Here is a 144,179-nt window from a genome sequence, read left to right as displayed (position 1 = left end):
TGTTTACTGTATCCAAAACAGAAAAAAAGGTTTTGTCTATAGTTCTACTTTAAGATGGTTGCTTGGTTTCCCCTTTACTGTTAAGGAAAGTTAATGATACAATGCCTGTACAATTGTATCAGGTTAGCAATTTCATACAGGGGCCATTAAAGAGTCATCTAGACTTTCCTCATCGTGGGATTGATATGTTCCAAGACAAATGTACAATTGAAGTCTTTTAACCCTGTTATGATTTAACGCTTATCCCTGAAGGAGCCGCTGATATATGGGTCCCTTAGTTGACAATGACCCTTCTTGTGATGCCACACCCACTGACGCACCAAGGCTAAAACAGAGGTTTTATTTTGGAAAATACTAACCACAAAGCAACATAAAGAATGACAATGGCATTAAAGTGGTTGGAAAGGCAAAAGGATTTTTACATGCATGCAATCTATGAGAAGAGGAGGATCCGGGCTGCTCTGTGCAAAACCATGCACAGGACAGGTAAATATAACATGTTTTTATTTTTTAAAGAAAAAAAACAAGACTTTAATATCACTTTAAAGTGTAGCTCAGAATGAGCCACAAAACTGTGTACAGAATTAGGAGCATGCATGCATCTACACTCACGTGTGCATTAGAGTGCTCATGAGCGTGCGCATGCATGGGCTTGGGGGCCACTAGCCTATTTAAAGCCATGCAGGACTCAAGATCATTGCTGGGTGGTTGTCAGCTCCTTCTGCCTGTTACCTGATCCTGTGTTTAAGCCTGTACCTTGACCCAGCTGATTCTGCTTGTTCCTGAACCCCTTTTGCTGACTTCGGCCTGTGAACCTCCTCTGCCTACCTGATATCGACCTTGGTCTGGCTTTGATTCCACTTCTGGTTTCTGATTCTGTACCTCTTGTTGCCAGCTTCTGCGTTGTCTTCAGCTCTGCCTCTGCTGCACAATCTTCTGACCCAGATCAACTACAGGCACCCATGCCACTTTATGCCTTGTTATATCCTGTCATCAACCCCACAGGATATGGGACAAGAGGTATAAGGGGAAGCCTCTCGTCAACTCAGTCTTGACCAGATACATGACAATAGGTGACAGATAACAATCATATACAATACCACAACCAATGATAGGACTTTTTTAAATATCTTTGCACCTGAACCCTGAATCTAGGGTGGTCCTAACTAATGGGGTGGTAATGGAAGCTAAAAGATGCTTCAGTCTCTCAAAACCCCTTCCACTGGCCAATGTACTATTAAAGTGTAATTGCACTTTTGTTGAGAAAAAGACATTCCCCTCTGGGTGATCTATGTACATTGCAAGGATTATAACAAACTTTATTGCAGATTCCTACCCTTTTGTTATTCTAAAGAAATCCCTCTGTGTTTGTCTGTGCCTCTGTTCTGAGTGGGTCTAATGGGAGGGGTTTCATAATAAACTGTCAGGTGTGCAGCTGCAGGGCTCTAATGAGGAAATCTGCTGGACCTGCATCCCTTTAGAAGTGCTCCTATTGAAAGTATTTCACCAAAAATGACATTTTTGTTGCAGGGAATGCCTGAAATCTGACTTGTATCTTAGGCAGACTTCTAGGAAAATTGGTGAGCCAATCACACAAGCAGGAAATTATGTTTCTGGGGGTGGTCAGTACACATTCTGTGTACAGAACAACTCCGGGTAGCCATATTCCATTGCATTTTATAAAATTAGAGCGGCTGCACATTGAAAAGAAAAGGTAATTTTTAATAACATTCAATTACAATATGATTAGTGTCACAATTATATGCACTAGATTATTTTTTCTTTATTTGCTATTTTTTTTTTACCCCACGAAAGTGGAGTTACCATTTAAATGTTGGAGCCCAAAGCTTCTGTATCCCAGGTTTAGTCGCATTTGAAGTTATAAGATATAAATACACAAACTGTATCCCAAGGCAAGGTGACACTGTCCCTTTAAGAACTGGGTAAGGAAGTTGTGGCCTCTCACCACCATGTAGTCTGTAACTAAGCCTCCTCCTGCTCTCTGGTGTCCAGAACCGATGAGGTTGGTGGTGACTCAGGAACCAGTAATAGCAATGTCCCACAGAACCTGTGACGCCCCTTGCGTCCAACTCACTAGGTCTGATCTTCGCCGATATGGCATTCATGACAGACAGCTCCCCGACTCAGCAGCCCAGTGCTTAGGCACCTATCAGATCCCACATGAGACTGCCCCAAGCCCAGGCTTCTCCTTCCTTTTACTACTTCTGCAGCTTTCTGTCCCATCCAGTCCTAGGCTTGATAGAGAACTGTCTTCTAATGACTATATCCCCCATAGTTCCAGGCAGCTTCCAGTAGTCTGTTTTCTCCTCACCTCTTCCTATTTTCTATCTACACCTCGTCCCTGGGTCAGCTGATAGCCCACCACCTTCCAATACCATTTCTATACTGAGGACAACCACATTTATTTTTCTACTCCTCAGCTCACCCCATCAGTCTCCTCTCGCATTACTAATCTTTTAACAGACCATATCATTATGGATGTCACAACACTTTCTCAAACTCAGCCTTTCCAAAACTGAGATCAAGGGAACAACTATCTTTTTCCCTTCATGCCAGGGGGCTAGGTGTATTCCTGAACTCTGAACTCTCCTTTCTTCCTCACATCCACTCACTGTCCAAATCATGCTTGAACCTCTGTGAATGAATGAATGAATGACTTGTATAGCGCTGCAAATGCGAACTGAATCGCCTCAAGGCGCTTGGTCCATCCTGTGGGTCCAGCTTGTTAGAAGAGGTAGGTCTTGAGTTTCTTCCTGAAGGCCTAATGGTTTTCTTCCATACGGATGTTGGTCGGTAGAGTGTTCCATAGCCGTGGTCCTTGGACTGCGAAACTTTGTTCTCCCTTCGATTTGTAGCGGGATTTGGGAACGTGGAGGAGGTTTTGGTGGGTTGATCAAAGACTGCGATTAGGTACGTAGCGTTTTATTTTCTCGCATAAGTATTGAGGCGCGTTTCCATGTAGGCATTTGTGGGTGAGGCAGAGGGTCTTGAATGTGATCCGATCCTTTATGGTTAGCCAATGTAGGCTCCTCAGGGATGGGGAAATGGATTCCCAGGGTTTTTTTTTTCCTGTTAGCAGTCTTGCTGCAGTGTTTTGGATGAGTTGTAGGCGTGCAATCTGGTATTTAGGTAGAGGGAGTTTGCGTAGTCAAGTCGGGAGTTAATGATAGTTCAAACTACTGCCATTTTCTCCTCTTTTGGAATGAAGGGGATAAGTCTGCGTAGCAGGCGAAGAAGGTGGTGAGATCCGCTGACTACTGATCCAATTTGTGCATCCATTGAATTTCTGAGTCAAAAATGACTCCAAGACTTTTGACTTTGGTGCTTGGGGCTACAGGTCTGTCCAAAGACTGTGGGCAGTGTCCAAGGTTTCTTGTTTTTTGTATTTTGGTTTGTGTGTAGTAGAAGAAGCTCTGTTTTGGAACCGGTCAGTGTTAAACATAGTGTCAAAGTAACAGTAGAAAGGCCATACTACTTATTACATTTGTATCCTCATTTAGGAGACATTTATTACTGTTTTATTGCTTTGTTATCAGCTGGATCATTCTGCTCTTAATCGAAGAGTGTGTTTGGCAAGGCTTTTAACAGGGCATAAGTAGGAGTGAAAGCCATAGACCCCAAATTAACAATTGTTTGTTCCTGTATTGCATTTTGCACTAACCCTGGTGTTGCTCTATCTGGTTAAACCAAACTTTCCATTGCAGGGTTGCTCCTGAAAAAAACTTTTTTGCATTGGCGTGTCTATTAGTATTAGGACCAGTTAAGGGTGGGTCTTATACGTGTTCTCAATTAACTCTGTTCTTCCCGTATCATGTCACCAGGCCATAGATCTCCATAACGCTCCCAGTTGTCATGGGAGATGGACAGCTAAGGAGGGAGCCAGAACACTGACTCCCTCACTACTATAGGACCTGCCAACTTACCAGGTAACATGCCTAATGACTGGTTGCTTGTAGCTTTACTTGGTTACCCATAGAAATGACACTCCTCTTCCTTGTCTTGTCAAGTTAACCTTTTTGTAGTGGTGTCATGCCTTACCCCATATTGCATCTACAGACCCAGGTTCTATGGAATACGCCAGAACCAACATGCACCCCTTTGAATAACTTCAGGCCAGGCTCAGGTGGTTAATGTAACGCTTACTGTAGGAAAGCAACATGGCAATACAAAATGAATAACATGCTATCCCTGAACCTAACTAAAATAGCTTAATGGCCCAGGCATACCTCCATGAGGTGAGAGTCCATATTAGCATTGTCCATGAATTTGATGCTGTCCATGGCTCCTGGTAACTTCAGCGCCACACTTGCAGTCACAGGTGTTCTCATTCCATTCTCCAACCCCAGTCAGCAGGCCCATGCCCTCTGATCTTGGCTGTCTCCCTTTTTTATATCACACGTTCAGTTCAGGAACTGAGATATTAATGTTTAACCCCCTTCCCCAGCCTGGGACATCTGCCACAGATATACATTTCCAAATGCCTAAATGCTGAAGATGCCCCATTATTAACTAATTTGCATGTCAGTTGTCATATCACTTAACAAGTAATAATTAGGTGATCCTTCAGTTTGGCAAAATCTTTGATACAAACCATGCATGCAGGGGCCATCAAAGGGTCATCTAAACATTCCACATCACAACACTGGTATGTTCCAAGACAATTGTACAATTGTAGTCTTGTGTATGGCATTCAAAAAACATTGATATATCATTGCCAAACACTCTACAACTCCAGCAGCTGGCTCTTATTAAAATGTATTTCCACTTTTACAGCCAAATTGGGATAACACCTACAGTATGTTATATTTGTTACATGCTCCCTATAACATAGCATAGCTTGCTGCTTACCTTCTACTTGCTCTTTTCTGAAAACTCCAAGACTGAAGTTTTTACCTGATATGTCTTATTAAGGAGAGAGAAGGGAAGATAAAGTGATTATAAAGGCTTTTTGTTTTTCTTTGCAGTATCATTCAACAGAGCTAGTAGGTATAACATCTTTTTTATGTTAGCAAAGAGTGGGCCTAGAACCTCCTCTTCTGGAGTTCCCAACCGGTGCTCTCCACTCCTTTCTGTTGGTGTCCCCCCCATATCAAGATGTGTGCTATGGAAAATCCATGTGGGTGGCTCGGTCACCTCCCCCCCTAACTCCCTCTTCCATAGGTGTGCGTAGCCTATTGTGTATACCCCAAAGCTCAAAAACACATGTGTGTCTGTCTACATATATGGCCCTGGCACATTGATCTCCTTGCCAACAAAGTTAAAGAGAAGAGCATTAACATTTCTCTTATGGCAGAGCCGGTAAGAGGGAGATCTTTCCTATTTTCCCACTGGCACACATAGGGGGTTATTAACTAAAACTGGAGAGTTCAGAATTTAGTGCAACTCTGCATAGAAACCAATCAGCTTCCAGGTTTTATTGCCAAAGCCTAATTAAGCTGAAGTTAGAAGCAGATTGGCTACCATTCACAGCTGCACTTGATTCTAAGTGTACCAGATTTAGCTATAAGGGAATGTTGAGCTTTGAGGTATTTGGCAATGAATAAGCACAGCAGTGTGAAACACATTTGTTAACCTTGTGGAAGCGATTTGTGCATTGTTTGTCTCTATTTTTAGTGGACATGCAATAAAGGATTATATTTTTTATGCTGGAAGTGCCACCACTTTCTCTTAACTTGATTAGGGTGTGCCCAGGAACACCCGGTACACCCTGTGCACACGCCTATGTCCTCCTCCCAAAAACAACGCATATATTTACAATCTATACTGGGGGGGGACTTTAAAAATACTTACCCATTATGAGATTATTTACATCATGCTGGTGGAATAGACATATACAGTATCATTAAAAAACATAAACAACACCATGGTTTCCCTGCAACACTAAGGTTATACATAATAGGGGAAATGCTGACCTAATGGCTTTAATACCATTGGACGTTAACATAGAACAAGCATGCAGATGTAGAAAGCCTGTTCCTACCTGCAAACAGGGCTGGTGCAAGGATTTTTGACACCCAAGGCGAAACCTAATTTTGCTGCCCCATTGGCTCCGCCCCTGACTCCACCCCCTTTGCCCTGCCCATGTATACAGTGCAGGTGGCGGGGGAGATGTTTGCGGTGCCTCTCCACTATTTCTTCTGCCGTGGTCCGCAGGCCCACGCCTGCACCTCTGCACCTGGCCTGACGACAAATAGTGGCTGCACCGGCTCGCTTCCTCACACCAGCCGTGGCCTGCAGGTATACAGGCAGGTTAGGAGGGTATACAGACAGGCTAGGAGGGTATACAGACAGGCTAGGAGGGTATGCAGGCAGGCTAGGAGGGTATGCAGGCAGGCTAGGAGGGTATGCAGGCAGGCTAGCACGGTATATAGGCAGGCTAGGACGGTATACAGGCAGGCTAGCACGGTATATAGGCAGGCTAGGACGGTATAAAGGCAGGCTAGGACGGTATACAGACAGGCTAGGATGGTATACAGGCAGGCTAGGACGGTATACAGGCAGGCTAAGTGGGTATACAGGCAGGCTAGGACGATATACAGACAGGCTATGATGGTACACAGGCAGGCTAGGACGGTATACAGGCAGGCTAGGACAGTATACAGGCAGGCAAGGCCCTAGCCGGGGGGGAGAGAGAGAGCAGAAGGTGATGAGGAAGAGAGGGGGTAGGAAGAAGGTGCATAGCGCAAATGGGTGGGAACAGAGAGGGGGGGTTATTCTGCGGGTCTCCCAATTATGCTCTCCCATTCAGGCCGGTCTCCCCCAGGGCTGTGGCAGCTATTGTTTGGAAACAGAACTCCTCTCACAGCACAGTACAGTGCATTGCATGCATGTGGCTGGAGTGTGGGCGGGCACAAATGGGAGGCGGAGTATTGGATTGGACAAGCAGTGCAGTGAGGGAGGGGTTAGGAGGACAGTGGAGACAGAACACAGCCCGACTCCTGCACAAGCTAGCTGGCTTTCCATGCTCTCAATGTATCACTGTGACAGGATGCCAGAGGCTATGGAGTGCCGGAGCTAGAGGGGAATAGCTATCCTTGATCTCCACTCCACACTGTACAAGTCTTGCTGCCTGGGGGAGAAGACGCTCCTCCCGCAGCTGCCCATACAGACTCCGCCCCCTGCTCCACCGGCGCTTGTTTATCCTCATCCCCGCTCTGCTCATAATCTGGCTTGTCACCCCGCATCCAGCAATATAACTCCAATCTGCTCGGTGCGGCGGGGTGTGTGATAGCAGCCAACAGTGCGGGGTCACTGTGTCAGCCAGGATTTTACCACCCCCTCCATCCTGGCGCCCTAGGCGGCTGCCTGTCCCGCCTAATGGTGACGCCGGCCCTGCTTGCAAACAGTGTTCTACCATGTAACACATATTAAGGAAGTCCGGGTATCATCTGGAAGAGCTAAATTAAGGCTAACCATACATTAAACAATTTTATTATTCAATTTCCTTTAAATTTACCTTCAACTATGTAGTGCAAGGTCCTGCCTGATTGCATGCAAATTGAAAGAGTTTAGGTTTGACCTCATATTATATGGTTTTGGTAAATCTAAAGGAAAATTGTACAAGAGAATTGTATAATGTATGGCCAGCATTAGTGTATCTGTAAATTGATTATACATCCCCTCATTCTTGTAACAAAAAATTGATCACTAGTAATGTCTGTGTTGAGCTGGTGCTGTGTAGGTGGTAGGTAGATATGATGGTGATGCATGTGATGGTGGTAGGTATGCAGCACCTCCCTATTAAAAGGGTGTACTGTGTGAAATTACCTGTAGACATATTTGTTTAACCCAAAGATAATAAACCACAAAGAGATTATGGTATTCACCTTCATACCAGTGATGCCTAAGCAATTTGAACTGCGTTATTGGTTTAAAAATGCATAAGCTGATATCACTCAACAACAGTAGTTCTAATAACTTGAAATTCTTGCTTGGATTTCCGGATATGTTTGCAGGCAAAGTTCAACCAAATAGCTGTTGTTTGACGTGTTTTCAGACAGAAGAGATCCTATTGGTCAAGCCCCCCACACACCCACAGAGCACTAGAAAAGTTATTTTTAATCCTGGCCAAGACATGTAAGTGCAGAGATAGTCTGAACAAAAGTGAAAACTGACTTTGTACTCCCTGTAGGCATTGCCTGACATACAGACAGCATACTGACAAGAAAAATGTGGACATAAAATATTTTTTACTCATTTTTTCTTTTTATCCCTTTTCAGTTCTTGCAGCTGTTAACCCTGTAAGGACTAGAAAGACTTTCCCATTTCAGCTATGGACCTGGTAACTCAGCAATGATTTTGTCAATTACATGAAATGCCCTTACAGACCTTTGATAGTTTTAAAACTACTAATGATAGAAAAATAACATTTTATTCTGTGATTGGCCTTGCTTATCATGACACTTAGGCCTCTTTCACAAGAGGGATCCGTATGTCCATTTTTCATCCTTCCGTTTTCGGATGAAAAACGGACATACATGTATCCCTATGGAGCGTCGGATGTCAGCGGTGACATGTCCGCTGACATCCGACCCGCTCCGATCCGAAAAGTGTAACGGAGGAAAACCCTACTTTTCCATCCGTTTTCGGATCGGATCGGGTGACGACGGACTCTACGGTCCGTCATCATCCGATCCCCCATAGGGGAGAGCGGCGCTCTGACAGGTCCGTAGCTGCACAGTGTGCAGCGATGGACCTGTCATCTTTCTGCTCAGCGGGGATTGGCGGAGCCCTAAGGGTTTGTTTACCCCCATGCCGCCCCTCTGAAAAATATCAATGGATAATTTTTTTAGAGGACAGTTGACAAGCAGCTGGGTGGCAGTATGACTTTACCACCTGTTTTTACCCTCGAAAAGCCTACACCATGGCACAATAGTTGTGTGCACTGCATGCAGTTGCAGGGCAGTTGTGACTCAGCCCCATCATTTTTGCCTATTTTTTTTAATGCTTCCAGTCTGCATGTTGTTAAGGAGCTGTAAAATTAAAGTGGAACTTTAGTCAGAAAATAAAGTCTCAATAGATCACTTCAGGCTGGTCCCTTTTGCAGTTATAGCTATGTAAAACATTAAAAATAGGTGCCTATACTGTTTAATATTTAGTAATGTCGTGGAGGTAACTTCAATGGTAAACTATTATGCCTAGCGACTAGATGGATTTATAAAGTAAAGGCAACCCAACCCCCAGGTTCAAACCATATCAGCTATACATCATTTATGGAGGTTTATAATATGATTTGTTTTTAATTATAATTTTCCTGACTAATAATTTTCCTATCTTTAGAATTAATTCTGTGGACCTGAGATGTTGTTAATTTTGATTTGTGGGTGGTAACTCTATGGATCGCATCGTGAAATTCAAAATAAATTCAATCAAGATTGTAAACAGGCCTTGATGAACTTCTGTGTGTGAGTGTTTTGGTTTTTGTCTTTGTGGTGTCTTATTTCTGGTTTTATTTTATTTTGATTTGTTTCAGCTTGTTTGTGTTCTTTCCTGTTTGGTCTAGTTTCTATTTTGGTCTGCTCTCTATCTTTGGTTTGTGTGTTACATTATATTGTGTTTGTGTATTCTCTGTGTTTGATTTGTTGTAGTATGTTGGTCAGTTTCATCTGTAAGGTGTTCTTCTTTGTGTGTTTGAGCTGTTCTGCAAGCTTGCGTCTGGGTCTGAGTTTTTTATTTTGGCTGTAACCATCTCCCCCTGTATTCTCTTATTTTCGACCTGTGTCCCAACAGGTGTGGTGGCAATGTTTTGAATCAGCCAGGTCGCTAACTTTTGGTTTCTTTAGGATTGGTGTGTTACTTTGCTGAATATCCATGGTCTCCCCACTTATTTTTGGGACTTTGTCTGTAATACCCTGTTGCAATAGGTAGCTCTCCCTTTTTTTTTTTTTTTAATTTGTTTTTATTTTTCATTTCATTTCAGACAGTCCTCATCCTGCCTATATGGCAGTGTGTGGCGTGTCGTGTTCTATATATATTTGGACTGTTGAAATTACATTCAAATCTCCTCTCAGTTGTCTCTTACTTTTGATTTGGATATAAATAAGTTGTGTTTCCTTCATTTCCTTAGTGGCTGTCTTCTGTGTGATTTTATAGGCCCTCCCACAGGCCGGATAGGGGGACCTGGTGAGAGCATAGCTATGGTATTGGTATACTTGGTATTTTATTGACCAGCCAGGTTTTGTTCCAGGTGGGTTGTCTTTATTTGTGGTGTGCGTGATTTTTTGTGTGTGTGTTTGATGTGTGTGTGTGTTTCGCCCTCTGTTCTGTGTGTGTGTGTGTGTGTTATTTTTTCTTTTTGTCCTATAGGGTGGACCCCGGATAGCCTTTTTTGCCATTGTGTGATTGCTAAGAATTGTCAGTTTGCGTCCAGATCGAATGTTTTCTTATCCCATTGACACGAAACAGCTCTACCTATATGTCCTGAAGAATTGGAATTTCTGTGAAATGCGTAGACATTTGCAGACAGAAATGACACATAGGGGTTGATTTACTAAAGGCATATAGACTATGCACTTAGTAAATTAGGTAAAGCTTCACTTTGCAAAGAATACCCAATCACGTGCAAGGAAAATTAAAAAGAAAAAGCATTTTTGCTTGCACACGATTGGATGATGGAAGTCGGCAAAGCTTCTGCTCATTTACTAAGCTCTGGAGCAATTGAACTTTGCAAAGTGCACAGTCTAAATGCCTTCAGTAAATCAACCCTATAGTGTATAAACTGTGATTTTAATATTTATGTATGGATTTTTTTTGTGGTTGCATTTTGTAATAAATAAAATCAGTTTTATGACAAATAGTATGTTGTGAGAACTCCTATATATAATGTTGGTGAGGTACATTTAAAGTTCCACTTACCCCTTAGAGAGGTTTTTGTTTTGTTTTCACTGGTACCTACCAGTGTTATCATGTAGGAACTAATATTGAGTCCTAACCAAGTTTTGATATATATGTGAAACATTAAAAATAAGTGCCTATGCTGTTTAAAATTCAGGAATGTTCTGTCTCACCCTGCTCTGCACATGCTCAATTGCTCTCTATTCTCAGCAATGTGGCTAAAATCAGAGCCACTAGATGCCAATCAGCTGCCGGCTTTAAGATTTACTGCCGCTGAAGGGGGAAGAAAGCAACAGGAATGACACGGACTTTGGTGAGGGAACACAGATTAGGGAGGGAGAAAAGAAAAACAAGAGAGGTGACAGGATAAACTCTGCTGCCAGGGAGACACAAAAGAGTTAAACTTACAAGGATAGTGTCTTAGAATATCTCCCTGATTCCCGATTCTCCCCTTTCTCCCTCATTGGCAGATCTGTGATCTTCAGCACTGTAAAGCTTCTGTCAGCCTTAAAGCGGAGGTCCACCCTAAAATAAAAAAATGACACTAAAATTCTACAAAAAATATATAAAAAAAAATTGAAAAAAAATTTTTTACTTACCAGAAACCCCTGTTGCTAGGCCATCTTCCTAATCTGCCTCTTCCTATTCCGCGGCGCTGTTCTGTCACTTCCTCCTCTTCGGTGAGCAGGCCCGTTGTATTCTGGGACATGTGTGTCCCCCAAAAAACAACAGGGCCATTCACAAAGCGCCGCGCGACTCGTGCATGCGCAGTAGGAAATGGGCAGTGAAGCCGCAAGGCTCCACTGCCTGTTTCCCTTAGTTAGGATGGTGGCGCCGGCACCCGATCCGATGGACGGATCGGCCGGGGGGGGGGGGGGCGACATCGTAGGCTTGCTGGACAGGTGAGTGCCCTTATTAAAAATCAGCAGTGTTTGTAGTTGCTGATTTTTTTTTTTTTTTTTAAACGGCCGGACCTCCGCCTTAAGCTGGATATACACTATACAACTTTTGTTGTTTGATTTCCTTTAGATTTACCAAAAAAACATGTAGTGCAAGGCCCTGCCTGATTGCATACAAATTGAAACTCTTAACTTTTGACCTCATATTATATGGTTTTGGTAAATCTAAAGAAAAAAATCTAAACAAAATTGTATAGTGTGTATCCAGTGTTACTCTCTAATTTAAGCTGGATACACACTATACAATTTTCTGTAGATTTTTTCCTGCAGATTTACCAAAACCATGTAATATTAGGTAAAATCTTAAGAGTTGCAATTTGTATGCAATCAGGCAGGCCCTTGCACTACATAGTTTTTGTAACTCTAAAGGAAATCAGACAACAAAGGTGGTATAGTGTGTATGGGGTCTAAGCCGAGACATACAATCAAGGCTGGAAATGCACATAATTAATTACAGAATAGGGATGAGCTGAACACCCCCTGGTTCGGTTCGCACCAGAACCTGCGAACGGACCGAAAGTTCGTGCGAACTTTAAAACCCCATTAAAGTCTATGGGACTCGAACGTTCGAAATCAAAAGTGCTAATTTTAAAGGCTAATATGCAAGTTATTGTCCTAAAAAGGGTTTGGGGACCTGAGTCCTGCCCCAGGGGACATGTATCAATGCAAAAAAAAGTTGTGAAGTCACGTGACCATGCCCCCTTATGACCTCACAGTCCCAGCATGCCCCGGGACTGTGATGTCATGGGGGGCGGGGTCACCGCCTATATAAGTCATAGCAGAGTGCACAGACAGCATTACAGCCGGAGAGAGCGTCGTGTCAATATCTATAGAAGAGAAGAGGGAAGAAGCCTGAAAAGACCGGGCTCCTCTGCTAGCAAAAGGGCAGAAGATAGCGGAGGAGCCCGGAAGGAAGAAGGCACTGGAGAAGAACCAGAGAGCACAGAGACGACACCGGAGAGAGGGAGAAGAGGCCTGAGAGACCCCCAAAGTCGGCAGAAGACTGAAGACCCCCGAAGTCGGACGAAGACCCCCGGAGCTGCCTAATAAATTACTTTTAAAACCTGTGAAGTGTGTTTTTTTATTGACACTTTTTTTCCCTAGGTGAATGGGTAGGGGTACCATGTACCCCATACTCATTCACATTGGGTGGGGGGCCGGGATCTGGGGGCCCCCTTATTAAAGGGGGCTCCCAGATTCCAAAAAGCCCCCCGCCCGCAGACCCCGACAACCAACGGCCAGGGTTGTCAGGAAGAGGCCCTTGTCCTCATCAACATGGGGACAAGGTGCTTCGGGGTGGGGTGGGGGGGCCACAGGGCGCCCCCTCCCCCAAAGCACCCACTCCCCATGTTGAGGGCATGCGGCCTGGTACGGCTCAGGGGGTGGGATCGCTCATCCGTACCCCTTTTCCTGACCGGCCAGGCTGCATGCTCGGATAAGGGTCTGGTATGGATTTTGGGGGGACCCCATGTCGTTTATTCGGCGTAGCGGGTTCCCCTTAAAATCCATACCAGACCTAAGGGCCTGGTATGCCCCCAGAGAGGAATTCCCTCTCGCGCTCACCGCAATAGGAAAATGTGTTTTTCCTATTGCAGCCAGCGTGAGATGTACAGTACCCTGTCGCCGAGAACAAGCGGGATGGGTTCACGCTGGAAACATTCTCGCGGCCGCGTACTGTAGTTTGTACAAAAGTCCGATGCTTTTGTGTACACACGATCAGACTTTGCTCCATCGGACTTTTGTTGCTGGAAAGTTTGTACGTTCGCACAGCCAACAAAAGTCCGATGGAAACAGAAAAAGTTTGTCCGATGGAGCGTACACACGGTCAGATGTTGCTCCAAAACAGCTAATTTGCATGTTTGTTGTCAAAAAGTCAGATCGTGTGTACGGGCCTTTACATATACCCGGTGAAGTGAATAGCTTCAGCCTTCAGGTGATACAAAGAGATGAAAAAAACACAAGATCAAATTCTTTTTCTCTGCTTCAGGAGGCAGGGGGGCAGGATTCTGATGTCACACAATGCACAGAATAGAAAATAGTATAATCTGAGACTTGTGTGGAGGGAATGGACACATCCCCCTCTACACACTCTCATATGAAAACATGGACAGCTAAGGCTGTCAATCACCTGCTGTGTGCTGGAGAGGGGGCATGGCCCTCTCCCAAGATTGTCTGGTGTTGACAACCACTTTAAAATAAGGGAGCAAATTACCAGAAACATTAAACATTTGTGTACTGGCAGTATTTTTTTAATCATTCCTATATTACATCCACTAGATGCATCTGTGCCCTCCAAAGACTGCTCTATATAAAAGTACATTGATTAAGGTAAGCTTGTCAGCAGACAATATAACAAAATATGCAGAATGTTGATTATCTTTAGAAAATGCCAGTGACCTGGCTATTTTGCTGACCCGCTAGCATTAATACTTTTTGTGTTACTGGGATGAATAATGTATGCAGATTAGAGAAGTAAGAAAATAGTCAGAAGTTCTCACCTGCATACCTGTTTTAGGTTAATATATGAAAGTATTGAAGAAAAAGGTCAGCCGCAGCCAGGAAACTCACACTCTCAGAAAAAGTCCACAATAGCAGCCAATATGTTTCTTTTATGACAACTTTCCTTTAAAGTGGTTGTAAACCCCTACATATACTGAGTGAAGCAACTGACCTCAGGGGAAACAAATCTTCCCACATGAGTTATACTTGTTTATCTACAACCCTTTCTTCTCTACAGCAATTCAAAAATCAAATTTCTACAGCTTCTGTGAGCAATCAGAAAGCAGGGGGCGGGGAGCTGAAGTTACACTCTGCATAGCTCAGTGAGAGCAGATTAGAGGGAAGCCCCACCCCCCTTTTCACACAGCACACAGGAAAGGAGCTGAGCTGTCAATCACAGGCTGTGTGCTGGAGCTTCCTCCCCTATCACTTTTTTTCCTGGTGTCATGAAAATTTGTCAGACGTGACTCATACTGATAGCAGTGAAGCAAGGCAGCAGACAGAAATTACACTTAGTGCTCTGGATAGAGAATCGTACACACTATAGAGTGATATGCTTTGTTAATATTTCATATCTGAGGCTTCTAAACATTTTAAGTAAAGTTTAGTGACAGCAATCATCTAACCTTCCACACCAGGCTCACAAATTGTTACCCTCACTGTGACATGCTATGGACTTATGCCCCATACACACAATCGGACATTGATCGAACATTCCGACAACAAAATCCTAGGATTTTTTCCGACGGATGTTGGCTCAAACTTGTCTTGCATACACATGATCACACAAAGTTGTCGGAAAATCCGATCATTCTGAACGCGGTGACGTAAAACACGTACGTCAGGACTATAATCGGGGCAGTAGCCAATAGCTTTCATCTCTTTATTTATTCTGAGCATGCACTTTGTGTGTCGGATTTGTGTACACACGATCGCAATTTCCAACAACGGATTTTGTTGTCTGAAAATTTTATAGCCTGCTCTCAAACTTTGTGTGTCGGAAAATCCGATGGAAAATGTGTGATGGAGCCTACACACGGTCGGAATTTCCGACGACAAGGTCCTATCACACATTTTCCGTTGGAAAATCAGACCGTGTGTACAGGGCATAAGAGGAGGAACTTGCTTTACAGCAAGGCAAGTTTCTCCTCTTAAACGGAGTAAGGCTAGCTGTCCTAATAAATTGATGCTTTTAATTCTCCTAGTTAGGATTAATTCCCGAATGTTGAAAAGTTAGTTCCTGACTATAGGATAGCTAAAACAAAGAAAAAAAAAAATAATTGTTGCAAAATGCAGTCCACAAATCTAGTGGCTGCATTCGTTTTTTGTTTTCAAGCTAAGAACATTTTTAGCAAATACAGAAAATATTTGTTGATCTTGTCAGACATGCAGTGTCCACGTAACTTCCTGTGAGCTGCATCAAACAATACTTTTCTTCCTATCTTCTGTAACCTACCAATTGCTCTGTTGTCCATAAATTGGAGATGAAGGGATACAGAAATGTTTGTAGTCCATATCAGGAGAGCAGCCTAGAGTGACAATCATGGCTCCCTCCATATCGACAGTGGAGGAGTGACTTAAGCCTCGTACACACAGTTTGATTGTTGGACGACCGAGCGTCTGATATTTGTCAAAAGGGCGTGTGCAGGATTTTGTCTAGCATACTAACTATCCGCAAATTGTTGTTTGACAAACACGAACGTAGTACTATGAGAGTATAAAGAGGAAGTTCATTTCTCAACCTTTTGGGCCCCGTATGCTAATTTCATGTTAGTAGAAGTTTGGTGAGCGTTGATTTGCGATTTTCAGATCGTACAAAACAAATGCCTTTTAAAATACATTTGGCATAACTACATCAGTATCACCAGCAAAGCAGCTTCATTATTATCCCATTAAAGAAGATGAGAATGTGCGCTGCATTTCGACATTTCATCAATTGCCGCACGAATATTAATTGTAGATTACGAACGGTAGTTTACAAGACTGAACTCTTCCCAGTCTTTCCTTGATTCCGATCATGTGTGTTTGTACTTTCGACTTTTGTGTGTCGGATTTCTGTACTGACCATCCGAAAATCAGGCGTTGAGTTCACATCAGAAAAAAATGATAAAGCCATGCACATCCAGCTTTTGTCTGATGTAAAAGTCAAATCGTCTGTCGAAAGCACCGTACTAACGATCCAAAAATCCGCAGACAGCTCGTCTTCAAACTTTTCCCTTCTGATTTACGTACAAAGGAAGTATGTTATTTGCAGGGTTACAAGGTCAGAATAAGGCAAAACAAACTTGAAAAAAAAAAACTAATGATAATGGTGAGGACTGTGATGGTGATAAAAGGAAGGTTACGAGTTAAGTATGAGTTAAGTTTTGCAAGATAGTGTATATGTATATATATATATATATATATATATATATATATATATATATATATATATATATATATATATATACATTATTTAGACTCTGTGGTAGTTCTAAAAAAAACAGTAAGTGAGATAGGAGGTAAATAATGTCCTAAAATAGATCGGTAGTTGAGTCTGAAGGTTGTGCTTGTTGTGCTTGCAGTGCCATATAGAAGGCATTAGATATTGTAAAGATCAGCCATGTAATTGTATTTTATATGGAATGTGGGTTTTTCATTTTCTGCTTAAGCACTGAAAGTTTGATCCGGTTATGGCTCAATAGCTATAGCTTACAGTCTCTGTAGAGTTGACAGACAGTGACTTGTTCTAAATGACATTTAATCCAAAACTTATGAAGACCTTAACAGATGAACATCAGATAGGTCAGAAAATCATAATATGTCTAGCTCCAAGAATGTACAGTACATGTGTTCAGAATAGAAATGAAAAGACACGCTAAAAGGAGGGTGGGACGAAGTATACAGAGCATGTTCTAGCTACGGAATCAGGAAGGTACACAATTATTTAATGGCAAACAAACAACAACAAACATTACAGGTGAAGACTCAATTCCAGGACCACCTGAAAGGGGAGAACAAGAAGAATAATGCAAATATTAACATACTGTAAAACTTGTAAAGTCATTACTCGTGGGTGTAAGATGATACAGAAGACAGTTCATGAATCTATCTTCAGAGGGGAAGGCAGCAAAATGCACCAGTCCTTTATACCCCCCTTTGAATCATGTCATTGGTTTAGAAGATTAATCCTCCTCCTCAGTGGCGGCTGGGGAAGTTTTAGGATGGGGGGTGCCAAACCCCGCTCTTCCTTTTTGACCCCTCCCACTTCCCATAAGCCCCATCCCTTATAGAATCCACCCACTCTGTCCCCTGTATTGCACCTGCTTCCACCCATAGTGTCAGGAGCATACAGCTAAGCATCACAGGACAGAGTATACAGTTCAGCCTCACAGATAGGGTATATAGCTCAGCATTACAGATATGGTATGTAGATCAGCATCACAGATATATATAGATCAGCAGCACAGACACGGACAGCACACTCACAGCACCCGAAATCCCCCGTGGGTGGCTTTCGCAGCACTTTCACAGCGCATCCCCGCCCCCGTGGGTGGCTCACGGTGCTTTCACAGCACCCCCCCACCATGGGTTGCTCATGGCACTTTTACATCACGTCCCCGCCCCCGCGGGTGGCTCGCGGCACTTTCACAGCACCCCTCCGTGGGTGGCTCCTCGTGGGACTTTCACAGCACCCCCCCGTGGGTGGCTCGTGGCACACTCACAGCACCCCCCACCCAGGGCACTTAGCAAAGTTCCCCCCCCGCACAGGAGGTATGGCACTTACCGGGTGTCCTCTCCTGTGTCTCATCCAGGCAGCTTCCTCTGCTCTGTCCCAGTTCCGCCAAAAGCACTGGGCACCCAATAAGGATGCCTGGTGCTTTGGCCAATTGGGAAACAGGTCTCACTGCCCTGCCTCCTGATTGGCGGGGAGGCACTTTGGTGTGAAAATAGCGAATATTCATTCAATATGGTCACACAATTGGGTGGGATCAGGGCGCACTCTCTGCGCCCCGAGCCCACCCTATTTTGAAGCCTATTAGAGCCTCTGGCTCTAATCAGGTGCTTCAAAAAAATAAACCCCCTCCCGTCCCCACCATAGGAGTCCATGCATCCGGCATCCAGCAGGGATGGGGGGGGGGCCACACAGGTGCGCCCACAATGCACGGGCCGCTACTGCTCCTCCTTTGACCAAAGAAGTGCTAGTTTGTTGATTGGCCTGAAGTAGGTTTCTGCTTATCCTTTCCTAATTACCTTAACCTCTGAGACTTTCCATCGCTACTGGGTGCAATCTTTGTAATGAGACCCATAGGCCAATTATTGCGGTGGGAATTCTTTTATTTCAAGAAGACTGTGTCATTGCTTGTAGGTTTATGTTTGCAAGTTTGCCATTTGCCATGACGTTGAAGGCTGCAAAGGTAGTCTTTCTTCGAACGACTTCAGGAGACATTGGCAAGGTCCTGAATCTGCTTTTGTTTTCATCTATGAACAGTGGAGCAATCAAATTCTCCAAGAGGAGTAGCGGGTATTGCAATTTTTGGGGTGAAGAGTGTGGCTGGAGTGAGCAACACTGGAGACTGGATATGAGTACACTGAAACCAATAGTCTAGCATTAATTATGGCAGACACTTCAGCAAGAAGGAAGACTAATAGCTCATGGGTGAGCTGGAAGGACTTGAGGTCAAGTAGGACAGCATTAAGGATTTTCCTTGCAATCCCAATCGATGCTTTGCCAAGCATTTGAGATGGGTGAATGAGATGGGTTGAATTCCCATCTGTATTGGTTGTCATTCAAGACCCACCCTTTCTGCCCCTTTAAAATTATTTCCACAGTCAGATTTCGCTAACTTTACAGGTCTTCGTACAGAAACAAATCAGCTTAAGGCATTAATGACGGAAGAAGTGTCCATTGATTCTATCACTTCAATTCGCATTACACAAATACTTAAACTTGAACAGCACAGACCAATGTTTATAGTTAACAACTTCGCCACGGGTCCTGCATGTAACTACAGACTAGGGACCAAAGACTTCTATACTGACATTAGTGAAGGGCGGTTCTGTGCTTAATCTGTTGGCTGGGAGCTCTGTTATTTTGCGGTTGTTGGTGCCTTTCTCACAGTTTTTAACCATTGACACAATTGTGAAGTATGGATGATATGCATCTTTAAATCCCAACAATCCAAATACCCACAGATCTTACTGCTACTTGCTCGCGGTGATGTTTAACCTCTTGCCGACCGCCCCACATATATATACTTCTGGGCGGCGGCTCCTACAGGCGAAATCCCTAACCTGTGCGTGATCGCCTTTTCTGGGTTTGCGACACTGCCAGTGACCAGCAACCAGCTCCCACTGTGATTGGACACATTAGCTGGTCCGGTGGTCCCGATGTCTGCTGGGATTCACTGATGGTTACCGACAGAGGCAGAACGACGGTACAAGCAATACAAGCACCCCCCACACAGTTAGAAAGCACTCCCTAGGTACACATTTACCCCTTTGATTGCCCCTGATGTTAACCCCTTCCTGTGTCATTAGAACAGTGACAGTGTAAATTTTTTAGCACTGATCACTGTATTGGTGTCACTGGTCCCCAAAAAGTGTCACTTAGTGTCTGATTTGTCCACCGCAATGTCGCAGTCCCACTATAATTCGCTGATCACCACCATTACTAGTAATAAATAAAAAAAAATTCTATAAAAATATCCCATAGTTTGTAGACACTATAACTTTTGCGCAAACCAATCAATATACAGTAAAACCTTGGATTGCGAGCATAATTCGTTCCGGAAACATGCTTTCTAATCCTAAGCACTTGTATATCAAAGCTAATTTCCCCATAAGAAATAATGGAAACAGATGATTCGTTCCACAACCATTTATTCATAAATCCTTCAGTTTATAGTCCATATAAAAAGATTATAACTATGTGATAGGTTGTGTAACCATAAAATGTCCATCCACAAATGTCAGCCTCCACCAGCAGGAGCTAGAGAGTATAAAATAGAAGAGAGGTGCCTCTAAGCAACTCACATGGTTGATGATACAAAGAGGTACATTAAGTATGCAAGCATCCAGGGTAAAGCTGTCCACATAGACCATCCTCTCACCGCTGTCAGTCTGCAATCGTGACCAGGAAGACTACCCTGCAGTAGAGCGATTTGAAATCAAGGCTTGGATGACATCGATGGCGGTGAGGAGGCCTGTCAATGTGGACAGCTTTACCCCAGATGCCTGCATACTTAGATGTGCCTGTTTTAATCATCAACCATGTGAGTTGCCAAATATTGTACCTTCATTAAATGTAATCATATTGCTACACTTAGAGGTTCCTCTGTTCTGTTTTATACTCAGTTGTGACATGATGCTACTTGTATATAAAGACATCACTTGTATATCAAGTCAAAATGTATCTAAAAATTTTGCTTGTCTTGCAAAATGCTCTCAAACCAAGTTATTTTTAAACCAAGGTTTTACTGTACGCTTATTGTGATTTTTTTTTTACTAAAAACACATAGCAGAATATATATTGGCCTAAACCGATGAAGACTTTTTTTTCAAAATTGTCCGTTTTTTTTTTGTTTATAGCGCAAACAATTCAAAACCACAGAGGTGATCAAATGCCACCAAAAGAAAGTTCTATGTGTGGGAAAAAAAGGACATCAATTTTATTTGTGTACAGCGTTGCACGACCACGCAATTGTCAGTTAAAGTAACGCAGTGCCGTATCGTAAAAAATGCCCTGGTCATGAAGTGGGGTAAACCTTCCGGAGCTGAAGTGGTTAACCAGCAGTGCAGTGATGTGATGGCGACCTGGAATATTAAGGGGATTCTGTTTGTCACTGATTCAGATTGGACTTTCCTAACCTCAATCCGACCTCCAACTCGAAGTAACTTGCTGTGATCAATCATTGGGGTCAATTTGTAGAACAGACTATCATTAGAAAGATTAAGTCTCTTTAATATATTACCAAACCTATGTGAGTACACTTCATGTTGAACACATCAAATGAAGACTTTTTCTGCTTGTGAGTTTTTCTCTCAATGGTGGGAGGCCCTTTACAGATGTGCCATCCACAACACACTTCATGGTCCTCGGTATTGGTTGCTAAATGATGAACAATATGCATACGTCTTGAAGACTACTTATAAAAGAGTTCAAAATGGTGATGTTGATTATAACTGTATTAGCTCTGATTTCCTTGTCAGATTTAGGATTAATCAGCGAAAATGTAGAATTGGTGTTAATTGTGATTGGGTCATCATTCACAAAGTCAGGTGTTGATGACCATTAAATGTCCAGGAATGCAGTGACTGCTACTGCATGAGCGTCACAATCAGCAGGGTTGAGGTCAATAGGCACATAGCGCCATTGATCTAGATTGGATAACTTTCTAATACATTTTACTCTGCTAACATACTCATTAAACTGTTTTGTTCGGCTATGTATAATTCCCAACTATATCTTGCTGTCTGTGTAAAAGTGAAAAGAGTCTATTTCAAAGTCTGTTTAAGGTTTAATAAGCTCTGCAATTTCAACGGCTAACATGGCTGCACCATGAAATGATATGTGCAGGTTTTGCGGTCTGTGTGGCCTTACCAAGGACAAAACCCACACTTACTTTGTCCCCTGGATTAACTTTGAAGTAGGCAACTGCAGCTATTTTTGTAATGGAAGCGTCCCAGGGTAAAGGGTGCTATGAAACCCAGAGGATCATGAATGCTGTACACAACAGACAAAACTCCTTGTTTCATGTAGGGCTTGTCAAAAGTTGATACTTGAAATGTGAAGGTATTTTGTTTGACATCCCAAAGCAATTTGAGGCTACGTTGCGTAGGGGAAGATTTGTTCCCAGCTTGAATCCTTTTGCAGTAACAGAATAGTCATCAGAGGGAAAGGTTTTCATTACATTGTCACTGCTAGAAACAATTTTGTGAAGTTTAAAGTTGACAGTGGCAAACATATATTCTGAGTTCTTCTGAGAAGATCAATTGCTTCTTCTTCTGTAGGCATAGATTTGGGTACATCGTCTACATCAGGGACGTGCAGTCAGGGGAGACTGCCCCTGACCCAGCTCAATTCCTGGACAAAGAATCTTTGGTAGACCCCCAGCTAAGCTTAGTTGGGACCTCAATGTCTTCACTCTGGCTTCTCCAGGTCTCCTGCTACCGGGGGCAGAGCCCTTGCACTTGTGTTTCTTCTTGCAGGACTGGTTACAGGAACACTGCTCCCTGCTGTTTACAGAGGCCAAACTACATTTTCCTAGCAGCCTTCTCTAAGCTAGAATCTATATCTAAACCCATTTTTTTTTTGTTTATTTTTGCATAGAGTGAGTTAGCAACCCTGTCACGCTTCTATTGCTGCCTTTGGCTGTGATGGGGACCCTCTGTACAGGGGTGTCAAACTCAATTTCATCGTGGGCCGCATCAGTATTATGATTGTCCTCAAAAGGGCCGGTTGTATCTGTAAGATTAGATGTCCAGCGCATCCCCTCCCCTTACATTAGAAACCAAGAGCCACTCCACCATCAGAAATTGAGTCCCCTACTCTCCCTAACATCACAGTGCACCCTCCTTCCTTATGCTGCTGCTGGGAAGAAGCTGGATGCATTGCTTGAAAGCAGAAAGTAGGGGTCTGGAGGAGGAACAGAGGAGGGCTGTAGCTCTCCTGCAGTTGCAGGAGAGGTGCGAGGGCCACATGAAATGGCCTGGAGGGCCGGATTCGGCCCGCGGGCCTTGTGTTTGAAACCTGTGCTCTATAGAGATGTCCTCCTTACTGCTTTCTGAGGATAGAAATTAAACAAACAGAGGTTGTGGGGGTATTTAACAAGAATGTGGGTTCTGTGTGTACAGCAGTGTGAAAATGAATAACTGTTTTTTTTTTATTTGTTATTCCTAGAACTTACCCAAGTCTTGTTTTGAAAGCTTCTTTAGCTCTTTAGGCTTAATGTACACAGGCCGTTTTTACAACCTCTCCTGAATGATTTAACTTGACAGATAAAAACCCACATTTCAAACGTCCGTTTTGCTGTGTTTACATGCTGCGTTTAGCCGCATTTACGTTTAGAAGCGTTTGAAAAAATGTATTTTTAATTTTTTTCAAAATAGCCAAAAAATGAAAAACGCCTGTAAACGAAATGCGGCTAAACGCTGGTACCGCCTTTAGCGGCGTTTAGCGTCTGAAACGTCGGAAACTTTGGCGTCTGAACTCATTTTTTTGCCTTCAAAGAAAAGCCTCTAAATGCAACTGCCTAAAAATGACATTAAACGAACCTGTGTACATGTACACATAAGATGACATAGGATGAGTTCAGGGGCAGCAGAAAAAAGCAGCCAACTGCCTCTGAACCTCCGTTTATCAGCAGCAGTTTACATGAGATAATAGTGCTAAAATCTTGTGAGCCACAAATGGGTTAATGCCTCCAATGTGAATAAATGAACCTAATTCAGCTGCACACACTAACCATGTTCCATACCGTGTATATGCCAAAATAAAATAAATATATGTGCATGCGCTAAAGGCTATAAATACCTGAACAAAGAATATAATAAATTTATACAATATTGAAAATTACAAACAGTGTCAAACGCCTGTGAAGAAAGTGACTAAAATCCACAATTGAATATATGAATAAATGAATCATTTAAATACCTACAAAAGTAACTAAGGAAATGATATATATCTTTAATTTAGGTTTACGTGAACCCAATGTTTAATATTTGAAATTTCATGATATTTACCTATATAAACCCTACTGTAAAACAATGAGCTTACTTTATAGATCCTTGTAAACTTACTTTATGTATCTTTATGTATCTTTATAACATTGTATACTCAATAAACTTCTTTTGACAAGGAATATATGAATAAATGGTAACATGCAACATGCAAAAAAAAAAAAAAAATTTGAGAAAGAAAAGAAAAAAATCCTTTAAATAATTAACAAAAATATATAACTGCGTCTTCAGCACAGGGTATACGTGCCTTCATCTGGGGGATCTCCCAGATATACCCTGTGCCGAAGACGCGTAGGGGAGGGGCAGGACGGAGCTTTCTATACACAGACAGGCAGAGGATTGTACACCGCACCGCACACCACAGGATTCATCTGTATTGCATACTTTGGATAGGATGGTGCACTGACGCACCCAAGCATTGTGAGTACCCTCCTGGAGGGATTGTTTTTATGGCTTTTCAAATAAATTCCTGGCGGTATTATGCTATGAGTCTCCTTTCTTTTATATATGTCACCATTTGAGCGTGGTACAGATCATCACCAGCAGACCCTGTATGAGCCCTGGAGTGGCTCTAATGCGTGTTTTGACACTGTTTAGCCACTGTGTCACACGCTCTAAGGTGAGCGCATTATCCATTGGGGGTCACTGGAGAGCACTGCAGCATGCCATAACATGCACATCTCTTAAGAAGAGCATGAGGAATATTTAGCACTTTTTCATAAATACAAGCATGAGGAATGCCTGCTATTTGTTTGGACACTATTGTGCACTTTGATTTATATACTCTTGTGAATGGTTTGGACTGAGATATATTCATTTGTATGAATTGGTTTCGGACGCTTTATTTATCAAGTAGCACTTATATATTTTTGTTAATTATTTAAAGGATTTTTTTCTTTTCTTTCTCACATTTTTTTTTTTTTTTTTTGCATGTTGCATGTTACCATTTATTCATATATTCAATTGTGGATTTTAGTCACTTTCTTCACAGGCGTTTGACACTGTTTGTAATTTTCAATATTGTATAGATTTATTATATTCTTTGTTCACGTATTTATAGCCTTTAGCGCATGCACATATATTTATTTTATTTTAGCAGTTTACATGAGGCCTTAGTCTTCATGATGCTTTTTGTTTAGATCTGTTCCATAAATGACATGGAGCCTTCAAAAAACATGAATGGTTTCTGAGATCATGTGATACTTTAATTGCATACAGGTGGACTTTATTAAAATAATTATAAAACATTCAAAGACAGTTAATTGTGCCAAACTTATTTAGTGGCTTCACAGCATAGGAGTGAATGCCTATCAAATCAAATCCTTTGAGTTTTTTCTTTGTAAATAGTTTGGAAACCTATGTCCATGTGTTTCCTTCAACATTATTACCTATTTTGTGTAGATCAGCTTAATAAATTTCCAGTTTAAACTATTTTAATTTCAAACTGTATCACTAAAAAATGTACAATAATCCAGAGTACTGTAAAGCTATCTCCAAATCCAACATTTTTCTCAGTCTCTTACAGATCTTGTATTTGCCCAGCTCTTGTGTGGAAGAACCTTCCAGGGAGGCTTTAATCTCAGATAGATATAAAATGCTAAATGCACTTCCAGGAGATCCATTCTCCAAACATTCCTATATGCAGAAATGGTCAAAGGTCCTGGGACTTGAGCCTTTTAGCTATGAGTTTCATAAATGCAACCTACAGGGAAAACCCATATAGAATTCTTATTTGCTGGTATTATATCCTAGAACTATTGCACTCTACAGTTAGTCATTTCCCTGCTCTCTGAAACCTCAATATCCCTAGAACCCCTGAAACACCTTTTAGTTCTTTCAATACCAGGTTTGGAAAACATTTTTAATAATTGATAACATATCCCTACAGTGATCTCTACTAGATGGAAACAGACAACCCCCCCACCCCACCACTATGCATGAATTACTGAATTAAATTAAAGAAGGGAGGCAGATGGAACATCTTATGGCAAAAATATGAAATACACTGGATACATGCAGGAGATACATGTTTGGAGTGCCTGGAATACTTACCTAATTCTACATAATGGCAAACTTTATCCTATGCTGTGAGTGCTGAGCGACTCTCACCCCCCTCTCTATCTGTTTTACACCCATACCCCTGACCTTTCTACCCTTCTGGTGATCTCCCCTATAGTCTTCTCTAAAGGTTTTTGTTTTTTTTCCAGCCGTTTCGTACATTAATAAACTGGTCCAGCTAAAGTCTTGACGTGGGACTTAACCTTTGGCTAATCTGGCCAGTTTACTTCCTGCAAATCCACTGAAGATTTTCAAGCATGTTGCTCTGTTTGTTATGAACTGTAAATGACTACTATGTTTACAGTATATATACAGTGTACACTCAATTCCTTATCAGAAGACTTGTTCTATTTCCTTATTCTTCAATAGAAAAGGGGAATGGGGGGAGGTGGGACTTTAAATGAGGCGCCAAATGGTGCCTCCATCCCTGTATGCGAACATAAAAAAAAAAGAGAGTTGGGACTTTAAATGAGGTCATGGAAACCATGTAGGTACCAGGGGTAGCAGTGCAATTTATTAATCAAATGACATACATAAAACAATTCAAAAAAGAACCACATAATATGGAGAAGGACATTGTAATAAATATCATTCCAAAAATCACAGCACATGCATTTGTGCATATGCGATCAACATCAAGGGTACAATCCGCTTGGCGCCACATAGTGGTCTAGTAGAGAAATTTAATGCATGTACAAAGAATTCATAATATGTACAAAAAACAATACCACAGCACAGCGAAATAAATAAATAAATACTATAATATAAGAAAAACATGATAGTTGTCCTTGAGATGTTGTAATGTCAACATATGTTGGTGTCCCAGAAGCCCGACGCGTTTCGTGTAGAACACACTCATCAGGGGCCAGATGGTCAGGGATTTCTAAAATGTAATACAACATGAGGTGAGTCTGACAAGGTAGCTCCTATTGGCAGTGGGAGAGGGGTGAGTCACCCTAAAGCACTTACATGTAAATAGTACATTGGGACATGGCAGGTGCTGGGCCAGGACCAACAGGCATCTCTCCCGGGAGCTGAGGTGCAGCGGAATGCGCGCTGGCGAGCCGGGTACACAGGGTCCCCCCCAGAGAGCAGCGCGGGAGCCACAGAGCCGAGAAGTATAGAGTATCGCCAGGGAGTGCCAATCTGAAATGCCTGGGAGAGAGTTGAAATGAAGCAATGTGTAAAATTTCATGTTGGTAAAAAGACCCAATGATATCTCTCTAATGAGCATGGTGAAAACAGGGAGGTCTGTGCCTGGGAAAACTGCATATTTGAAATTAAAGCATCAAAAGTATCCACATCCAATATAGTGGACTGTGGTATAAACACAATTGAAGAAATTCAAAACAGGCAGCAGAGGTAACACTGATTACAACCAGCCAGAAGGTGGATGAAATGGCCATGTATAAACTTACATGCATCCCAGGCAGGAGAGAGGGCACTGTGGAATGAGTGATGGTGAACCATCTCGGGACAGAGGCGCCCACGCCGTGTCAGGGGAGGCAAGATATACCCGACAGAAACCACGCGCATGCTGTCCGCGTACGCCAGCGTCACCCGAGCACGGCAGAGAAAGGGGGGGCGGGGCTCTGACTCTGACGGCGGCCTCCGTCAGTCAGCAGCATCCACACTCCCCATCTGACTGGCTACATGGAGGAACTCATGTACCGCGTCGTGACGCCCATATTGGAGTCCGACGCGGGACAAGGGGGGGTTGACGCCGATGCGCTGGGGGCGCCCGCCCTACCCACCTTAAAGCAGCAAAATGCGCTCCCTCCCGCATACAACCGGAGCGGGGGGGAGGGCAGAGGGGACACGCGGAGCGCATCGCAGCTCCCGAGTGTGAGATACAAAGCCAGTCCTGGGTACAGCACTGTCACGTCTCATCCCTATGGGGGATGACAAGTAAGTCAGCTGTGCTGCCTGATCTCATGGACACCAAAAGGGTGTCCAGGATCAGCAGAACCTGGATATGGAAAGTAACCATACAGGTACAAGGGTACCTAACGTGTGGGTGGCAGGGGAACACTGCCAAACCTCTCCAAGGACCTCCATCCCTATGTAGAATCAATAGAAAAGGGGAATGGGGGGAGGTGGGACTTTAAATGAGGCGCCAAATGGTGCCTCCATCCCTGTATGCGAACATAAAAAAAGAGAGTTGGGACTTTAAATGAGGTCATGGAAACCATGTAGGTACCAGGGGTAGCAGTGCAATTTATTAATCAAATGACATACATAAAACAATTCAAAAAAGAACCACATAATATGGAGAAGGACATTGTAATAAATATCATTCCAAAAATCACAGCACATGTATTTGTGCATATGCGATCAACATCAAGGGTACAATCCGCTTGGCGCCACATAGTGGTCTAGTAGAGAAATTTAATGCATGTACAAAGAATTCATAATATGTACAAAAAACAATACCACAGCACAGCGAAATAAATAAATAAATACTATAATATAAGAAAAACATGATAGTTGTCCTTGAGATGTTGTAATGTCAACATATGTTGGTGTCCCAGAAGGCCGACGCGTTTCGTGTAGAACACACTCATCAGGGGCCAGATGGTCAGGGATTTCTAAAATGTAATACAACATGAGGTGAGTCTGACAAGGTAGCTCCTATTGGCAGTGGGAGAGGGGTGAGTCACCCTAAAGCACTTACATGTAAATAGTACATTGGGACATGGCAGGTGCTGGGCCAGGACCAACAGGCATCTCTCCCGGGAGCTGAGGTGCAGCGGAATGCGCGCTGGCGAGCCGGGTACACAGGGTCCCCCCCAGAGAGCAGCGCGGGAGCCACAGAGCCGAGACGTATAGAGTATCGCCAGGGAGTGCCAATCTGAAATGCCTGGGAGAGAGTTGAAATGAAGCAATGTGTAAAATTTCATGTTGGTAAAAAGACCCAATGATATCTCTCTAATGAGCATGGTGAAAACAGGGAGGTCTGTGCCTGGAAAAACTGCATATTTGAAATTAAAGCATCAAAAGTATCCACATCCAATATAGTGGACTGTGGTATAAACACAATTGAAGAAATTCAAAACAGGCAGCAGAGGTAACACTGATTACAACCAGCCAGAAGGTGGATGAAATGGCCATGTATAAACTTACATGCATCCCAGGCAGGAGAGAGGGCACTGTGGAATGAGTGATGGTGAACCATCTTGGGACAGAGGCGCCCACGCCGTGTCAGGGGAGGCAAGATATACCCGACAGAAACCACGCGCATGCTGTCCGCGTACGCCAGCGTCACCCGAGCACGGCAGAGAAAGGGGGGGCGGGGCTCTGACTCTGACGGCGGCCTCCGTCAGTCAGCAGCATCCACACTCCCCATCTGACTGGCTACATGGAGGAACTCATGTACCGCGTCGTAACGCCCATATTGGAGTCCGACGCGGGACAAGGGGGGGTTGACGCCGATGCGCTGGGGGCGCCCGCCCTACCCACCTTAAAGCAGCAAAATGCGCTCCCTCCCGCATACAACCGGAGCGGGGGGGAGGGCAGAGGGGACACGCAGAGCGCATCGCAGCTCCCGAGTGTGAGATACAAAGCCAGTCCTGGGTACAGCACTGTCACGTCTCATCCCTATGGGGGATGACAAGTAAGTCAGCTGTGCTGCCTGATCTCATGGACACCAAAAGGGTGTCCAGGATCAGCAGAACCTGGATATGGAAAGTAACCATACAGGTACAAGGGTACCTAACGTGTGGGTGGCAGGGGAACACTGCCAAACCTCTCCAAGGACCTCCATCCCTATGTAGAATCAATAGAAAAGGGGAATGGGGGGAGGTGGGACTTTAAATGAGGCGCCAAATGGTGCCTCCATCCCTGTATGCGAACATACAGTATGCAGTTTTCCCAGGCACAGACCTCCCTGTTTTCACCATGCTCATTAGAGAGATATCATTGGGTCTTTTTACCAACATGAAATTTTACACATTGCTTCATTTCAACTCTCTCCCAGGCATTTCAGATTGGCACTCCCTGGCGATACTCTATACGTCTCGGCTCTGTGGCTCCCGCGCTGCTCTCTAGGGGGGACCCTGTGTACCCGGCTCGCCAGCGCGCATTCCGCTGCACCTCAGCTCCCGGGAGAGATGCCTGTTGGTCCTGGCCCAGCACTTGCCATGTCCCAATGTACTATTTACATGTAAGTGCTTTAGGGTGATTCACCCCTCTCCCACTGCCAATAGGAGCTACCTTGTCAGACCTCATGTTGTATTACATTTTAGAAATCCCTGACCATCTGGCCCCTGATGAGTGTGTTCTACACGAAACGCGTCGGGCTTCTGGGACACCAACATATGTTGACATTACAACATCTCAAGGACAACTATCATGTTTTTCTTATATTATAGTATTTATTTATTTATTTCGCTGTGCTGTGGTATTGTTTTTTGTACATATTATGAATTCTTTGTACATGCATTAAATTTCTCTACTAGACCACTATGTGGCGCCAAGCGGATTGTACCCTTGATGTTGATCGCATATGCACAAATACATGTGCTGTGATTTTTGGAATGATATTTATTACAATGTCCTTCTCCATATTATGTGGTTCTTTTTTGAATTGTTTTATGTATGTCATTTGATTAATAAATTGCACTGCTACCCCTGGTACCTACATGGTTTCCATGACCTCATTTAAAGTCCCAACTCTCTTTTTTTATATTTCCTTATTCTTTGCTTTTACTTAAAGGTGATCTGTTTATACATGTTATCTATGTTTATCAACAAAGATAAACATAAAAAAAAAAACATTCCAAGGTGCTGCATACTGAACGAACTGAAACTATGCACAGTACAGTACTATAGCAGTATTGTTTATCACCTGAGTTGGTTTTGTTACACAAGCAGTGTGAGATATACATGAATCACCCGTGACCTTCTACATTCTCATGCCCTCAATGTTACTTTGAAATACTTTTCAGGCACATTGTTTTCACTGAATATACCCCAAAAAGGTCTGTTTAGCTCCCCAACCTTTAAGATGGGAAGAATTATCAGACAATCATGGATGGAAGTGGATTAAATACTATTACCACATTTTTAATACTCTTTAATTCAGCCAAATTTAACAGTGTACGGTGATTCCGCTTTGTTTTATAATATACATAACTAAAATATATTTACAAATATTAAGCTTTAGTGGTGTATAGGTGATGGTTCCACAAACTACATAGTACACCCCTGGCACCCGCGTCATTGGATTTGATTGACAGCAGCGGGAGCCAATGGCTGCGCTGCCATCCATCTATCCAATCAGGACCCAAGACACCGGCTGGAGGGGGGCTCTGGGGGGCTGCTACATCACAGGAGGTTTTCACATAGAATGCATTAAGGTGAAAAACCTTGTGGGTTTACAGCCCCTTTAAAATGTTGGTTTTGTAGATGTTCTTTACCAACACTATAGATTTGGAAAACAGTGGCAGATCAACACTGGAGAGGGTTTTTTAACAGTATGTGCATGTCCCAAGATCTTCCCTGAAGATATTTAATTAGAATCTATTTGGGACATCTATGTGTTTCTTCATTCACATCTGCGTGTTATGTTTACATTCCATTCCATTTACAGAAGACATGAAAAATGCGTGTCGTACTTGCGGTTGCCAATTATTGCTAATGGCTCCCAAATCCAGCCAGCAAATGTGCATTTTGGCATGCAGTAAAACACGTAACAAATGGCTTAAAATGCATGCTAAAAAATGTGTGAAGCTCTAAGCCCAAGAAAGGTGCAGTAGCTTACTTGGTGTGTTTGTCATGTATAGGGCAGCCCATTCAAAGAAATAGACTGCCGTATGTGTGTTGCATGAAAAAGTACATGGTCTCACAATGTAGATGTGTGATTGGGGCCTAAAACTTAGTAGCACAATACCTTATCACTAAAACCTAATATAAGCTTTAATATGTTAATGTACCTGCTTTCCAGCCAATTGGGACAATTCTATAATCTCTGCGCAGAACCCTGTGAGTGGGTTCACATTGTATTTCACAGGTGGCAACTGGCTCGGGATGAGTTCTGTGAGTGGTTTGCGGCAGTGTTCCCATCTGACCCATGCCGTTACCACTGCCATAGGTTGCTGACAGATTAAGCACAGCCGCTTTGTCCCTCTGATCATTCCCAGCGCAAACCCTCAACAGCACAACACTGTTTACCATCTGTTCCTGCCTCTCCACCAGTTGGTCCTGCTCCACAGCCATACTTGCTTTACAGCTGAAGAATCATATGTGAGCCGCCATGTTTCTCCCCTTACACAGGTGCAGGGTCTACTCTCTCTTTCGATACCTGCAGTTCAGTCTCATCCTAAGACTCACAGGTGCCAACCTCCACTGTAAAGCAGGATCTTCCCGTGCCACAGTTAACTCTTGCTGTACCACAGGAAGATTTATTCCTCCTGTGCTGCTTCAGTTTTAGGACAAAAGTTACTGTTTCTGAGCTTGTCTTGCTGAGAAAACCCTTAGTAACAGTACTGTGACAGCATTTCTCCAGCCCAGACTAGCTTAGGCACACCACAGCTTTATGGTTCACTGTTCTCTGCTGGTTGGTACCGGCAACGACTGTGTAAATTGCAGGGAAATATCCCAGAAGTGAAAATCCACATGCAGCACACACCCTAAAGAGTCGCTGATGAATTTGGTATTAATTCCCCCTTTGTAGTACACACAGATAGGCACACAGCATTTTCTTCATTCTTCGGCGCCTCAGAAAACAGTTTTGGTTTTTTTTTCTAGGGTTCTTTATTGGAACAGGAACTTAGATGGGATATGGAGCATGGGATACTCCTGATGAACTACAACTGGAACAACTTGGGGACGCCTCAACTTCTGGCTGTGCTAGCTGCACTTGTGGCTGCTCTCCACACACTGCTGGCTTGACTTGATTGTCCCACAGGATTCCTAATGCTGATGGTGACCCGTACTCCCTTGGGAGGTAAAAACCACACATTGTCACTATTCCTCAGCATAGGGGGTCATTTACACACTTAGCCACAGAATCACCGGTTGCCTCCTGCCAGCTCTTCTTAGTGAAGGAGATGTAGACTCACACCACCGCAGGACACTTGGACCTCTTCCCACCAACTTCCTCCTGGCTCTCTCCAGTGAGCCTCCTGCTGACCCAGCTCAATCCCTGGACAAAGGATCTTCGTTAGGTTCCCCAGCTAAGCCTTGCTGGGTTCTTGATGTCTTTACTCTGGCTTCTCTAGCTCTCCTACCCCAGGGACAGAGCCCCTGCACAAGGGTCTCCTCCTGCAGGACTGGAACCAGGAACACTGCACCCCGCTGCCCAGGCCTCAGAATACTTTTGGGCTCTCCCTCCACCTTCTGGGCACACCTCCCCAAGGGATTGGTTGGAGTTCCATAAATATTTAGGCTGCCTGATCTGCTCTCCATCCCACTATGCTTCTGAAAGCCTCTAGAAGACAGGGATTAGAGAGTAGTACAACAGCAGCTTGTGAAACACTGAGCAGCCCTGAGCAATCAGCCACTGCTCCACTGTTTACAGAGGGTACAAACTAGATTTCCCTAGCAACCTACTCTAAACTAGAATCTGTATCTAAACCTCAATTTGTATTTTTACTTTTGCATAGCATGGGTAAGAGTTAGCAACCCTGTCACACTTCTAATGCTGCCTGTGCGGTGGCTCCTCCATAGAGATGTCCTCCTTACTGCTTTCTGAAGACTGCAATTAGTCAAGCAGGGATTACAGGGGTATAAACAAGCATCTGGGTTCTATTTAAAGAGCAGTGTGATAATGAATAACTGTTTTATTTGTTTTTCCTAGAACATACCCCAGTCTTGTTTTGAAAGCTGCCATAGCTCCTTGGTCTTTATGATCCATTTTGTTTAAATCTGTTCCATAAATGACATGGAACCTTCAAAAAACATGTATTGTTTCTGAGATCATGTGATACTTTATTTGCATACAGGTGGACTTTATTAAAATAATTATAACACTGGGTGTTCAGTTGTTACTGCCAGGGCAGGAGAATGCATAGACTCTTTTCTGCAGATATTAGTCGCCAAAACACCTTCATACTTAAAGGATGCCAAACAGTTTTTAAATGAACTAAAGAATATCCTAATAGATGAGAACACGTTTTTGGTCACCGCTGATGTTGCCTCATTATACGCAAACATTGGAAGTAAAGTGGTTGAACAATATTTACATACTAGCACTATCACTCCAGCACAAAAAGAGTTTATTTTATAACTTCTCAACTTTTCAAAGCTACATAATTATTGTTGGTTTAATGACTCTACCTTCAAACTAAAGGGGTAGCTATGGGGGCTACATTTGCCCCAAGTTTAGCCAATTTGTTCATGTCCAGCTGGGAATTAGATAACATATATAAGAAACAATGGAACAATTTACTTTATTACAAATGGTCTATCGATTACATCCTCCTGTTATGGAGAAGGGATGAGGTCTCCTTATTAGATTTTATGTATTTTTTAAATAATAATAATAATAGGGCTGTTACTGATTAAAATTTTCGTGTTCGATTAATCGTTTTTTTTTTAATCGATTAATTGACTAATTTAGATTAATTATAAAGCACATACAGATCCAACTACTTTTAGCAGATTTAGCACCGATGTTATGGCAACGGCCGAAACTGGACATAGCGGGGCATAGCTAGGACGTCACACGTCATAAACTCAGCCTCACCGTGCCCATAATCTCAGCCTTACCGTGCCCATAATCGCAGCCTCACCGTGCCCATAATCGCAGCCTTACAGTGCCCATTATGCAGTCTCACCATGCCCATAATCTCAGACTTACCGTGCCCATAATCGCAGCCTCACCGTTCCCATAATGCAGTCTCACCATGCCCATAATCACAGCCTCACCGTGCCCGTAATCACAGCCTCACCGTGCCCATAATGCTGTCTCACCGTGCCCATAATCGCAGCCTCACCATGCTCATAATGCTGTCACACCATGCCGATAATCGCAGCCTCGCCGTGCCCATAATGCAGCCCATAATCGCAGCCTCACCGTGCCCATAATGCAGTCTCACCGTGCCCATAATCGCAGCCTCGCCGTGCCTATAATCACAGCCTTACTGTGCCCATAATGCTGTCTCACCGTGCCCATAATGCTGTCTCACAGTACCCATAATCGCCGCCTCACCATGCCTATAATGGCAGCCTCACCATGCCCATAATGCAGTCTCACCGTGCCCATAATGCAGTCTCACCGTGCCCATAATGCAGTCTTACCGTGCCCATAATCGCAGCCTCACTGTAGTCAGTGCCTGTGCCTGGATTACACAGTCTGCAGGCATCTCCCGCTGTGTGTCTCAGAGCTGAGTGTGAAAACTTGGGCAGCACTGTGAGAAAAGTCCCACCCTCATCCTAAATCAGCTTGTGTGATAGATAGAACACTGCATCTACCACATGAGCTGATCTAGGAGGAGGGCGGAACTTTTCTCACAGTGCGGCCAAAGTTTTCACACTCAGCTCCGAGACACACAGTGGGAGATGCCCACAGACTGTGTATGACATATAGTGGAGGAGGAGGAGGAGAGAGCGGAGTGCTGCACTGCAGCCACAGCTTGATCCAAAGCGGCCCCAGGGCAGGCAGCCTACCGATCAAAAAAATTTTGATCGATCAAAAAAATTAGCAATTAATCGAGGAATTACTTGTTAATTTCCGCAGCCCTAAATAATAATAATAATAATCTAAACATCCGATTGTTATTTGTTTAAAAAATCAGAGATAATTTTTTTGCAGATAATTAATGGAGAAGTCCATACTAATTCTTTTTTTAAGCCCACAGACAGAAACTACATTCCTATTGACAGTTGTCATTTGCCCTATTGCCCTTATGGTTAACCGCTAGCCTACCGCCCACCGTCATATGACGGCCGGACGGTAAGCCTATTGTTCTGAGCGGACGTCATATGACGTCCGCCGTTTAAACAGGGCATGCGCGCGATCGTGAGCGGCAGCCCTGTACTGTCGGTGGCGGCGTGTCACCGAGACACCGCTCGTCACCGACAGGGGTGAACAGCCACTGCGCATGGCTGTTTACCACGTGATCGGCCGTGATGAAGTCACGGCCGATCACTAATGGTACATCCCGCATTGCACGGCGCATCCCGGGGAACACAGCTCGTCACCGACGATAGTTTACAGCCATTGGCCAGTACTGTGTACCATGTGATCGGCTGTGATCCATTCACAGCCGATCACTAAGTGTAAACAAAGAGCTGTCACTAGCTGTTACTAGCCCTTCTCTCCTCACACACCGTTTCCAGTGTGAGGAGAGAAGAGCCAGGAGCAGTGAGTTACAGATCTTTGTATTTGTAGTGTCTGCACCAACACCACTTCTGTCCCATCTCCCCCCCCAATTGTCATCTGTCACCCAACAGTCACCCCATAAAAAGTGCACCTGTCACATAGAGACTGCCATTAGTGACCATCAGCGGTGCCCTGTCACCCACCAGTGACCGTGCCCTGTCACCCGTCACCCATCAGTGACCTGCCCTGTCACCCGTCACCCATCAGTGACCTGCCCTGTCACCCGTCACCCATCAGTGACCTGCCCTGTCACCCACCAGTGACCTTGCCCTGTCACCCGTCAACCACCAGTGACCATCAGCGGTGCACCCGTCACCCATCAGTGACGTCGCTTGTCAACAATCTGTGACTATCACCTGTCACCGTCCGTGGCCTGTCACCCATCAGTGACCGTGCCCTCTCACCCGTCACCCATCAGTGACCATCAGCGGTGCACCTGTCACCCATCAGTGACCGTCGCCTGTCAACTATCTGTGACCATCGCCCATCACACCATCACCTCTCAGTGAACGTCACCTGCCACCCATCGCACAGCCCATCAGTGACCGTCACCTGCCACCCATCTGTCACCTGTCGCACAGCTACCCGCCACACAGCCATGTCCAAAAGAGGATATACAAGTGAGGAGGCGTTCCAGATCCTCTCTATGACTGATGAGAGCACCGGGGAGCTCTCATCAGAGTCCCATTCTGATTCCGAAACAAGTTCGGCATTTGAGCCGATCGAAAGTAGCAATGGTTCGGATGAAGAATGGGTCCCTCCTAAAAGGGCACGACACTCTGGAACCCAGGAAGCCGCCAGCAACCGGGATTATATTCCCAGTACCAGCTCTGCTGCCAGAAATAGGCCCCAGGAAGAAAGGCCCAGTACCAGAGCTGCCGCCAGCAATAGGCCCCAGGAACAAAGGCCCAGTACCAGTGCTGCCACCAGAGATGGGCCCCGCGCACTAATGCCCAGTACCAGTGCTGCCACCAGAGATAGGCCCCTCGCACAAATGCCCAGTACCAGTGCTGCCACATCACACCTGAGTTCCAGCACAGGAAATTCAACTCCCCCAACTACTGGAGTGTCACGTCCCCCAAGAGCCAGGGCCGCTACCTATATGCCAGATGGTCTTGCCAACCCAACATGGCTGCCTTCCAACTCGGGATCACCAAATATTCCCCCTTTCACAGCACAGCCAGGTGTGCAGGCCAACACCCAAAATTTTACAGAGATCAATTTTTTTCACCTGTTTTTGCCCGACACTTTGCTGCAGTTCATTGTGGACCAGACAAATTTGTATGCCCAGCAGTATATTGCCAGCAACCCCCAATCATCTTATGTCCGTCCGTTTGAGTGGAAAGATTTGAATTTGGAGGAGTTCAAATTGTTTTTGGGCCTCACCCTAAATATGGGGCTTACAAAAAAAAATGAAGGACATACCTATTGGTCCACCCACCCCATCCACCATATGCCCATGTATTCTGCCGCTATGTCCAGGTCCCGATATGAGATGATTATGAGATTCTTTCATTTTAACGACAAAACACCCAGTGCCCTCCCCGCAATCATCCAAATTCCGATAAGCTGTACAAGATTCGCCCACTAATATATTCATTTTCCCAACGATTTGCAGAACTTTATGTCCCCGAGAAGAATATATGTGTGGATGAGTCCCTGGTACCATTTTCAGGCCGGCTAGGAATAAAACAGTATATTCCTAGCAAAAAGGCCAAATATGGAGTCAAATTTTACAAGCTGTGTGAGAGAGCCACGGGATATCTATATGCATTCCGCATATATGAGGGAAGAGATTCCCAGCTCCAGCCCCCTGAGTGCCCGGCCTACATGGGCACAACTGGAAAAATTGTATGGGACCTGGCTTACCCACTTCTAAAAAAAGGCTATCATATATACCTGGACAACTTTTATACCAGCCTGCCCCTTTTCAGACACCTATATATTGAAAAAACCCTGGCCTGCGGAACTTCAAGAAAAAATAGGAAGGGCTTCCCACAATCCATTGTGAACAAAAGGCTGAAAAAGGGGGAAAGAGCAACACTGAGATGTAATGAAGTGCTGGCCTTGAGGTGGAAGGATAACAGGAACGTGCACATGATGTCCACCATTCATGATGACACTGCAGTTGTAGTTCAGCAAAGACGAGGTCCCATTGAAAAACCGACATGTGTCCAAGACTATAATCTCTACATGGGGGGGGGGGGGGGTGGATTTCAATGACCAAATGATTCAGCCCTATTTGTCAATAAGGAGGTCCCGATTCTGGTATAAGAAGGTAGCAATATATCTAATCCATTTGGCCATTTACAATTCCTACATAATCTACACAAAATCCACAGAAAGCCCCGCCTCCTTCCTAAAATTCATAGAAGAAGTAGTCACGTCCCTCATCTATCCACAAAGACCCCTCCCAGAATTACCTCGTTCTGATGCTGTTAGCCGACTTCATGAACGCCACTTCCTGTACAACATTCCACCATCGGAAGCAGGCCGGACGGCAAAAAAAATGTTGTGTGTGCAGCAGAAGAGGTTTTCGAAAAGATACAAGCTACCATTGTCCTCAGTGTCCCTCCCAACCTGGCCTTTGCATTGGTGAATGCTTCGAACTGTATCATACATCCCCAAGTTATTAGCCCATATTTTCCCCATTTTCGCTGATCATTTTCCATGCTTCCCCAAAATAACCATGCCACTGCCTTCAATGTGAACTGACCCTGGCCTGCTTTTTGACTATGCCTCTGCCTACCGTTTGGACTGCTTCCACATGAACTGACCCTGGCCTGTTTTGACTATGCCTCTGCCCACCGTTTGGACTGCTTGCTCGTGAACTGACCCTGGCCTGTTTTGTGACTACTCTTCTGCCTACCGCTTGGACTGCTTGCACGTTAACTGACCCTGGCTTGTTTTATGGACTATGCTTTTGCCTACCACTTGGACTGATCTGTTGCCCTGCTACTATAGTACACAGGGGTCTCACATATGTGAGGGGCTCCAGAATAGTTTTTCCGGATGGAGATAACAATTTTTTTTGTTTTCTCCCGGTTTTGTAATTTCCGGATTAGGGTCTGGAGTCCGGAGGCTTCATAGAGATTTGGGTGGGTCGAAGCCTCTACCCCTGTGCCCCTGTGCACAGGTCTTACCCAATTGCGGCCCTCAGCCTTCTGCTGACTTACTGCCATCATGCCTTTGCCTGCCGCATGAACGGACCACACATCTGCCTGCTGGACTATGCTGGACTATGCAAATAATTCGCTGTAGCAAGAGGCAGTATGTTTATGAAGGGCTGGAGAGCGGTACAATAATGTGTGTCTGCAGGTAACAGTGTACCAGGACCAATATTATGGCTGTGCTGGCTGTCTCTGCCTGGACAATTCCTATGGACTGTGCTGTGCCGACTATAGACAATATTCCTGCCTGCTGCCTGGATAGTTATTGCTGTCGCTAAGCACATCCCTGACTGCTGCCTGGACCAGTGCTCTCTTCTGTGGACACTACTAAAAGCACAGGTAATACTTTTTTTTTATCCTTTCCGCAATAGAATTTATTTTGGATTGTAATTCCTGGTATGTACATGCTATGTGTTAGAAATATGAAGGGCCTTCAAAAATGATAGGTTGCCAGGAAATTATCTATGTAATGTATGCTCCTAGAACGCCTGATGGTGCTACTTGGATGTTGGGCCACTGTATGTGGCCAAGCTGTGTAAAAGTCTCACACATGTGGTATCCCCATACTCAGGGGGAGTAGCAGAATGTATTTTGGGGTGTCATTTTTGCTATGTGTTGGAAATATCTTATAAATGGACAACTTTGTGTAAAAAAAAATGTGTTTTTTTTTTTTTCCACATTTTCCAAAAACTTCTGGAAAAAAAATAACCGTTCAAAAGACTCATTATGCCTCATAGATTATACGTTGGGGTGTTTGCTTTCCAAAATGGGGTCATTTTGTTGGCAATTCCTTTGTCCTGGTGCTCCAGGGCCTTCAAAAGTGTAATAGGTGGTTGAGAAATGAGATGTGCAATTTATGCTCGTAGATCGCCTGATGGTGCTACTTCAATGTTGGGCCTTTGTATGTGGCCAGGCTGTGTAAAAGTCCCACACATGTGGTATCGCCATACTCAGGAGGAGTAGCAGAATGTATTTTGGGGTGTCATTTTTGCTATGTATTTGCTATGTGTTGGAAATATCTTATAAATGGACAACTTTGTGTAAAAAAAATGCGTTTTAATTTTTTTTCCACATTTTCCAAAAACATCTGGAAAAAAAATAACCGTTCAAAAGACTCATTATGCCTCATAGATTATACATTGGGGTATTTGCTTTCCAAAATGGGGTCATTTTGTGGGCAATTCCTTTGTCCTGGTGCTCCAGGGCCTTCAAAAGTGTAATAGGTGGTTGAGAAATGAGATGTGCAATTTATGCTCGTAGATCGCCTGATGGTGCTACTTTAATGTTGGGCCTTTGTATGTGGCCAGGCTGTGTAAAAGTCCCGCACATGTGGTATCGCCATACTCAGGAGGAGTAGCAGAATGTATTTTGGGGTGTCATTTTTGCTATGTATTTGCTATGTGTTGGAAATATCTTATAAATGGACAACTTTGTGTAAAAAAAATGCGTTTTCATTTTTTTTCCACATTTTCCAAAAACATCTGGTAAAAAAATAACCATTCAAAAGACTCATTATGCCTCATAGATTATACATTGGGGTGTTTGCTTTCCAAAATGGGGTCATTTTGTGGGCAATTCCTTTGTCCTGGTGCTCCAGGGCCTTCAAAAGTGTAATAGGTGGTTGAGAAATGAGATGTGCAATTTATGCTCGTAGATCGCCTGATGGTGCGACTTCAATGTTGGGCCTTTGTATGTGGCCAGGCTGTGTAAAAGTCCCACACATGTGGTATCCCCATACTCGGTAAGAGTAGCAGAATTTATTTTGGGGTGTAATTTGTTGTATGCATATGCTCTGTGAGAGAAATAACCAGTTAATATGAAAATTTTGAAAAAAAAAAAAAAAAATCTTCCTTTTGCAAAGAATTGTGGGAAAAAATTACACCTTAAAAAAACTCACCATGCTACTTACTTAATACCTTGGAATGTCTACTTTCTAAAAAGGGGTCATTTGGGGGGTATTTGTACTTTTCTGACTTGTTAGTACCTCAAGAAATGAGATTCACCTGATGTACTGAAGGCCTGATCAGATGTTTTCAATTTTCAGTGATTGGCACCATAGTTGTAGACTCTATAACTTTCACAAAGACCAAATAATATACACTAATTTGGGTTATTTTTACCAAAGATATATAGCAGTATAAATTGTGGCCAAAATGTATGAAGAAAAATTACTAATTTGCTAAATTTTATGACAAAAACAAAGAAAAAGGCAATTTTTCACAAAATGTACGGTCTTTTTTTATTTATAGCACAAAAAATAAAAAACCCATTAGTGATTAAATACCACCAAAAGAAAGCTCTATTTGTGTGAAAAAAAGGACACAAATTTCATTTGGGTACAGTGTTGCATGACTGAGTAATAGTCATTCAAAGTGTGAGAGCACCGAAAGCTGAAAATTGGTCTGGGCAGGAAGGGGGTTTAAGTGCCCTGTATTGAGGTGGTTAAAAAATGTCCCGAAGGGTCAATTCCTTCATATGAGACATAATTGCAAAAACTTTGATGACTTTGTACAACAATCTTCAGTCATAAAGACCAGGTTCTTGCAAAAAGGCTATAACGAGGCAATTCTAGATCAAACTATTGAAGAGTTTGCTACCCTGGATAGAGAACCGTTTATTAACACCTAACAATATTAAAAAAGGAAATAACATGTTTTGTCCATTAATCACCAATTTTTTGATTCAACACTTTCAAATGAAAAAAATTATACAGAATAGATGGAATATCTTGCAGGTGGACCCAGTGCCCAAGACTGTCTTGTCCATTAAACCGGAGGTGGTCTTTAGACGTGCCTCGAATTTACGAGACCAATTGGCTCCCAATATTATAAATCCTCCTCTTAAACCCTCCTTCTTCTCCGAATTAAAAGGATTCTATCCTTGTAACAAGTGTGTTATTTGTACTACAGATAGAAAAAGGAAAGGAAAGAGCACAAGTTTTCTTCATCAGTTACTGGTAGAGAATACCCTATAGATTCTTTCATTTCATGTGAAGCTAGGCATATAGTCTATCTTCTTGAGTGCCCCTGCAAAAAACAGTACGTAGGCAGAACTACGAGGAGATTGAGAGACAGACCGAGAGAACATGTCTATAATATCAGGAAAGGATTTAAACGCCACAACTTATCTGCCCATTACAGATCATGTCATACTAGAGATTCCAGTACTTCAAAACTCATAGGTATCGCCAAACTTCAACCGCATTGGATAGGATGTCACCATACAAGAGAAATCTCAAAACTAGAAATGAAATGGGTATACGAATTAAAATCTTTCCCTCCCATGGGGTTAAATATCGAATGGGATGTCAATTGTTTTATTGACATCAATTGAACTAATAAGATCGGTACCCGCACTATGCAAAATATAACTTTTCTGTATTTACATGTTTTTTATGTCAAATATGCAACTCACATTGTATTTCACATTCCTCCACACATTTATTAATAATTTTTATAAATAATATTTTCTTTTTCAAATTTTTATTTATTTATTTTAAAATTTTCTCTTATTTTTTCATATATATATATATATATATATATATATATATATATATATATATATATATATATATATATATATATATATACACACACAGTATAGTATCTCACAAAAGTGAGTACACCCCTCCCATTTTTGTAAATTTCTAATTATATCTTTTCATGTGACAACACTGGATAAATGCCACTTTGCTACAATGTAAAGTAGTGAATGTACAGCTTGTATAACAGTGTAAATTTGCTGTCCCCTCAAAATAACTCAACACACAGCCATTAATGTCTGAACCGCTGGCAACAAAAGTGAATACACCCCTAAGTGAAAATGTCCAAATTAGGATAGTTGTCTGCATGGCTGTTGTCCCAGAAGGAAGCCTCTTCTGAAGATTATGCACATGAAAACCCGCAAACAGTTTGCTGAAGACAAGCAGACTAAGGACATGAAGTACTGGAACCATGTCCTCTGATCTGATGAGACCAAGATAAACTTATTTGGTTCAGATGGTGTCAAGCCTGTGTGGTGGCAACCAGGTGAGGAGTACAATGACAAGTGTGTCTTGCCTGCAGTCCTGCATGGTGGTGGGAGTGTCATGGTCTGGGGCTGCATGAGTGCTGCCGGCAATGGGGAGCTACAGTTCATTGAATGCCAACATGTACTGTGACATACTGAAGCAGAGAATGATCCCCTCCCTTCGGAGACTGGGCCGCAGGGCAGTATTCCAACATGACAACGACCCCAAACACACCTCCAAGTCGATCACTGCCTTGCTAAAGAAGCTGAGGTTAAAGGTGATGGACTGGCCAAACATGTCTCCAGACCTAAACCCTATTGAGCATCTGTGGGGCATACCCAAATGGAAGGTGGAGGAGCGCAAGGTCTCTAACATCCACCAGCTCCCTGATGTCGTCATGGAGGAGTGGAAGAGGACTTCAGTGGCAACCTGTGAAGCTCTGGTGAACTCCATGTCCAAGGGGGTTAAGTCAGTGCTGGAAAATAATGGTGGCCACACAAAATATTGACACTTTGGGCCCAATTTGGACATTTTCACTTAGGGGCGTACTCACTTTTGTTGCCAGTGGTTTAGACATTAATGGCTGTGTGTTGAGTTACTTTGAGGGGACAGCAAATTTACACTGTTAGACAAGCTGTACACTCACTACTTTATATTGTTGTAAAGTGTCATTTCTTCAGTGTTGTCACATGAAAAGATATAATAAAATATTTACAAAAATGTGAGGGGTGTACTCACTTTTGTGAGATACTGTATGTATAATATTTTTTATATATATTGTTTCATTGTATTCATATAAATTAATATGAACCCTTTTTATTCCATAGCTTACCAATATTTAGCATTATTTACTTTTTGTAAATGCTGTACTCATTACCAGGAGACTGACCCACATCACACAGCCCGGCTCTAAAACCCCTGGGGTGATAGCCTCTGAGCCTCCAATCTGTTCTGTCTATGACACTCAAACAGACCCCTTTATCACATGAATAGTGGCTTATACTACCAGTATCTCTGCTTTTATAGGGCTGTGTTAATATCTCCCTGTCCGCGGATATATCCAGATATTTTTGCTTACCAGCACTATACTCCGCTAGTCCCTACACCAGGGGTCCTCAAACTTTTTAGACAGGGGGCCAGTTCACGGTCCCTCAGACTGTTGGGGGGCCGCACTATAGTTTAAAAAAAATATGAACTAATTCCTATGCACACATCTTATTTGTAGTGCAAAAAAAAAATAAAGAACAATTGTAATCAATATAAACTTATCAGTATTTCACAGACTCCCCTCATTACAGAACCACTCCCAATCACATACTTCCCCCGTCACAGATCCCCCCATATCAGTCCCCCACCATAGCACAGAGTCCCCCACATCAGTCCCCCACCATAGCACAGAGTCCCCCACCATAGCACAGAGTCCCCCACATCAGTCCCCCACCATAGCACAGAGTCCCCCACATCAGTCCCCCACCATAGCACAGAGTCCCCCACATCAGTCCCCCACCATAGCACAGAGTCCCCCACATCAGTCCCCCACCATAGCACAGAGTCCCCCTCATCAGTCCCCCACCATAGCACAGAGTCCCCCACCATAGCACAGAGTCCCCCACATCAGTCCCCCACCATAGCACAGAGTCCCCCACATCAGTCCCCCACCATAGCACAGAGTCCCCCACATCAGTCCCCCACCATAGCACAGAGTCCCCCACATCAGTCCCCCACCATAGCACAGAGTCCCCCACATCACAGATCCCCACCATAGCACAGAGTCCCCCACATCACAGATCCCCACCATAGCACAGAGTCCCCCACATCACAGATCCCCACCATAGCACAGAGTCCCCCACATCACAAATCCCCACCATAGCACAGAGTCACCCACATCACAGATCCCCACCATAGCACAGAGTCCCCCACATCACAGATCCCCACCATAGCACAGAGTCCCCCACATCAGTCCCCCACCATAGCACAGAGTCCCCCACATCAGTCCCCCACCATAGCACAGAGTCCCCCACATCAGTCCCCCACCATAGCACAGAATCCCCCACATCAGTCCCCCACCATAGCACAGAGTCCCCCACATCAGTCCCCCACCATAGCACAGAGTCCCCCACATCAGTCCCCCACCATAGCACAGAGTCCCCCACCATAGCACAGAGTCCCCCACATCTGTCCCCCACCATAGCACAGAGTCCCCCACCATAGCACAGAGTCCCCCACATCAGTCCCCCACATCACAGATCCCCACCATAGCACAGAGTCCCCCACATCAGTCCCCCACCATAGCACAGAGTCCCCCACCATAGCACAGAGTCCCCCACATCAGTCCCCCACATCACAGATCCCCACCATAGCACAGAGTCCCCCACATCAGTCCCCCACCATAGCACAGAGTCCCCCACATCACAGATCCCCACCATAGCACAGAGTCCCCCACATCACAGATCCCCACCATAGCACAGAGTCCCCCACATCACAGATCCCCACCATAGCACAGAGTCCCCCACCATAGCACAGAGTCCCCCACCATAGCACAGAGTCCCCCACATCACAGAGTCCCCCACATCAGTCCCCCACCATAGCACAGAGTCCCCCACCATAGCACAGAGTCCCCCACATCACAGATCCCCACCATAGCACAGAGTCCCCCACATCACAGATCCCCACCATAGCACAGAGTCCCCCACATCACAGATCCCCACCATAGCACAGAGTCCCCCACATCACAGATCCCCACCATAGCACAGATTCCCCCCGTGTGTCACAGATCCCCACCATAGCACAGACTCCCCCCTGTGTGTCACAGATCCCCACCATAGCACAGATCCCCACCATAGCACAGACTCCCCCCGCCGCCCTTACACTTACCTGTATCACGCAGGACACGAGGCATGGTAGGTCCGGACGGAGGGCGGGACTTTGGAAGTGAGGGGCAGGTGATTGGTTCCTGGGACCGCTCTGATGCCTAGTAACCAATCACCTGCTACTTAGCACAGAAGGTCCTTTGCCCGGCCTGTCATGTTTCCCGTCCTGTGTGATGGAGGGAGCAGAGGGCAGGGGCAGTGCTGCAATTTTAAAGGGGCAGTCAGCGGGCCAGATCAAAAACGCTGGAGGGCCGGATTCGGCCCGCGGGCCGTAGTTTGAGGACCCCTGCCCTACACTATATAAACTATCTATGCCCCTGAAGAAGCGTATCCTTGCGTTCAACATGTCGAGCCAAAAAAAGATCAATTGTGCCCGGATCCACATCCTGACTCACAGTCCTTCTTACTCATCCTCATTTGAAGAATATCACGGGAATATCTTATTTCCACTTTTTTGGATGTATCAATGTATTATTCTTTATATTGTACTTAGTGGTGTCAAAGCCCATGTGTGGGGTACAAAATACTAATATATGAACTTTTATATGTATTTATATGTAACAAAAAATTATTTCTCATTTAACCAATTTTGTATCTAATAAACCAATCTAATCATTTTTAGATGGTCTACCTGTGTGCCTTTAAAGTCCACCCTTTTAGCTTTTTTTTCTTATATGTCCGTTATTGGGACGTTGGCACCCTGTGAAAGTACACTAAAAAATCAGAATCTCATGCAATATGTTTTTTTTTTACTCATTTAAATTATGTTTTTCTTCTTTTTTTCATTAGTATATGTGCTGTTACTTTCTGGTCTCCTTAAAAATGGTGCCCTTGTGTTTTGCTGTTTTGGACTGGAAGTCACATACCTTTTAACACTAATTTTAGCTGTTTTGTGATCTACAGCTGTTTTTTTTTTACTTTAGAGTATCCTCAACAGACGCTTTACAATCCATCTTAATATCTCTCACATTTTTTCTAATAATTTACAAATGTCTGTCTTGAAAACTCTTTTGAGCTATTGTAAGTGCCATTTTTTACTTCCTGGTCTTCTTCAAAATGGCACTTCTTCTGGTTTTCGACCTATAGGAAAATGGCGCCGGACGGAAAGTAGCTGTATAGACCACAAAAACATGGCACAGACACCAGAATTGGTGTCATGGACTACTGAAACAGGAAGTTAGGTTCCGAGCCTTGTTTGTCCCTATTAACTGAATTTCTGACACCCTGTGAGGGTTACATATAAAAGGATGAATGTTTTGCTTCTAATGTAATGCTCCCAATGATGCTTGTGGCACGAAACAGGCGTTGAGCTCTATCTTACATGCCTAAGGTCCAGCCACATTCTGTCTCAGGGTGGTGGCACCTGATGTAAATTTTTGTTACCAGCTTTTATTCTGACTATACATATGAGGATGTTATGAACTACTGTGATAGGTCTGAGGTCCAGCTGCCATTCTGTTTGTTGATTGGTGGCATCAGATGTAAGTGGTGTGACCCAGCAGCATATGTCATAGAGTTTTAATTATGCAGACTACTGTGTGTTTTTTATGGTTTTATATACTTTTAACCTCTTGCTGGAAATAAATACTACACTATAAGCCTTTTCTCTCTGGTATTGGTAATTCACTGTCTGGATGGATACGAATGAGTTTTCCCTCTGATATCCATGTCTAAAGTCGGAAGAATATTTATATCAAGAGAATGCTGTATATACCCCTTGAGAGGAGGAACAGAGAGTAATGAACAAGTTTTGCTGTTCTATATGTAAAGGCCCGTACACACGATACAAAAATCGGAAGTTAAATTTCGTCCGACTAATGATCTGCCGATTTTCGGATCATTAGTATGGTGCTTTAGACAGCCGATTACAATTTTTGTCGGATGTGAACACAATGTCTGATTTTCATTTAATTAGCACGGATACATACAAAACTATTTAACACATTACGTCACTTCTGAAGTTGAATTCTGTCGTACGAGAATTTTCGTACAGTGAGTAACCTCTTCACTTTTGACATGTCATTAGCATGCAACAAAAAACGGATGAACGTTCGTCCAAAAATCTGATCATGTGTACGAGGCTTTAGACAGCTATTGCTTCTGGTAAGTTTGCACTCTTTATGCTTAGTGGAGGCAAGAACACCAAGGTGGAGGTTCCCACACTGCTGATCACCTTTGTTTTCTTATGAACTTTATTATCTGTCAACATTTCGATATACATTTCTTCTTGTACTTCGTGTAAACACTACGTCACTACAGTTTTTGACTACTTCATTGATTATTATTCACTTGATTCTTTATTTATACTTTTTTGATACAAATGGGATCATTGTAATTATTTGAGCGCTGCATTTATTTACACCTATTATTTAGTGTCTGTATATCTACACGTATTGCACACTTCTACAGATTGACCAACTTAGCGCTGACACACAATTGTTTGCAGTTTTCAAGTTTGGAAAACTATGCCCATGTTTTTCCTTCAACATTATTACCCATTTTGTGTGGATCAACAAAATAAATTTCCAATTCAAACCATTTTAATTCCAAGTTTATGTATCACTAATACGTGTAAAATTGTTCACAATGCTTTAAAGCTATCTCCAAATCCAACCCTTTGCTCAGTCTCTTAGGAAATACCTTGTATTTGCCCAATTCACTCCCTCTGAGATAATATGTGAGGAAGGACTTTCTAGGGAAGCTTTAATCTCAGCTAGATATAAAACACTATAAAACAAATACAATCAGCGCAATTTCCCTCTAAACACTTTCCACTTGTGAGATTGCTGCTGCCACAATAAAGTGATTTCACAACACTCTAAAGTATTATATAAAGAAAACTATATGGTGTAGCACAACCTCTAATAGACCTGTGAATCAAATCTCACAATATAATAAGCAAACACAAACAGTGTGCTCAGTAAAAAGAAAAAAAAATTGCATCAATCACCATATGACAAAAAATAATATAATTGTGAAGTGACAGTGCAAATAAAATTAATAATAGCCAGTTTATAAAATTAAATGATCCACCACCAAGGGACAATTCTTGAAATATTCAGTGTTCAGTGTCTGCCACTATTCGTGCTCCACTAGCTGCTCACCTCAATGTCGTGACCCCTGCATTACAAGTCAGGTCACAACAAGCAGTGGTTCCCTTTAAGGGAATATGGCATCCTCAATCCTCCAAATCTCCTTTAGCTCAGTGTCAACTTCCAAGTAAGCCAATATACATACAGAGATGGGAATAAGATAATGCCAATCTAGTGCTCCCTGTATCAAATATTTATTGAGCTAAAAAACATAAAGATCTACTCACAATAAAAAGCACTTAAAGCGGAGTTCCACCCAAAAGTGGAAGCTCTTACTCTCTGCTTCCTGCCCCCTCTGGTGCCACATTAGGCACCTTTCGGGGGGAGCAGATGACTGTCAGACACAGGTACCCGATCCCACTTCCATGTTAGAAAATTCATACGAATGTGCTGGTATTATACCCCAGAGTTATTGCACTCTACCTACCCTACAGTTAATAATTTATGCTGGTGGTGCCATGCAGTAGATACCTTGTACCATATTTTGTGCAGTTGCTATAGTATCACGTCTTTTGGCAGTAATTCAATTCCCAACTCTCTAAATTAGCTGAAACCTCAATATCCCTAGAACCCCTGAACCACATTTTAGATCTTCCAATACCAGATTTGGAAAACATTTTCAAAAATTGACACAATCCTTAGAGAGACCAAATATCTGATTGGCACTAGTTGCAAACAGACGACCTCCCTCCCCGCTGTACATGAATTACTGAATTTAATTTAAGAAGTTAGGGAGCTGGAACACTATGGAAAGGATACAAAATACATTGGATGAATGCAGTGCTGTTTAAAGTGCATGGAACACCTACCTAAACCTAAAGAAAGGCTAGCTTTATCCTATGCTGTATCTGCTGAGTGGCTCTCACCCTCTCTCTCTCTTACACCTGTGGGGAGGTGCAGTGTTGTGCAGTGGCAGTAAACACTGAGTAGTCACTCCAGTTGCAAAGAACAGGATTTATATTGATAAAAAGGTTTAGCCGTTACAACAAGCCCGGTGGGAAGGCACCCGACCAGGAACACTCATAGAATGCAGTAGCAACGTCAAACAGAACAGGTCTCTTTGTGCCTACAGCATCTGACTTGAGGGGTGGAATGCAGCCTGGCCAGTCCGTACCCAAATGGGGAGGTGTGCAGGAGGGATGACATGTCCCTGTCCTTTCCCTACTTGTCTGGAACCTCATCCTGCTGCTAATCACTGTCCCTGTCAGATGAGTGACTTATCCCTATACTACCCACATGCAAAAGCCCGGAAGCCAGGGCCTTAATAGGCTCTGCCTGACCCAAGATGGTGGCCAGAGTCATATGGGGCGGCAACATCCAATCGGATAGCTTCCCCAGTGCCGCAGGAAACCACAGAGGAACCTTCCTCTTGACTTCCTCTCCCCCTGCAATGCTGCTGTGGTTGAATGCCACATGCAGTGGAGAAAGTAGACTGAACCTGCCTACATGCCCTGACATTTCAATCTTCTCTTCTAGTTACCTTCCCTTTATTCTTCTCTAAATGTTTTTTTTTTGGTAGCCTTTCATAGATTAATAGACCACCCCATTTGAAGTCTTGACGTGGGACTTAATCTTTGAATAATCTTGCCAGTGTACTTTCTGAAAATCCACTGAAGATTTCTAAGCATGTTGCTCTACTTGTTATGGACTGCAAAAGACTAGTATGTATGACATACAGTGTACACTTCATTTTTTATCAGAAGGCTTGTTCTATTGGCTTCTTCTTTACTTTCTCTTTTAAGTGAACTGTTTATACTTGAAGTGGATGCCTCACATATACCCAGTGAATTGAACAGCCTCAATTGATACACAGGGATGAAACAAATCTCCCTACATAAGTTTTACATGTATATCTTCTGTCTTCTGCATTATGTATTCTTTAGAAAGTTCAAATTGTGTTAGGAGATTTTCTCTTCCTGTTCCAGTAGTGCAGTGAAGCCTGGGCATACAGCCACGACAGTTAATTGGAGGAAAGGCACACACCCCCTCTCCTCAGAGGTAGAGACTTTCAGAGCTGTTTGTTGAATCGTTCAGCTCTGTGCTAATCTATTTATAGCATCCTCCCCAACACAAAACTTTGGCTTGTTTTATCTCAGTAGGAGAATTTCTCAGAAGTTATCAGGCTGATAACAGAAGAACAGAGCAGGAGACAGCTACGGGACATAGTGCTTTGAAGAGAGATAAGAAAACATTGCAAATATATGTGCCCATCTCAAATTTCATGAATCGGCGTTACATCCGCTTTAACTTGTTGGATGTCAGAACTTATTTCCAGTTCAATGGGGCACTAGACAGGAGTGTCCGCTTTCCTCATTCCTATTTTCCTTGGTGATGGAGCCCCTGGCTACTGCCCTCAGACAGTCGGTAGCTGTGAAGGGAAAAAAGGTGGGCTCCATAGTTGAAAAACTGGCAAAATATGCTGATGATATGATACTTTTCCTTCATGATCCAGGAACCTCTCTCCGAGAGCTGCCCTCGGTCCTATCTGGCCTTAAAGTGGACTGGGCAAAATCACAAATCCTACCAATAGATATCTGGGCCAGTCAGGTAGCAGAGCCTGCAATACTATTGTTCTGGGTCACCTCAATTCACTACCTGGTGATTACATTCACCTCAAATGTTTTGGATTACAATAAACTGAACCCCCATCCTCTCCTTACCATGCTAAAAGCCAAATTGAAAGCATGGGACAATCTCCCTCTTTCTATAATTGGCAGAATAATTCTTTTAAAAATGAAAATTCTCTCTGTTTTTCTATATATACTAAGCCATGCCCCAATCCTATGAATTGTTAAAAAATGCATTATATCGAGGTCTTCAGGGCCCAATTCCTTTGAAACTCTCCATGAAGGCGGTGATACGGGCATGGCAGTTGTAAGTTTGTGGGCGTCATGAGGATCCCAACAGATGGTCCCCTGCTACTCCCTTATGGACAATTCTTGCTTGCTAGAATTTCATTCTATCCCAGACCCAGAAATATGGACAATGAAGGGTATTAAAAATGTTACCAATATCTGCGAGGGGGGAAAATTATTAGCCTTCGACACCTTAAAACAAAGGCATGATTTATTAAATAGATATTTTTTTAGATTTCTTTAACTCAGGCATGCTTTTTCTACTCAATTTTGTTTGCAACCCCTAACCATCCTTCAATCTAACATGGAATCTCTATTACAAAATGACCAGCTGGACAAGCCCCTATCCAATATCTATAAGGCACTTCTTCCATTAGTCCATTTTGGTCTGGATGGTTTATACTCTGAATCGGCAGGAAGATTATCTAGAACTGGACAGGGAGGACTGGGAGGATGTCTGGGAGTATCCCTTTTTACAATTAACTGTAGTTCGAAACCGTCTTATTCAGTATAAGTTGCTCCATCGCATTTATTTAACTCCCCTTAAATTGAGTAAAACCTATCCCAGGGCCTCTGGCCAATGGTGGAAGTGTGGCAGCAATGATGTATACTTCCGTCATATGATATGGTCCTACCCCAATTTGCAATCTTTCTGGGGTGACTGGTAATGTGTCCTTCGCGCCACTAGGGGTAGTGAATGAATCTAGTGTCTGTATTTACATGTGATAACAGAATTATGCAGCAAAATCTAATGGTGTACACAAAACCACCGAGCAAAATTAAAAATCAAGGTGACCTCGCGCATAAATAGTAATAAAATGAAGATGAGAACAAATCATGTGAATAAATAAATAAACACATGCCACTGTGTACACTCATTGCCAAAATAAGTGCACATAAATGAAAATAGTAGTAATAAAATAACACTGAATAAAATTATATATAAACGCACATGTGAAATGTGATACTAAAATACCACTAAATAAAATAAACGCACATGTGAAATGTGATAATAATCACTTTAAAAAACTCTTCATATGTGATAATAATCACTTCAAAAAGACTCTTCTTACAATCAAATGGTGTAAAAGTAATAATAATCTCCTCCAAAAGTCAATATATGGTTAATAATGATAAAAAGTCCAAAAATAGATGATAAAACTGTATAAAATGCTCCAAGTTCAAAGGGAAGTGGGAGGTAAAACCAGATGTGTGCCTAAGTGGTGTAGGTTAAGGTTGATGAAAGATGATTTTCACGTTGAATTCCATGAATTCTCTCATCAAATGCATTCTCACAAAACTCTCACCTTAGGGTTATGTAGTATCTCACATCAACAGATAATTGGTGTATGTCTTGGCTTTCTATCCAGATCCTAAGGGGTTAATGGATACTGCAAGTGTGTTCATGGATAGTTCTCCCCTTCATGGTCCTCCACACATATGTCATGCATTAGTCCGGCATTACCACAGCATATAAGAGGGAAGGAAGAGAGAGAGAAGCCTCCACTAGTGCAATATGTTTTAAAATGTGGATATGTTTATTTTTTCTGTTTACTGCATTGGTGTCAGTTTGTGACAGTTAGGGTAGTTAGTGGTAGCCCCCTTTAGGTCTAGGGTACCCCCCTAATAAGGTTTTAACCCCTTGATCACCCCCCGTCGCCAGTGTCACTAAGCAATCATTTCTCTGATCTCTGTATTAGTGTCACAGGTGACGCTAGTTAGGGAGGTAAATATATAGGTTCGCCATCAGCGTTTTATAGGGTCAGGGACCCCCATATACTACCTAATAAAGGTTTTAACCCCTTGATTGCCCCCTAGTTAACCCTTTCACCAGTGATCACCATATAACTGTTACGGGTGACGCTGGTTAGTTAGTTTATTTTTTTATAGTGTTAGGGCACCCGTCGTTTATTATCAAATAAAGGTTTAGCCCCCTGATTGCTCGGCGGTGATATAAGTTAGGTTTTAGGATCAGATAGAGTCTGCGTCACCCCAGGCAGCGTCAGTTCAATGCCAGTACCTCTAACACCCACGCACGCAGCATACACCTCCCTTATTGGTATAGTATCTGAACGGATCAATATCTGATCTGATCAGATCTATACTAGTGTCCCCAGCAGTTTAGGGTTCCCAAAAACGCAGTGTTAGCGGGATCAGCCCAGATACCTGCTAGCACCTTAATTTTGCCCCTCCGCCCGGCCCAGCCCAGCCCACCCAAGTGCAGTATCGATCGATCACTGTCACTTACAAAACACTAAACGCATAACTGCAGCGTTCGCAGAGTCAGGCCTGATCCCTGCGATCGCTAACAGTTTTTTTGGTGAACTGGCAAGCACCAGCCCCAGGCAGCGTCAGGTTAGTGCCAGTAGCGCTAACACCCACGCACGCACCGTACACCTCCCTTAGTGGTATAGTATCTGAATGGATCAATAGCTGATCTGATCAGATCTATACTAGTGGCCCCAGCAGTTTAGGGTTCCCAAAAATGCAGTGTTAGCGGGATCAGCCCAGATACCTGCTAGCACCTGCGTTTTGCCCCTCCGCCCAGCCCAGCCCACCCAAGTGCAGTATTGATCAATCACTGTCACTTACAAAACACTAAACACATAACTGCAGCGTTCGCAGAGTCAGGCCTGCTCCCTGCGATCGCTAACAGATTTTTTGGTAGCGTTTTGGTGAACTGGCAAGCACCAACGGCCTAGTACACCCCAGTCGTAGTCAAACCAGCACTGCAGTAACACTTGGTGACGTGGTGAGTCCCATAAGTGCAGTTCAAGCTGGTGAGGTGGCAAGCACAAGTAGTGTCCCGCTGCCACCAAGAAGAAGACAAACACAGGCCCGTCGTGCCCATAGTGCCCTTCCTGCTGCATTCACCAATCCTAATTGGGAACCCACTACTTCTGCAGCACCCGTACTTCCCCCATTCACATCCCCAACCAAATGCAGTCGGCTGCATGAGAGGCATTTTCTTTATGCCCTCCCGAGTACCCTTACCCAACGAACCCCCCTAAAAAAAATGTTGTGCCTGCAGCAAGCGTGGATATAGGCGTGACACCCGCTATTATTGTCCCTCCTGTCCTGACAATCCTGGTCTTTGCATTGGTGAATGTTTTGAACGCTACCATACACTAGTTGAGTATTAGCGTAGGGTACAGCATTGCACAGACTAAGCGCACTTTCACAGGGTCTCCCAAGATGCCATCGCATTTTGAGAGACCTGAACCTGGAACCGGTTACAGTTATAAAAGTTACAGTTACAAAAAAATATATAAAATAAAAAAAACAAAAATAGTTGTCGTTTTATTGTTCTCTCTCTCTCTATTCTCTCTCTATTGTTCTGCTCTTTTTTACTGTATTCTATTCTGCAATGTTTTATTATTATGTTTTATCATGTTTGCTTTTCAGTTATGCAATTTTTTATACTTTACTGTTTACTGTGTTTTATTGTTAACCATTTTTTTGTCTTCAGGTACGCCATTCAGCTGCAGCTGATCTTGACAGCAACAGCGTTTGCGCCCACGATACATAAAGCTGTGACTCCAGCGCTGTCGGAGGTGATATATGCTGAAGCATGGGGGCAGCAGGGGAGGAGGAGCGATTTGCTCCTAACTTTTGGAGTGGATGCCCCCATGCTTTGGCATAAATAAAAGGTGCATGTATGCCCATCATTAGAGGTGGGTGGATGAAGGGAGATATTCTAATGGTGGGCATACCCACCAATCAATCTCTTTTTTTCGTTCAGCCCACAGACTGCATGAAAAAAAAGATTACAATATATGCCCAACAAGGACCAGCAACGTACTGGTATGTTGCTGGACTTTGAGTGGTTATACCAGAATGATGCTTGCAGGTTCAGGTATTATCTTGGTATCATTCTTTTCAGCCAGCGGTCGGCTTTCATATAAAAGCAATCCTAGTGGCTAATTAGCCTCTAGACTGCTTTTACAAGCAGTGGGAGGGAATGTCCCCCCCTCCCATCGTCTTCCATGTTTTTCTCTGGCTCTCCTGTCCCAACAGGGAACCTGAGAATGCAGCCGGTGATTTGGCCAGCTGACCATAGAGCTGATCAGAGACCAGAATGGCTCCAATCATCTCTATGGCCTAAGAAACCGGAAGCTACGAGCATTTCATGACGTAGATTTCGCCGGATGTAAACAGCGCCATTGGGAAAGCATTTTATCACACCGATCTTGGTGTGGTCAGATGCTTTGAGGGCAGAGGGGAGATCTAGGGTCTAATAGTCCCCATTTTTTTCAAAAAAAAGTACCTGTCACTACCTATTGCTATCATAGAATATTTACATTCCCTGACATAACAATAAAATTAATAGAAAAAAAAATGAAAGGAACAGTTTAAAAATAAGATAAAAGAGCAAAAAAAAAAAAGCACCCCTGTCCCCCCCTGCTCTCGCGCAAAGGCGAGCGCAAGCGTTGGTCTGGCGTCAAATGTAAACAGCAATTGCACCATGCATGTGAGGTATCACCTCGAAGGTCAGGTCGAGGGCAGTAATTTTAGCAGTAGACCTCCCCTGTAAATCTAAAGTGGTAACCTGTAAAGGCTTTTAAAGGCTTCTAAAAATGTATGTAGTTTGTCACCACTGCCCGTTTGTGTGCAATTTTAAAGCATGTCATGTTTGGTATCCATGTACTCGGCCTAAGATCATCTTTTTTATTTCATCAAACATTTGGGCAATATAGTGTGTTTTAGTGCATTAAAATTTAAAAAAGTGTGTTTTTTCCCCAAAAAATGCGTTTGAAAAATTGATGCGCAAATACTGTGTGAAAAAAAAATGAAACACCCACCATTTTAATCTGTAGGGCCTTTGCTTTAAAAAAATATATAATGTTTGGGGGTTCAAAGTAATTTTCTAGCAAAAAAAAAATATTTTTTCATGTAAACAAATAGTGTCAGAAAGGGCTTTGTCTTCAAGTGGTTAGAAGAGTGGGTAATGTGTGACATAAGCTTCTAAATGTTGTGCATAAAATGCCAGGACAGTTCAAACCCCCCCCCAAATGACCCCATTTTGGAAAGTAGACACCCCAAGCTATTTGCTGAGAGACATGTCGAGTCCATGGAATATTTTATATTGTGACACAAGTTGCAGGAAAAAGACAAATTTTTTTTTTTGCACAAAGTTGTCACTAAATGATATATTGCTCAAACATGCCATGGGAATATGTGAAATTACACCTCAAAATACATTCTGTTGCTTCTCCTGAGTACGGGGATACCACATGTGTGAGACTTTTTGGGAGCCTAGCCGCATACGGGACCTCAAAACCCAAGCACCACCTTCAGGGTTTTTAAGGGTGTAAATTTTTGATTCACTCCTCACTGCCTATCACAGTTTCGGAGGCCATGGAATGCCCAGATGGCACAACCCCCCCCCCCCCCAAATGACCCCATTTTGGAAAGTAGACACCCCAAGCTATCTGCTGAGAGGTATGGTGAGTATTTTGCAGACCTCGCTTTTTGTCACAAAGTTTTGAATTTTGAAAAAAGAAAAAAAAAAAATGTTCTTTTCTTTCTTCATTTTCAAAAACAAATGAGAGCTGCAAAATACTCACCATGCCTCTCAGCAAATAGCTTGGGGTGTCTACTTTCCAAAATTGGGTCATTTGGGGGGGGTTTGTGCCATCTTGGCATTTTATGGCCTTCAAAACTGTGATAGGTAGTGAGGAGTGAAATCAAAAATTTCGAAATCTTGGCTTAGAAATCCTGAAGGCGGTGATTGGTTTTCGGGGCCCCGTACGCAGATAGGCTCCCAAAAAGTCCCACACATGTGGTATCCCCATACTCAGGAGAAGCAGCAGAATGTGTTTTGGGGTGTAATTCCACATATGCCCATGGCATGTTTGAGCAATATATCATTTAGTGACAACTTTGTGCAAAAAAAAAAAAAGTTTGTAATTTTCCCGCAACTTGTGGCAAAATATAAAATAATCCGTGAACTCAACATGCCTCTCAGCTAATAGCTTGGGGTGTCTACTTTCCAAAATTGGGTCATTTGGGGGGGTGGTTTGTGCCATCTTAGCATTTTATGGCCTTCAAAACTGTGATAGGTAGTGAGGAGTGAAATCAAAAATTTCGAAATCTTGGCTTAGAAATCCTGAAGGCGGTGATTGATTTTCGGGGCCCCGTACGCAGATAGGCTCCCAAAAAGTCCTACACATGTGGTATCCCCATGCTCAGGAGAAGCAGCAGAATGTGTTTTGGGGTGTAATTCCACATATGCCCATGGCATGTTTTAGCAATATATCATTTAGTGACAACTTTGTGCAAAAAAAAAAAAAAAGTTTGTAATTTTCCCGCAACTTGTGGCAAAATATAAAATAATCCGTCAACTCAACATGCCTCTCAGCAAATAGCTTGGGGTGTCTACTTTTCAAAATGGGGTCATTTGGGGGGGAGTTGAACTGTCCTGGCATTTTATGGCCTTCAAAACTGCGATAGGTAGTTAGGAGTGAAATCAAAAATTTACGCCCTTAGAAATCATGAAGGCGGTGCTTGGTTTTCGGGGGCCCCGTACGGTACACGGCTAGGCTCCCAAAAAGTCCCACACATGTGGTATCCCCATACTCAGGAGAAGCAGTTAAATGTATTTTGGGGTGCAATTCCACATATGCCCATGGCCTGTGTGAGCAATATATCATTTAGTGACAACTTTTTGTAAATTTTTTTTTTTTTGTCATTATTCAATCACTTGGGACAAAAAAAAATATTATTCAATGGGCTCAACATGCCTCTCAGCAATTTCCTTGGGGTGTCTACTTTCCAAAATGGGGTCATTTGGGGGGGTTTGTACTGCCCTGCCATTTTAGCACCTCAAGAAATGACATAGGCAGTCATAAACTAAAAGCTGTGTAAATTCCAGAAAATGTACCCTAGTTTGTAGACGCTAACTTTTGCGCAAACCAATAAATATACGCTTATTGACTTTTTTTACCAAAGACATGTGGCTGAATACATTTTGGACTAAATGTATGACTAAAATTGAGTTTATTGGATTTTTTTTATAACAAAAAGTAGAAAATATCGTTTTTTTTCAAAATTTTCGGTCTTTTTCCGTTTATAGGGCAAAAAATAAAAACCGCAGAGGTGATCAAATACCATCAAAAGAAAGCTCTATTTGTGGGAACAAAAGGACGCAAATTTGAATGACCGTGCAATTAGCAGTTAAAGCAACGCAGTGCCAAATTGTAAAAAGTGCTCTGGTCAGGAAGGGGGTAAATCCTTCCGGGGCTGAAGTGGTTAAATGTCAACAAAGTGAACTCTTACAATGCTAAAGTTAAAATCAGGCAAAATAGAATGACAATCAGTAGCGGCATACTGAGCGCCTTCTCACATTTCCCCAGATGAAGACACGTGACGTGTCGTAACGCGTAGGGAGTGGCCAGAGTCGGACTTACACTAGGAGGAGACGTGAGAAGGCGCTCAGTACGCCGCTACTCATTGTCATTCTATTTTGCCTGATTTTAACTTTAGCATTCACTTTGTTGACATTTAATAAACATATCCACATTTTAAAACATATTGCACTAGTGGAGGCTTCTCTCTCTCTTCCTTCCCTCTTAGATGCTGTGGTAATGCCGGACTAATGCATGACATATGTGTGGAGGACCATGAAGGGGAGAACTATCCATGAACATACTCGCAGTATCCATTAACCCCTTAGGATTTGGATAGAAAGCCGAGACATACACCAATTATCTGTTGATGTGAGATACTACATAACCCTAAGGTGAGAGTTTTGTGAGAATGCATTTGATGAAAGAATTCATGGAATTCAACATGAAAATCATCTTTCATTAACCTTAACCTACACCACTTAGTCACACATCTGGTTTTACCTCCCACTTCCCTTTGAACTTGGAGCATTATATACAGTTTTATCATCTATTTTTGGACTTTTTATCATTATTAACCATATATTGACTTTTGGAGGAGATTATTATTACTTTTACACCATTTGATTGTAAGAAGAGTCTTTTTGAAGTGATTATTATCACATATAAAGAGTTTTTTTGAAGTGATTATTATCACATTTCACATGTGTGTTTATTTTATTTAGTGGTATTTTAGTATCACATTTCACATGTGCGTTTATATATAATTTTATTCAGTGTTATTTTATTACTACTATTTTCGTTTATGTGCACTTATTTTGGCAATTAGTATACACAGTGGCATTTGTTTATTTATTTATTCACATGATTTGTTCTCATCTTCATTTTATTACTATTTATGCGCGAGGTCACCTTGATTTTTAATCTCTCTGGGGTACAGTTATTCAGTTCATAACTTCTCTAACCACTATCACAATCCCCCAAACAGTCTCGGTCTGTTTACTGGGCTTGGTGGTTCCCTTGGCACACCACAGGACAATCAGAATCCTACTAGGGTTATTATTGTTCTATGTTCGAAAAGCAATTATTTTGAAATGGAAACAACCTGTGGAACCTTCCTTAAATTTTTGGAAGTCCTTAGTTAATGCAGCTGTACCTCTAAACAAAGCAACTTAACTTTCCCGTGAATGCCCGAGTAAATTTGACAAAATTTGGAACATATGACTAGAATCTCCAACCACAAATGCTGAACAATGAAGCGTGGTTGGGTGGGAGGTGACTTACATACTTCTATAAATCAGACATTTAGATAATTATCTTTTATTAAAGTTCCTCTAGCCTAAGACTTTATGCATGTATTTCCAGTACACCTAATGCACCTTATCCTGGTTATGGAAAAGATTCATTGCATTGCTATAACACAATATTTGTAAGCGCGAGCAGTAACGACTGGATGAACTCTTTTTTAAGCAGGTTTCAACCCTGCGGGGTTCATTGTAGTAGCTGCATTTTTCTCTTTCTCTTTTTGATTGTTTTGTGCTGTTTGAGCCCAGGAATGCCCAAAGGCTCTGTATTGTACAACTTTTTCAGAAAACCAATAAAAAGTATTAAAAAAAAAATGTCAAAACTCATATGCTATGCTGGGAACTCAGGCTGCTCTCTTCCAATGATCAGACTTGTCCTAACCCCCTCCCCCCCCCCCTCACAGCCATTCACTAGGAAGCTCAGTATGCTGTTGCTGCTCCTCTTCCAGCTCTTACGAAGCTAAGAGCAGGGGGAATGTGATGTATTAAAAAAGGTATGTATAATGTTTTATTTTATATCTATACACAAATGTTTGCCTTGCGTTTCAGTTTTAAACTAAATGGGTTGTTTTACAAGGTGATCGTTTACAATCACTATAGCTCTATGAACCTAACTATTGCAAGAAGATACAAAGTTTCAAAGACACAAAATAGGTTTCATCATGTATTCATCTGTCTGGACAAGCACTCAAGTGGGAGAATCCAGCTGCCATGTAAGAGTAAAGAATAGCTGGGCCCATACTATTTGAGTAGTATGAGTGGATTACCACATTTTTAAAATTTTTTACCTCAGCAAAAATTCTCAGTGTACAGTGATTTATCTTTGTTTTATAATGTAGAATATATTAACAAAATAATATGTTGTTTTATAATATAGAATAGAATGTTAAAGGGGATGTAAAATATCACTTATAAAGTTTTAAAGTGGAGAGCTAAGCAAGACTAAGATAGCAAATGTTGTGAAAGCTGTTGTCGAAAGACACACTCCTCTCCTCTTCTTCTAGAAAAAGCAGCAACATCTTAGGCTGGGTTCACATTAAGATCACATGTGGCTCACAGCAGGGGTCCGGTGCATCCCTGTTCTCAATTTCAGGGACGAATCGGGCTCAGATTGTTGCCTAAATTTGGACCTGAAACTGAGCCAAAAACGCACAGGACCCCTGTGCAATTCGCTTGTAATAATATACTAATATACCAATGAATGAAAATTTCTAAAAAAATGCATATTTGCAAATATGTAAATTAAAAAAAAGGTTAAGGTCACATCCTATACGGGACATGTCTACCTCCTGTTTGGACACTTTAGTAGAAAAAGCAGATTTCTAGGTATGCATATGTCATAGTTGCCAACATTGCAAAAAAAAAAATGCGGGACACTTTTTTGCATGTAGGCGGAGCCTTGCTATAATTAGGGGGTGGGGCTCCGCGTGTCGCCCTGAAAATGGGCGTGGTTTACACAAAACAGCTTAAATGGGCGTGGCTCGGAAGGGGTGTGATTAGAGTCTGAAATAAATGAGGGATGGAGAAAGAAAGAAAGAAAGAAAGAAAGAAAGAAAGAAAGAAAGAAAGAAAGAAAGAAAGAAAGAAAGAAAGAAAGAAAGAAAGAAAGAAAGAAAGAAAGAAAGAAAGAAAGAAAACCACAATAGAAATGTGTGTATTCCAGAAAGTTTAACAAATCTGCAGATAAAGATACTCCAAACACATGGGGTTAGCACTTCAATCATCCCAGCACCATGGTTGTTATGGTGTCAGGGTGATTGAAGCGCATTATTTCTATTATTACATTGTAATATAAAATTAAATCATTCAACTCACCATAATGCAGAATTCAGTGGAAGCTCTGAGTGTGTCACCTGCCACCAGGTGCCAGCAGAGTCCATCTTTGCATCAGGTGCCTCCCCAGCAGAGTCCGTCCTTGCATCAGGTGGCTCCCCAGCAGAGTCCATCCTTGCATCAGGTGCCTCCCCAGCAGAGTCCGTCCTTGCATACGGTGCCTCCCCAGCAGAGTCCATCCTTGCATCAGGTGCCTCCCCAGCAGAGTCCGTCCTTGCATTAGGTGCCTCCCCAGCACTCCGTCCTTGCATCAGGTGCCTCCCCAGCAGAGTCCGTCCTCGCATCAGGTGCAACACACACTACACTGATTACTACAACACGCACTACACTACACCACCCATTACACTGATTACCACAACACCCACTACACTGATTACCACTACGCTAATTACTACAACACGCCCTACACTAAATTACCACAACACCCACTACACTGATTACCACTACACAACACTGATTACTACACTGATAAATATAAAACCAAGCGCTGAAATGGATAAAACGTGATGTAAAAATGTTTTTGATAAGTAAAAAAAGATTATTGAACAATGTAGATTAAGCTGCTATCAATTAAAAAGGTGATCGGAATCCCATAAATATATAAGAAATATAAATAAATTGATGCGCTCTAATAAATGATCAATCAATGTGCATCTGACACCGAGTGAAATTGCAAAACTGTGCAAAATACAAAATGTGATAAAAAAATTTTGGAAATAAGACGTAAAAATTGCACAAAATCACTCAATTAATAAATTACTGGAAAGTGAAAATAGTGTTAAAGTTCCCTAATAATTGCTCAATGAACTAATACTGATAAATGCAAGAAATCCCCATAGTGATCAATATACAATCGGTGATAATAATAATAAAAAGGAAATAGTAAATGCCGATCTGGTGAATATATAATACAAATAAAATATAATACGATTATTAGGAAAATTGTTCAGCGGAGATAGACTAGTCCAGGAACATTAGTATGATTAGCCCAGCAGTTCATTCCTAATTCAAATAAGGCGATTAATTTGTGTAGTAGTTGTTGTTCATGACTTTAACTACATCAAGCTTCAGCCAAAGTAATGTTGATAGTTTAGTTCTCAATACAGGATAATTTATGAAAAACAAACAAAGAAATAGATCATTGCGTGATGAACTAGAAAAAAAGGACAAAAGCAAACAGCACAGTGATACACTCACGTGCGCCCGGTTTGATTAAGGCATACAGGCATGCAGATCGCAGTCAGCCGCTGTGGACGAGGCTTATCGAAAAAGCCGCTGCTGCTCGGCTAGATGTGTCAGACAGCAGTGAACGTCCCTGGCTCCTCCCACGTGTTGCGTCACTGACCACGTGACTTTCTCAAGGATCACGTGGTCAGTGACGCAACGCGTGGGAGGAGCCAGGGAGTGTATCACTGTGCTGTTTGCCTTTTTTTCTAGTTCATCACGTAATGATCTATTTCTTTGTTTGTTTTTCATAAATTATCCTGTATTGAGAACTAAACTATCAACATTACTTTGGCTGAAGCTGGATGTAGTTAAAGTCATGAACAACAACTACTACACAAATTAATCGCCTTATTTGAATTAGGAATGAACTGCTGGGCTAATCATACTAATGTTCCTAGACTAGTCTATCTCCGCTGAACAATTTTCCTAATAATCGTATTTTATTTTATTTGTATTATATATTCCCCAGATCGGCATTTACTTTTTCCTTTTTATTATTATTATCACCGATTGTATACTGATCACTATGGGGATTTCTTGCATTTATCAGTATTAGTTCATTGAACAATTATTAGGGAACTTTAACACTATTTTCACTTTCCAGTAATTTATTCATTGAGTGATTTTGCGCAATTTTTACGTCTAATTTCCAAAATTTTTTTATCACATTTTGTATTTTGCACAGTTTTTCAATTTCACATGGTGTCAGATGCACATTGATTGATCATTTATTAGAGTGCATCAATTTATTTATATTTCTTACTGATTACTACACTGATTACTACTACACTATCCACTACACAGCAATACCCAGCAGAGCCGTGTCCAGAAGATGGTAAAATAAAAAAAGGAATCCACATTACGGTCAGAGAAAAATATAATAATAAAGCTGCTCCCCTAAAGTGTTATAAATAACAAACGTTGTAATGTGGGGGGTGTATGATAAGGGGGCGCTATAAAGTAAAGTGAAAATGTGCAATGATCATAGAACCTGTAATGGATTAGATAACAGTAATTCAATGATATAATATTGTACCACTTTGAAAGCAATATACATAAACCATACAATTGTGCTATCAACAACCTGCAATAAAGTGCATGTGCTCAATACTGATATAAATCAGAGATACAGTAATAAATGAAAAAACAAAGGGCATAAACAGTAACCAATATGCAGCAATAATGGATTACAGCACAGTGTGTATAGTCAGAGCAGACAGTAGATGTACCAACATGTCACTTGTCACAAATAAAAAGGAATGGCAATCAGTGGGAGATGTTTTTGCTGTGCAGTGACCACTGTCATCTGTCCCCTTTCATATGATGAATGCAGCTCATGTCAACAAGCATCCATGGTGTGCCTTGTGCTTTCATCCATATAACTTCACATAATTAACTGGATGTAGTAGTGGCTTTGTAGCAGTAAACAGTATGGGTCCATTTATTTGGATACATTGCCATAGCATGGTAAAATGCTTTTATTCTGAAAACCACCCCAACGCACAGGGGTCATTCACACAGGTAAAGAGCCTCATACAGCATGAAGACAATTCATTTTTTTGTACCAGTACTGAGCTTCGTGCGGGTGGCCTATTTATATGTGAATGGACAGACAGCTGTATGGACTCACCTGCACAGCCAAATTTGACAAGTACACACGAACAGGCACACATCCCCCAATGCGCGGGGTCTGTAATGTACTCACCCGGCAGCAAAGGCACCCAATGTACATTAAAAAAAATGTTGTCTGACACACGGGGCGGAGGGATGGCGGCAACGTATGCTCACATCCTTGTGTTCAGTGGAGAGCGTGGAGGGGCCGCCAATCCCGGCAGCCAATAGGTTTCAGTGTACAATAGAATTTTCTATTTGTACACTGAAGAGAGAAGCCGACTGGGGACGCCTGATGCGTGGAGGGGGGACGCTCTGACGGGGACACCTGATGCAAGGGGATAGTAACATTTACGTCGTTTGTCACTGTTGTGCGGGTGTGCACAATTTTAAATCTATTTACTCGGTGTGACATCGTTTATATTTTACAAAAAGAATCGGGTTATGTATTTTTTTTTTTTTGCCTTAAAAGTTTTTTTTTTAAAAAGTGCATTTTTATTTTCTCCCCAAAACGTATTTGAAAAAACGCTGCGCAAATACTGTGTGACATAAAAAATTGCAAAAACCATCAATTTATTCCCTAGGGTCTCTGCTAAAAAAAAAAAAAAAAAAATTATGTTTGGGGGTTATAAGTAGGGATGAGCTTCGAGTTCGAGTCGAACTCATGTTCGACTCGAACATTGGCTGTTCGCAAGTTCACCGAACAGCGAACAATTTGGGGTGTTCGCGGCAAATTCGAATGCCGCGGAACACCCTTTAAAAGTCTATGGGAGAAATCAAAAGTGCTAATTTTAAAGGCTAATATGCAAGTTATTGTCATAAAAAGTGTTTGGGGACCTGGGTCCTGCCCCAGGGGACATGGATCAATGCAAAAAAAAGTTTTAAAAACGGCCGTTTTTTCAGGAGCAGTGATTTTAATAATGCTTAAAGTCAATCAATAAAAGTGTAATATCCCTTTAAATTTCGTACCTGGGGGGTGTCTATAGTGTGCCTGTAAAGGGGCGCATGTTTCCTGTGTTTAGAACAGTCTGACAGCAAAATGACATTTTGAAGGAAAAAACTCATTTAAAACTACTCGCGGCTATTGCATTGCCGACAATACACATAGAAGTTCATTGATAAAAACGGCATGGGAATTCCCCAAAGGGGAACCCCAAACCAAAATTTAAAAAAAACGTGGGAGTCCCCCTAAATTCCATACCAGGCCCTTCAGGTCTGGTATGGATATTAAGGGGAACCCCGGCCAAAATTAAAAAAAAAAAATGACGTGGGGTTCCCCCTAAATTCCATACCAGACCCTTCAGGTCTGGTATGGATTTTAAGGGGAACCCCGCGCCAAAAAAAAAAAAAAAACGGCGTGGGGTCCCCCCAAAAATCCATACCAGACCCTTATCCGAGCACGCAACCTGGCAGGCCGCAGGAAAAGAGGGGGGGACGAGAGTGCGGCCCCCCCTCCCTCCTGAACCATACCAGGCCACATGCCCTCAACATTGGGAGGGTGCTTTGAGGTAGCCCCCCAAAACACCTTGTCCCCATGTTGATGAGGACAAGGGCCTCATCCCCACAACCCTGGCCGGTGGTTGTGGGGGTCTGCGGGCGGAGGGCTTATCGGAATCTGGAAGCCCCCTTTAACAAGGTGACCCCCAAATCCCGGCCCCCCCCTGTGTGAAATGGTAAGGGGGTACATAAGTACCCCTACCATTTCACGAAAAAAGTGTCAAAAATGTTAAAAATGACAAGAGACAGTTTTTGACAATTCCTTTATTTAAATGCGTCTTCTTTCTTCTATCTTCCTTCATCTTCTGGTTCTTCTGGTTCTTCTGGCTCTTCTGGTTCTTCCTCTGGCGTTCTCGTCCAGCATCTCCTCCGCGGCGTCTTCTATCTTCTTCTCCTCGGGCCGCTCCACACCCATGGCATGGGGGGGAGGCTCCCGCTCTTCTCTTCTTCTTTTCTTCTCTTCTTCTCTTCTTCTTTTCTTCTTTTCTTCTCCGGGCCGCTCCGCAATCCATGCTGGCATGGAGGGAGGCTCCCGCTGTGTGACGGCGCTCCTCGTCTGACAGTTCTTAAATAACGGGGGGCGGGGCCACCCGGTGACCCCGCCCCCCTCTGACGCACGGTGACTTGACGGGACTTCCCTGTGACGTCACGGGGAATGCCACAGGGAAGTCCCGTCAAGTCACCGTGCGTCAGAGGGGGGCGGGGTCACCGGGTGGCCCCGCCCCCCCGTTATTTAAGAACACTCAGACGAGGAGCGCCGTCACACAGCGGGAGCCTCCCTCCATGCCAGCATGGATTGCGGAGCGGCCCGGAGAAGAAAATGAAGAAGAGAAGAAAAGAAGAAGAGAAGAGCGGGAGCCTCCCCCCCATGCCATGGGTGCGGAGCGGCCCGAGGAGAAGAAGACAGAAGACGCCGCGGAGGAGATGCTGGACGAGAACGCCGGAGGAAGAACCAGAAGAGCCAGAAGAACCAGAAGAACCAGAAGATGAAGGAAGATAGAAGAAAGAAGAAGCATTTAAATAAAGGAATTGTCAAAAACTGTCTCTTGTCATTTTTAACATTTTTGACACTTTCTTCGTGAAATGGTAGGGGTACAAGTACCCCCTTACCATTTCACACAGGGGGGGGGGGCGGGATCTGGGGGTCACCTTGTTAAAGGGGGCTTCCAGATTCCGATAAGCCCCCCGCCCGCAGACCCCCACAACCACCGGCCAGGGTTGTGGGGATGAGGCCCTTTTTAATTTTGGCCGGGGTTCCCCTTAATATCCATACCAGACCTGAAGGGCCTGGTATGGAATTTAGGAGGACTCCCACGTCATTTTTTTTTTAAATTTTGGTTCGGGGTTCCCCTTTGGGGAATTCCCATGCCGTTTTTATCAATGAACTTCTATGTGTATTGTCGGCAATGCAATAGCCGCGAGTAGTTTTAAATGAGTTTTTTCCTTCAAAATGTCATTTTGCTGTCAGACTGTTCTAAACACAGGAAACATGCGCTCCTTTACAGGCATACTATAGACACACCCCAGGTACGAAATTTAAAGGGATATTACACTTTTATTGTTTGACTTTAAGCAATATTAAAATCACTGCTCCTGAAAAAACGGCCGTTTTTAAAACTTTTTTTTGCATTGATCCATGTCCCCTGGGGCAGGACCCAGGTCCCCAAACACTTTTTATGACAATAACTTTCATATAAGCCTTTAAAATTAGCACTTTTGATTATTCATGTTCGTGTCCCATAGACTTTAACGGTGTTCGCATGTTCGAACGAACTTTTTTCCTGTTCGCATGTTCTGGTGCGAACCGAACAGGGGGGTGTTCGGCTCATCCCTAGTTATAAGCAATTTTCTAGCAAGAAATACTGATTGTTACATGTAAACAGAAAGTGCCAGGAAAAGCCTGATGTGCAATTGGTCCAACACTCTGGCTGTGTATTCCCCCTCCCAGGGTGTGTTACAGAGTCCTGACCAATGTGTGTACTATGATTGGAGAAGTACTCCCCCTTCACCTCTGGAACACTATAGGTGTTACAAGCAGAGAGGACAGGGTGTGATGGATCCGAGGATCTCTTTCCTCCAATCCCTGGTGACCTCATAGAGATGTATGAGAGAAGTGTCCACTCTGAGGGGTCGCATGTACCCTCTGACTGCAGCAACCAATCAGAATCCCCTACATGTCCTCCTATGAAAGGGTATAGATCACACACGGGACCATCCCAGGAATGAATCTCCTACCATTCAGAGCCGCGCAGTCTCCCCTGCAGCTCCGGCACTGCGGCTCGGGTCTGGCTCCATTTAGCCATGTGCTGCACTGTTCCGGGATCCTCTCTGTCCAGAGGTCGATTCCCAGATCGGACACATAAAGCCATAGCTGGCACACAGTAACTCAGCTCCGGGCGGAGACTTCAAAAATGGCGGGAAGAGAGAAGCCTATTGGCTGCCCCTCTGCACTGAGAACAAGGGGAAACAGCACTCGTGGCAGAGGCGGCGGTCATGTTTGTGTAGCCGCTGCCGTTTTTTAGCAAAAACATTCCCGATTTTCTCGGGACAAAAGCAAAACCCCGGGAAAATTATCGGGACAAGCTTAATTCGGGACGAGGGTCCCAAATTCGGGATTGTCCTGGGAAAATCGGACTGTTGGCAACTATGATATGTTAACGAACATTTAACACTCCAGGACATGAGACCAGGTTGTAGCTACCGTCCTATTTCCTTATTAAACGTGGACCTGAAGCTATTTAGGAGAATCCTTGCCACTCGCATCCAACCGCACCTGACAAAATTATTCCATCTCGACCAGGTCGGCTTTATACCAACTCGGGAGGCCCGGGAGAATACTATTAAAGCCCTCAATCTAATCCATCTGGCCGGCCTCTCCAACACACCCCCCGTGTTTCTGGGAACAGATGCAGAAAAGGCATTTGATTGTGTTAACTGGTCCTTCATGTTCACAGTTTTGCGTCACGTGGGGTTGGGGGAATGGATGGTTGCATGGATTTCGAGCATATATTCAAACCCAATGGCACAAATTAAGGCTAATGGTCTTTTGTCAGAACCCCTTCCTATCTCTGATGGTACCCGACAAGGTTGTCCTCTCTCAACCCTTCTCTTAACACTTTCTTTAAAACCATTTTACTGCAGAGTAACATTTCTTCCATAAGAGTTGGTGACTCTCATCATAAGGTTTCAGCATATGCGCACGACATGCTTTTTTCACTCACCAATCTGGTTATATGTTTGCCGAACCTGGTAACCAAACTAGACCAATTTAAAATTAATCTGTCCAAATCACAGGCAATGGGCATTTCCATGTCCACATTTCAAATCGACGCCTTAAGAGTCAATGGGTACGTATATTCCACCAAGACTGAACCAAACCTAAGGGCTGAATTTTCCACCTTTGCTTACTAAGGTACTGACTTTGGTATCCAAATGGCATCAGGGCATCTTCTCCTGGTTCGGTAGATACAACATCATTAAAATATCAGTCCTGCCAAAATTTTCCTATCTTTTTCAAGCATTGCCAATTTGTATACCCTCAGAATTTTTTAAGCAAACCAATGCCCTACTAGCTATCTTTATCTGGGCCCACAAAAGACCAAGACTACAACGGTGCCTCCTGACTCTACCTAAACACCATGGCGGCATTGCGGTGCCTGATATACAGAAATAGTGCCAGGCTGCACATATGGGAAGACTTATTGACTGGTGGAACGCAGAATTAAACTGTGGCCACAGATCGAGCAAACCCAAAGCGCAATCCCTTTACGTCTTGTGACCTGGTGCTTTGCAGACCTTCCGTCCGCTCCTAAAATGCATCCGACCCTGGGACTCACGCCGAGTATATGTTCCCAGATATGCTCTACTACCTTGTTATACTCTGCTCACTCCCCCTTTACCCTATTATAGGGAATCCTCGCTTCCTACCCAGACTACAAGGGGGACCATTTTGCGCACTACTAGACTCACAATGTCACCAAGCGTCCCATTTCTTGGGATCCATTGGCCTTTCAGTGTTGACTTTGCCGAGGGGTTGCTACCATCTTGACTTCTGGAGTGTCTTACAGCTCCGATATTTTTTGACCTCCCTCCCGCCCCTGGACATTTTCCAATGACAGTTGACTCCTTTTGAACAACTTTGTGAGGGGGGACCCCTTCCCCACTCCCTCTTGCAAACGTATGCTCAGCTAATTGATCCAATTATGTTCCCCCCTTCATACGAAAGTGGGAACTGACATTAGATAGAACTTTTCCCCAGCTTAGCACAGGCAAATTTTCTTTAAAATTATCTATCTGTACTCGTGCCCAAGAAACCAGTTTTAAACTTCTTAAAGTTGGTACCGCATGCCCTCAATACTCCATAAATACTCTCCCTCAACCCCCAACAGTTTCTGGAGATGTAAGAGAGAAAAGGGGACTTTACTACATATTTTTTGGTCTTGTCCAAAATTGGAAAACTTCTGGAAAGAGGTGCACAGCATTTCTCAAAAGTTCACCAATTATGTCCTCCCAGAAGACCCTACCCTTTTTCTCTTACATGTATTGCATATTCCTGAGAAAACGTACAACAAATCAGTTCTACACCACCTCTTTAATGCTTCCAAATCATGCATTGCACTGCATTGGAGATACTCACAATCTCCTATCTCGCTCTGGCTCTCAAAGATTGAGAAGGTGAACAAGATGGAAAACCTGTTACTTTCTGCTCAAAACAGGCATGAGGTCTACTCCAAAACTTGGGTCCATTGGAATATGTTTACATACTCGGAAGAAGGGAAGGTCCTTTTGCATCCTGATAGTAATAAGACATTGTATATTAATGTCCCTCCTTCAGTGCCCTTCACCCACCACTCCCTTTTATTTTTTTTCCTTCCACCCCTTCTCTATCCATTTCCTTCTCCTCTCCTCCTCTTGCCAAACCTCAGGGCGGGCTGTGGAATGTGCAGGGGGAGGGGTATTTAATATGTGTTATTATTACGGTATTTACCTTATAAGTTGTATAAATATTAATAAAAAAATGTTCTGATCTACCCTTAAGCCCCATACACACGATCCGAATATCGGACGAATGATCGTCCGTTTTTGTTTGCATGCTAATCTCACATCGAATCTGATGAGTTTACTAAAGTCCCGAAAATTCCCGTACGACAGAATAAAAATTCGGAAGCGATGTCATGTGTTGCAATGCATTTGTATTGCATTTTCGAACGATAGCTGTACCGATTAAACGAAAATCGTACGATCTGGCATCGTACGGAAAAAATTTCCGTGCATGTCCGATAGAATAATATCGGATGAACTGTCCTGATCGGCTCTCGAAAGCTCTGTACTAACGATCCGATTATCGTACGATCGTTTCGAATGCGGCATTTTACGTACGACTTTCGGATCGTGTGTACGGGGCATTATTTTGCTTCAAAGTTCTTTATTTAAAATTTAAGTTTTTATCCTGAAACTTATCTCCTTCGTCCAGGATATTGCCCATGACAACCTGCACAGCCGTTGCTCCTAGCAACCCGAATTCATTGAGCCAGAGGACTGTGCTTTGCTTCAGGACCACTGTGAGGGTGACTTTGTGCTCAAACCAAGTGCCATTGTCCATAGCAACCAGCAGGAGCTGCCAAGTCTGTGCTGCGCCGCATACCCAGTTGCCCTAAACCGTGGCTGGGATGGACACTTGTGTTAAAAGTCTGCTGTTCAGTGAGAACTCTATCATGTGCTGTCGACCGTGGCAACCACAGCGTGCGACTGCGCCCATGAATTGAAAAATGTCAAGCTGTCTGCTTAAGGCTAGAAAAAGTGACTGTATGCTACAATGTCCTGCTGAGAACAGTAAAGTTATGTCTGCTGTTGCCCATGGTGATCAAGGTAAGCCAGCGGGTGTCTGCAAGAGGGGGTCCATCAGTTGCCTAACCACGGCTGATGTTAAAGATTGTACTAACCCTGATAATTACAGTGTGACATGAGTTACAGACTTTGCTGTTGCTCATGGCAAACACAGTAAATGCTTTCTGCCATCTGCTCTCAGTTGCTAGGGCACAGTCGGTGCCAAGCGGCATGTTCTGACAAGTTCTGCAAGTGTCAGTATGTACATTGGAACCATCAGTGTACTGCCTGTATAAGAAAAAAAAGTGTAGCGCTATAATATGTCAGTCAAAAACGTTAGGGTGTGCTGATTGACCAGCAGGGATATACAGTTGGGATATACACTGCTGGTCAATCAGCACACCCTAACGTTTTTGACTGACATATTATAGCGCTACACTTTTTTTTCTTATATTTGTTGTCACAATTAGTCTAATTGGTGGTGTTGGCAGCTTATCGTTTTCACTACATTTTATAATCCATACGTATATTTGTTTTGTTTGGTGGGCGCAGCAGCTTTTTCCTTCACTAGTGTACTGCCTGTGCCTGCAAACTTCAGTCCAGCTAAGAATAAGTTACAGCAGAGCGCTCGGGAACAGGCCTGCGCTTCAGAGCTGTGAGCGCCAGCCAGTCTGGAAGCTTGGCTGGCACCCCAGAGAAGACCCAGCGTGCCCTGCTGGCAGAAAGAGAGAGAGGAGCAAAATGGCGGATGGTGCACTTTGTGTACTCAGGGCTGACCCGGTTGCCTGACATGCAGGAGGTGACATTGGTGGATACCAGTGTCCGGTTGTTGCATTAAAGGGGTTTGCCCTCGGAATGATTGAAGGAACAGATAGGTTGTGTCAGTTGTGTCCTGGCTGCAGGAGACCTATTGCAGTGGTCAGTGCCAGGATCCAGCGTGGGCACTGTGACAACCCGCTTACCAAGCTAACACCGAGTGAGCAGGAGCCGCTCATCTACAGCGTGGATCTGCAATCAGGTCTCTGCAAGGAACACCCACAGAAGTCGCGGAAGGCTGGAGCGGGCCTTGAAGTGACTGCTAAAGTCGGGATTGTGTCTGAGGCTGGTGACTCCCCTGTGAAGAAAGGTGACATCGGGGAAGAAAGCTGGAAGTCGGCCTCGGCCTGCGGCCCGGTCAGGGAGCTGCTACCTGTAAGTACTACCCAGCAGGAACCAGAAGCTGTCCCTTAAATGCTGGCTGTGCCCATATACTCTGCCGACCCCACCTGGAAGGAGCCATTGCAGGAGGGTGACTTGTCCTCAGGTGAGCCAGAGGGGAGTGGTAGTGTTAGGGTCATAGACTGAGGGTCGCCCAGACTGCAGGCAGAGTTTGGGCCCTTGGATGAAGAATTTACAGAGGGGTCATCTCACAGTAGCACGGAGGAGGAGTGGGAGTGGGGGCACTCTCAGGAGAAGATGGAAGTTTTGTCTGAGGTGTTGGATGTACCAGAATCATGTGAAGCGATGGAAGGATCCATGCATGTCCCAGTTTGTATGAGGTGGAAATTCCTAAACTGACCCAGACCAGAGCAGCTGAGTACAGGCAGTGGGTAGTGAGGTCACCCAAAGCTTGCATTCTCCCTCGGAAAGGCAAGCCTTCAGAACGGCCAAGGTTTTCAAGGTTCCAGTGTAGGGTACAGCGGGGAACAGCTCTTGAGTGGAGTCTGGACTACCCCTTTGACTCCCCAGACATCATGGATGTCACGAGCACTCCCGGGAACAGTGGGAGGATGACCTGGTGTGGGAGTACATGCATGTACCCAAACCCTTAGTGAACAAGCTTGGACCCGGTTTCTGGATATTCAGCAGGAATGGCGGCTGGGAAGAGCTATCTACAAAGACAAGGTGGTGGTTATTACAGCTGGACAGCCCACCAAGAGCCGCTCTGTCATTATCAGAGGAGCTGGCAGCAACCTGAGGAGACTGTCCAACCCTCAGTACTACCTGTGAAGGAACTGTTAATGGTTCAGCTCACAGGTAACAAACATGGACAGCAAAGAGAGTATTCCTGCCTCTGTTGTTTCTTCAGACTAGGCCAGCCTTGTTCCTGCTGAAGAACTTTGGGTGAGGCCTAGTATCCTGCTACTTTGCTAACTTGAAGGGGCTCCTCCTACCAGAGAATCTTTGATAAAGCATTGTTGCTGATGTTTGTCAAAGATAAAAGAGAGAAAAGAAAGGGCGCACCAGCCTAGTGCATTATCTTTTGGATATAAATTTATTAAAAAGATAAAATGAACCTACCATAGGTGTGCGCAGCCTGTTGCATTAGGGTGTGCACCCCAGAGCTCAAATACACATGGGTATGTATGTGTGTGTGTGTGTATATATATATATATATATATATATATATATATATATATATATATATGTGTATATATATGTATATATATATATATATGTATATATATGTATATATATATATATATATACACACACTGTTATAAATAAATGTAATCAAACATTTTAAAATGTATTAAAACATGGATGGTGTCAGTAGAGCAGTGGACATGTCATTGGGACAGTGGATGGTGTCAGTAGAGCCGTGGACGGTGTTTTTTACTTTTATTATATTTTTCTATTTCTTACAATTCTATTTTTCATAATTTTTTTTATAATATTATTTTTTTATCTTTTTTTTTACATTTTTTTATGAGCCCCAATGGGGGGCTTTGGTGAAATATCAGGCGTCTGAATGGACCCCTGATGTCTCACTTTTGAGACATAGAAAGAGACTGAGAACAGAGATTCCCTAGTCCCTTTCTCTGCAGCCTTGGATGCACTGACCGGTGAATGAATGGGAAGTGTCCTGTGCTGGGTGGCTTCCTGTTCATTCACAAACTGAAGCATAGTAAATACAATGTGGCGGGCAGCAAGGGGAATCAGCACCACACAGGATAATTAGGGTGTGCCCTGGCACACCCAGCACACCCTATGCGCACGCCTATGGAACCTACTTACAAAACATTAGTAAAGTTTTTTCGCAATAAATGGTCATCGGATAGCAGCATTCTCCAGAGATCACGGAGGAAACCACAGGGATCACTGCCAGTGGACGCGTTTCGAGGAGTAAGTCCCTCCTTCCTCAGAGCACAGCAGTGAATACTCCTTCAGCAGTCCCCGTATATATATACATACTCATAAGTGAACATATTACTCAGCCAATCAAGAGTACAAAGCCCCTCCCCCTCCACCCAGTGGGCGGCATGGGCGGCTGACCGCCCATTGGAGAGGCGTTGATCTTTGGTGTTGTTATTCACTACATGCACTGCATGTTTAGCCTACAGGAAGAGTTAAACAATGCCTCTCCATGCCGCCCACTGGGTGGAGGGGGAGGGGCTTTGTGCTCTTGATTGGCTGAGTAATATGTTCATTTATGAGTATGTGTATGTGTATGTGTGTATATATATATATATATATATATATATATATATATATATATATATATCTTGAATTACCTTCAAGTAATTTCTGAAACACGTTGGGTGTCGAGCCTGCACTCCATGTGGTGTCCTATGACCCCTTACAGCATCTAACCAGTGTATCATATTGATGAATAATTGTATTGGCCACATTTTTCTTATCAATTATCCATTGTTTGTTATTTATTTTTGAACTGTATATGGTACAATAAATTTCTATTTTTATATTTAGAATCTACATTGTTTTTGGTGCTATATCACCATCAGGGCCTCTAAAATCCCACAAGGGGGAACCTTCCTCTCTGTATATTGTACACAGGGATGTTGGCCCACCCCCAGTCCTCTTTATCTCAACTTCTTTCTGTATAGGAACAAGCACTATGGGCTTTGAACTCTTGCTGTTAGATTCCTATGTGACCCCAAGGGCTAACATTTTCTATGCCTCTTCTGAATTTACTTTTCTTTGAGGTATTCAATTGGGTCTTTAATTTGGTGTATTTGGAGTAACATTCACAATAGCATGATATATTACATTAGTTCTGCCAGGCAATTCTGAAAACACCTATTGATTTTCTGCAAGAACACTCTCACCACCTAAATCTGAGAAGGAGATAGGGTCTCTGACATCCTAACCTCTGGTATAACTGTAGCGGTACCCCCGTATAGGCTGCTAATAGACTCTGTACCCCACTGATTACCTCGACTCTGCAAATCCTCCCTTACTTCTGACACCCTGGGTTCCATCATCTCACCAGCTGTGGTAGTAAATAGAGACTCTCACAATATATAAGAAACAGTTCAAATATTTTTACTGTATTATCAAAACACAAGATACATATATGTATCAACTTTGTCAGTTATGGAAACACTCCTGTACACACCGCTCTTTTATCTAAAACGTATCAAATAAACACAATATATTGGTGTGAAGTTCCCTTGATAGTAAATGAACACAAATATTAACCCAATCACAGAAAGCTTTGTGAGCAAGTTAACAGGAGGGTAGACACCTGACACTATATCTTATGTGTCAGATCTCTCCCTTCTGCCTCCTCAACTTACAGGCCAGTAAATCCTGTACAATGTGGAGAAACAGTATAAACAATATTATATTCAATAGGATGTCTCCCTTTAGCAGTTCAATGCAATTAAGGTAGATGAGGGAAAAAGGATGATAAAAGGGTAAAAGGGTATTCCTTGAAATCCAGATATCTTCAGCTAGCCTTTTTATGTTGTACAAAAAAAGTAATCCAAAATGGCAAAGTGTAGCAAATTTGGCAAAGCTCTGATTTATCCTGGTAGTATTATAACTTCCTTATTTTATGATCCTAAAGGTGTCATCTGATATGGCTACTGGAATCAGTAATGTGAACTGAGCATAGGTATCTGATTGCTGTGTCCGTTATAACATAGGATTTAACTTCTGTGGGACTACAAGTACAATCAGCTGAACTGTGTGAGTGATGTTTAACAGCAGTGTCCTTAACTATAACATGGGCTATGCCCACTCACCACTCTGGAACTCAGATGGATTCAGTAACAGTGCAGATGATGAGAAGACTCCAGCCGGAACTCTCTTTCTGTATCTTCGCTCTGGATAATGGCATTTGGCGCACCAAGCTGCAGCCCACAGGAATCTGAATTGCAGGTGCCTCTTGATGACCTGGAACACCCTCAGGTCCACTGCACTGAAGAAGCGATGCTATCCGCAGAGATCCCTCTGGGTATAGCTGTCCTGCGGTGTAGGGCACGAATCATCAGCAAACTCACTGTCACACAGACCTCCTGCTGGCAGAGTCAAAACGGCATCCAGAGAGGCTGATCTAGGCTGCGCCAGCCCCTTTTATATTCTTTCTCAGCAGTCTGTTCTGTTCACTCAGCATTCTGTTCCTTGTAGTTCAGATTAGTCCTGCTGGCACCGTCATTTCAGCATTCTGAACTGCACATCCCATGATGCTTTGCTCTACATCCTCACACAGGAAAAGGGAAATTAACACAGAGTCCAGCAAACACTAGAGGGAGCCAACCCCACATTAACAACACAGAAAATGTCTCTATATTATAGGCATAATAGCCGACCCTGGCTACATACCTTTAATTAAAGATAATTAAAGGTCACTTTCTGCTGAGAGAGCCTCCCAAAACTTTCAGGAGTTAAAGTGTTTGTTACCCCAACACTTCATATTCCTGATATGTGCCTGCTGTGCTATGTACAGGGGGTCCCCGGTTTACAAAAAAATGTTTTGGCTTTCATTTCTATTTTAAACTGAATGGTTTGTTTTACAAGGTGATCTTTACAATCACTTTAAGAATTTTAAATTTACTCTCTAAAGTAGGCACCACTGGCCTGCATCTCCATCCTGTCTTCTAAGAATGTGTTTAATTGCACTTTTGTAAGATGTTGCCTCTGCTCCTAGGTTTCCCAGGCCAAATCTAGAAGTCCCTAGGGATGTCTACCATACAAAAGGTCAAACATGGAACACTCTGTGGACAACTGTGGCACATTCCGTATTAAAAACATTAAGTAAGGTAACAAGAATTCCCAGTGTTTACCATCCTTAGCAGTATTTTTTTAGCATACCTTTCAGGATTATATTGAACTGCTCTATCAGCCCACCTGTTTGGGAGTGGTACATTCAACTAAATATGTAGGTGATTAACTATTGTAATAGCTCTATGGTTACCTTGAAAGGGGTTCCTTTGTCTGTAAAAATCTCTTTAGGAATACCATTACAAGAAAACTTGTGAAACAGCCTTAGAGGACAAGTTTTTGAAGACACGTTGTGGGCGGTGTTTACTGCACCCATGTGGAGGACCCAGAGATAGCGTTTGCTAGTGCCCTAAATGCAGGCTGAGGCCGACATTTACAAGGATACAGAGTACAGGCTGCACTTCACGTCTAATAGCTTCTGGTTCTTTATGTATCCCGTTTATCACCTTTACTATTTTCCATGTACTGTATTTGTCAAATTGGGGTGCTGTCACTATGTGCTCCCAAAACCCTGCCTGGCCACTGGTATATCTATTATTTTTGTCACTGGGGCAATTTCCATCAACACCACAACCATGACTGCTAGTGGGAAGTTGTCATGTACCTCTTTTTTTTTTTTACAAAATTGTTTTTTTATTTGTTTTGATAGAAAGTAGTTTACAGGTTCAGATAGTACAAATGCATCCATAAACAAATCTCTTTTACAAAATATAAAAGAAAGTACAATAGCCCAACAGGGGCCAACTGTTATAGTTATACATCATATTTACCAAATTCCTCAACAGAGGAATGAAGTATACCATTGGTCACATAAGGGTAATGAGTGTGGACCTCGTAGGGCACCACAACCTAAAATCACAATGCTATATACAGCAGGGATATTTCCATGAACACAACATCCACACCATACATGCACCCATCTATACTCATTCACACAAAAAGGCAAACCTTGTCCCACCCCACCTCCACCACACCGTCCCTCCAGGTACACAAACGACCCAACATCCAAAGGTTACAGCCTCCCCTAGACGTCAAAACAAAAAAAAACAAAAAAACAAAAAAAAAAAAAAAAAAAAAAGAAAACCCATCAAGGGGAGGCCAGATATAGTTATTGTTGTGAGAGCGGAGTGTCCTTCCAAAAGGAGTCTGCTATATCAAGCCAGGGCTGCCAGATCTTAGCAAATTTTTTTGGGCAGGCCCTACCCTTATAAACCAGTTTAAAAATTGGTATAACTTTATTCATCATACGATACAAAACTTGAATATCTGGGGCAGTTGCATTCTTCCATTGCATCAAAATTAATTTTCTGGCATAAAACAGTATTATACGGACAAGGGTTCGAGTATGAGTCCTGTGTATGAAATCGTTCAGCACACCCAATAGTCCAACCTCCGGGGTGCAGTGCACCTTTATTTGTAGTGTGTTTTAAAAAAGGAAAATAAGTCCCTCCAAAAGGTGGACAGAACAGGGCAGGACCAAAACATATGCATGTATCCAGCTTCTGAGAAGCCACACCTAACACAGGAGGCTGCAGAGTCATATCCCATACGGGCCAGCCTAGCAGGAGTGTAATGCATCTGATGTATAAGTTTATATTGTACATATTGGTCATTTGATCCAATAAGGTCCAGAAAGCACACCTCTGAGGCCTCCTCCCACCCCTCCTCTGACAACCCGGGAATTTCCTTTTCCCATTTCCGCTGAGCAATCTGAAAGGGTTTAACCCCCGCCACCTGAAGGCGAGAATATATAGTAGTAGCAATTTTCCCAATATCGGGATATGACAATAGCACCTCTAGAGGTGATTCAGTGAGCTCCAGGGACAAACCAGAAAATTGTGCCCTGATGGCATGGCGCAGTGAAAGATACCTAAAATAAAACCTGTTTGTTACACCACACTTAGCCTTCAGATCCGCAAATGAGAAAAAAGAGTCGTTTGAGTAGATCCGAGAGACGTGGGTAATACCAAGTCTTATCCACCACTGAGAATCTGGATGGCCCAGGAGCTCTGGAAAGTTAGGATTATGCCATAGAGGAGCATTGGGGGACACCCCTATCTGATTAATGATTACTTTATTACCCTCATGCCAGGCCAGCCAGCCCACCTCAATCGGCGAGCCCCTAGAACAACGGCGAGGCATGGACCTGTGTAATGTGTCCACTAGTGAGGCCCTGGGGTCGTTAAGAGCGTTCAATAGAGCGGTGGAGCAGGAAGAGGAGGCCTCCAGAAACCAGTCATAGACATAGGCAAGCTGTGATGCTATAAAATAGTGCCTTAAATTAGGGCAGGCCAAACCTCCATCCAGTTTAGCAGCCTGGAGTGAGGCCCTAGCGATTCTTAGGTTCAAGCCCTGCCAAAGGAAGGAGGATACGAGTGAGTTAATTTTGATAAAAAATTTCTTAAATAAAAATATTGGGGAAGCCCGAAAAACATAGAGAAATTTAGGTAAAAATATCATTTTGAAAATATTCACGCGTCCTATCAAATTTAGTGGCAATGAGGCCCAGGAGCGTAACCTGGTCTCCATTTGAGTTATGATTGGGGTGATATTAAGGGTCTGGAAACTAGATAGATTATTATGAATATGTATTCCTAGATATTTAAATGTATGATGTATAGTCAGCTTGGACTGGGCTAGGTAAGCATAATCCCTGTCAGGGCCTATGGGGAATGCCACAGACTTTTCCCAGCCAACTCTCAGTCCGGAAGCTCTCCCAAACTCGTCCACGACCTCCATCAAAGAGACAAAGGCCTGTTCTGAGCCGTCTAAGTAAATCAAGGCGTCATCCGCATATAGAGAGATCCTCTCAGACAGTTCGCCATAGCAGATGCCTCCCACTGTCTCCGTTTGACGCACTGCCAGAGCAAGTGGCTCAATGGCTAGTGCGAACAAAAGTGGAGAAAGCGGACAGCCCTGCCTGGTTCCCCTCTGCAAACTAAACATATCCAATATATCTTTGTTGGTACATATTCTTGCCCTGGGGTTAGTATAAAGCAACCTGACCCATTTAATATATTGGACGCTGAAACCCATACAATGCATAGTTTCCCAAAGGAAGGACCAGCTAACCGTATCAAATGCTTTCATCACGTCAAGTGTTAGTACCAGTCCGCTTCTTCTGTCCGTGGCAGCCCTGTGAATATGTATATAAAGGCGACGAATGTTGTCATATGTACTCTTACCAGGCATGAACCCTGTCTGGTCCCTGTGAATAAGGTGAAGAATGACCTTTTGTAATCTCAAGGCTAGGACCTTCGCTAGTACTTTAACATCGCTATTTAGTAGCGAGATTGGACGATATGGCCCACACAGCAGTTTGTTTTTGTCAGGCTTGGGTAGCACAACAATGAGGGCTTCATTCATGGAGGGGGGAAGTTCTCCCTCCTCCATTGCCTGATTAAAGAGAGATAAAAGTTTGTGTGCCAATTCCACAGCATAGGTTTTGTACCATTCTGCGGGCAAACCGTCTGACCCAGGGGTTTTATTGGGGGGTAAAGAGCAAATAGCCTCAGTGATCTCTTCAATTGTCAAGGGAGTGTCTAAGATGGAGCTGTGGGAGTCGTCCAATACAGGAAATTGAAGGGAGTCAAAAAACCCCAATGTCTCCAATTCATCCGGGGGGTTAGGGGGGCTTCATATAGGGTCTCATAGAAGGACTTGAACGTCCGATTTATGGTCAATGGGTCTGAGGTGATTGAGCCGTCAGGCAAATGAATCTGTGATATGGTCCTGTCAATGTATTCTGTGCAAGAAAGAAAGGCTAACATTTTACTATTCTTCCCACTATATTCATGTAGTCTGGCAGCCAGATATAACTGCTGAGTCCGCGTTGCGTCCACCCTATGGAGATCCAGGGCCCTGTGCGCCCCCACCAAGACTCCATGAGAATCCGGGGTGGGGAGCGCAGAGTACTGGGCCCTAGCAGCCTCCAGAGAGGACTCCAAGGCCAGAAGAGCAGCACGGGAGGACCTCCTATGTTTAGCAATGTTTGAGATATATGAGCCCCGTACAGACGCCTTAAAGGCGTCCCATGTGGGGCCAAAAGAAGCCGATCCAGCGTTGTCCCCCTAATATAGGGACATGTCCTGCCGGACCCGTTCTTCAAATTCAGGGGTGGAGACCCAGAGGGGACTGAGCCTCCACAACCGAAAAGAGGGTCTGTGACCGAGTATTAATTCAACACACAGGGCGGAGTGGTCAGAAATTGTCTGAGATATATAGTATATTGTCCGGGTATATGAGGTCAGGTCAGAAGTCCCAAGGGCTTAGTCCAGCCTGGAAAGAGTACAATAAGACCGGGACTGACAAGAGTATTCCCTAGCCAATGGGTTTTGTTGTCGCCATAGGTCAATGTATCCAATGGAAGCACACCACTGACAAAACAGCTTAGATGCATACTGAATGGGTTTCAGTCTATCCAAATTAGGGTCCATAACAGAGTTAAAATCCCCCACAATAAGGGTGGCTAATGTAGGCAGATCCGAGAGCCTTGTGCACAGATCTGTAAAGAGTACAGCCGTGACAGGAGGGGGAGCATACACAACCACCAGAAGTAATGGGGTGGCATGTATCTTACACTGGAGGAAAATATACCGCCCATTAGGGTCTAAAATCACTCTATCACATGAAAAGGGGAGACCCTTCCTTATGAGGATGGACACACCCCTGGCGTAATTAGAAAATGTGGAATGATATCCATGCATGACCCAGTGTTTTTTTAAAGCAAGCACCTTAGACCCCATAAAGTGTGTCTCCTGCAGGCACAGTATATTAGGCTTATGAGCCTTGAGAAATTCAAACAGGGAAGCCCTTTTAAATTTGGAATTTAAACCCCGGACATTCCAGGAGATACATTTGACTAAAGACATATGAAGTTAGTGAAAATCAGCAGATCAAGGGTATCGTCACGGCTGCAATCCCAGAGGGAGGACAAGGCAGGACAAAAATCACACACACACTTACACACCACATTCATCCATTCACACAACATTCCTGTGATCAGTAACAACACAGTGAAAACTGGCAGTAGCACATAGTTGTCATGTACCTCTGACGTAGGGCTGCCAATATCCCTCCTAAGTTGAAGCAAAATAACATAATTTACTTCAGACACATTTTCAGGACCGATTATCTGTTTTTTCCCTTCTCAATTCCCAAAACAGAGGAAAATCTCAGCCCAGTAATACAACAAATTGCAAGTGTTGCTAGTTCTTAATACACATCCATAATAAGCTTTACAGTTTCACTTCATGTTTCAATTGAGACCACCACAGTAGGGTAGTCTGTGGCATCACCACATATACAGTGCCTTGAAAAAGTATTCACACCCCTTGACATTTTCCACAATGTATTTTATTGAGATTTTATGTGATAGACCAACAAAAAGTGGCAGATAAAGGTGAAGTGAAAATTAATGGTTTTCAACATTTTGTACCAAAAAATATCTGAAAAGTGTAGCATGCATTTGTATTCAGCCCCCTTTACTCTGATACCCCTAACTAAAATCTAGTGGAACCAATTGCCTTGAGAAGTCACCTAATTAGCTAATAGAGTCCACCTGTGTGTAATTTAATCTCAGTATAAATATAGCTGTTCTATGAAGCCCTCAGAGGTTTGTTAAGGAATCTTCGTGAACAAACAGCATCATGAAGACCAAGGAACACACCAGACAGGTCAGGGATAAAGTTGTGGAGAAGTTTAAAGCAGGGTTAGGTTAAAAAAATATCCCAAACTTTGAACATCTCACAGAGCACTGTTCAATCCATCATCCAAAAATGGAAAGAGTATGGCACAACTGCAAGCTTACCAAGACATGGCCGTCCACCTAAACTGACAGGCCAGGCATGGAGAACATTATTCAGAGAAGCAGCCAAGAGGCCCATGGTAACTTTGGAGGAGCTGCAGAGTTCCACAGCTCAGGTAGGAGAATCTGTCCACAGGAGTCCACTGCACTGCAGTGGGTAGTGTACTGTAGTGGGTAGTGTAGTGGACAGTGTAGTGTAGTGGGTAGTGTAGTGGACAGTGTAGTGTAGTGGTCAGTGTAGAGTAGTGGGTAGTGGTCAGTGCAGTGTAGTGGTTAGTACAGTGTAGTGGTTAGTGTAGTGGTCAGTGTAGTATAGTGGTCAGCACAGTGTAGTGTAGTGGTCAGTGTGGTGTAGTGGTCAGTGTAGTGGTTAGTGTAGTGGACAGTGTAGTGTAGTGGGTAGTGGTCACTGCAGTGGGTAGTGTAGTGGATAGTGGTCAGTGCAGGGTAGTGTAGTGGGTGGTGCAGTGTAGTGGGTAGTGGTCAGTGCAGTGTAGTAGTCAGTGCAGTGTAGTGGTCAGTGTAGTGGGTAGTGTAGTGGACAGTGTAGTGTAGTGGGTAGTGGTCAGTGCAGTGTAGTGGTCAGTACAGTGGGTAGTGTAATGGACAGTGTAGTGGATAGTGTTCAGTGCAGTGTAGTGGGCAGTGTAGTATAGTGGGTAGTGTAGTGGTCAGTGTAGGGGTAGTGGTCAGTGTAGTGTAGTGGTCAGTGTAGTGTAGTGGGTAGTGGTAGTGTAGTGGTCAGTGCAGTGTAGTGGGTAGTGGTCGTGTAGTGGTCAGTGTAGTGGGTAGTGTAGTGGACAGTGTAGAGTAGTGGGTAGTGGTCAGTGCAGTGTAGTGGTCAGTGCAGTGGGCAGTGTAGTGGACAGTGTAGTAGATAGTGGTCTGTGCAGTGTAGTGGGCAGTGTAGTGGTCAGTGTAGTGGGTAGTGGTCAGTGTAGTGTAGTGGTCAGTGTAGTGTAGTGGGTAGTGGAAGTGTAGTGGTCAGCGCAGTGTAGTGGGTAGTGTAGTAGTGGTCAGAGTAGTGTAGTGGGTAGTGTAGTGGTCAGTGTAGTGTAGTGGGTAGTGTAGTGTAGTGGACAGGTAGGTCAGTGTAGTGGTCAGTGTAGGAATCAGGTATGCCAGAAAAGGATCAGGTAGGTCAGTGTAGGATTCAGGTAGGTTAGTTTAGTGGTCAGGTAGGTCAGTGTAGGAATCAGGTAGGTTAGTGTAGTGGTCAGTGTAGGAATCAGGCTGGTCAGTACTATTGTAGGAAGCAAAGAAAGTGCTAAAAGTCCGCAGGTTAAGGGGCGCTAATTACTTGCCTTGCCCCAGGTGCTGACAACCCACGCTGCACAGGACAACTATTAGTCGTGCACTCCACAAATCTGGCCTTTATGGAAGAGTGGGAAGAAGAAAGCAAATGTTGAAAGAAAGCCATAAGAAGTCCTGTTTGCAGTTTGCGAGAAGCCCTGTGGGGGACACAGCAAACAGGTGGTAGAAGGTGCTCTGGTCAGATCAACATTGAACTTTCTGGCCTAAAAGCAAAAAGCTATTTGTGGCCGAAAACGAACACTGCATATCACCCTGAACACACCATCCCCACTGTGAAACATGGCGGTGGCAGCATCCTGTTGTGGGGATGCTTTTCTTCAGCAGGGACAGGGAAGCTGGCGAGTTGATGGGAAAATGGATGGAGCCAAATACAGGGCAATCTCATGTATAATGGAGTAATTGGCAACCACATATGACAGTTTTTGCCACCACTAGCACCTAACATGCCACGTTTCTCTCAAGGAAGAATCTTCTATAGGGCTAGGAGGCCATTTGTATCTGGCATCCATTGATGTCTCATTCCCCTCCCTAAATTGAAACTAAAAGCAATAAACTTACCTTTAAGGAGCTTAAAAAACAGCATGAAGAATCAAGCCGGGCAGCTATAGCAAACGCTCGTCCCTTCAGGTTCGCGGCAACGCGCTGAAGTCACTGTGTTGCCGCAATCCCACAGGGATGGGCGTTTGCTATAGCTGGCTGGCTTGTTTCTTCATGCTGTTTAAGCTCCTTGAGTAAGTGCATTACTTTTTTATAATAAATTGGTCCATTGCTTTTACACTATGGCGAGTTTTCTCCTTGGGTAACTCTGAGCACCATCCTTGACTGAGATTGATCCTCTTGGGATTCGCCTTCAAGTCTAACAACGTCTGTCCAGTTCCATCATTGGTGGCTTCTTGGATGAGAGTTGCTGTTCGATTGCACCAGGAAATAAAGGCCCAGGCTGGGTTATTAGCCGCAAGCGACACACAGCTTGCTGTCTGGTAAGCGTAAACTTTATGTGGTGGAGGGATTGTCGTATTGAGGGTCACTGTCACATTGAGAAGATTTTATACAGCAATCTATTCACTTTGAAGAGCGATTTACACAATTGTGTTATTGACACTTTGCAAGGACTCTGAAAAGTGATTCACATACTTTAAAGAGCGATTCACAAAAAATATTTTCATAAACTTTTGTATTTAATTGTGATGTTCTTACTTGAGCAGACTCAGAAGAGTGGTTCACACACTCAGAAGAGTGATTCACAGATTTGCTTTCCCATTTTCATTAATGTTTATTCATTATATTATTCTTGAATAGTGATTTACATAACTGCACATAATCATTCACCACCGACTCATTGTCTAATTGAGGACACTGAAAAGTGATACACACTTGGAAGAGAGATTCACAGATTTCTATTTGTGCAAATTTGGTGTTTGACTATAAGCGCAGCTCATATACACTCTTTTTTTGACATTTCTGTATGGATCTTACAGCTGAGCTGTGCTGCACAGTTTGCTTCTTTATATTACCATGGCATATGTAGTCCTTAGAAACTGAAAGCAAACAGTAAAGCGGAAGCTGCAAAGCATGCAGGGAATCCAGGAAATTGTGGAAAGCGATGTCTAGCAGACAGGCTTGAACTCTCAACATGAAAAAAGATTTTTCAATTAAGCTTAGTATATTGGATAGTCAAAAAAAACTATTGTTTGAATTGTTGTTACAGCGTTGATGTTATAAAGTGAACATGTACTGTATACTTTGACTACACATTTCCTTTAACAGGCAAGGCTGCAATGTAACGGACGCAGACCATTTGTTCCACCTGAGCACCACTGGTTGCAACTTTATTGTAAGGTGGAACAAATTAAACATTTGGGACCTTGAGGGGTTCCCAGTGTCATATTTCCGTGTCAACACATGCTGTGCTTGGATGGCAATGATAGCCCTAAGCTAAGAGGATTTATACTTTGAGTTTAGGATACTCTTTGGTATGCTGAGGTTGTAAGTCAAAATAGGCCTTTTTTAGAACCCAAAAAAAAGTGTTTTAGCACATTAGCGCATTGCTCTTTGAGTAGCTTCCCACATTCACCGACACTCCGAAAGATGCCAAGGTAGGATATATGATACCATTTTTGGACAATTTATTTAAAGCACTCTGTATCAGCTTTTGAGGGGTAGACTTTGGACCTGTACCACCTTCTGCCTCTGACAGGGGCTGTGTCTGGTGCTCCAGTGAGCTGTTGCATCTGTTAGGCTTTTGGTGGTTCACCTCTTGAAGTAGCTGATTAGACTGCAGTTGGGCAACGTTACAGTGTTGCTGGTTAGAGTTTACCAATGTAAGCTGTTTTACAAACCTCCATTTTGTTCAACAATAAGTGTCTGTCTCATTAAACCATTGCCCGCATCTGAGCAGTAGGTTGTATGGGGCCACTTTTAACTGGTATTGACAGTGGTTAACCATGGATACTCAGGTACAGTCCAAACAGATTTGTCATACACTTTTATTCAGATAGGCAACTAATAGTTTCAATGCAGGAGGGTTTTGTACAGCAAGTTCATAGCATAAACAAAACATCTGCTTGTCTGAGCCACTAACTAAACTCAGGTCAGTTCCTGACTAACAGTGTTATCTGTAATAGCTTCCCCAAAACAAACAGGCAGCTCTTGTATCTTTTTTCATGTTCTGTCACACCTTCTGACAGCCTTTTCACACAGTAGAAGGACTCGTTGGTGGGAGAAAGCAGGAGCATGAGTCTTCTCACATATATAAAGGCCCATGGACCAAATGAGACTAATAATAAGGTCGGGCCCACAGTAAAGATGTGGACCTTGGAGTGAAGACTTTTTTCCCCCTCCCCACTTGATCAAAGCCCTCAGTCTCCAGAACCTAGAACAGAACCTACTGTATTTATTAATATTCTGAGAAAACATAAAGTTTGTTTTCTCCACATCAGTCATAAACCCTGGAGCCCCTCATCATTTGTATGTGAGGAATGTAAGGCACACCTCTCTCTAAATAGGAGAAAGCCCCATTTGTTTCCTTAAGGCCAAAGTACTTCTTTTTAGTTTTTTCTTTAGTAGGCCAACATCTTATATTAGTCTCCGAGAAGGCGGACTCTTCCAACACACAACCTCTTAGGCCTAAGTTTAGGGTGAACAGAACTAATCTCCATGGGCAGGGGGTCTATAAACCTGTCCCAAATATTTATCACCTCCTCAACTCACACCAGAAGGACAAGCTCAACACTTATTGGCTTGGTTAATAAATCTTTATTTTTTACAAGTTAATTCAACAATAGCTGGCAGAAGCAATAAATAAACGTAGGAACACTCAGGAGTGTATAAGATGCTTTGACTGCAGACTGACTACTTTTTGCAGAACACAAAAATCAAAAAAGCATTATACCGTATACCCCCTGAGGCTCCCCAACCAACCAGAATTCTGTCACTGATCGAGAGAAACTTTTCTAACAGGCTGGTTGTACACAAGTCATTTAATAGATAGACTTGTGTACAACCAGCCTGCCCATACATAGATCGAAATTTCAGCTGGTTCAGCAGGGAATTTCGATCCATGTATGACCGACTTATCCCGCCTTCCTTTTCCTGCTACTATGAATCCAGAAGAAACAGAAAATGGATGCCTTTTTCCCTTCTATCAGAAGTGACCCTACAAATGGTAATCTGTTTTTTGTTTGTCAGTCAGTTATTAACATATAAAGACAGCCTTGCTAACTAAACAAGTGATATACCAGGATATTGGATGACTAAATGTTTCTAATCATTTCGTAACTTTATGGATGCAAAGAACGCAATGATGAACCAAAAATAAGGGTAAACAACTGCTAAAAAATAAAGACTGCAAAACAAATTACATGGCTAGTCAGCTTGTGTCACATTCTTTTTGATATCATTGCTTTATCAAGGGAGGAATGGTACAAAGTACAAATAAATATTTGGAGATTTACAAAAGACGCACAACACTGTATTAAAATTTTCCTCTTCACCCCTCCACCTACAACCTGTCAAACAAAAATCTCTTTTGAAATCGAACTCCCACTTTAACGCCCCAGAAAAAAAAGGCAAGAAAAGGAAACTGATCCCTAATATTTCATAAACCATATGTCTATGGGGTCTATTTATTAATGTTTTCACCCAAAATCACCTCCCATAAAAATTCACCCTAGATTCATACATTTTTACAATTAAATCTTAGGTGCAAAATGTGCGAATCTTGCGTAATGTTGAGTGAGTCTTGGGTAAAAAATTGATGAGTAGAAACCTATAAATGTTAGTAACCAGAGTTACCAGTAACCCAATCTCTGACAAACAGATAAATAAGGACCTTACCCATCAGTATATTACTGTATTCATAGTCATCAGCTATATACCACAGAACATTTGATTATGGGTAAGATGTAAACATGTTACAATTTTTGGAAGAAAAATAATCTACTGATCTATAGCAGCATTTCTCAACTCCAGTCCTCAAGGCGCCCCAACGGGTCATGTTGTCAGGCTTTCCATTATTTTGCACAGGTGATTTGATCAGTTTCACTGCCTTAGTAATTACCATAGCCATTTCATCTGAGGGAAATCCTGAAAATGTGACCTGTTGGGGCGCCTTGAGGACTGGAGTTGAGAAAGTGGAAAATTGAATTCAAATACTTAACGTAATTTTCCTTTCCTGATGAGCTCTATAGCAGCACAGCTGGGGGGTATAGGACCCCCCATGCCTCCAGGACTTAACTCATATAAATTTGAGCCCACCTACAGCCTCGGCGTTCTGTAACTAGTCCTACCAAGCTGGGTGGGATCTGTGCTGCCATAGAGCTCGTCAGGAAAGAAAAATTACAGGAAATATTTGAAATCAATTTTCCGTTATCCTGACGGCTCCATGTCAGCACAGCTGGGATCTATCTAGCCAAAACAGGTGAGAGATAATGCTGTACACTCCTCAATTCTGACTAAAAAAACACAAGCCAGGATGCCTCTGCCAAACTCAACTGTTATTAAGGCATGAATATGAATATTTTGGTGCCCACGTAGCTGCCTTGCAGAAAGTTTCAGGCACTCGGCCTGCTGCCACTCAAGGTCGAGACCCTTCTAGTGAAGGGTGCCGTGATTCTCCTGGCACGGCCAACCCTTTCAACTTGTAGGCCAAGGAGATGAGCTTTACCAACCAAGAGGCAATAATCTTGCTGGAAGATGTAAAATCATTATGTGTTCAACCTGGAATGACAAACAGATGCTCCGACTTCCTAAAGGCAGAAGTCGCCTTGAACAATTTAAAGCTTGGCCCATATCCAATGGGCTAATTTCTTGTGTACTCCCCAAAAGGAACGTAGGAGGATAACCTCTTGTGTGATATGGACTCTGAAGGTCATTTCAGGCACAAAATTCGAGCATGGGCATTACCACCCTGTCTGGGAAGTACGTGAGCATGGGTTCTCTAAACCCCAAAGTCACCAATGCTGACTCTCTTCTGGCTGATGTTATTGCCACCGGTAAAACAGTTTTGAGTGAGAGGTACCACAGGGTGATTGAAGGCACCTGATGCAATAACGTCCGACAGCAATGGGAGATCCCATTTCGGAAACAATTCCGAGTTTCAACCAAATTGCATCTTGAAAAACAGTATAATTAGGTGTTGGGTGCCTACTGTATGCCGGTGAAGGCAGAGATAGCTGAAATGTGTGCCTATAGCATACTTACGCAAAGACCTAAATCAAGCCACGCCTGCAGGCATTTCAGAACAGACTTCTGAAGAGTCCAGCGTAAAATCTTGATCAGCAATAATACTGGGAAATCTATGCCATAGTCTACTATAGGCACGGTTAGGGCAGTCCTTTCTTGTTTTCGTAAGAGTATTTACAATCTTCACAGAGCATTCAAATCCATTAGCCTCTGCCTCTCTAGACCCAGGCCATCTGAGCCTGTCGGATGCTGGATGAATGGAACTTGAGAAGATTTGATCTTACATACAGGAGTCAATCCTTGACACATATAAGGATGAGCAAAGGGTACCAAGGCCCCTTCGACCAATCAGGGATCATCACCAGAACTGTCACTTTCCCCCCGCCACAGCCTCAGCTGGAAGCTGAGAATCAGAGGAAGCCGCAGAAAGGCATAAGCTGTCTTGGAGATCCACTCTGCAGTCAGCACCTCCACCCCGATTGCTTGCAGATTCTGGGCCCTGGAATGGAACTTCAGCAACTTGGTGTTGAGTGGGGATGTGAGCGGTCTACCTCTGGAAGAAAAATACCAAGCTCTGTTAGTTCTTAAAAGACTCGCAGTAATCTGGACCATTCATTGTCGTCCACACTTGTCCTGGACAAATAGTTTGCCTGAAAATTCTTCTGACCAGGCACATAGGCTGCAGATAGCTGCAGAAGATTGACAGATTCCAGAATTAGAGAAACCTCCTTCAGAAGGGAGAGACTGAATCTTGTTTCCAGATGTAGGCCACAGTCGTTGTGCTGTCCCACTTTACCAGGACAGGCTTACCCGGGAACATAGCAGACGATTTAGTATCTTCAACCACAAGTTTAGGCCACTGGTCTAGAAACCCGACTTGAACGGGAGCGAGAGTTAAACTAAGCCTACCTGAGTTGCTGGAGCGAGGCAATTTCTATGGCTCAATCTGAGACGTGAAGGATGAAAGATCTCCAAATATGGCCTAAAATGCTTGCCTTAATGGACCACGTGTCAATTACCAAAGCCGTACCTATGTCCACAGAGGAGCCACATAGTGACCATAAGGCATGTATGGGTGGCACAATCCCAAAATAACGGAAACCATCCTGACGTGAAACTCTTTACTGACTTCTTGGTTTATACGTTGGCTTCCCAGTTTTTCCTGGACTCCCAGCCAGAAATGCAGAAGCTAAGCTCTCTGGAGTGAGAGTGAGCATGAAAAAAAAATTACACTTGAGTTTTTCGGTCTCCATTAACTCAGCAGACATTCATCTTGAGGCAGGAAGCCAAACTGACCACTATTAAATTTAGGCTTGACCTTCTACGATCAAGAAAAATGCAGTGATAGCGTTTGTCCTAGAAAGCCACAACATCTTCTGATGGCAATGTCATGTATATGGCCAATCCCACAAGGGACACACACTGACCAGAGGGGTGAGCCCAACCCCTGGACATCTTTTAGTTCAAAAAGGCATAACTTTGACATCCTGCTGTGACAACATACTCCAATCTTGTAGAACGAGCACTTGATCCATCCAACATAAGGACAGTGTCAAGCTTTCCTCTGGAGGTACTTAAAATATTTTCAAAGCTTCACTTCTGCTCAAAGGCATTTCACCACCCTTACCAATCTGGACAAAGGTCGTCCTCATCTTCCTGTTCAGAAGAGACTTAAGAGGATTGATTGTCTTGAGAAGGCCCTGAATACAAGACTGGACATTGCCAGAATATATGGCCCTTGCAGAAGATGATTTCAGCAATTCCTTTAGAGTGTCTTAACCATATGCTTAATTGTGACAACTTGGTCACCATTATCCTAATCACAGCCTGCCTGAACAAAGTAGGAATCACATGTTTATTCACCTCTACTTGGGAAGAAGCTGACAAGGGTTAATTTGCCTGAGGAGGTTCTGAGACTACTCATTGGCACCATATATGACCCCTTCACAGAATGAGTGGAAAAGACTCCTTTAGAGTTTATTGACCACATGCTTAATGAATGTGGCAACCGGTTAGCTGTTGTCGTCATCTTTATCTTAGGTTACTTGAACAAGGTAACATTCTTGCAGTTATGTTCGTCTTCTCTTTGAAATAATCTGAAGCAGATTGTTTGCCTGGGAAAGCTTGGAGACTGCTCAATAACTCTTTCACAGGGTGAGTGAAAACACTCCTTTAGAGTGTTTTGACCACAGGCTTAATGAATGTGACAACCTGTTAGGTGTCGTCATCTTTAGCCTTGGTTGCTTGACCAAAGCAGAATTTATGCAGTCATGTCCATTCAGAAATTTGGAAAATGGTCTGTTTCGCCTGGTATGGCTAGGCAGCTTCTCATTTCCAGAGCAGATAACCCTTTCAAAGGGTAAGCAGAAACCACTCCTTTAGAGTGTATTGACAATGTGTTTATTGAATGTGACATCTTATTAGGTGTTATCCTTAGCCCTGACTGCTTGAGCCAGTGGGATACATACTGTCATGTCCATCTGGAAATTCGGAAAATGGTCTGTTTCACGGTTCACCTGGTATGGCTAGGCAGCTTCTCATTGCCAGAGCAGATAACCCTTTGAAAGGATGAGCAGAAACCACTCCTTTAGAGTGTGTTGGCAATGTGTTTATTGAATGTGACATCCTATTAGGTGTCATCCTTATCCCTGGCTGCTTGAGCCAGTGGGATACATACTGTCATGCCCATCCATGTATTCCTCTTCTAGAGTCTGAAGAGGGATGTTTGCTTGGGAAAGCTATGAGACTGCTCCTTGCCAAAGAATTTAACCGCTTCACAGGGTAAGTGGGAATAATTCCTTTGAGTGTATTGGCCACTTGTTTAATAAATAAGACAACCTGTTAGGTATCATCATCCTCATCTCTCGTTGCTTAATCAAAGCAAATTTCACACAGTCATGTTCATCCATGTCTTCTTTATAGAAGAGCCTGAAGAGGGCTGTTTGTTCTGAGAGTGGTAATTACCAATAGATAACCTTTCCACTGGGTTTTGTGTGCCAATTAACAAACCAGCCCATAAAAATCATTAAATGCAGTAAAATCGTTTTGATGTTCAAGAAACCAGTGGTGAGATGATTTGAGCTTTGTGACTTGGTGCATTATCCTGCTGGAAGTAGCCATCAGAAGATGGATACATTGTAGTCATAAAGGGATGGACATGGTCAGCAACAATACTCGGTAGGCCGTGGTGTTTAAATGATACTTGGTAATGATAATTGGTACTAAGGTGTGCCAAGAAAATATCCCCACACCATTACACCACCACTAGCCTAAACTGTTGATACAAGGCAGGATGGATCCATACTTTCATGTTGTTTACATCAAATTCTGACCCTACCATCTGAATGTTACAGCTGAATTCGAGACTCATGAGACAGGCAACGTTTTTCCAATATTCTATTGTCTTTTGCCTCTACATCTCCTCCAGCCCTGTGAGCACCTCCAGTGGCCTGTGCATGCAGGCTCTATTTACTGTGAGTTCTAACATTTTTTAAACTTCCCACTAGATGGCGCTTATCCCTTTCTATTTACACACATACAGGAGCAGTGGGGGAAATTGCATGCAATTTGGACAGGAATCGCACTGCATTCCTGTTCAAATCGCATGCAATTCTTTGCAGTGCCAATTTTTCTTGTATTAGCGCAAATCGCACCGCAAAGTATCGTTACTCGTACTCGCCGGTATAAAAACAGTATTGGTGCAACCCTAGTTGCTTATTAACAATTATTGTCTGCACTGCTGAGGCACAACAATATGGGAATAGAAATTGTTCTTAGCAAGGGCTCAATACTACCAGTATACAAGGACTGCTTTATATATTAAAATATTGATATAATCATCAAAATGATAACACCTAAACACATGCCATACATAGGTGAGATAGAGACACTCACTGTTAGCTCCTTCAGTCTCTTTAATACAGAAACCTTTATGTAAAAATGTCAGAATTTAAAAGTTTCTCATAGCCCCTTCAATTATACTATATGGTCCAATGGCAATTGGGCTGTTAAAAATGTGTTTTATTCATAGGTGTGCGAAGCCCATTGCATTAGGGTGTGCACCCCAAAGCTCAAACACACATGACTTTCTCTGCAGCCTCAGCTGCATGGGCCAGTGAATGAATGGGAAGTGCTCTGTGCTGATTGGCTTCTTGTTCATTCACAAAGTAAAGCATAGTAAACACAATGTACTTTGCATTAGTTGTGAATGGACACAGTGAGCGAGTGTGTTCACTGTGTTCATTTAGGAAAGGAACTATTTACTAGCCCCTTCCCCCACTCTCCATCCTGAAACATCCCCCCGCAGACATCCGGGGGAGTGGAAAGGAGGTAAGTCAGCAGCACTGCAGGACGGGGGGTTCCAACAAGGCGAGGGGAAGCCTGGAAATTAGGGGGAATCGGCAACACACATAGTGACTAGGGTGTGCCCAGGCACATCTGGCACACCCCCTACGCATGCCTTTTACTCTGCTTCATTTATGATTGAACACAATCAGTGAGTGTGTTCACTGTGTTCATTTAGAAATGGAAGGTTCTGGTAGATGACATATTGATTAGCTTCTTACCCCACACTCCATCTTGAAACATCCCCCCCAGCAGCTGGGGGGAGAGGAGGGAAGCCAGCAGCACTGCAGTGGGGGGGAGCAACATGGGAGGAAGCCCGGGTAGTAGAGGGAATTGGCACCGCACAGAGTGATTAGGGTGTGCCCAGGCACACTTGACACATCCCTAGCACACGCCTATGGTTTTATTACATTAAAGTAATTATAGTGGCAAAAAGGACATATATCTATTGGTATAAAACATTTACTGAACTAATGTGACACAAATCTGCAGAGCTCGAACAAAACTTGCTGTATCCTGTGTTATATAACTATCTTGTATGCTTGAAAGTGCCATCTAGTGGTGCTTACAAGAAATTCCTTTTTTCCTGGTAGAGGTTTTAAAAACAAACATTATGGCCATCCAATGGCACTTGTAATCATACAAGTTAGATGCCATTGTCTGCATTTATTAATTACTGCAGAAAAGTCTCTTCTGTGTTCCAGATGGCTTTAGTGTTTGTGTGAATGAGCATTCCAGTCAAATGCTGCAATAAATTTTCATTTAAATGGTATACTTCATCTGCTTTGTCTGCAATTCAAATGCACCTTAAGGGCTCTTTCACACGGGTGTCAGTAAAAACAGGAAGCTGAATATGCTATTATTATAGCCTGACAGGGCTGTACACATGTTGTGGTCATAATGCTCTACTTTGTAGCCAAACCATTTTTAACTTGGGATACAGAGTTTGACAGGCAGCACCACCTTTCAAACTCACTCTTTCACACAAGCGGCCAGGAGGGCAGTAAAAACAAGTCTACATTTATGGCATCAGCTGCCCTTAATCTGGCCTTGCCCATGGGTGAACACAATTGCCTTCCATCATAGCTAGCTGTCAGACATATAGTGCTATTAATTTTTGTTTTTAAATACAGTGCCTTAAAAAATATTCATACCCCTTGACTTTTTCCACATTTTATCATGTAACAACCAAAAACATAAATTTATTTTTTTGGGATTTTATGTGATAGACCAACACAAAGTGGCACATAATTGTGAAGTGTAAGAAAAATGATAAAAGGTTTTCAAATTTTTTTACAATAAATATGTGAAAAGTGTGGTGTGCATTTGAATTCAGCCCTCCTGAGTCAATACTTTCTCTGCAATTATAGCTGCCAGTCTTTTTAGGGATGTCTCTACCAGCTTTGCACGTCTACAGAGTGACATTTTTGTCCATTCTTCTATGCAAATTAGCTCAAGGTCTGTCAGATTCGATGGAGAGCATCTGTGAACAGCAATTTTCAAGCCCTGCCACAGATTCTCAATTGGATTTAGGTCTGGACTTAGACAGGGCCATTCTAAGACATGGATATGTTTTGATCTAAACCATTCCATTGTAGCTCTGGCTGTATGTTTAGGGTTGTTGTTCTGCTAGAAGGTGAACCTCTGCCCCAGTCTCAAGTCTCCCTGCTGAAAAAAGCATCCCCACAACATAATGCTTGTTCAGGGTGATATGCAGTGTTAGTTTTCCGATACACATAGCATTTTGCTTTTAGGCCAAAAAGCTTATTTTTTGTCTTGTCTGACCAGAGCACCTTCTTCCACATCTTTGCTGTGTCCCCCACATGGCTTCTCGCAAACTGCAAATGGGACTTCAACAATAGCTTTCTTCTTGCCACTCTTTCATAAAGACCACTACTATTATTATTATTAATATTATACAGGATTTATATAGGGCCAACAGTTTACTTAGCGCTTTACAATATAAAAATGGAGGCAATACAGTTATAATACAATAAAATACAAAAGGATTAAGAGGGCCCTGCTCAGAAGAGCTTACAATCTAATAGGGTGGGACAGGTGGTACAAAAGGTTGTAACTGAGGGGAATGAGCTGATGGAAGTGGTAAAAGATTAGTTGGAAAAAAACATATTTGAAAAAAAAAGAAAAGATTAGTTGGAGACGTGATAGGCTTTCCTGAAGAGATGAGTTTTCAGGGATCGCCTGAAGGTAGCAAGAGTAGGGGATAGGTTGAGGTAGCGAGTTCCAGAGGATGGGAGAGGCTCTGGAGAAATCTTGGAGACGAGCATGGGAGGAGGAGATTAGAAAGCAGGAGGTCTTGAGAAGAGCGGAGAGGATGATTTGGGTGATATTTGGAGAAAAGATTGGTGATGTAGCTCGGGGCAAAGTTGTGAATAGCTTTGTATGTTATGGTTAGTATTTTTAATTTAATTAGCTGGGCAATTGGGAGCCAGTGTAGGGATTGGAGGAGAGGGTTGGCAGACACACTGAGTGGTTGGTAAGGTGTATAAGTCTGGCGCAGTTGTCCTGTGGACAGATTCTCCCACCTGAGCTGTAGATCTCTGCAGCTCCTCCAGAGTTACCATGGGCCTCTTGGCTGCTTCTCTGAGTAATGCTCTCCTTACCCGGCCTGTCAGTTTAGGTGGACGGCCATGTCTTGGTAGGTTTGCAATTGTGCCATACTCTTTCCATTTTCAGATGATAGATTAAATAGTGCTCTGTAAGATGTTCAAAGCTTGGGATATTTTTTTATAACCTAAGCCTGCTTTAAACTTCTCCACAACTTTATCCCTGAACTGTCTGGTGTGTTCCTTGGCCTTCATGATGTTGTTTGTTCACTAAGGTTTTATAACAAACCTCTGAGGGCTTCACAGAACAGCTGTATTTATACTGAGAATAAATTACACACAGATGGACTCTATTTACTAATTAGGTGACTTCTGAAGGCAATTGGTTTCACTAGATTCTAGTTAGGGGAATCAGAGTAAAGGGGGCAGAATACAAATGCAGGCCACACTGTTCACATATCTATTTGTAAAAAAATTGGGAAACCATTTATCATTTTCCTTCTACTTCACAATTATGTGCCATTTTGTGTTGGTCTATCACAACCCCCCCCCAAAAAAAACATACATTTTTGGTTGTAACATGACAAAATGTGGAAAATTTCAAGGGGTATGAATACTTTTTCAAGGCACTGTATGTTTAAAAGTGGTTGTAAAGGCTGAAGGTTCTTTACCTTCATGCATTCTATGCATGAAGGTAAAAAAACGTTTGTGTGAAGCATCCCTCCCAGCCCCCCAAATCCTTACATGAGCCCCCTCCGATTCAGCGATGTTCAAGAGAGCCTCGGCTGTATAGGGACCCTGCCTTCTCATTGGCTAAGACAGCAGCGGGAGCTCAGAAAGTGAGCCAATGAGCAGCAGCTTTCTCTGGGAGCACTGCTCGAGGGGTCAGGTGCCAGGAGCAGCAGAGGGGGACCGGAAAAGAAGAGGATTGGAGCTGCTCTGTGCAAAACCACTGCACAGAGCAGGTAAGTATAACATGTTTGTTATTTAAAAACAAAATACGAAGCTTTAATATCACTTGTGTGTGTCCGATATTAATGGGTTTATGCCATTTTACCATAATACATTGATTCTTTTGGTATGTTTTTGTGGCTGTTGTGTTGTATACATCAGATATAGGTCTTTTTATCTTACTATTTCAGGCCTCTCTGTATTACCATTTCTAGGAACTCACATCAGTAATTGAATAGGACATGTAGTTTCAAAAATGATCCCTAATGCATATCCAGCCCTTTAATGAAAGGATACTTAGGTACATAAATCACAAAGAACAAAGTAAAAGATGGGAAATGATCCTATTTTGCAAAATATTCCCTAGCACTACAATATAAAAAAAATATTTTACCTTAAGTACTCTGGATTTCTATTAAAAATCACCATGAGTAGTAAATGACCTGCAGTCTCATTTTGGTGCATAAACATATACTGTTGATTCTCCAGAGTATCAAAAAATATGAGGTCAATATATTTGTTCTTTGTTAAAATCTGTCCTTCACATTTCTATGCTACATAGATAGTTGTATTTTATTTCTGAACCTAAGGCACCCCCTAGTGGACATTGGCAGAAGTGTTACCAGATTCCTTCAAAAGGGTAATGTGGAAGGTACCATTGCTGGACCCCATAAAAATGCTAGATGCTTGGATATGCTTAACTTTATATTTTTGAACCACTGACCTTGAACTAGCATGCTGTAAATGTAAGTCACAGTTAAGGCCTCATGCACACTTAGGCTTTTAGCAGCCTTTAGTGGCAGGGGCATTTAGAGGCAGAAAAAAGCCACTGCCAGTGTGTCCAGGAGCAGTGATGTTTTGGCAGAAAAAAATGCTTGACACTTATAAATGCATATAAACGTGTGTTAACGCTAGGCGCATTCAGCGCTTGAGTGTTATTTTCAATTGCCAGAATACATTAATATTCTGGCCAATGAAATGCATTAACACATGCCTAAAGTATATATTTTTAATATTTGAGAACGCTGGGGTGGGAAGGGTTTTGGGGGAATGTGGGGTTGTGGTTTTGAACTGTTGTTTGTGTACTTTGTTTTGACATTTTCTTGAGCTTTTAAGACAATGCAGTGTGGTTCTTCGAAGCTAGAAACTCAAAAAAAATACTACTAAATTGTTTTGCCACTGGCCAATTTGTATGGACTTGAGGGTTTGAGCTTTATTTTTATAGATCTGCTGTGAAAATGTCCCACATGGCAGTGCCCAGCTCTTCATGCCCTTTGTTTGACAATAGGTTGCCTACTAGCCTTGAAACTGGCCAAACTTTAGAATTAAGATTCACCCCATCTTTAATGGGGTTCACTGCTAAGTTCAGGTTCCACAGATTTCAAGCAGGATTTGACAAATAGCCCCACGAACTGAGCCCAGATAGTCCCTATTACTTTTAGCCATTTTTTTCATAAGTTATACTTACCTGCCCTGTGCAAGGGTTTTCCACAGAGCAGCCCCGATCTTCCTCTTCAATGTGCCCTAACAGAGCACCATCTTCCATGGGGGCACCCATGCGGGCACACTCCTAAGTCCTGCTGCTGCGTCCATTGACACAGACAGCGGGAGTCGGTCCGCCCCCACCGCCTTCATGTCACTAAATTTGATTGACAGCAGCGGGAGCAAATGGCTCCCGCTGCTATCAATCTGTCCAATGAGATGAGAGCCAACAGATGGAGTCGCTGGGCTCCTGCACGGTGCTGGAACAAATGGGCTCAAGTAAGCAAAAGGGAGGGGAGTGACGGGGGGGGGGGGGTCTGCAGCAAAGAAGGTTTTTCACTTTAATGCATAGAATGAATTAAGGTGAAAAATTTTGAGACTTTACAATCACTTTAACCTTGGTCCCATGGTTTTCAAAAATGCATATTTCGGTTGTGATGCTCAGTCTGGTATTTTTGCTGCCCCTCTTACCAACATATGCCCCCAGTCAGTGCTGGACCAGAATCCATGTCATCAGGATTATATGTGGGTAGTGATAGTGGTGACCGGGAGGGTTGCTCTCCCCAGCAGTGACAAAAACAGCAGTACAAACTTGAGAAGGGTTTTACTATTTCCCCACTTTATCAAAATCCCCCCCAAAAGTTTTAATATTAGTTAAACTTTAAAGTGGCTGTAAACCTTAGACATGAAATAGGAACAAGGCAATTCCTCCTCTACTGTGTACTTAGTGTGTTACTATAGAAAGCACTGATTGTCATTTCCCTCTGTTGCCTCATTCCTCTGTGTGAGTCACTACTGACAGATTTTCTAGACACCAAGAGATAAAAACGTGAAGGGGGGGGCCCTCCAGCACACTGTGATTCAAACCCTTAGCCCTACATTGTTTCTGTGTACTGTGTGGAGGGAGGCGTGTCTCTTTCCACCAATCAGCTCTCAGAGCTCTCCTCACAGTGCAGGGGTCCTCAAACTTTTTAGACAGGGGGCCAGTTCACGGTCCCTCAGACTGTTGGGGGGCCGCACTATAGTTTAAAAAAAATATGAACTAATTCCTAAATTCCTATGCACACATCTTTTTTGTAGTGCAAAAGAATAAAAGAATGAATAATAAATAATAATATATATATAGGGGATGGACAGGGGGACAGAGGGATGGACAGAGGGGTGGACAGGGGGACAGAGGGACAGTGGGGTGGACAGGGGGACAGTGGGGTGGACAGGGGTACAGTGGGGTGGACAGGGGGACAGTGGGGTGGACAGGGGGACAGTGGGGTGGACAGAGGGATGGACAGGGGGACAGAGGGATGGACAGGGGGTGGACAGAGGGACAGAGGGGTGGACAGGGGGACAGAGGGGTGGACAGGAGGACAGAGGGGTGGACAGAGGGATGGACAGGGGGACAGAGGGGTGGACAGGGGGATAGAGGGGTGGACAGGGGGACAGAGGGGTGGACAGAGGGATGGACAGGGGGACAGAGGGGTGGACAGGGGGACAGAGGGGTGGACAGGGGGACAGAGGGGTGGACAGGGGGACAGTGGGATGGACAGGGGGATGGACAGGGGGACAGTGGGGTGGACAGAGGGGTGGACAGGGGGACAGAGGGGGGGGACAGTGGGGTGGACAGGGGGACAGTGGGGTGGACAGGGGGACAGAGGGGTGGACAGAGGGGTGGACAGGGGGACAGAGGGGTGGACAGAGGGGGGACAGGGGGACAGTGGGGTGGACAGGGGGACAGTGGGGTGGACAGAGGGGTGGACAGGGGGACAGAGGGGTGGACAGGGGGACAGAGGGGTGGACAGAGGGGGGACAGGGGGACAGAGGGGTGGACAGTAGGGGGGACAGGGGGACAGAGGGGTGGACAGAGGGGGGACAGGGGGACAGAGGGGTGGACAGTAGGGGGGACAGGGGGACAGTGGGGTGGACAGGGGGACAGTGGGGTGGACAGGGGGACAGTGGGGTGGACAGGGGGACAGAGGGGTGGACAGGGGGACAGTGGGATGGACAGGGGGATGGACAGGGGGACAGTGGGGTGGACAGAGGGGTGGACAGGGGGACAGAGGGGGGGGGACAGTGGGGTGGACAGGGGGACAGTGGGGTGGACAGGGGGACAGAGGGGTGGACAGAGGGGGGACAGGGGGACAGTGGGGTGGACAGGGGGACAGAGGGGTGGACAGAGGGGGGACAGGGGGACAGTGGGGTGGACAGGGGGACAGTGGGGTGGACAGAGGGGTGGACAGGGGGACAGAGGGGTGGACAGGGGGACAGAGGGGTGGACAGAGGGGGGACAGGGGGACAGAGGGGTGGACAGTAGGGGGGACAGGGGGACAGAGGGGTGGACAGAGGGTGGACAGGGGGACAGAGGGGTGGACAGTAGGGCGGACAGGGGGACAGTGGGGTGGACAGGGGGACAGTGGGGTGGACAGGGGGACAGTGGGGTGGAAGTGGGGGGGACAGGGGGACAGAGGGGTGGACAGGAGGACAGAGGGGTGGACAGGAGGACAGTGGGGTGGACAGAGGGGGGGACAGAGGGACAGAGGGGGGGACAGGGGGACAGTGGGGTGGACAGGGGGACAGAGGGGTGGACAGGGGGACAGAGGGGTGGACAGTGGGGTGGACAGAGGGGGGACAGGGGGACAGTGGGGAGGACAGGGGGACAGTGGGGAGGACAGGGGGACAGTGGGGTGGACAGGGGGACAGAGGGGTGGACAGAGGGGTGGACAGGGGGACAGAGGGGTGGACAGAGGGGGGACAGGGGGACAGTGGGGTGGACAGGGGGACAGTGGGGTGGACAGTGGGGTGGACAGGGGGACAGTGGGGTGGACAGTGGGGTGGACAGGGGGACAGAGGGATGGACAGAGGGGTGGACAGTAGGGGGGACAGGGGGACAGTAGGGGGGACAGGGGGACAGTGGGGTGGACAGGGGGACAGTGGGGTGGACAGAGGGGTGGACAGTGGGGTGGACAGAGGGGTGGACAGGGGGACAGTGGGGTGGACAGGGGGACAGAGGGGTGGACAGTGGGGTGGACAGGGGGACAGAGGGGGGACAGAGGGGGGACAGTGGGGTGGACAGGGGGACAGAGGGGTGGACGGGGGGTGGACAGGGGGACAGGGGGACAGTGGGGTGGACAGAGGGGGGACAGTGGAGTGGACAGAGGGGGGACAGTGGGGTGGACAGAGGGGTGGACAGGGGGACAGAGGGGTGGACAGAGGGGGGAGGGGTGGACAGAGGGGGGGACAGGGGGACAGAGGGGTGGACAGGGGGACAGAGGGGTGGACAGAGGGGTGGACAGGGGGACAGTGGGGTGGACAGAGGGGGGACAGAGGGGGGACAGTGGGGTGGACAGGGGGACAGTGGGGTGGACAGGGGGACAGTGGGGTGGACAGAGGGACAGAGGGGGGACAGGGGGACAGTGGGGTGGACAGAGGGGGGACAGTGGGGTGGACAGGGGGACAATGGGGTGGACAGGGGGACAGTGGGGTGGACAGTGGGGTGGACAGAGGGGTGGATAGTGGGGTGGACAGGGGGACAGAGGGGTGGACAGGGGGACAGTGGGGTGGACAGAGGGGGGACAGGGGGACAGAGGGGTGGACAGTGGGGTGGACAGGGGGACAGTGGGGTGGACAGGGGGATAGAGGGGTGGACAGGGGGACAGTGGGGTGGACAGGGGGACAGTGGGGTGGACAGGGGGACAGAGGGGTGGACAGGGTGACAGTGGGGTGGACAGGGGGACAGTGGGGTGGACAGGGGGACAGAGGGGTGGACAGAGGGGGGACAGGGGGACAGAGGGGTGGACAGTAGGGGGGACAGGGGGACAGAGGGGTGGACAAAGGGTGGACAGGGGGACAGAGGGGTGGACAGTAGGGGGGACAGGGGGACAGTGGGGTGGACAGGGGGACAGTGGGGTGGACAGGGGGACAGTGGGACAGAGGGGTGGACAGGAGGACAGAGGGGTGGACAGGAGGACAGTGGGGTGGACAGAGGGGGGGACAGAGGGACAGAGGGGGGGACAGGGGGACAGTGTGGTGGACAGGGGTACAGAGGGGTGGACAGGGGGACAGAGGGGTGGACAGTGGGGTGGACAGAGGGGGGACAGGGGGACAGTGGGGAGGACAGGGGGACAGTGGGGAGGACAGGGGGACAGTGGGGTGGACAGGGGGACAGAGGGGTGGACAGAGGGGTGGACAGGGGGACAGAGGGGTGGACAGAGGGGGGACAGGGGGACAGTGGGGTGGACAGGGGGACAGTGGGGTGGACAGTGGGGTGGACAGGGGGACAGTGGGGTGGACAGGGGGACAGTGGGGTGGACAGTGGGGTGGACAGGGGGACAGAGGGATGGACAGAGGGGTGGACAGTAGGGGGGACAGGGGGACAGTAGGGGGGACAGGGGGACAGTGGGGTGGACAGGGGGACAGTGGGGTGGACAGAGGGGTGGACAGTGGGGTGGACAGAGGGGTGGACAGGGGGACAGTGGGGTGGACAGGGGGACAGAGGGGTGGACAGTGGGGTGGACAGGGGGACAGAGGGGGGACAGAGGGGGGACAGTGGGGTGGACAGGGGGACAGAGGGGTGGACGGGGGGTGGACAGGGGGACAGGGGGACAGTGGGGTGGACAGAGGGGGGACAGTGGAGTGGACAGAGGGGGGACAGTGGGGTGGACAGAGGGGTGGACAGGGGGAAAGAGGGGTGGACAGAGGGGGGAGGGGTGGACAGAGGGGGGGACAGGGGGACAGAGGGGTGGACAGGGGGACAGAGGGGTGGACAGAGGGGTGGACAGGGGGACAGTGGGGTGGACAGAGGGGGGACAGAGGGGGGACAGTGGGGTGGACAGGGGGACAGTGGGGTGGACAGGGGGACAGTGGGGTGGACAGAGGGACAGAGGGGGGACAGGGGGACAGTGGGGTGGATAGGGGGACAATGGGGTGGACAGGGGGACAGTGGGGTGGACAGTGGGGTGGACAGAGGGGTGGATAGTGGGGTGGACAGGGGGACAGAGGGGTGGACAGGGGGACAGTGGGGTGGACAGAGGGGGGACAGGGGGACAGAGGGGTGGACAGTGGGGTGGACAGGGGGACAGTGGGGTGGACAGGGGGATAGAGGGGTGGACAGGGGGACAGTGGGGTGGACAGGGGGACAGTGGGGTGGACAGGGGGACAGAGGGGTGGACAGGGTGACAGTGGGGTGGACAGGGGGACAGTGGGGTGGACAGGGGGACAGTGGGGTGGACAGTGGGGTGGACAGGGGGACAGTGGGGTGGACAGGGGGACAGTGGGGTGGACAGTGGGGTGGACAGGGGGACAGTGGGGTGGACTGGGGGACAGAGGGGTGCTCACCTGTTCGTAGGCTGTTGCTTGAAGCCTCTGCTCTCTGTCACTCTTCGCGCCTCCTGTCTCCGTGCGGCGTGCGGGACTGTGCTGGGAACTACACTTCCCAGCATGCAGCGCAGCACACGGAGCCCTCCATTACTGGTGTGGGGGAGGCGGCTTGGGCGGAGCGGAGCGGATATGCTCCCTGCCGAAGCCGAGCCGACCTGGCCCCGGCCCGAGCCTGGATTGTCAGGAATCCGGCCCTGGGTCTGTTGGGCCGGATAAATGTCCTCGGCGGGCCGCATGTGGCCCGCGGGCCGTAGTTTGAGGACCCCTGTCACAGTGTGTAGCTTGAGATCCCCACCCCCTGCTGCTGGAGCTGAGAAAAATTCCTTTGATCTGTGTGTTTTCAGAACAATCTACAGTATAAAAGGCTGAGGTTAAACAGGTACAACTTATGTAGGAGGATTTATTTCATCTCTGTGTATTACCTGAGACTTGTAACTTCACTGGGTATACAGTGCCTTGAAAAAGTATTCATACCCCTTGAAATTTTCCACATTTTGTCATGTTGCAACCAAAAACATAAATGTATTTTATTGGGATTTTATGTGATATGATAGACCAACTCAAAGTGGCACATAATTGTGAAGTGGAAGGAAAATGATAAATGGTTTTCAACATGTATTACAAATAAATATGTGAAAAGTGTGGTGTGCATTTGTATTCAGACCCCCATCCCCCCCCCCGGGTCAAAACTTTGTAGAACCACCTTTCACTGTGATTACAGCTGCAAGGCTTTTTGATGTCTCTACCAGCCCTGCACATCCAGAGAGTGACATTTTTTTGCCCATTCTTCTTTGCAAAATAGCTCAAGCTCTGTCAGAATAGATAGAGATTTTTAAGTCTTGCCACAGATTCTCAATTGGATTTAGGTCTGGACTTTGTCTGGGCCATTCTAACACATTATTATGCTTTGATTGAAACCCCATTCCATTGTAGCTCTGGCTGTATGTTTAGGGCGCTCTCCAGCCTCAAGTCTTTTACAGACTCTAATGCCACGTACACACGAGCGGACTTTCGTCATGCTGCATATTTTGAAATCTTTTAATGCATCGCATTCTCTTCTTCTTTATAATGAATAATGAAGTTGTTTTGCAGCTCATGTTCACACAGAGTTCTGACAAACGGATTTCTTTCTTATTTCTTGTGATCTCATGAATAAAATTGTTTTTTTTTTTTCGTCAGATCTCCAGAATAATGTTTTTAATTTTTGTTTATAGTAATCTCCTTTTTTTCTTTAAATCAAGATCTCATGTTTTTTAGTTTTTTTCTAGTGATCTCCATAATAGTTTTTTTTTCGTTTTGTGTGTAAAGTTACCACAACACCATTATTATCTTGTATTTTTTAACCTCAAGGAGATTGGTTGGTGTTGGTGTCCCTTGTTAATTTTACATTGTCTTTTTAAAATGTACCTGGCTACTCACAAACAAAATGTCCTTTTTTAAGTATAACACATAGCCAATGATTTAAGAAAAAAATATACATTTATTAGGGGTCATAATAAAATAAAGAGGGCACACATCAACTATTTGACAGGCAATATTGGGAGCCTGAGGAGTCCATTTAATAGGGAGCACAATCCGGTCCAGGACTCCGAGAGATCAGGAACAGCAGCAGATGACATATATGTCCCCAGGCTGTGGGCTTACAACAGCCTGCATCTTTTGCCAGACCAGACTGAACCCAGGCCATCACTCTCTTGTCTTCCTTACACGCTTGCTTCCATGCTTGCTTCCAGGATGTGGCTCTGGTGTTGGAGTTGTGGCAGGAGGTGGAGGGGGAGGATGGTCCAACTCACACAGGTGGGTTTTGCTTGTGAGTTCACCCCTCGACCCCTTATTTAGGGCCATATATATCAATTCCTCACAAAAGAGGCGTTGGCCCACCTCCATTTCCTGCATTTTGTTGGCAGCCATGCAGGCATAGGCCTCAAGAAGACTGGGGGGTTCTGAGCGCCGCAGAAGCCTGCCGAATTAACCCAAGTGCTGACTCCTCCAGGCTCCTCCCCTTCTTGGGCCTTTTTTGTTGAAGGCGGAGGGGAGGGACCTGGGATTCGGTCAGGCTACTGGGCCTGGCCACCTCTTGGCTGCCACTTACCCCCTCCACCTCCTGGCTGCCACTTTCCCCTGCCACTTCCTGGCTGCCACTTTCTACAGCCTCCTCTTGACTGAGGATTTCCTGTGTATGAAAAAGGGACATAGTTTTAGTTTATTGATCATCAATCACACACAATTTTAAGAAATATGTTGAACAATGCTATTCCTGACTCAAGCTGGGCTCCTCCACATCTTCCTGGGTGGAAGGCCTAGGTTGGACGTCGGAAGCCTCAGTTAGGGTGGAAGGAAGAGTGGAAGGAAGGGTTGAGAGTGATGACCTGATTTCAGTCTGGTCTGACAGAAATCGCAGTCTGTCGTAGTACCACAGCCTGGAGACATGAATTTCATCTGCTGTCACGTACCTGAAGGGAAACTGAAATGACGATGTCGGCCTCTCTTGTATCTCCAGTCCAAGTCCCGCTGAAAGTGAAACAGAAGGAGCCAAGGAACAGGAGGCACACCAGTGCCTGCAGATGGAGACCTGGAAACCTGTAGCAGGAATTTGCAGCGGGTCGCAGGACTGTGGTTGCAGAGCAGGAAATCGCAGCTGGTCGCAGGACTGTGGTTGCAGAGCAGGAAGTCGCAGCTGGTCGCAGGACTGTAGTTGCAGACATTCGGGTAGCTGTGCTGGGCCGAGCTGGGCACCAGGGCAAGGTCACAGGGATAGCCGGGTTCGTCAACAGGCGGGCAGCAGGGTACCGAAACATCACGCAGAGACGGGTTTAGATGGGAAGCCGGGATCAGGAACCAGAGATCAGGTATAGCAGAGTTCAGAGCCGGGTCAACAGGAGCCAAGGTCAGCAACGGGAATCAGGCAGAACAGCACAGGTTTCAGAGTAACAGGAACACAGCTGCTCCTTTAAATAGGCCAACTGGTGCTAAGGCACGCACATGCACACGAGTGCGCATGGGCATCTGTGGTCTCCCGTCCAGGCGATTCCTACTGGTTTCCTTACATTGTCCCCCCTTAAGGGCAGCCCCTGGATGCCCACTAAGGATTTTTTCTCAGATGGAGGCGAAGGTAGGTTTGAACCAATCGTGGGGCGTGCACATCAGAGCAGGGTTCCCACGAACTGTCTTCAGGGCCATAGCCCTTCCACTTAATAAGGAACTGAGTTTGGCCCCTTCTCTTCCTGCAATCCAGGACAGCTTTCACTTCGAACTCCTCATTCCCTTCCACCAACAGAGGAGCAGGAGTCTCGGATTCTCGGTCAGGAAAGGGATTAGCCGCGGATCATTTCAAGAGGGACACGTGGAACACCGGATAAATTCTTAGATTTTCTGGTAGACTTAACTCAAAAGCAACAGCGTTAATCCTTCTTTTTACAGGAAATGGGCCAATGTATCTTGGTCCTAGCTTCTTTGAAGGGCAGGCCAGTTTTAGATTTGTGGTAGATAGCCATACCTTATCTCCGGGCTTCAGATCCAGATTACCTCTTCTTCTTCTGTCATAGAATCTCTTGTCATCCACTTGGGACTTGGAGATAGTTTCTTGCAGGAACAGGTTGTTAACTTTCCAGAACTCCAGACGATCCTGTACCGCCGGTACTGAGGATTCTTGGGGGACATCGAGCAAGAAAGATGGGTGAAACCCATAATTAGCAAAAAAGGGGGTTTGCTTGATAGAGGAGTGTTATTGAATTATTGTAGCAACGGCAAAAGAGACGCCCAGTCGTCCTGTGCAAAAGAAGAGAAACATCGGAGATATTGCTCCAGAGTCTGGTTTGTCTGGCCATTCGTCTGGGGGTGGTAAGCAGATGATAAGCAGAGTTTAATGCCCAAAATTTCACACAAGGATTTCCAAAATCTGGAAGTAAACTGTACTCCACGATCTGATGTGATGTTGACAGGGATACCATGTAGGCGCACCACTTCCTTGACAAAAGATGAGGCAGTCTCTGCAGGGGAAGGAGTACCTTTTAGGGGCACAAAGTGGGCCATCTTGGATAGGCGATCCATTATGCCAAAGATGGTGGTAAATCCCTCGGATGGAGGTAACTCGACAATGAAGTCCATGGAGATCATGCTCCATAATTTATCCAGTACAGGGAGAGGTTCCAGCAGACCCCAAATCTTAGATCTGTCCGTCTTGTTCCGTAAGCACGTCGTGCAAGATCTCACATACCTGCAGTATTGTATTAAATGTGACCACCAGAAGGAGCGAAGGACTGTTTTCAAAGTTTTGTGTACTCCAAAATGCCCTGCCAGAGGATGATCGTGGCACATGTAAAGGACTGCTGTCCATAACTGTTCCCGGACAAAGATCTGTGCATTGTGGAAGTAAAGACCCTCTTTAATCTGGAGATGAAGTTCTTGGGAGGGAGGATGATTCAGGACTGCTGTCTTGATTTGGGAAATTAGATCAGTTTGTAGTAACAGGAAGTTTTTAGCAGGTAGGATGGTATCAGGTTCGGGAGATACTTCAGTATCTTGGAACATGCGTGAAAGAGTGTTGGGCTTTCCGTTCTTGGATCCGGGCTGGTAAGTGATGTGAAAGCAGAATCTTGCACAAAAGAGAGCCCACCTGGCGAGGTCTTAATCTTTTCGCTGTTCTTAAGTATTCCAGGTTTTTGCGATCCATGAATACAAGAATAGGGTGTGCAGCTCCTTCTAGCAAATAACTCCATTCTTCAAGGGCAGACTTAATAGCGAGTAATTCCCGATCACCGACATTGTAGTTCCTTTAAGGGTTACTTAGTTTTCTGGAGAAGAAAGCGACAGGATGGAGTAAGGATTTTGTCCCTTGTCATTGGAACAATATGGCTCCCATGGCTATTTCAGAGGCATCCACTTCAAGGACATAGGGCAGAGCAGGATCTGGGTGTCTCAGGATGGGTGCGGATGTGAAAAGGCCTTTCAGTGGGAAGGACACAGTAGAGAGGCTGTGCACAGAGTACTTTTTCAGGCCAGAAAATTGATTATGACCCATTGGAAGTCTGATATGCCCCCGACCATCAAAGAATGGACTGATAATATTAACATAACTGTGAAAATGGAAAAGTTGATATATCAACATAGAGGTAGCATGCAAAAATTCGAAAAAATATGGGGACCTTGGTTAGATGTGCCGGGATTGGCCCCTATGGAGCTGGTGTATGACAGGCTACTGGGAATCAATGCCGGGTGAGGTACAGATTGAGGTTGAGTGTAACTGAAACGATGTATTGGAAGTGTTATAACGATGCTGAAGATTGTTCACTGGATTGTGTATTGTATAAGAGGCATCATATGGTTCTGATTACAATGCTTGTATTGTTTTTCCTGCAAACTCAATAAAATATTTGTTGGATAAAAAAAAAAAAAAAAGAAAAGGCCTTTCAGTTTTTCAAATGCTGTCTGAGCTTCTGAGGTCCATGTGAAGGTCGTGCGTAGCTTGGTTAGCTGGGTGATAGGGGATACGATACTGGAAAAGTCTTTAATACATTTTCTGTAAAAATTAGCGAACCCCACAAACCGCTGTACAGATTTCTTATCAGTAGGGGCAGGCCAATCAAGTACTATAGATACCTTCTGTGGGTCCATGGCAATTCTGTCTGCAGAGATAATGAGCCCCAGAAACTGGATGGTGAGCTTTTCAAATTCACACTTCTCTGCCTTGGCATAAAGATGATGTTCCCTTAGTCTTTAACACCTTCTTCACGTGAACTCGATGGGACTCTAAAGAGGTGTAAAAAATTAAAGTGTCATCCAAGTAAACAATAGTAAATAAATGAAGAAAGTCCCGGAATACACCATTTACAAAATGCTGGAAGGTGGCTGGAGCATTACAGAGCCCAAAGGGCATCACCAGGTACTCAAAATGTCCAAAACGGGACCTAAAGGCCGTCTTCCATTTATCCCCTTCTCTTATTCTGATCAGGTTATATGCTCCCCTTAAGTCTAATTTTGTAAATATATGAGCTTCTCGTAACTGCTGCAATAGTTCAGGAATAAGAGATAAGGGGTATCGGTTTTTAATGGTTACTTTATTTAAGTCCCGGTAGTCAATACAAGGCTGGAGGGAGTGGTCTATATTTTCGACGAAGAATATTCCTGCTCCAGCAGAGGAAGAAGATGGCCGGATAAACCCCTTGTCAAGGTTCTCGTCAATGTACTTCCGCAATTCCTCCAGTTCTGTTTCTGAGAGTGGGTAGATCCTGCCAAAGGGAATTTCTGCACCAGGTAAGAGGTCGATAGGGCAGTCGTATGGTCTATGAAGAGGGAGAGTGTCAGCGTTCTTTTTATTGAAAACATCCAGAAAATCATGGTAAACGGAAGGCACAAGTTTAATAGTTTCAGGGTCCATGTTCATGCAGAGGAGCGGTCCTTCGGACTTGGGTAGCGGAGGAATGCAGAATTCACTACAGTACATAGAAGAAAAAGTCACTTCCCCTGTGACCCAGTTGATGAGGGGGTTATGTGCCTTCAACCAGGGCTGTCCAAGGATGACAGGGAATAGGGGAGATGTAATGACATCTAGACGTAGCAGCTCATGATGCCCAGAAGCTGTGAAACATAGTATGGGTTCAGTCTCTAGAGTGACAGGTCCTGATTTGATACCTGAACCATCCACCAGGTGAACCGTGAAGCTGTTCTTGTTGGCACACAGGGGGAGTGCGTGCATGGTTGCGAAAGCAGAGTCCACAAAACAGCTACAAGCCCCAGAGTCCACAAAAGCAGAAACAGTAAGAGTTTTCCAGTTAACAGAAGAGACATTGGCAGCAGGGTGTGGTATTGACCGGAACTTAGTGCTGCAACCATGGAAGAAGGAGGGGAAGATCTCCTACGATTTCTTTGGGAACAGATCTGTAGGAAGTGCCCCTGATCACCACAGTAAAGACAGAGGTTATTGCGACAACGTCGAGACCGCTCTTGTTTGGTCAGAGGAGGCCTAGGAAGGCTGGCATGTGGAACCTTCCTGAAATCAGAAACATTTTTGGGCATGGTCGAGAAGGAAGCAGATGATGGGTCCACAGAGCAGGCAGGCATTAAATGAAGATTCCCGGCTTTTTCAAGCTGTCTTTCACGTAGGCAATGGTCAATTTGTATACTAAGGTGGATTAGGTCATTCAGGGAGGTGGGTATTTCCACTCTGGTGAGTTCATCCGTGATGGCTTCTGACAGGCCAAGACGAAATTGGAAATGTAAGGCTAACTCATTCCATTTAGTATCAGTACACCATAAACGACAGTCCGAGACACTCTCCATAGGCCTAGAACCTTGTTGTAAGTGGCCTAGTAAAGTTTCTGCTATCTGGTGACAGAAGGGATTGGCATATAACTGGGCCATAGCAGTGAAAAAGCAATTGACAAGTGAGGACAGGGTCGTGTTGTTCCCGAAGCTGAAATGCCCAGGCCTGGGGTTCCTCCAGCAACAGGGAGATGAGAAATTCCACCTTCACTTCCTCGGTAGAGAATGTACGGGGTAGCAGGGAAAAATACAGTTCACAGGCATTCTGAAAAGTCCTGAATTTCCTACGGTCCCCAGAAAATCGTTCGGGCAGTGGTACCCTGGGTTCAGGAAGGTAAGATAATTCAGCTTTGGAAAAAGTCATAGTTTGAGCAGAGGAATCCTTGATCCTTGGATGCTCGGAGGTGGGAGTCAAGCTGGATGCATGCTGGAGTTGGCTATGGATGTGGGCAAAGTCCGTATGCAACTCTTGCACTACGTGGGAGAGTGCGGTAACAGTTTGACAGAGTGTTGACAACAGAGAGACCTCCCCTTCAGACTCCATTACTGACTGACTGGTACTGTCACGTACCTGAAGGGAGACTGAAATGACGAGGTCAGCCTCTCTTGTATCTCCAGTCCAGGTCCTGCTGAGAGTGAAACAGAAGGATCCAAGGAACAGGAGGCACACGAGTGCCTGCAGATGAAGACCTGGAAACCTGTAGCAAGAAGTTGCAGCGGGTCACAGGACTGTGGTTGCAGATCAGGAAGTCGCAGCTGGTAGCAGGACTGTAGTTGCAGACACTCGGGTAGTTGTGCTGGGCCGAGCTGGGCACCAGGGCAAGGTCACAGGGATAGCCGGGTTCGTCAACAGGCGGGCAGCAAGGTACCGGAACATCAGGCAGAGACGTGTCAGATGGGAAGCCGAGTTCATCAACAGGCGGGCAGCAGGGTACCAAAACATCAGGCAGAGATGGGTCAGATGGGAAGCCAGGATCAGGAACCAGAGATCAAGTATAGCAGAGTTCAGAGCCAGGTCAACAGGAGCCAAGGTCAGCAACGGGAATCAGGCAGAACAACACAGTTTTCATAGTAACAGGAACACAGCTGAAGACCAGTCAGCACTGATCAGTTGCTGGGGCCTCCTTTAAATAGGCCAACTGGCTCTAAGGCGCGTGTGCACGGGCATCTGTGGTCTCCCGTGCACACGCGCATGCGCACCAGCACGCGCCAGGCGATTCCTACTGGTTTCCTTACATCTGCTGCTGCTCCTGATCTCTGGAAATCCTGGACCTTCTTGAGCTCTCTATTATATGTGCTCCTCAGGCCACCAATTTTGCACTTCAAATAGTTGATGCCTGCCGTGGGGATCTGCAGTTTCACAAATTCCAGCAATTTATCCAGTGCTGCCTTCCTCTTTAGTTGATTTGTATAAAAGGGGTGTTTTGTCTGCCACAGAAAGGGCAGCTCTCTGTACAAATCAATGAATTGGGGGAGGAAATCATGATCATTGAATCGATCCATTTTCTCTGCAAGACACAACATAAGACAAACCCTAATGTCAGGCTAAACTCGCATAATCTTGTCCCCATATAGGCCTCAATCTCTAAGCAATATAGGCCACTGATGCCCCAAGTTAAAATTGTACCTTTGTTAGAATGATCGGCGCTTCCGCTACTCCGTCCTCCGCTCACAGATCGTACGTATGACGCACGCGTGTTACGCTTTATATACACTGTGCATGCGTGAAACTCCACCCGCCCCTGACCTTCTTTATAGTATATTCCCCGCCCCTTGTCTTTTGGCGCAGTGGGAGAGCACATGGCGGAGAGACAACAGGTGCATGAAGACAGCAGCAATGACGAAAGCCCAGAGCCACGAACGCCCCGATCCCGGAGGAGATTTAAGGCCTCTAATATGTCCTTTGTAGAGATGGTGGACATCTTGAAGAGGGCCAACTATGACGGGAAGCATGGGCCTTACCCAAACCCAAATGTCAGAAAGGCCAAGATCATGACTAAAGTTGTGAAAAGTCTGCAGAAGAATTTTGGGGTACGGCGATCCAAGGATCAACTGAGGAAATGATGGTCAGACCTCAAATTGAGGGAGCAGGATCAGTACAGAAGAATCAAGAGAGTGCTGCAAAAAAAAGTAAGTATTTTGTCGTGTGTTCCTATTCTTCTTATTATGTTCGTGCTGCCACATGTGCTTTTCTTTACTGTTGTATAGTTTAAAATGGCAAGTTTCAGGTTCGTGGGCACAGTAATCGTTTGTAGTAAACATCATTCGTTCGCCCACTAATGCAATGTTTTTGGCAGATGCAGGTTAACTACATTTATTCACGCCTATTTGTATTAAAAGAAGTTTAGTACATTGTTGTCTAGATGGGTTTGTAACTAGAATGAAATGCAAACTTGATTCAGTGTAAGGAGAGGACACTCAGCAGCTGTTTATACATCAGGACGCAGGAGCACTAGTGTGGGACACCACACAAACTTTTTAGGGTGTCCCACACAGGTGCTCCAGTGGATACTAGGGGTGTCTCCATGTGGGAAACTTTACCAAAAAAGATAAGTATTCCAGCTTGAAGAAAGGGAAAAAAGCATGTCTTCAGCTTGGAACTCTGCCAAAACAGACAATTGTATGACACTTCAAGCAATGTTCCATGTTCCTATTTCTTGCCTCAAATATCTGTGTGCTAAGTATACCTTTATTTTATTCACATAGGGGAGAAAAGAATCGGGACGTCAGAGGACACCAGGGGCCCCCAACCTCCTAAAGAAGGGGAAGTCACCACAACCTCACGATGTGGAGGAAGGAGAGGATTATGAAGTGGGCGAAATAGTAACCACAACAGGTGAGTGTCTGAGACCACAGCTTCAGGTAATAGATGTATGCCTGCATATTTATAATACATGGTGTGTTGTTTTCTTTTAGGTGATGTGGATGTTGTGGAAGAAGAATCTAATTTCACAAGTACAAGTGCACACTTCCTCATTGGGGAGATCATGGTGTGCAATCGGGATTTACAGAAGATCAAGAAAGACATCAATGATGTTGAAAAAAGACTCAAAAACATCATTGATATTTTAGGCAGAATATAATATACACCAAAATTTATTTTTTTTTTAGTTTTATTAGAACTTTTCTAAAAAATGTTGAAAGCCAAAATTTGAAGATGCACACAGTGGGGGTTATTTACTAAAGGCAAATACACTTTGCACTACAAATGCACTGCAAGTGCACTTGGAAGTAAAGTTGCTGTAGATCCGAGGGGGACATTCAAGGAAAATAAAAAACAGCATTTTAGCTTGCACATGATTGGATGATAAAATCAGCAGAACTTCCCCTCATTTAAGATGTACCCCTTAGATTTAGAGCGACTGCACTTCCAAGTGCACTTTCAAGTGCAGTTGCAGTGCAAAGTGGATTTTACCTTTCGTAAATAACCCCCAGTGTGTCAACATGTGCTATCTGCCATCACGGGATATCAAGGTATGCGTTTTGTGGGTGCAACCCCTTCCTCGCAACTCAAGTAGCTGAGAGGAAGGGGTTGTACCCCCGAAACACGTCCATTGATCCCCCATGATGGGAGCTAGCACATGTTGACCTTAGGAATGGGATCAGGAGTGAAATCCCCATTTTGACTCCCAATTTGTGTGCATCTTCAAAATTTGGCTTTCACAGGGGTGACATCACCCCATCTGATGAAGGCAATATCACCACAGTTTGGGCATACTAATGTCTGATATTGCCTTCAATTTATCAAAGTTGAACTTTGTAAGTTCCTGAGTTGTGTATTGTTTTATGTTTTGCAAAACATGCCTGTTTACCACAAAAAAAGGATATTTCTACTGTCCCCAAAAAATATATATAGTCCAAAAAATATGTTGGTTTGTTCAAAAACCCTTTTCTAAACGCACATGTGAATGTGCACAGAGTAAAAAATGTTCTACTCAACAATGTGTGGCTTCTTTCAATGCTCAACAGCAGTTTTTTGCTTAAGTTGGTGTTTACAGTGACAATGGTGGTTATTTCCTAAAGGCAAATCCACTTTGCACTACAAGTGCACTTTTAGTACAGTTTGCAGTGCACTTGTAGTGCAAAGTGGATTTTCCTTTAGTAAATAACACCCACAGTGCTTTATAATTTGCATCGATCAGGCCATTTTCGTCACTCCAAAAAATAAATTTATGGTGCTGAAAATGAAGAATATTTTTAGCATTAATGTATTACATACATTAACAACAAAAACAAGATGTGTGTGTAGCAGACAAAGAACATAATAGTTAGTTGAAGAAGAGATTGTCACCTCATGTATCAAAGAAATTACGTTGGAACTATTGAATAAAATGGGCAAAAAAAAAAAACATTGGAGAACCTAGGAGACAGCTAAAAGAAACACAAGCAGTAAATCAAAGGAAATGTTTTTCAGTTTAAAATAAAAATATATTTTAAAAATACATTTATTTAAAAACATATAATGTGATGTTAAAGGATAAAACTTACCCTAATATAGTCCTTCTGCAGGACCTGAATGATGGCAGAACAGGTCTCTGAAATAATGATTCCCAGAGCCTGGGGGGAGATGCCTGTCGAGAACTTAATATCCTGCAGACTTCTCCCCATCGCCAAGTACTGCAAGGTGGCGACGAGCCTCTGCTCGGGAGTGATGGCTTGCCTCATGCAAGTGTCCTGCTTCGTAATATAAGGAGACAGCAAAGCCAACAGACCGTGAAAAACAGGGTCCATCATCCGGAGATAATTCCTGAAAGCATCAGGATTATTCTCACGGATCTCCTGCAACAAAGGAATATGAGAGAATTGGTCATGCTGGAGCAAACAATTCTTCGTCCATGAACTCCTCCTCGCCCTGTTCATGGACTGGACTTGGATCAAAATAAGAACCCCAACACCAAGCCCCTGCACAGCACGAACTGTACGATGAGTACGTACCCGCAACATCGCTTCAAAACGGTCAGCTGGTCAGAACGAACTTACAGAATGCACTGAAAATCATAAAGGCCGGAGAAGAGCGAGCTGAAAATCAGAAACGAGTGGACAAGAATGCACCGAATATCAAATGCGTAATATAAAAATACGCAATGAAAACCAGATGCGAAATGACTACACACACTGAAAAACAGATACGAACCCACAAGCACAAACTGAAGAGCAGTAACAAACTGAAAAGCACAAGGCTGAAAATCGCGAATAATCTCTCACCAAACTTCTACTCACATGAGATAAACATGAGATTAGCAGAAGGAGCCCAAATGGTGGCGCACTGGCTATTGAACTTCCTCTTTATAGTGCCGTCGTAAGTGTTGTATGTGCGTTCTTGACGGAATGATCAGAATTTCCAACAACATTTGTGCGACCATGTGTATGCAAGTCAATCTTGAGCCAACATCTATCGGAAAAAAATCCCAGGATTTTGTTGTCGGAATGTCCGATCGTGTATATGCAGCATAGATTTGCCATGTATTGGCTCCATCCATCTTCCCATCAACTCTGAACAGCTTCCCTGTCCCTGCTGAAGAAAAGCATTCCCACAACATGAAGCTGCCACCACCATGTTTCATAGTGGGGATGGCGTGTTCAGGGCGATGTGCGGTGTTAGTTTTCTGCCACACATAGCGTTTTGCTTTTAGGCCAAAAAGTTCAATTTTGGTCTCATCTGACCAGGGAACATTCTTCCACATGTTTGCTGTGTCCCCCACATGGCTTCTTGCAAACTGCAAACAGGACATCTCATGGCTTTCTTTTAACAATGGCTTTCTTCTTGCCACTCTTCCATAAAGGCCAGATTTGTGGAGTGCACGACTAATAGTTGTCCTGTAATAGTTGTACTGTGGACAGATTCTCCCACTTGAGCTGTGGATCTCTGCAGCTCCTCCAGGGTTACCATGGGCCTCTTGGCTGCTTCTCTGATGAATTATCTCCTTGCCCGACCTGTCAATTTAGGTGGACCGCCATGTCTTGGTAGGTGTGCAGTTGTGGGACAATATATGGTAGACGTTCCGCGCTACCCCCAACTGTGATAAATCAATGTGGAATTTAAATTAGTGAAACTCTATTTTAAAAGTGCATAAAAAACACACAAAATCGCAAATATATGAAACATAAATAATCCTGAGTGCCGCAAATAAAAAACCTTGAACATGAGGTTTTGTACAGTATAAAGAAAAAAGTTCAGTGCGCTACTCAAATTAAAACCAAATAGTAATGTGAATATAAAGAAATTAAAAAATTATAGTTCATATGGAAAATGATGGCATCATAAACCGGAGGTGTGATTCCTCTTTAAGTCTTCAGTAAATCTTCTATGGATCTTCTAAGACAGTGCAGAAATAGGAAAAGGGGGCTGCTTACCAGATTTGATGGATCCCCACCACAGCATGCGAGCCTGAACAAAACTCCTCTCGGGGTCAGGAACAGCTGGTCTTTGAGTAGAGACAGACACCTGGTAGTTGAAATTTCAGAGGCAGCAATCAGGAACACTCTCCTCTATTAGCTGCTCCAGCAAGACCACTCGTAGCAGGAAATGGTATATTTTAAAAGAAATCGAGGCGCTTCGTTGTGCAGTAGTTTCAAATGCTTTAATCCATGAATGGACAACTGACATCAAAGCATTGGCAGGGTAAAACACCGTTGCAGTTAAAAAACACAGCCGACGCCGAAGCCGATCAGCTGAGAGTGTGGTGACATCAGGTCCTCTGGCTCCACCCAACGCTACGTTTCTCCTAAACAGGCATCGATTGGGAGAGGAGGCTATCCTCTCCCAGTCGACATAGCTTCCTCTCCCAGTCCATGCCTGTTTAGGAGAAACGTATACCTCTCTTTATACACTGCGCATGTGTGAAACTCCGCCTGCGTCGCCCGCCCCTGACGTTCGATTTTAACTCATATTCTCCGCCTCTTGACTCTACGCACAGAACGTACGTACGACACATGCGTAATACCTCTCTTTATACACTGCGCATGTGCCCCTGACGTTCTACTTTAACGAATATTCTCCGCCCATTCTTTCTACGGTGCGTAGTGGGATGAATAATGGCGGAGACACATCAGGTGTGTACTACCTCAGGTAGCAACGACAGCCCGGAGGCCGGAACGTCACGATCTGGGAAGCCGAGATTTAAGGCCTCCAATATGTCCTTTAAAGAGATGGTGGAAATTCTGAAAAATAATGACTATGATGGGAAGTATGGACCGTACGCCCGGCCTAATTTTGGAAAAGCCAAAATAATGGCGAAGGTGGTGAAGACATTACATTTTGGGGTACGGCGCTCGAAAGATCAGATTCGGAAAAGATGGTCCAACCTCAAACTCCGGGAGTCGGATCAGTACAGACGGATCCGTAAAGTGCTGAAAAAAGTAAAGTACTTGTCTTGTGTTCATCTTCTGTTTATTACCTTGTATACTGCTCCATGTGCTTTTCTTTACTGTACGAGTTTTTTTATCGTTTGAAATAATCTTTTAATAAACCTTGTTACATATATACAGACCTAGATCTTTTATTAATGTATCTATCTCTAGATATATACATATATATATATATAGATATAGATATAGATATCTATATCTATATATATAGATATAGATATAGATATAGATATCTATATCTATATCTATATAGATATAGATATAGATAGATATATCTATCTATATATATCTATCTATATATATATATCTATATATATATATATATATAGATATCTATATATATCTATCTATCTATATATAAATATAGATATATATATATCTATATCTATATATAGATAGCTATATCTATATATAGCTATCTATATATAGATATAGATATATATATATAAATATATATATAGATAGATAGATAGATAGATATATATAGATAGATATATAGATATATATCTATCTATATATATATCTATATATATATAGATATATATAGAGAGAGATATATCTAGAGATATATCTATCTATCTATAGCTATATATACACACACATCTATATATATTTAAATATATATATATATTTATATATCTATTGATATTTAGAGATAGATATATATAGATATCGATCTATCTATCTATCTAGATATGTCTTTATAAAATTAAAAATGTATTAAACTAGGAACTCTACACAAACAGACAATTTGTACACCACTTCACTACAATGTTTGAAGATTACTATGTACTAAAATATCTGTGTGCTAAGTATATTAATTTTTGGTTCACATAGGGGAAAAAAGACTCAGCCAAGATGAACCCAGTCCCCCCCAACCAAAACAACATAATTGGGAAATCAGCCCAAGCCCCACTGAGGATGTGGAGGAAGGAGAGGTGGGCGACATGGGCACCCCACCAGGTGAGTGTCTGACACACCAGCTTACGGTAATCTATGTATGGCTGCATATTTTTTGATGAAAATGTTAAACTCTATTTTAGGTGATCTGGTTGTGCTTGACTCAAGCAACAGTGCCACCTGAGGATGTTGATTAAGTATGCGACATGGGCACCCCACCAGGTCAGTGTCTGAGACACCAGCTTATGGTAAGGTAATCTATGTATGTCTGCATGTTTCTAAACACATCTTTTTTTCATTCAATTTCAGGTCCGAGTGAAAATTTTACCACAGACAGTGCCCAACGACTAATTGGTCAAATAATGGCCTGGAATGGGGAGATTGATCAAATGCGGAATCGGCTGGATCGTATGCAGCAGGAAATGAAGAACATGATCGATGTTTTGGGTCGAATCTAAATGCCCTTTTTCAACCCAAAAAACATCGATCATGTTCTTAATTTCCTTGTTTGCTGACCCCATTCTGGGCCTTCTCTTTTTTCTTTGGTATAAATTATATGCCTGTTTAAATAAAAAATAAAAAAATCTTAAAAAAATAGAGGCCTGTTTTCCAAAAAAAAAAAAAAAAATTAAAAATAGAGACCTGTTTTCCAAACAAAAAAAAATTAAAAAAATAGAGGCCTGTTTTTAAAAAAACAAACAAAAAAATAGAGGCCTGTTTTTAAAAAAACAAAACAAAAAAAAAAATAGAGGCCTGTTTTTAAAAAAAACAAAAAAAAATAAAATAGAGGCCTGTTTTTAAAAAAACAAAAAATAAATAAATAAATAAAAAAGAGGCCTGTTTGCTAAAACCCAAAAAAACTAAAAATTATATAGTAAAAAAAAAATGACCTAATTATATTGTTCAAAATTTGTAAATATATAGATTTTTTTTGACTATCAACATTTTGTACAAATGCATAAGTGAATGTATACAAAATATTAAAACATCTGTTTAGTAATTAACTAAATGTGTGGTTTGTTATTTCAATGCTCAGTATCAGTTTGTTTAAATTTAAAATAGTTGTTCACAGTGACAATGGTGCTTATTTAGTCAAGGAAAATACACTTGACGGGCACTTTGGGGGGCCAAGCCAGTACGGACAGTATCCAGGCCCGTCAGACGCAGGGTTTTATTGACTAAAGGCTACAAGACTGTGCAGTTTGAAAAGTGCAGTTGTCGCACTCTGCAAGTGCAGTTGCTCCACAGCTTAGTAAATGAGGTAAGGTAAAAGGCTTCATGTTGCAAGGAGTACCCAATCACATGCAAGGGCAATTAATCCAAATACTTTGTGGCTTGCACATGATTGGATGATGGAAATTATTATTATTATTATTATACAGGATTTATATAGCGCCGACAGTTTACGCAGCGCTTTACAACATTAGGGCAGACAGTACAAGTACAATACAATTCAATACAGGAGGAATCAGAGGGCCCTGCTCATTAGAGCTTACAATCTAGGAGGGAGGGTCAAGTGATACAAAAGGGTAATAGCTGTGGGGGATGAGCTAATGGAGAAAATAGTGCAGTTGTTAGATGGAGGCAGGATAGGCTTTTCTGAAGAGGAAAGTTTTCAGGTATCGCCTAAAAGTGGATAAAGTTGGAGACAGTCTGACAGATTGGGGTAGGGAATTCCAGAGGATGGGCGAGGCTCGGGAGAAGTCCTGGAGGCGGATATGGGAGGAGGTGATGAGGGAGCTAGAGAGCAGGAGGTCTTGGGAGGAACGGAGATGGCGATTAGGTTGGTATTTTGAGACTAGGTTAGTGATGTAGCTGGGGGCAGAGTTGTGGATGGCTTTGTAACTTATTGTTAGTATTTTGAATTTAATTCGTTGGGCGAGTGGTAGCCAATGGAGGGATTGGCAGAGAGGGGTAGCAGACACTGAGCGGTTTGTAAGGTGGATGAGTCTGGCAGCAGCATTCATGATGGACTGAAGGAGGGATAGTCTGTTTAAAGGTAAGCCAATGAGGAGTGAGTTGCAGTAGTCAAGGCGAGAGATAACCAGGGAGTGAATCAGGAGCTTTGTGGTTTCATTGGTTAGAAAGGGACGTAGTTTAGAGTTGTTGCGGAGGTTGAGGCGGCAAGCTTTGGAAAGTGATTGGATGTGGGGCTGAAAGGAGAGTTCAGAATCCAGGATAACACCTAGTACCCTGACATGTGGGGACGGGTGGATGGTTTTGCCATTGCTCTTGACAGAGAAGTCGGGGGAAGAGGAACGTGGGGGAGGAAATATTATAAGCTCGGTTTTGGACAAGTTGAGTTTGAGGAAGTGGTGTGACATCCATACAGATATGTCGGTTAGTAAGTTAGTGATGCGTGAGGAGACTGATGGAGTGAGTTGAGAGGTGGAGAGATAGATTTGTGTGTCATCAGCATAGAAATGATATTGAAAGCCGTGAGAGGCTATCAGCTGACCCAGGGAAGAGGTGTAGACTGAAAATAAAAGAGGTCCAAGAACAGAACCTTGGGGGACCCCGACAGAGAAGGGAAGAGGAGTGGAGGAAGTAGAATTGTAAGTGACACTGAAGGTGCGTTGGGATAGGTAGGATGAGAGCCACTGAAGAGCACAGTCACGGAGACCGAGGGAGTAAAGTTTTTTGAGGAGGAGGGGGTGGTCAACCGTGTCAAAGGCAGCTGAAAGATCCAGAAGTAGGAGTACAGAATAGTGTCCATTGGTTTTTGCAGTTAGTAGGTCATTTGTGAGTTTTAAAAGAGCAGTTTCTGTGGAGTGTTGAGGGCGAAATCCAGATTGAAGGGGATCAAGAAGGTTGTTTTTAATGAGGTGGTCACTCAGTTGGTTGTAAACCAGGCGTTCAAGGAGTTTAGAGGAAAAGGGGAGCAAGGAGATTGGGCGTAGGTTGTTAAGATTGGTAGGGTCCAAGGACGGCTTTTTGAGTATGGGGGTGACCAGTGCATGTTTTAGAGCATCGGGGAAGATGCCAGAGGTGAGGGAGAGATTGAAGATGTGGGTTAGAGAGTGTAGGATGGGGTCAGAGGGTGACCGTAGCATTTGAGAGGGAATAGGGTCCAGGGTACAGGTGGTTAGGTGGGCGATAGAAAGGAGTTTAGCAACTTCATCTGTAGTAGTAGATTTGAATAGGGGGAGTGTCAGTTGTATCTGTTGACATGGGGTCTTAGCTGGGGGAGATACCTGTAGAATAGAGATTTCATCACGATTTCAGCAGAGCTTCTGCTCATTTACTAAAGCCCTGGAGCAAATGCACTTGCAGAGTGCAAATGCATTTTGCAAAGTGCAACATATATTTGCTTTGTAAAAATCAACACCACAGAACATTATAGCAAATTATTAGGGGGGGTTTGGAAATCTAGTTACTGACACACACACTATTTGGATGGAGTTTAGGGGGGGGGGGTTTGGAAATCAAGTTAATGACACACACACTATTTGGATGGAGTTTAGGGGGGGGAGGGGTTTGGAAATCTAGTTAATGACACACACACTATTTGGATGGAGTTTAGGGGAAACAAAATACAATGCAGCTGACTAAATACATTCAAACTGAGTAGACTAGGTGCATATGTGCCCAGCATTGTATGCTGGGGAGGTTAGTGAAGGCAAATATACATGCATGACAAAAAAGAACAGGAAAAAATTACAGCATGCATGAGGAGAAAAAGGGGACATTCACACTATATTGCAATGATGGTAAGTAGTGTTTGAGTTAAGAAATACATTACATTATCAAAGATTAAATAAAATAACATGTGATGCTAATAAAAGAAAAAATTCTTACCTTAATATAGCCCTTCTGCATGACCTGAATGATGGCAGAACAGGTCTCTGGGATAATGATCCCCAGAGCCTGGGGGGAGATGCCTGTCGAGAACTTCAAGTCCTGCAACGTGGCAACTAGCCTCTGCTCCGGAGTGATGGCTTGCCTCATGCAGGTATCCTGCCTGCTGATATAAGGGGTAAGCAAAGCCAACAAACGGACAAAAACGGGGTCCGTCATCCGGAGAAAGTTCCTGAAATGTTCAAGATTATTCTCACGGATCTCACGGAGCAATGGCATGTGACAGAACTGGTCACTCTGGAGCAACCAATTCTTGGTCCATGAACTCCTCCTCGCCCTGTTCATGGACTGGTCTTGGGCTGAAGAATGAACTACAGCACCAAGCACATACAATGCATGAGCTCTACGAGGAGTACGTACAGGTAACATGGCTTCAAAACGGTCGGCTGGTCAGAACGCACTTAACAGAACGCACTGAAGAACAGCAAGGCCTGTGAAGAGCGACCTGAAAATCAGCAACGAGCGGACAATAAAACAAAGATTTCTCAATGCCAACTGACCAAATGCACTGAAAAGCAGATACAAACCTCACAAGCACAGACTGAACAACAGTTAAAACTAACTGAAAAATACGAGTCTCACAAGCGCGAATCGTCTCTCACCAAACTTCTACTAACACGAGACAAACACGATATTAGCAGAAGGAGCCCAAAGGGTGTCGTACGGGCTATTGAACTTCCGTTTTATAGTCTCGTCGGACTTGGTGTACGTCACCGTGTACTAGGCTGTCGAACTTTTGTGTGATCGTGTGTAGGCAAGTCTGTTCGTTAGAAAGTCTGCTGCAAGTCTGCCAAAAGTCCGCCAAAAGTCCGTTGAAAGTCTGTTGGACGGGATGTCGGACTTTTGTAGACGAAAAGTCCGACCGTGTGTACGCGGCATTAGAATGACCCAGTCAAAGTCTGGACCTAAATCCAATTGAAAATCCTGGCAAGACTTGAAAATTTCTGTTTACAGACGCTCTCCATCCAATCTGACAGAGCTTGAGCTATTTTGCAAAGAAGAATGGGCAAACATTTCCCCCGCTAGATGTGCAAAGCTGGTAGAGACATACCCAAAAAGACTTGCAATAGTAATTGCAGCGAAAGGTGGTTCTACAATTTATTGACTCGGGGGGGGGGCTGAATACCAATGCACGCCACATTTTTCACATATTTAACCACTTAAGGATCGGGTCTATTTTTCAAACTTGTTGTTTACACGGTGAAATCCATTTTTTTTGCTAGAAAATTACTTAAAACCCCCAAACATTATATATTTTTTTCTAACACCCTAGAGAATAAAACGGCAGTCGTTGCAATACTTTCTGTTACATGTTATTTGCACAGTGGTCCTACAAGCCCACTTTTAAAAAAAAAACTACACTTTTTTGAATAAAAAAATAAGACAACAGTAAAGTTAGCCCTTTTTTTTTTACATTGTGAAAGATGATGTTATGCCGAGTAAATCGATACCCAACATGTCAAAATTGTGCCCGCTTGTGGAATGGCAACAAACTTTTATCCTTAAAAATCTCCATAGGCGATGTTTAAAAAATTCTACAGGTTGCATGTTTTGAGTTACAGAGGAGGTCTAGGGCTAGAATTATTGCAATCGAGGTGATACCTCATGTGTAGTTTGAACACTGTTTTCATATGCGGGCGCTACTCACATGCGTTTGCTTCTGCACGCAAGCTCGGCGGTGATGGGGTGCGTTACATTTTTTCGTTTTTTTTCTTATTTATTTTACTTTTTTATTTTTACACTGTTCTTTTAAAAAAAATGCTCTCACTTTTATTCCTATTATAAGGAATGTAAACATTCCTTGTAATAGAAAAAAAACATTACAGGACCTCTTGAATATGAAATCTGGGTTCAAAAAGACCTCAGATCTCATATTTACACTAAAATGCAATAAAAAAAAAAAAAGAAAAAAAAATAAAGTTTGAAAAAAAAAAAAAAAAAGTGGCTATGGATGGAAGTGACATTTTGACGTCGCTTCCTCCCTGCAATGGTATGGAGCCAGGTGGGGGCCATCTTCCCCTCACTCAGCTCCATGCCAAGCAGGGGACAGAATCCAATCGCCTCCGCCGCTGCCGGCGGCTCCAGTAAGTGGCGGAGGGCACCGGGGGGCCCTCTCCCTCCACCGATAAAAGTGATCTCGCTGTGAATCCGCCGCTGAGACCACTTTTATCTGAAAGCAGACCGCCTTCTGAAGAAGTGGATACCAGAGGAATGGCAGCAAGCTGCTGCCATATCAACTATATTCCACTTCACAGTGCCGCCGTATAATGACGGCAGGTGGTCCGTAAGTGGTTAATTGTAAAAACTTTTTTGAAAACCATTTATCATTTTCCTTCCACTGACAATTATGTGCCACTTTTTGTTGGTCTATCACATAAAATCCCAATAAAATACATTTACGTGTTTGGTTGTACCATGACAAAATATGAAAAATTTCAAGGGGTATGAATACTTTTTTAAGGCACTGTATTTTCACCTAAATCTTTAAGTCTTCTGCCTGAACCTAAAGGCTAGAGCCTCATGCATTGGGGCTAAACATCCAGTGTGCTTGAGGCCTTACTGCACAAAATGTAGGACATGCACTATTTTTCTTTATAATGCAGCACATATCAGTGGGTTTTGGTACACTATAGCTCACAGTATATACAGTAGTATATGCAACTAACAATGAATGGCAGCCTACATAGAGTATACTGTGCTTTAACATGTGCTGCAATGTGAATGGTCCTGATCTTGTACTACTGAGAGATTTTACCTTGCCAACAAAAGTTAAATCTCTCAGTAGCAGAAGATAAAACAGCTCATATATATTATCCATGCGGCTGTGTAGCACATTTTCCAGCATATTTATGTTGTAAAGCTATAGCACTGCATGAGAATGTTTTATTTTTTCTTTCCAAATAAGTGAAGAATGTTGGATCAAGTTTTCAAACAGCAGCAGACTGGTTTGGTACACAGAATTATTGGAGCATAGAAAATCTGAGTGCTCAACATGTTAATTATTTATAGAGGAGCAAGAAAAGTTGTATCAGTGTATTTGGCACAAGCAAATATAATGAGGCAGTTCTGGGTTTTTAACTTGCATTTTCCTGCTTCATCATCTGTACTCATAAAATAGTAAAAACTCTCGTAATCAACGTTATATCTGCACTAGTAACTGCATATGCAAATATCTTCTCTCCTGCTTTTTAATGAACACAATTCATCAGCATGTGTGCACTGCTATAAAATTATACAGTACATTTTATAAAAGCCAGTTGTGTAATTTAGGGAAGTGAAATATACAAATTATTTATTAATTATTGTTAGGATCAGCATATTTTCCCTTTACCTATTTCAATTACTTTTATAATGTTCTAGTGCAATAATGAAAGCTACCTATAAAGAATTATTTATTTAAAGGACTTGATACATTTTAAAAACTGGTATTTGAATATTTACTTTGGTAGAGTTGAGCAGATTTAATTCTTATTTTTATATTCTACAATAATTATCATAATCTTAAGTAAATGTTGATTCTTGCCTGTAATGTATGTGAAATGTAATGGCTGGAGCCTGTTAATGAAAGTAAACCCAGCTATTTCTCCAGCCCAGCTGTCCATTACAGAAATAAAGTGGTACCTTACTTTTAGATGCTTGATGCTAATAATCTGGGAGCATACATTTCTGCATCTAGAGCAAACCTAAATTTCCTAACCCCAAAGACACCCTCTAACTAAACAAACCCCTCTCATTAAAGCCCATTTCCAGTCAAAATGTAAACCCAACTTAAAACATAAGCTATTTCTGAACACTTATACTTGACCCTTAGCCTCACACTGAATTAAGCCTTAACCTATCATAATGCATAACCCTTAAAAAACTGTAACAATTAACTGTTAATATAAGTTTTAAAATATACATGAAAAAAGCAAAATGTAACTTTGGAAATTAACACCTAAAGCCCAACTCTAAACAGCAGAAAAACTAACCCTTGCAGCAAAGTTCTCCTCAACTCGGACTGCAAGATTTAGTTTCTAGTTTGGACTAGGGCAGTGGTCTCCAAACTATGGCCCACAGACTGAATGTGCCCTCTAGCTTGCTTTTATCTGGCCCTTTGGGCAATATTCCTCCCACTGACACCAACGATTGGGCATTATTGCTGCCACTACAAACAACAATGGAGAACTATTCCTCACACTGGCATGAACAATGGGGCATTATTCCTTCCACTGACACAAACAGTGGGGCACTATTCCTTCTAAAGACACCAAGAGTGGGGCATTATTCCAAATCCTCACACTAACACCAACAATGGGGCACTATTCTTGCCACTGACACTAGGGAAGCGGCACTATTCTTGCCACTGACACTAGGGATGGGGCATTTTTCCTATCACTAATACTGGGGCTGGGGTTCTATTCCTTCCACTGATAACAACTCCTCCCAAGGATACCAATAATGGGACACTATTTCATCTGCTGCTGACCACAGTCACTATGTAATTTTCTTACTCCCACAATCAACCTTGAGGTATTGTTTACTCCTACTGATTTTGGTGCATTTTATACTCCTACTCCTATAGGGGCCACCTATATAGGCTGAGGTAACATGCCACTGGGGGAGAGTTGTCGGTTGGGTGAGGTGGAGAATGGAGTACTAAACAGCAGCAGGAAGGCACCCCCATCTGGGAGGGGTGCGCCGATCGCAGGAGGAGGCCCAGGGAGAACTGTGAAGGAACTTTGCCTCTACATGGTCATTGGCAATGTCCTCATCAGTACACAGTCATTGATGAGGAACTCCTGGAGCAGAGGGGCAGGTGAAGCTGTCAGAACGTACGGTCCAGTTAAATTTTCCATCAAGGACTCGGGGCAGAGAAAGGTCGGTGAGTGTACCACAGTGGAGGGCTGGATGTGCCAGGAAGTCTGTGAGGGAACTTCACTTCTACACTATTATTGAAGTCTTCATCATTACACGGTCAAATGATGAGGAGTCCTGGATCAGAGGAGAGACTGTGGGGAGTTGTATCAAATCGATGTTGCCTGGGGGCATAGGATTTGCAAGCAGGGCTAGCTAGGAACAGTAGTCCACCGCTCAGTATGTGCTTTTAAATTATTAGGCCTCCGGGGAGAGTACTGCAGACCTTTGGCCTAGTAGCAGTGAGCAACCAGAGCCTGTAATAGGAACTATTCAGAGCGGGTCCTTTTTTCTTAAAGAAGATGTGACATTACACTAATTACTACAGTATAAGTTTGTGCAGGAGGAGAAAAAGGATTTCTGGGAACATCACCCTTACACGGTCAAGAGTGTCAAGAGTGATGTCCTCATCCTTACACGGTCATGGGTGAGGAAGTCCTGGAAGCAATAGTCTGCGGGAGTTAAGCAGAGGAGGAGCATAGTCTGCATGTTGATGCAGGGAAAAGACTGTAGCTTTGAAACATGTACATCCTTCCTTCAGGCTCAAACTATGTGTTAATCTGAAAGAATCTACAAATATGATAAATAGAATATGGCAAAGTGAACAATCCTATGGGCATCCCATATACCCCTTTCCACAACCAAGTTGTACCCCCCAATAAACAAAAACAAAACACAGCAAATTACTTTTCATTGTCATGTCAATGTTTTTTTTTTTTAATATAAGCTATATACTGTGTTTCCAATACCATTTCCAATACCGTTTATTATTCTAGAGCCAAAATACTAGCTTTACCTAACATTAATAGTGACATAGCTTGCATTGATTATTGAGTATGAACACCATTTACTAAAGAACATTATGAATTTTTAGGCATGAGTGGAGCATTGTAACTATTTTGTAAAATGGAGGAAAAATTATGTGTTTTATAATGACTAGAAAGTATAACAATGACAATCTGCTCATATTTTCCAGAGCACTCATCCTCCATCTCTGTGGGTTGAATTATCCATAATATTAAAGTCCTTAACATGATGATAAAATGTACATTTCTGTGCCACACGGGTATATAGCTACCAGCTGCATACTTCTAGGCATACATCTTACTACATCTTGTGTGAAGTATTAGAGCACCTGCACTACTTACCGAACAAAGCATAGTTTAGTGGGTACTTCTTTACATGTTTTTGAATAGTATGCTATTTCTAGGATTTTTTTGATTTTGTCTGCTGATTATTTTTTCAATTATAGAGAAAACTATATGGGGGGGGGGGATAGTTCACACCACAATTTCTGCATTCCGGATGTGCTTTTGGATGTGCATTTTTGATGTGTTCCTGTGCATTTTTTACCCCTCCTTTTTTCCTTTATCTTATCCTTTAAAGCGGGATTCCGTCCAAAAAAAGAAAAAAATTTAAATTCAGCAGCTACTAACATTGTAGCTGCTGACTTTAAGTAAGTACTTACCTGTCCTGGGTGCCCGCGTCCCTCGGCTCTCGGGTCCCTGCACCGCCATCCTAAGTAAGGGAAACAGGCAGTGGAGCCTTGCGGCTTTACTGCCAGTTACCTACTGCGCACGCGCGAGTGGCGCTTCGTTCTGTGAATGGCCCCGTGATGTTCTGGAAAACAACGGGGCTGCTCACCGAGGAGCAGAACACACCGCGGAAGAGGAAGAGGCAGATTAGGAAGACTGCCTAGCAACAAGTGTTTAGGTAAGTTTAACATTTTTTGTTTTCAAATGTTTTTTTTTTATTTTTTTTTTAGGATTTTTGGTGATTTTTTTTTTTCAGGGTGGCCCTCCACTTTAAGGACATGTGTGTTCTGATGCATTTTTTTTCAATACCTTATTTGAAGATAACACAAGGTAAATACAGAAACCATAACATTGATGTGTAGGAAATGAAACACTTCCAAAAATAAGTCTTCACAACAAAAGCCATTTCATATATAAAAGGGGGAGCATTTAAATTGAGACAATACTCCAAGTTTCAGGATCTAGAAAGTCTCTGTATCCCACGTGGCTTAACACGGACACTGTTTAGCAAGAAAAAACAGGAAGAGAAGAACAGTGAGAAAAGAAAAGGATACCAGCCAAGCACTCCTTCCAGGCCTTGGGGCTCCAGCCTCAAAGTCTCCAATACAGGGGATTTAAGTCACCAGCTCTGTGTACTCCTCAGAATAGACAAACTTGTGCCAGTAAAACCATTTTTTGAGAAATTTCTCACGAAGGCTCTTCTCCATGGCCACCAGGTCTTCCATCCTATTGATTTCGCTACTTTTTTCAACCAGACAGCAACTGACGGTGGCTGCATCTGCTTTAAAAAAAATGGGTTGCGCCTCTTCGCCGCTGTAAGCAGGAGAGATAAAATGGATCACCTCTAAATCTTACTCAGAATCCCATGGTGATGTAACAGAAAAAACGCAGGATCCTTCAGCAACTCACGATCAGTGAATTTTTGGGTAATGCGGTGGACCTCTGTCCAGTAGGACTGCAGGGGGCGGCAAGACCAAAAGGCAAAAGGTGTGAAGAAGAGAACCGCTATCCTCTCCACATCCTCTCCACATCTCCAACAGAGATCCGAAGATTGAGGGAACATCCTATGAATCTTCACCGGCGTATGATACCGCTGGGTCAGCACCTTAAAACCAGCCTCCTTGTGTTTCTCGCAAATAGTTTTGTAAGAAAATAAAAAATTCTTTCCACCTGTTTCTCTATATATTGTATCTCCAACTCTCGTTCCCACCTGGTGATATAGGGAAGTCTAAAGTCTGGTAATAGAGATAGCAACAATTGGTAGGTCTGGGAGACTGCATGTCGCAGCGGAGACATAATGGTTCAAAGGTAGTAAGGCTTTTCTGGAAGGTCTCCAGAGAGGCAGCGAGTCAATAAAATGGGCTAACAAGAAGTCCTAGAACTCTTTCAAACACACCCGCCACGTCTCTCCCACCGTGGGGTGAGCTAGAATCCGGATGGGTAAATCTGTTTGGCATCATGGCAACGATTCCAGTGAGAACCCCGCAAGGGTCTGCTCCACCTGCACCCACTGTTTAAGAGGGCCATGGCGACATCAATGCAAGACACGTTTTAGATGGCACGCCATGTGATAGAGGTTAGTATCCGGCAAGGCCATGCCACTCAGCAGCTTTGGTACATGCAGAATTGACTGAGCCAGGCGGGGGGGCATTCTGGGCCCATGGGAAAGCAACCAGAGCTCGGTTCACCGCCTTCAAGAAGAAGTTCGGGGAGGGCCTGAAAGTGGTAAAGAAGACAGAGCATAATATTCATCTTCACTATGCTACACCGCCCAAACCAAGAGAATAGGCCGTATTGCCAGGACAGAAGATCTTTTTTGATAGCTGCCAAAAGAGGAGGAAAGTTCAATGAAAAAATATCTTATACCTTACCAGGTAAAAGGATGCCCAAATACTTTATATGCGGCTTGAAGGGGAAATCAACCCGAAGAAGAGTAGATAAAGGGGCCAACATAAATATATTCAGTGCCTCTGATTTCTGATAAGTGACTCGGTAGAAGAAGGAAAGAACCTCGTAAGTCTTCAATTCCAAGAGCAAGTTCTGGGTAGAGACCAGGGGATTAGACAGAAAAAATAGTAAGTCGTCCGCATAGGCTGCAATTTTAGGGGAGAGAGTTGCATCTAAATGGAGGCCGGTGATATCTGGATTATTTCTATCTGAACAAAGGAAGGGTTCGAGAGTTAGAATAAGTATCAGGGGAGATAGGGGACACCCCTGGCGTGTCCAATTACCTATCTCAAAAGATGAGGAGAGATGACCATTTACCTTTACTTGAGCAGATGGGCGAGAATTAATGGTCTGAACCCAATTCATTATCCGCTGTCCCAACCTGGGCGGCACAGTGGTGTAGTGGATATCACTTTCGCCTAGCAGTAAGAAGGGTGAAGGGTCGAATCCCGACCACGACACTACCTGCCTGGAGTTTGCATGTTCTCCCTGTGCCTGCGTGGGTTTCCTCCAGGTACTCCGGTTTCCTCCCACGCTCCAAAGACATGCTGGTAGGTTGATTGGATCCTGTCTAAATTGACCCTAGTATGTATGAATGTGCATTAGGGACCTTAGATTGTAAGCTCCTTGAGGGTAGGGACTGATGTGACTGTACAATGTATATGTAAAGCGCTGCATAAATTGACGGCACTATATAAGTACCTGAAATAAATAAATAAACCTGACGCAGCAAAGGGTCTCAATCAGGGAGTTCCAATTCACCCTGTCAAACGCCTTCTCTGCGTCGGTTGAAAGGAGCAGTATGGGGATCTTTTGTGTCTGAGCCACGTAGATCAAATTGATTGCCTTAGTGTTGTCTCGAGCTTCCTTAGCAGGGACAAACCCCACTTGATCAGAATAGACTAGTTGTGGGATCAAGTCAATCAGGTGCATCGAAAGGATTTTGATGAACAGTTTAAGAGCCATGTTTAGGAGAGAAATTGGTCAATAATTTTGACAGTGTAGCGGGTCTTTGCCCTCCTTTGCAATCATTTGATATGTGCACGGAGTGTGTCATTCGGGGGGGGGGGGGGGTAATCCCTTCCCCTGCTTCATTATATGCCAAAAAAAGTGTGGGGTCAAGAGGTCTCCAAAGGTCTTGTAATATAAGAGGGAGTACCCATCGGGGCCCGGTGCTTTGCCTGAATGCATTTTTGCTATTGCCATAGTCACTTTCTCTGCCGAAAGAGGCTCTTCCAAAGTGGCCAAGTCCTTGTCTGAGAGGCGGGGAAGACCTGCCCTCTGCATATAGTCCTGTATGGCCTCCTGTTTGAAAGACATCCCCATGGCAGATGTAGGATGGGGAAGAAAGCAAAGTATAATACCTTTGGAAAACCTCTGCGATCTCCTCTGTAGCGTGGACCCTGGTTTGACTTTCATTGATAATTTCGAGAACTAACGTGCGAGCACGCTAGACTTTAAGAGCCCACGCCAATACTTTCTCACACTTATTGCTGTGTTCATAGAACATGCGTCTCTGGTGTATTTTTAATGCATTTTGCCATGTTCCAGATGTGATCCATACAGAAAAAATTGCAGCATGTTCTACTTTTGTTGACTGCACAGGAATGCACTGTACTGGTGTGAACTAGGGCTGCATCCGGTGTGGACCAGCCCTAAAGCAAACTTGAAGTGACATCAAAGTCCCTAAAGTGACTACCTGTTATACAGTAGGTACCCTACTGCTCAGTTAGTTACTGAGAGTGTAGGTGCACATAATCCCAAAGGTATTCTAATATGCAAATATTAACCTGGTCTAGAACTTGGCCCTGCTCCTTTCTCCTGCACCATTGTGGCTCATCACTATGATTAGCTAACAGTGTGGCGTATCAGGTAGAAATGTGTAGAATGAGGTTCTCAGCCAGGTAGGCTGGTTTTGACATTGGCATAGCAGAGGTCAAGGACCAATACTAGTGGTAAATTTGATGCTTTTCTGTCCTTTCAAGTTCTTTTTAAAGGAAACCTATCATGAGAAAAATAATGCCACTGCTGACTCCCTAAAACTGCTAGCTGCCAGGCTGTCTCTGACTACAATACTTTCTAAGTCACTGAAAAACAAGCACATGGCAAGTCAAAAAAGCTAATCTGCATAGTTTCTTGGACACTGAGTTAGAAATTATTAAACCCCTACAGATCAGCCCAACAACCAGTCATCCAGCTTTTTTTAGAAAAAAGGTCAGTAATGGAAGTCAAAATGGCAGTATTTTTTCATAACTTATTTCCTGAGAATGCTTGCCATGTAACACATAAGAAATTAATACTTACAGTACATAGTATAGTTGATACCTCCAGATGCTTATATGAACTCATGAACCCCAGTTTTTCTGAGGCTCAGGGGTGCTCTGCAACATAAAGGAAGGACTAGTTGGAGGCTCTAAATACACTATTTACCAATGTATTATATGTGTTTTTGGCCATAGCCCCCCCTCACTGTGTAATCTTTAGTTCATACTAGTGTTATACAGGCAGTCCCCGGGTTACAAACAAGATAGGGACTGTAGGTTTGTTCTTAAGTTGAATCTGTTTGTAAGTTGGAACAGGTACATTTTTTAAGTGTAGCTCCAGCCAAAAAAATAAATTTTTAAGTTTTTTAGATAGCATAGGGAAGGGTTATCACCCCTGTAACATTTGTTTTGCTGTCTGTGCGACGTTCAGAAGATTTCACCTCACTTTCTGTCCCAATGACAATTGGATTTTGAAAATTTTGGGTTGTTAGGGAAACATAGACTGGTGATAAAGCATCAGTGGAGACACCTTTTTCCCATATTAACTCTTATGCCTCGTACACACGGTCGGATTTTCCAATGGAAAATGTGTGATAGGACCTTGTTGTCGGAAATTCTGTCCGTGTGTAGGCTCCATCACACATTTTCCATCGGATTTTCCGACACACAAAGTTTGAGAGCAGGATATAAAATTTTCCGACAACAAAATCCGTTGTCGGAAATTCCGATCGTGTGTACACAAATCCGACGGACAAAGTGCCACGCATGCTCAGAATAAATAAAGAGATGAAAGCTATTGGCCACTGCCCTGTTTATAGTCCCGTCATACGTGTTTTACGTCACCGTGTTTAGAACGATCGGATTTTCCGACAACTTTGTGTGACCGTGTGTACGCAAAACAAGTTTGAGCCAACATCCGTCAGAAAAAATCCTAGGATTTTGTTGTCGGAATGTCCGAACAAAGTCCGACCGTGTGTACGGGGCATAACAGGAGTGAATTTCCCTTCCTAGGGCTAGATTTCCTCTCACTTTCTGTTGTCTCCATCCGTTTGAAAGTAGGAGTCGTTTGTAAGTCAGATGTTTGTAAGTAGGGGACCGTCTGTACTGTTCATATGTCTCTTAAAGGTTTCTTGCTGCCTTCCGCCAGATTAAAACTGAGTGATGTCTAAAACTTTAGTTTGATTAGTGATGTTCAGCCAGTCGTCACCTAGTGTTACCTTTTCAGTCCTTTAGGCTGTTGTAAAAAAATATTTTTTAATATTTGTGGGTAAATGGAAAAATTAGTTAAACCCCCAAATCAGTCCTGAATTTGTACGTATTGATGATTAGGAGTGTGTTATGGTGCTGCATGAAAATCTCAGTGCAGATGGTTTTAGAGATACTAGAAGCCAACTCTGAGAAAATCCCATATACAGCTCAAGGTTATTTTTTTTTAAGCAATGTTTGTGTCAGCCTGTCCCAAGTTTGTCATAATTAACATACAATGCAAACATCCAAAGACTACCCCCTAAACCTTTAACCTTTTGTTAGGACAGAAAGTGTTCAAATCTAGTTGCAATTGAAAATGAAGATCTGCCTGCACAGTATAGACAGTGGTTGTAGCCCTAATCCTTTTAAGGTACAATATATAGCATAGTGTTTCTGTAGTGTCATTTGTCCCATTCTATGTAGTACAATACCTGGTTGATCCTGCCTGTTCCTGTTTTCCCCTGTTTAAACTGACCACGTTTATGATGGCTGCTGATCCATGATACCATGGTCAGTTTATGTGCCTCCATCACCCAGCTCTCTCCTCAGTGTCTCTGCATCTCCACCCTCCCCTCCCTCTCTCCCTGTCTTTTCCGTAGACTGTGTGTGAGCCGATCTCCTCCCCTCCCCTCTCTTCTCCTCTCCTCTCTCGCCATGCCTGTGTGATTCTAATCTGTGCTCCAGTGCTAAAGAAACATGGATTAATTACTTTGATCCTCTCTGTTTTAGGTCCCTGTTTAGTATAGAGTGTGTGTTTTCCGAAAATTATAATGCTAAATACCTTCTTTGCAGAGCCCTGCTGTGCAGACACAAGACCTCCTTCTGCCAGCTTGCATTCATCGGAGGGGAACCTGAGCCCCTCCCACAGTGCTCTCATAGACTGGGAAAGAAAGCAGATGGATGTCACATGACAGTATAGCAGGGCTTTGCAAAGAAGATATTTAACATTATCATTTTAGATAACACATACACTGTACTGAACAGGGACCTAAAACAGGGTGAACCAAAATAATTAATACATGTGACTCTACAACCACTTTAAATATGGCACACACATCTGCCCAGCCCTCTCATAAACAAAGAAAACTAACCAAGAATTTTCCATAATAGACCATCTAAAAAAGTCTAACTGCAATTTTTAAATTTTTTTTTAGTTGTGTTATGTGAATAGGGACTTCTAACAAATATAAAGTAGGTGTTATCCCAATAAAGGTCTGTTCTTTCACAATGTATAGGTGAGAGGCTCAACTGGTATTGACAGTGGTAAACCATGACAGGTATAAACATGTATTGTGTATACCTGTTTTCCCAAGAATGCATTATGTTGTGATTCATTAGCTCTCCATGAAATAACGTACTACTGCTTGAAAGGCAGAGATTTAAAGTAAACTTATCTACATTATTCAAAAATCTGTGGAATCATATTGGAAATGTTTTCTTGTAATTAAGTTCCTATAGCCAGGATCAACTAGTAAATATTTTAAAGTATATTTAATAACTGCACCTGTTCCCTAACAAACTATAGTAGAATACTATGCCTCTTTTAGGTAAATGGTATGCAAATATTATTTGTGAATAGTTTGGGAAGAGGTAATTTATTTATTTTTTTTATTGCTAAAACAAATTAAAAGAGTGTAGGCGGTGTTTGACTATAAAGTAATGATTAACTCAAAATCAGTACTTTAAAAAAAAATATACATACAGTATAATAACTGCAAATAGTCAATTAAACAGAAAATTCCGAATGCCCACAAAGAAATGTGAAATGTGTGTGAATAGGAAAAAATCTCCAATTCACTCTGCACCACGTGGGACCAATTCACCTATGAAAACACTACTCACCATGCTCCTGAAGAAGTTATACATGCACAAGCTAATTTAAAGTGGAGGTCTACCCTAAAGAAAAAAAAATGCATAAAACAATTCCTAAAAAATTGGAGGGGAAAATTTTTTTTTTAACTCACCTGAAATGGCTTTTGCTAGGCAGTCTTCCTAATCTGCCTCTTCCTACGCCATGGTGATGTTCAGTCTTCTCCTCCCCGCATTGTCTTCTGGGGAATATGAATATGAATTTGTAGTTTTAATAAATTAGTGTTAAACTATTTGGAGTGTTCTATTTTGAGTTGCTTTATCGCTAAGTTGAAAGTCTAATTGCAATACATACATAAGAAGATCTGCAATTTAATTTTTCTGAATTGGATGAGATGTTTTGAGGGGATTACTTATGTATGCATGATATGACCTGCCTATAATGTGGAGGTCATGCAATCTGGTGAACTGCATTTTCATAGGTGAAGGGTCCCATGTGGTACAAACTGCAGATTGAAAGTTTCTTCATATTCATACATATTTTTAATTTCTTTGTTGGCATTTAAACTTACTGTTCATTGGGCTATTTGCAGTAACTTTAGAGCATGTTATACTGTATACAGTAAAACCTTGGATTGCAAGCATAATTCGTTCCAGAAACATACTTGTAATCCAAAGCACTTGTATAGCAAAGCAAATTTCCCCAAAAGAAATAATGAAAACTCAGATGATTTGATCCTCAACCATTTATTCATAAATCCTTCAGTATAAAAGAGAAGTGAGGCACCCCAAAGTGTAGCAATATGGTTACATTTAATGAAGGTACAACATTTAGCAACTCACATGGTTCATGATTAAAAGAGGCACATCTAAGTATGCAGGCATCCGGGGTAAAGCTGTCCACATAGACTAGGCATGTCCAAAGTCCGGCCCGCGGGCCAATCGCAGCCCGCGTTCCGATCTCGAACGCCCTGCCTGGTAATTTGGACATGTATATCTTTTGTGGCCCCCAACAAATCCAGAGTTCCGGGGGCAACAAAAGATATACATGCTGGCTGCCTTGGAGTGGACAGGGAGGAGGTGGGACGAGTGCTGTACATACAGGTGAATTTCCTGTTTGTAGGGCGGCCTCTTTAATAGGAAGTCCTGTCTCCTGCTCTGCCATTGGACGACTGTTTTGTCCATCACAGGAGGCGGGACTTTGTATTAAAGAGGCCACCGAGAAAACAGATTCTGCTGTATGTAATGTGTTGGTGCTCATCCCACCCCCTCCCTGTCCCATCCGAGGTTGCAGATGGGCATCAATCAGGCGGCACTGATGGCAATGGTGAGTCTGCATTCATGGCAATGGGGGTGCTGCATTCCTGGCAATGGTAAGGCATGGCAATGGTAAGCCTGCATTCATGGCAATGGTGGGGCTGCATTCATGGCAATGGTGGGGCTGAATTCATGGCAATGGTGGGTCTGCATTCATGGCAATGGTGGGTCTGCATTCATGGCAACGGTGGGTCTGCATTCATGGCAATGGTGGGTCTGCATTCATGACAATGGGGGTGCTGCATTCCTGGCAATGGGGGTACTGCATTCCTGGCAATTGTAAGGCATGGCAACGGTAAGGCTGTATTCATGGCAATGGTGGGGCTGGATTCATGGCAACAGTGGGTCTGCATTCATGACAACGGTGGGTCTGAATTCATGGCAATGGTGGGTCTGCATTAATGGCAGTTGTGGGGCTGAAGATGGGCACTGACTAGGCTGCATTCATGGGCACTGACCCTTATTTTTACTTCACAGTTCTGTACAGTTTCATTTTATTTTGATTATATACTGTATTTTATATAAAGGTACTCTGCTGACACAGGTGGTTTATGTTGTGAGAGTGCGATGTTAATACACCATAGATAGATTTTGTTTACCGCGTGAGACTTTCACGTGGATATTTCAGCTCACTTTCTGTCATGATGACTATTGTTGTGAAGGGAAGTGAGGGAATATCCCCAACAGGGACACAGACAACAACGACTTAACAGAGGTTTTAACCATGCCCCAATTTGTTAAAAATTGTGTTTTTATTGCTGTTTGGGGAGATTTTTCTTTACTTCCAGTCCGGGTGCCCATTGTCACTAGGATAGCGAGAGCAAATTGTCCAAGAAAAAGGCCACAATTAAACCATGAAAGAGGTTATAGTAAAAATAAATGGTATATACATTAGGACTTACCTCTATGCTAAATTCCTAATAACAATAAGGGGAGGACCTTTCTGTAATACATTTATAGTTCCATTAATTTGTGGTTACATTTATATTTTTACATTTAATTATAAAAGGTTCCTGGTTTAACGCATAGCAGAAAAGGTAGGGATGCTTATTTACTAAAGGAGACCTTTCACGCAACAATAGAGTGACTATCCACTTCAATAATCAAGTCATGCAATAAGCAAACTCCTGTTATCTTTGAATACCCAATCATGTGCAAATGCTGTTCAGATGACTGGATAACTAAAGTGAATACTCACACAATTTGTGAGTGAATATTTTGTACTCTATTAGTAAATCAAGCCATTGCCTACATTAAATATTTAATAATCTATAAAAACAGATCTATACCAAGGTAATGTTGCTTTTAAAAAAAAAAACCATAGTAATTTGCATCCATAATGTTTACAGTGTTGCATTGAAAGTTAAAAAAATGGTAATTCATACCTATATTGTTTACAGTGTTGCATTGAAACTAACAGCTAAAAACCGATACATACATATAAAAAGTAAAAGCACAAGTCTTTTCCGGCAGGCAGCCAATGTATCATTTAATTTGCCAAGGCTGGTTAGGAAATTCAAATGAAGAATACATTTTGTCAAAAGAACATTATGGATGGTAGAACTGTGAAAAGCATATGCAGCTTCAAGGCTATAAGGTTTTATTAAAATGTGCTTTATTTAATGGTACAAAAAGAAATAGAGCTGTCTAGCCCACAGCGACCCATTTTCATCACACCGACTTCCGTTAACTTCCTTTAATCTGATTGGCTGCTAGTGGTAATTTCTCATGATTAGTCATTGCACAGTGTTATGAATTAATGAAAAAAATAGTATTTTTGTTTCTGCAGTAATGACAGGAAAGTCCAAGCATGGTTTAGTATAATGTCTCTTCAACCTTCATTTTCAGTATAACATCCAATATAGAGACTTGCATCTATTATTCATGAATTACTCTTCTTAATAGATTAATGCAAAATGGGGTTATTATAAGGCAAATATGCACCTGTTCTTTCAGCTTGTCTCTTAAAAAGCTATCTAAATGAAAGCAAAATGAAGTCTTTAGAATTTGGCTCATTAGATAGAACTATTAAAGCACAGAGATCAAGCAAAAAATGGATAACAATAAATTAGAATACATTAGAATATGTTTAGTTCTTGAGTAATAGTATTATTATTTTTATGCGTGAAAACATTTCTGTAAGATGTAGGGCCCAATTCACCAAGCAGTATATACCGCGTTAAGATTAGAGGTAAAACAGCTCATAGCGTTTTTCAAATTTTTTTTTTGCAGTTCCCTGAAAAACACTACTAAAATACCACATGTGCTATTTCTTTAAGTGATACAGTAATTTAGTAGTGAAAACGTGCAGTATATTAATTTCCGGCACCCACCGGCATCCTTGACAACCAGGAAATAGCTCTGTGTTAAGAAGCTGGCACCCGCTGCATCCTTAACAACTATGACTCATCTGCTGTAGCAGAAAAAATGGTATGTTTTTTGAGGGGAACCCTATACCAAAATCTAAAAAAATGTCAGGAAAACTCAGAAGTGACTCATGCTGATAACACCAGAGAGGAATGACACTTAGAGCTTTGGGGAGTGATAAGTAAACACTACAGATATACTGTGTGTGCTTTGCTCAGATTCCATGACTGAGTTTCCCCCCCCAAAATCCACACCAGACCCTTAACCATGCAGGCAACCTGGCAGACAAGGAAAGGGGGTGGGTGGGTTACGAGCTCCCCTCCAAACCATACTAGGCCACATGCCCTCAACATGAGGACAAGGGCTTCTTCCCCACAACCCTGGCCCAGTGGTTGTGGGGGTGCAGGGGTGACTTCTCTGAATCTGGAAGTCCTCTTTAACAAGGATCCTGGCCCTCCATGTGACTGAGTGTAGGGTAAATAGCACCCCTGCCCATTTACCAAATATAATGGGCAAAGTAAAAAAACAACACAGAGACCTTTAACATAAAGTCCTTTATTAAAAAACTCCCCTCTGCCCCAAAAAAAGTCCTTAAAAGTAAATCCTGCATCAATCACGAGTGCCAGCCGCCAACTTGTAATTAAAAAAAAAAATAAGCCCAGTCCGCACTTAACACTTGGCTCCCACTGACTGATAGCTCCGCTGCCCACCCATCACTAAAGAAAATAAGGATGACAACCCTTGTGGCATCATCCACCCAGCAGCTCCAGTCGATGACATCGGCAGGTGCCAGCACCTTGACAACCAGCTAAAATTAAGTACATTCTTTACTATCGCATGCCTGGACCACTACTTATTTAACGCATTTATTTATTTATTTATTGCCTTTAG

The sequence above is a fragment of the Aquarana catesbeiana genome, linkage group LG04 (genome assembly GCF_042186555.1).
Source record: "Aquarana catesbeiana isolate 2022-GZ linkage group LG04, ASM4218655v1, whole genome shotgun sequence".
NCBI classification, from domain to species: domain Eukaryota; kingdom Metazoa; phylum Chordata; class Amphibia; order Anura; family Ranidae; genus Aquarana; species Aquarana catesbeiana.
The sequence above is the reverse complement of the archived record's forward strand: the minus strand, read 5'-3'. Positions refer to the sequence as shown.